The sequence below is a fragment of the Palaemon carinicauda genome, chromosome 41 (assembly GCF_036898095.1).
Source record: "Palaemon carinicauda isolate YSFRI2023 chromosome 41, ASM3689809v2, whole genome shotgun sequence".
Classification (NCBI taxonomy): Eukaryota; Metazoa; Arthropoda; class Malacostraca; order Decapoda; family Palaemonidae; genus Palaemon; species Palaemon carinicauda.
In genome coordinates this window covers 19,908,233-20,052,411 of record NC_090765.1, presented here as the reverse complement: position 1 = coordinate 20,052,411, position 144,179 = coordinate 19,908,233, and the positions used below count along the sequence as shown (strand labels likewise).

The 144,179-nt window shown below is 42.5% G+C and overlaps 1 protein-coding gene, 1 long non-coding RNA gene and 1 pseudogene across 2 annotated transcripts; 2 read left to right on the top strand and 1 right to left on the bottom strand.

Moving 5' to 3' along the window:
- The window catches only part of LOC137632274 (thyroid receptor-interacting protein 6-like), a 180,349-nt pseudogene extending 159,258 nt beyond the window's left edge, over positions 1-21,091 (top strand).
- Positions 21,092-23,429: 2,338 nt separating this feature from the next.
- On the top strand, positions 23,430-90,052 carry LOC137632270 (uncharacterized). The gene is made up of 3 exons (XR_011042037.1): positions 23,430-23,552; positions 65,204-65,319; positions 86,377-90,052. It is a non-coding gene; the product is annotated as an uncharacterized lncRNA (long non-coding RNA).
- Positions 90,053-94,845: 4,793 nt separating this feature from the next.
- LOC137632356 (uncharacterized) lies at positions 94,846-96,612 on the bottom strand. Its single transcript, XM_068364292.1, has 2 exons — positions 95,419-96,612; positions 94,846-95,076 (listed from the first exon to the last, which is right to left on the bottom strand). Exons 1-2 carry the CDS (start codon positions 96,610-96,612, stop codon positions 94,846-94,848), a joined length of 1,425 nt encoding a protein of 474 aa, XP_068220393.1.
- Positions 96,613-144,179: the final 47,567 nt, after the last annotated feature.

The window sequence follows — 144,179 nt, the reverse complement described above, 5'->3', positions numbered from 1 at the left end:
TCTCTCTCTCTCTCTCTCTCTCTCTCTCTCTCTCTCTCTCTCTCTCTCTCTCTAATTTCACGCTGGCAAGAAGATGGAGTAAGAACAAATGTCAAATTACATAAGCGTAGGCTGAAGCTCTGAAATGTGCGCTTAACAGTGGGAGTTCCCATCAGTTTTAATCTTATTCTACGACTCCACCTATACAAAACTTGACCCTGAAAGTAATGACTTGTACTCTCTCTCTCTCTCTCTCTCTCTCTCTCTCTCTCTCTCTCCTCTCTCTCTCTCTCTCTCAACTAACCCTGTTTGTGTTATGGTTGCGAAAGACACCTGGCGGTAAGGTGTCTTCATTTGGTCGAGATGTTTGTTTACAAACAATCTTTTGGGGGTATCTGCGTGGGTATAGTTTGATTCAGAAAGGACCTTGAACGCTTGCAAACATTGGATTCTCTCTCTCTCTCTCTCTCTCTCTCCCTCTCCTCTCTCATCTCTCTCTCTCTCTCTCTCTCTCTCTCTCTCTCTCTCTCTCTCTCTCTCTCTCTCTCTCTTAACGTAAACTGATTGCTACCATGCAGTGGAAATGTCTGATTTTACAAATACTTTAATGAATTATGCGTTCCTCAAAGTTACCTCTTGTCCTTTAACATCACAGAGTTGCAATATAAGCCGCCCACAATCTCAAGTTCATAGGGGTCTCATGCACTCATAAGCTTCTACGTATAAACCCATTGCATGTTGAGTTTGTCTGTTGGGCGAGTGCCCAACGAGTGATAAACGAGTGATACAAGGCTTTGGAGAAGGATTGTGTTGTGTATTCTTCAATGCAGATTCTAACGTCAGTTACAGTGTTAATGTGGTAAAGAATGTACAAAGAACTAGTCACGTTAATGAATGAGTAATTGTTTTTAAGTAGACTTGCGGCAAGACTTTGACCAATAGTAGTGAATGCATTTATTTATTTACATTACATTTTTATATCTTAATATAGATATAGATATTCCATTATTTCTTTTGTTTTATTGGTCATCTATATTTAATAGAGGTAGTTATCATTTTTGTCTCAAGGAAACTGTTACCTTCGCTAACGAAGTTGGAAGGAGGTTATGTTTTACCCCCTGTTTGTGTTTATTTTTGAACAGCTTCCTGACCACAATTTTCATCGTAGAGTAACGAAACATGCAGGAATTAACTGTTGCGTAATACGCAGGAAATTATTAAATTTTCGAAGGTCAAGGTCACGGTCAAGCAAAAAGTCGAGAAATTAGCTGCTGCGGAGGGGATCTGCGTTCTGCAGAGTGGCCCTCTAGTTAAACATGTGTCAGTGGGCTACTGTTATCGTTTCACGATAGAATTGGTGCATATGGTTTGCGAAAATATTTGTTGATTGAGATAGTATGTTCAATTGCTATTATGCATCTACTTTGACAACGAATAATGAGTTATTTGAATCTAAATATCAAAAGTGTTTTATGTTGGTATTATTTGTTGTGGTTTTGCTTCTCAATTTTATGATGAATGGTAACATTGTTATTGCAATAGTAGTATAATCATATTGCAGTTTCAATAATGTGAAATACAATGGGATGTATATAATGATATAAGATTTATCTGGGCCTTCAGACTGGTTCCAGACTTCCGGAAATGGCTAGCCACTATATGGACTTGTATACTATTTCTTGAAATTAGTAAAATCGATATTAGATCTATCTTTGGAATTTAATACAAATTACAGATTGATTTAACTCAAAATCTATTTTTGGAGGACATTGAATTGATATATGTTATTGATAAAACCTTTTTAATATTTGTTTGAAGCCGGGAAAGTAAATTATTAAGTACAGTACTAGAAATGTCGGCTGATTTTTGACAAACGCATAATGTGCCTCTGGTATTTCTATAAGAACGTAAAAGATATCAAGTAAAATTCAAGGATGATTTAGAATTGATTCTTCATTTTAGGAGAGATGCTGTCAATAAAATATTCAATATAAATCTTAATAACAATTTTCCAAGGCTTATAATATTTGCGAGATTTTAAATGTTTATTATTATTATTATTATTATTATTATTATTATTATTATTATTATTATTATTATTATTATTATCCAAGCTACAACCCTAGTTGGAAAAGCGAGATGCTATAAGCCCAGGGGCTCCAACAGGGAAAATTAGCCCAGTGAGGAAAGGAAATAAATAAATGAAGAGAACAAATTAACAATAAATCATTCTAAAAAAGTAACAACGTCAAAAACAAATATGTCATAAATAAACTATAAAAAGAATCACGTCAGCCTGGTCAACAAAAAAGCATTTGCTCCAACTTTGAACTTTTGAAGTTCTACTGATTCAACTACCCGATTAGGAAGATCATTCCACAACTTGGTAACAGCTGGAATAAAACTTCTAGAGTACTGCGTAGTATTGAGCCTCATGATGGAGAATTAACTGCCTGCCTAGTATTACGAACAGGATAGAATTGATCAGATGTAAGTGATACAAGGCGGCTCACTTCTGGAGATGACCTTTGCTCTCAGGCTTTGGTGCTGTACAAATATTTTTTTTCTTTTTACATTTTTGCTACGTCATTGTTTGTTAAAGATTCTTGCCATTGGAGATTGTTTGGTTTCTTTTGTTCCTTTTGCATAATTTCAGTAACTACAGGAATTAGTTTGTCAAGCTATTGTGATCATTTGTTACCGGCTATTTCTTCAATGATGAATTTTCGTAGCGTAACTTACAGTAGAAGTTTAGTTTAATCTGGCTGCCGTTTTATAACTTGATATGCTAATGTTTATTGTGCTTTAAGCTGTGACTAAAATCCTTCCGTTGGTGTAGTAAGTAAACTCTTGACGGTAGATGACCAGTATCACTTTTCAATCTTTTATAAATTTATAATTTGTGTAGGTTGGCCAGGGCACCAGCCGCCCGTTGAAATACTACTGCTAGAGAGTTATGGGGTCCTTTGAGTGGCCAGACAGTACTACATTGGATCCTTCTCTCTGGTTACGGTTCTTTCCCTTTGCCTACACAGACACTGAATTGTGTGGCCTATTCTTTACAGAATCTCTTCTGTCCTCATGCACCCGACAACACTGAGATTACCAAATAATTCTTCTCTCAAGGAGTTAACTACTGCACTGTAATTGTGCAGTGGCTTTACTTTCCTCTTGGTAAGGGTAGAAGAGATTCCTTAGCTATCGTAAGCAGCTCTTCTAGGAGAAGGACACTCCAAAATCAAACCATTGTTCTCTAGTCTTGGGTAGTGCCATAGCCTCTGTACCATGGTCTTCCACTGTCTTGGGTTAGAGTTCTCTTGCTTGAGGGTACACTCAGGCACACTGTTCTGTCTAGTTTCTCTTCCTCTTGTTTTGTCAGTTTTTATTGTTCATATTATTTTGATGTTACTGTTCTTGAAATATTTTATTTTTCCTTGTTTCGTTTCCTCACTGAACCATTTTCCCTATTGGGGCCCCTGGGCTTATAGCATCCTTCCAACTAGGGTTGTAGCTTAGCATTTAGTAATAATGATGATAATGATAAAAGAAAAGTGTCGTCTGTTTTCCTTTACCGGCTCTTCGGACGAGAGAGAGAGAGAGAGAGAGAGAGAGAGAGAGAGAGAGAGAGAGAGAGAGAGAGAGAGAGAGAGAGAGAGAGAGAGAGAATCTTGTCTAGCTGTCATATTTCAAAATCGTTTTATCAGATGACCTTTCATAGTTTAGCTATGACTTATTTATCAAACGCCACCAGAGACCGACATCATTAGGGCAATGAGACTGCCAAAATTCTATTACTGTCATGATAGTAATCGTAGTTGTTGGCTTCAATTATAGATAAGATATTGACAGATGAAATGGACCAAGTTTTTCAGATTGCTAATCGAAGTATGAGAAGTAGTTGCAGCCTTGCGTCTTCAATGTTTTTCTTGTGAATATTATTAAAATTAACGTCTCTTGATTTTAATACTTATATTTTAAGAATCCCCGTTTCATATTCAATTACGCTGAAGACAGCTCATATCAGGTAACAACACGTATGACGGGCAAGGCTTCCGGTTTTCAGTTTTGTGTGCGCGAACCAGGTCAACTACCTCCCTCCATGAAATGGCAATAGTCAATGAGGGGCAATGAGTATATATATATATATATATATATATATATATATATATATATATATATATATATATATATATATATATATATATATATATATATATATATATATATATATATATTATATATATATATATATATATATATATATATATATATATATATATATATATATATATATATATATATATATATATATATATATTAAAAGATAAAGTTTTACGTAATTTCAATGTTGAATTTGTCTTTAGTTTATCAAGTGTTAGGCTGATGGACACTTGGATTATATAATCATAGAACTTGCTAAAATCCAATTTTCCCACCCCTCTCTCTCTCTCTCTCTCTCTCTCTCTCTCTCTCTCTCTCTCTCTCTCTCTCTCTCTCTCTCTCTCTCTCTCTCTCTCTCTCTCTCTCAAGTAATGTTCATATTTTTTGCTTACTACCAAAAATGTGATCCATTTATATTAGTGTATCTATTACACCAATTCCCTCTAATGTGCAGATATCGCTTATGATGTTTGCTTTTTACGTAGTTTTTATTTCATTGCTGTAAGAATCATCCTGACTTTTATTATTTTCAACAGTTTAATATGCTATTAGTTTTCAGGGCCGATGTTAAATGCTTGCCCTTTAATGAAAAGATAAAAGCAAGTTGGACCATATGCGGGAAAGGATCAAAGGAAGGGGCCGGGGGTCTGTTGCCAAAACAGCAATGCATGTGATATAGATAGATAGAATGGTAGATATATATCAAATGATGAACGAACTACAAGTACAATACTGTAGTTTTTTTTTTATATATCGATTTCACACTGCCTTTGGAATAGAGACCAAGGGGAAATTAATTTATTGATAAGGGCTTCTGTTAGGTAGCAACGATTGGATGTCAAAAGTTATTTGTGGCTCAACACTTGAAAGTATGAATGTCTTATATGTTAGTTTAAAAAATATCAGTCACATATGTGTATTATAGTATTATATATATATATATATATATATATATATATATATATATATATATATCTGTATATCTATATATATATATATATATATATATATATATATATATATATATATATATATATATATATATATATGTATGTATATATGTATATATAATGATAAATTTTGCACATTTTTACGTGTTTTTCATATTCAAATAAGCCATATATATTTTTGATACATTAATGTCTGGATTCTCTTAACGACCTCGGGATCAGAGCCCCAGGCGAAATCACACAAAGACAAGAGCTTGGCTCCGGCCGGGAATCGAACCCTGGTCGGCAAGCTTGTACAGACAGTGACTAACCCACTTGGCCACGTGGGTTAGTCACTGTCTGTACAAGCTTGCCAACCAGGGTTCGATTCCCGGCCGGAGCCAAGCTCTTGTCTTTGTGTGATTTCGCCTGGGGCTCTGATCCCGAGGTCATTAAGAGAATCCAGACATTAATGTATCAAAAATATATATGGCTTATTTGAATATGTATATATATATATATATATATATATATATATATATATATATATATATATATATATATATATATATATATATATATATATATATATATATATATATATATATAATACTAAGAGGAATTTGTGGTGTTATTTGTAGTATTTTTGGAAGATGTGATGTCTCTAATATGAAAAAATAGAAAGTTTTGGTGTGTTTCACAGAGATGCAAACAGGGTGATAATCTTCTATCCATTTTCTAGTCACATACAATGCTTTACTAGACCTTCACAGTTTATGAGGTCTTTATGTTTTAATACAATTTTAGAACATAATTTTTCGTGCATTTTCATCACTCTAATACCTAGTATTTTTAGCATTGTTTACATGGATTTAATGGAAGTTGCGATTTCCCAAAGTTTCAGGCCTCAGAACTTCATCGTGATAACATGGGTTCAAAACCAAAATTTTAATTTTTTAATGTCTTTTCGTATCAAATCTGCAATTTCATCATTCAACCTCAGTGTGTCTGCCCATTCACATGTGCCTTGATTTAGGTCATGCATACAGTAGAACATCTGTTTATCGACACAAGGCAAAAGCAGTAAACAATGTAATTTCATTAGATTTCTTGATTAATCCTAATTCATATCCTGGTTTTTTTATACATTACCATTATTATAGATGAGTTTCAATGCAGTTTTATGGATGTATGGCCTTTTTTTTTGTAGATTAGATTATCAGATTATTGTTAGACTTTAATATAAATATAGATATGTTTTTATTTTTACTGCATGTTTACCTTAATCTACATTCACTTACAGTTTATATCTGTAGTCCATGATATTGTGATGTATACATTGATGACTTTATTATATGTGCCGGGTATGTTAAAATTTACTTTTATTCACAACATAACTTTTGCAAAGTTCTGTGCTTGAGATATATATATATATATATATATATATATATATATATATATATATATATATATATATATATATATATATATATATATATATGTAAAGAGAGAGAGAGAGAGAGAGAGAGAGAGAGCACATTCATATGTATGCTAGAAGATTTCCACTTTACCATTGACAACTTTCCACAATATAATGCTAATAGTTCTAATATATCCATTAATGAAATAACCTATCATTGCAGAGTTCCACTTACGAATCCATTTACGAGCCGATCACCCCACGCCCCTCCAGTCAGATGTCTAACAAATCCGGCTACAGCCTTTATGGGCCCTACACATCGCCCCGCGCAAGGGGGCTGGCCCCCGCGCCCACGAATCAGCCTCTGCTCAACCCTGATAAAGTGGGAAAGGAGGCCGAAGTAGATGCCCTCACCAATCTGCTGGTCCAGTCCATGGATAGTACCAATGACCCTGAGTTCTTTGGTGCGTATGACTCGTGTATGTGCATCGTGGTTTTTTCGTTTTTTTAATTAACTTAGATCTCAAGGTTTCAGTTTCGTAGGTATTTTATTTTGGTGTTAGAATTGTAGCATTCTTATCTTTTTGGTTTTATTTTTTATGTAACATTAGCTGTCACGGTTTGTTTGGGTGTGGGTTTTGGAAAGTGGTTTAACAACATTTTGAGATGTGTTATTGTAGATTTTAGACGTTTTTACACAAAGTTTACTTAATTACAAGCATTAATATATCACTTTCTTATGTTTATGCATGTGTTTAAGTAATGTTACACGCTTTTTTACTTCCAATCTATAAAAAAGATATAGTTTGACCATAAAGGTCCGATTTTTATTCCTGATATCTCGTAAATCTTGCTACTGGATAGTTTTATAAGGACGAGATGATTTGGCAATATAACATATTGACTTGGAAGTAAAATAAGCGAGCAGTGCTCATGACAGAATGTTAAGTTCTATTTTATTTTATTAATTTGTTACTGCATGTTCATCAGAGAGCTCTTTATTTGAAATTCTGAGGATGAAGTTTGTTTAAATGCCCTTATACTTATTTTTGAAGAATAACTAAGATTTTCTGTCTCAACTTTTAATTCTGGGATGGCAGTAGGTCTTGCGATGATACAAATATTTCTACGTAGTAAATTTTACACATTAAACTGTATACTATGTTTGCCAAATTTTGCTAGTGTAGGTCTATTTGGGAAGGTTTGTCATTTATAAACTACACTCAAGTTATCCCTTACATAGGAGCATGGAACAATATACAGTATGTTAAGTGAATTAGTTTGTGCTCAAACTGTTCAGGAAGCCTCTCTTTCAAACTTGAGAGATGTGAGAACTAGTGGTGTCCAATAAATCGGTAGAAATAGACACTCGGGACAAGTTTTTGAAACGATAAATGGAATATAGCATACAAATTATAAAAGGACCTGCCTGATAGATTAAAGATTCCAATCCTTATTTAAAATAAAGGTAGGTAAAGTATAACCCATTTACCTTGAGACATAATGTTTATAGTGGTATCTACCAAAGTTAGGATACATGCTGCACCTATTGGAGATAAAATAGAAAAAATCTGCAATACCCATTACTTTCATATTACCATTAGTGCAATAGCCAAAATCCTCAGACATTAAAATCTTGGTAGAAAATAGAAGAAAGCCTTCCACTCCCCATAGAATATAAGGACATTGAACAGGCACAAGGCTTTAATGATCACCCAGTGCTGCATATGAAAGTGGTAAGATATTAATGTTATAAATAGTGAATAAATTGGGAACCATTTTTATTGTCTCCACAAAAGTTATAGATAATTCATTCTCTGTTCATTGATCATTCATACACTTTGGTTGGAGAAAATGGATTTGTTTAAAAGAGAATATGGCTCAGAGAATGCTAACTTTAAGAACTGGTAAGTGCCAGAATGAACATCGTCTCCCAAAATATCATACATTGATTTTCCATTAAGATGGAATTTCGTTGCTGCTCATTATATTTTGAGCAATGAATTCAAGTATGGCCATTGTATAACCTCATCAATAAGTACAATCAAGTGTATAAAACCCTTTTTTTAATCTATATTAAAAATATTCCCTAAACAAGCCTGACTTTAGCATAGCCTCATTGCACTTCAGGGAAATCATAAATAGAATCTTGGGAGGAAGTGTCTGGACTTGTAAAATTCTCAGAGGCATAAGCTCGTACAGTATTACCCATTCAAGTAAGAATCAACTCTAGGAAGCATGAGATGAAATACTTTTAACCCTTTTGCCCCCAAAGGACGTACTGGTACGTTTCACAAAACTCATCCCTTTACCCCCATGGACGTACCGGTACGTCCTTGCAAAAAAATGCTATTTAAATTTTTTTGCATATTTTTTATAATTTTTTTTTGAAAAACTTCAGCCATTTTCCAAGAGAATGAGACCAACCTGGCCTCTCTATGACAAAAATTAAGGCTGTTAGAGCAATTTAAAAAAAAAAATATATACTGCAAAATGTGCTTGAAAAAAAAAAATAACCCCTGGGGGTTGAGGGTTGGAAAGTTCCAGATAGCCTTGGTGTAAAAGGGTTAATATTAAGAGAATGAATCTCCTTTATCCAGGTCTTTAATGACTACTAGTAAAACCAAACCTGAAGCTACAACTGAAAAAATATGACTTAGTTTATCAGTACAGTACCTCCATAGGTCTGCAGATGAAATAGATTGAATATATGTAGAGGTTTCTATTTGATAGCAAAGATATAGAAATTGATCCAATATTGCTTTAACTCTTTAAGTTAAGTTACAACTTCAGTCAAACCTATAGGCTGCAAAGATAACATTTTGCAACCAAAATAAAATTTTGTTCTTGTGACAGGCTTCTTGATTTACCTATGGAAAGAAGGTTAAAGTATTCTTTTCTCAATTCTTAGTATTCTAGATATTAGACAGAGTAACAAATGGACTTAATAGGACACAATGAAAGGTCTTAGTCTCCAGTATTAGTTGAAAGAGGAGGAATAATAAAATTTCTATGGAATCTGTTATCTTAGCCTTGAAAGTCTGGAGCAAAGGGAATCCTAAAAGATTCCCAGTTCCTGGCTTGGGAGAGCCTTCTAGTAAAGCATGGGGATTACTGACCCTTGTAGAGAGAGAAACCAGTATTATAAACAGCTTCAAAGGTAGATTCATAGAGATGAGCCTTAAATAATTGTTGATATAGCTGTATGCCATGCTTGATGATGGTATAGGAAGGTCCCATTGAAAAAGCTTGACGGCACTAACCGAAACTTCCTTTTGAAAATGCTTGTAGAAGTTTTTAGGCTTAAAAAAAAGCTTTGAACTCCAAAAATATGATTTAATGCTACATAATACAATTTTAATGCTGACAAAGAGAATCTTCTGTCTGTGTAAAAGGAAGCAAAAATATGCTCAAATATTTTTAGGGGATTAAAGCATGGCCCACCGCACCATTTACAAAATCACTTTTACTATGAATCAAAGATTGCTTGTTTAAAGGTTTAAAGGCTGCTCATGAATGGCAGATGCAAGGGTCAGTGACGTTGGCCTAGCAGGCCCCTTCACCCAAATGATCAGTGCCCAAGCCCCTTATCCACCCAAGCTAGGACCAAGGAGGGGCAGGCAATGGCTGCTGATGACACAGCAGATAGACCTATAGGCTCCCCAAACCCCCCATCCTTAGCACATAAGGATAGTAAGGTTGCAGCGACCAAAGAAACTAACGAGTTTGAGCGGGACACAAACCCCGGTTTGGCGTTCACCAGTCAGGGACGTTACTACATAGGCCACTACAACCCTCTATTTACTGGCAATAGTTGCAATACCTACATAGAAAACCTTTCACCCGTATGACTTTGCCAGATAACCTGTAAGAGCAAAGTTTAGTAGCGCACTTAAGGTTTGATGAAAGTATCTGATGTGTGGTTATTGAAGTAGCTTTCCATAAAATGGAAGATTTCTTGCATGGTCTGTCAGAAATGTAAAAAGACCAAGCCAATCCTGCTGAGGCAATAAACGAGCTATCGGTGACAAATTAATCTTTATTTCAAGGTCTTGTTTTGATAATATGGAAAATAGAGAAAAGGTGTTGGCATCAAAATTGTTCCATAGATACATGAAGGTGTCTATCCTTCAAGCTGCTGGATAAACATTGCTCAAGTTTAACATTGTTGGGATTGAAATAGAGGGGAGCCCAAATCTGTCAATCATAACAAACCTCTAGGTAATGGAACTATTCTGATATATAAACCTGTGTGCTCACTGCATCTTCAAGAATAATGTTCTTCCCCAGAACAAGTATCTGAGTAAGGACTATCTCTACCCGCTTTAACATCTGCTCCTTACTTGGGTAATACTTCGAGATCCTGAGGCCAAAGTCGTGAGCCTTATATGTGTAAAAGCTGAGCACTTTTGAAGTGTCTGCAGAAAGGAAGAATTTTTGGAAAGGAGAAAAAATTACCAGGGCAATGAGAAAATCATGATAGAGGAGAATGATGAAGAGAAGAACATTGGAAATGAGAACCTGAAGTATTTTTATTTGGGGGGGGGGTGTAAATCAGGAACCTGAACACAGGAATCTATTCATTGATGGGAGAATGAGAACAATGATGAGATTTTGAATGTGGAAGGTTGAGGACAATGAAGGGTAACTTTCAAAAGATGATGAATCCATCTTTACCTGAGAATCAACAGTAAATAGCTTTCCAGTTGGTAACATTAGAGTGAAATAAAATGACCTGAAGAGTCCAAATATTTTATAGCACAAACTGGATGACAGGCCACATAGGCATTATTGAAAGGATAACCATACTTAATAAGAGTTCAATAGTAGACAGAAGTTAGAACATTATAGGAGACTTTCATAGGCAAGTGAGATTTAGGCTTCTGGCAACTGTTCTTACTCATATTAAAATCTCAGTTTACTAAACCTTTTTTCATCATTCAAGTAAGTGTTATAAGTTAATTGGTATCCAAGTAAGTGCTATAAGTTAATTGGTATCCAAGTAAGTGTTTTAAGTTAATTGATATCCAAGTAAGTGTTAAAAGTTAATTGGTATCCAAGTAGTTAATTGTTAAAACCAGTTTTCATAACCTTAAGTGTTGTTTAGAGAACAAAGTTGACTCCATATTAATAACTCCCATGTAATAGGGATCATGATACCCAATGTATTTTTTTTTTACCCCAAAAAGATTTACTGGTAAATTAGGCTTAGCCTATTATGAAGGATTAAAAAATGCATGATAAGGAAAGACAAAGATAATAGAATTTTGTTAACTAGTATAGTCATTTTACCCAATATTAATGAACAAGAGAGTACAGTACAGAATTTGAAATTCAAAGAAATAAACAAAGAGCCATGTCCAAAAAAAATCTTACATACGGAATATAGATGAACTAAACAAAAAGTCTATTACATTCTTACCAATGGCCAATTACACTACAATACTTACATAGAAATATACACAGTACAATAAACTCCGAAAACTCATTTGTCACTTTTTAACAGGTCTAAGTTAGCAAAATATGAGAAAAAACAAAAAAAAATTGGAATTAAATCATTACAACAGAAAACCAGTTTGAAAATAAACAATGCTCTACTGTAATTCATATTTGAGAGTAAAGTGGATGTACTTACTGAGACACTTTAGTGATAAATGAAAAACAGTTTAGTGATAGATGAAAAACTTTCATATATTCAAAGTAAGTGTTAACACACACATTGTATTCATAAGCTAAGCTAACTAACTGAGAAAGATAAGCAAGCAAAGAAATGGTGGGAAGAGGATTGGTAATCAACTGATAAGCTAACAGGCTTGAAACAAGCAATTCATTCCTTGAAAATATTTAGAAAAATTCATTATGACTCTTATCGCATAAACCATATCTTTCCAATAAGAACCTAGAAATAAATATGGATGATGATGATGGAGAAAGGTTGTAAAACCTGTCATCCAACCAATTCTTGGTAAATACAATGTTGCAAACTTATATGTACTTGCATCAACTTACAAGAAGCAGGAAACTTCCTGGTTTTTCAGTCTATGCAATAATGGATATATGAAAGTACCAGGTTTGTAAAGAAACAGCAGTTGTTTCCAGATGATTTTGGGCTATTTGCAGTACAGTATTTGGATAATTATATTATTTTAAGCACAACTTCTGCTGTATCTTTGATGTAGAACAGACAAGGTTGTTTTTCTGGATGAATTTTAAATGAAGTTCTGAAAATAATTTTGCAAGTATTACATCCAAAGAAAGGGAGATGTTTGAATAATTGTAGTTTTTGTGTTGTACGTGCTGAAGCGAAAGTAATATTGCAAGTATTACATTGTATTACATCCAAAGAGGGGGAGGTGTTTGAATAATTGTAGTTTTTGTGTTATAAGTGCAGAAGCATGTACTGAGTTCGAGACACATTAAAATTTAAATAATTCTATAATTACTGTACTGGTACTTAAATTTGATGGTGCATGGTTAATCATAACCTTGATTATTATAAGATATTCATTAACCAGTATGCATGGAAAATGTGTATAAAGTATTAGTATATTTCATTTTCCCATTTCTTTCCATTTACAATATTCAATCATCAAAATGTACAGTACTGGTATTATTTGAAGGTCTGCTTCAATAATTTAAATGTTTATTGCACTTTGTTTGTTAGTATTTCCCTATTATTCAAATTAAAAATTTTTATCTTTTCCTTCAGCAGAGAAAGTTAACCATAATTATGTATATCAGTAAATGTAGACAATAGGGCATAATGCACTTACAATAATTTCCTTAACATGCATACTTATCATAGTCATTCTCTTTTATTATATTTTTTTGCCACTTTTGCATCTTCAAAATAAATTTTGTAAATCACGTACAGTACTTCACAAATGTAGTCCCAGTATTTTTATTAATTAATTTATTAATTTTTTCAGCTCTGCTCTTTTTTAAATGACAATCTCTATTTCCAGGTATTTGTACTCGGTGCGGGGAAAAGGTGGTTGGTGAAGGTAGCGGCTGCACAGCCATGGAGCAAGTGTATCACATCAAATGTTTTGTGTGCATTGTATGTCACCTTCAGCTTCAAGGGAAGCCCTTTTATGCCCTCGATTCTAAGCCATATTGTGAAGATTGCTATCTTGTGAGTTAAAGGATTGTTTAATGTTGCCTTTGGCTTGCTATAAGTATTGAATATTGCTCCTCATGTCATTATTACACTGAACTTCACCTTTCAGCTTTCAGTTGTTTAGCCTCATAATGTAAGATGGTTCTAAGGGCTTATGCCCTTCTAATTTGAAGCTGTTAATAATTCTTACCTTTTGGTAATTGAGGTAGTTTTTAGTTTGTATTGTTAAAGATTAGTGACAACCTGTTGGAAAGATTAATAGTAATTTACTGTAAAACAGACTTACTATTTAGAGCAATTTGATCTGCTTATTATTGTGTGAGTGGGCCATTAGGTTATAACTGAGAGGCAAAGTGAATGCAGCTACTTTACTTACTTTAAGGGCTGCATATCTGGTCCTGTACAGCAGGGGAACTCTATTCTCTACAGGACCTCCACGGTTGTTTTATGATGTTCATTCAGGAGTATTTAACATTTCACAATGCATATTGTTCACTTACTATTTGATCATCACTGTCAAAACACACAAAATAAGAAGGTCTTCAGTTTCCTTTTGAAAGCCTTAATATCATCAATTATTTGGATGTCTCAGTACCGCATGTTTTATTAAACAGAAATCGAGCTTATACAGTACTTTATACCAGGACTTGCAAACATGAACGTCAAACAAAATAAACACGTGCTAGCATGCTTACACAGGTTAATCTATAATAAGTGTAGGGAAGAGCGAGTGATAGGACAAAAAATCAAAACTGTTACAGTGTACGAGCATGTGTGAAACACGTGTTACTGTAGGGTTAAGTTTCAACTTTTTACATTAAAAATCTGTAACAATAGATTATCTTTGCTATGAATAATGCATAAAAATTTCAAGTTAAACATAAAAAAACAATTGTATGCAATATACTACTTACAGATTCATGTTACTTTTGTATGCATATTTTACATTTACAGTATATGCTGTACTTAGAAAAATATTATTTTGAAAATTAACAAGATTTTATGCAATGATGCATGCTTAAGGTTTTGTAAATCACATGACTGCATGATGATGTTGAAATCCAAAATTACCTGTCTACACTATTGCTTCATATTTTATAGATGCAAAGGTTCAGAAGTTCTAAATAAGAAGTATGCTGATGATACTAAGAGAATTAATTAATTCAGAATATTTTCGTCGTCATTTTTGTCCAATGAACCTACAGTAACTGTCATAAGAGGTCTGATTTGATAATAAACACCAAACAATTTAATCAAATTGCAAGATGTGTATCCTGTCAAATGTAGAAGTTGTTTATCATTCATCAAAGATGAGAAAGGAATCAAATTTATTTGTCAAGTCCAGATTAAGGGAAAATCTCTGAAGGATAAGCTAGTACACTTGATTTTTTAGCTAAGCTTTAGCATTTCAGAGATGGCTGATAGATTTGGTTTACAAAGCTGGATAAATGTTTACTTGTCAATAGCTTTGCTAAAAACCCTTACAATGCAATTTCAAAGATCTTTTGAACTTAGATATCTGTCTATTAACCAGGGCAATTCCCCCCAATTTTTGGGGTAGCCGACATAAAAAAAAAGGCACAAAAGAGGATTTTTCCTCTCTTTGCTCCTCCCAGCTTGACGAGGGACTCAGCCGAGTTTGGCTTGTACTGCTAGGGTGCCACAGCCACCCTCCCCCTTATCCACCACAAATAAAGTTTCATTTGCTGAATCCCCTACTTGCTACCTTGAGTGTAAGCAGCAGCACCTATTGGAACTGCATAACAATTGCTCGCCATTCATTTCTAGTTTTAGTATGGTCCCTTGGCTCTCTCACATCTATCCTCCTATTACCTAGAGCTTTCTTCACCCCATCCATCCACCCAAAACTTGGCCTTCCTCTTGTAATTTTCACATCAACTCTTGCATTCATCACCTTCTTCAGCAGACAGCCACTTTCCATTCTCTCTACATGTCCAAACCACCTCAACACATTCATGACCACTCTAACTGCTAAATCATTTCTTACACCCATTCTCAACCTTACTACTCTGTTCCTAGCCCTAATTAATTGAGATCACCACCAAAACTCCTCAGGCCCTTGAACTTGAACACATTCAATTTTTGTCTGTTGCTTTCATTCCCCCACAACTCCTATTCATACATCAAAATCACTTTCTAATACAGAACTCTCTTTACATTCATTCCTAACCCTCTATTCTTTACCACCTTCACTGCCCCCAACACCTTACATCCTTCATTTGCTGCAACAATAGACCCCAAGTACTTAAAATGGTCTACTTCAAGTAACTCTCCATTCAACATGACATTCAACCTATCACCACCCTCCTTTCTTGTGCATCTCATAATCCTACTCTTACCCACATTAACTCTCAACTTTCTCTCACATAACCTTCCTAACTCTGTCGCTAGTCGACCAAGCTTCTCCCCCGAATCTGCAACCAGTATAGTAACATCAGCAAACAACCACTGATTTAGCTCCCACTCATGATTACTTATATCTATTTATATGAAATTGTTTCCTGACCTGTATCAAAAAATCTACTGTAGTCAGTAATAAAACCTGTAGCAATTAGTAATCTTAAATTGGAAAGTAGAGGTGTTTCATTGGTGTAGACCAAAAATTATTATAAAAGACGAAGTGTTTTCCAAGTTTAGTGAAGCAAGAATTTAATTGTATACTGTAAGACTAATGATAATGTAAAGCAGACTATATCTACACTATATAGTCTGATGGTTTTAGTGAATGGAAAGTTTTTTTTCACTGAAAATTGACATTTACTTTCCTTTTACAGAATACTTTGGAGAAATGTTGTGTCTGCACGAAACCCATCTTAGACAGAATCTTACGAGCGACTGGGAAACCGTACCATCCGCAGTGTTTTACTTGTGTTGTGTGCAACAAATCCTTAGATGGCATTCCTTTCACTGTGGATGCGTCAAATCAAATTCATTGCATAGATGATTTCCATAAGTAAGTACAGAATACTGGAAAATTTTTTTGTATTAATGTATAGATAAGCCTGAAGGCAATACTCTACATCCTTCTTATGATGCCTAGATGTGATATGATGATATCTAATACATTATCAATGTAATTAGAATTATTTTTTCTTTTTCTTTTTGTCTCGGCTTATAGTTATATGTACAATTTTTTTCAGTTACCTGTTTAGATATTGTCCTCTTGTAATTGGATCAATATTCGTGACGGATCTTTTCAATACTTCTGATAAAACTATTGATTCAAGATGTTTCAGAACAAAAATAAAACAAATGTTAAATATTTTAATTATTTTAAAACTATAAATAACCTCTCTCATTCACTGGCAACTCGCCTCAATCTGCGCGTGGGAGTCGGGAATATGAACATTAGGGAAGGTTCATAAAATTACATTAAAAAGAATTTTTATGATAATTTTTTTCTATACTCACCTGACATTAGTATAAATGCCCACACTCCTCCCCACTTTGATTGCTTTTTTTTCTGGAAGCTCAGTTTTAATATTAAAAAAAAAAAAATTATTTCGTTTCATTAGTCATATGCCTCTTGTAAGTAACGAGACAGTCTATAGGTTAATGGCAAGAAGTGAAGCTGGGGCGTACTTGAGAATCTTCAGCTTTTCAATCATTGTGTCTCATCTGTCTGACACGCCCTGCCCTACAGATTGTTACATTTTTTGTGCTTTTAAAGATGTCTTCTTCTGGATTTGTACGTAACTGCTTTGTAGATTGTTCAAGGGGACTTTTTCTGGGCAATCGTGATCGGCACTTTCTTTGTCTCTCATGTCGGGAACAGTATCGAGATTTGAATAACCATCATTTAAAAAGTGGCGTAGATAATTGCTATGCATCTTAAAATTATATTCATTTTCAGAAAATTTGCTCCTCGCTGTACAGTTTGCACAGAACCCATCATGCCAGAGCCTGGCAAAGATGAAACAGTCAGGGTTGTAGCTCTTGATCGTTCATTCCATGTCAACTGCTACAAATGTGAGGTGAGGTTTAAATTTTATGCTGTTGATATTTATTGCACAGGTATTGATACAGTATAGTATTATGTATAAGATGTTCAAACTCTGATTATAGATATTAATGTAACAGCATACTGGTATATCTTCTTGATGATTTGTTTTTTATTGGAGAAAATATCTTATAAAGGAAGTTTCTTTCAATAATTATATGAAGTGTTGTGGTATTTTTACGGAATCAACTAATTTTTACCAGTTAAGCTGTTAGTTTTTTAATGAAAGAATGTATTTTTATTGTTGAATTTGGTTATTTTACAGGACTGTGGACTAGTCTTATCGTCAGAAGCAGAAGGCCGTGGATGTTATCCTTTAGATGGACATGTTCTTTGCAAAAGCTGTAATGCCCGACGGGTACAAGCCATAACATCGAAAGTCACCACTGATCTCTAGATAACGTCATAATGGGTTTCTTCTGTAGTCTGTCTCTCTTTACGTAAAAAGTATATATACAATTCTCAACTTCGTAATGCCATTCATACAAGTGATGGATTTGGATATCCACTACAGTATATTTTTATTTTCAGAAGTGATGTGAACCAATGAGGGTTTTAATATTTTATGTATCCAGTTCTGCAGTCATTATACTAATTGCTGTAGATATGATTCACATGTATCCACATCTAAAGTCAATTAGCGAATTAGATCTTTAATTTTTGTCACTCCACATCTGCAATCAATAAGCATATGGGTTTATTTTCTTTTGCAGTGTGATTATCCTTGGATCTTCATACAGCAGCCCTTTAATACTTGCATCTATGGTCTATAGGCTGCAGGTTTGCCAACAGGTAGATAGTAGTAGCATACATAATGTCAGATATATGATACATGTACAGTGCTACAGGCAAAATTTATATTAAAATTTTTACCTTCACCTTTGTGACAAGACCCACTTTTTTTTTTTTTATCATTTACGCACTTTAGCAGACATTAAAAATCATACGGCATAATACATATTAATTTTCAAGTCCATACTATTATAACACTCTTAGAAAGTCTTTCTTCTTTAAAGACAAATTTATTAAAAATTTGTTGAAAAATTTTGTTTCAAGAATGCAACAGATTTTTGGTATGTTTTTTAACTACAGTCTCGAGCAGAATTTTCATCATGCAAACATTTTCACGTAAATTATAATTTTCACGTTGTAGTGATGCAATAGACTTAGTAATGATAGTTATTGGAAGTGAATGTGGTGATGTTTTAACATCAGATTAGCATACTTCTACTGGACTTATAGTATGTGCTTATATTGTTCACTCTTAAAATCAACTGCAAAATGCAAGGGAATTTATAGAATAGATACTATATTGATCATGGAATACTGTACAGGTATTGAAAATATACATGCCATGTTATTAATGTTGGCCACTAAAAGTCTGTCATTGTCATAATGTTTGTCATACAAACAACAGACTCTAAATAGACTTATTTAAGGTAGTTAGTGCACCACTTATGAGTAAATTACCTTTTGACGTATTTGGACTTTTTTCATTTTTTGTAAGTGAGCATGATAGAGAAAAAGCTTAGCTATCATGGCTCTGTTAGTTACTATCATTGGTTAAACTTTATCTGCTATTTATGATGTAATAAGCCTCAACAAGGGGATAAAATTATACTACCTTCTGGCTGACCTGCTTTTCATAGACCTTGCTTGTATAGAAGCACTGTTGCTATAGGTTTTGTACATGTCACACCAGGCCATTTACTGAAAATATATTCTCTTTCATTTTGCAAATGTGTACAATTAAATGGATATGACATCTCTTTTTCTGGAATATACTACTCTATTTTTACTGTATTTTGTATTATCATTTTAATGACTTACTCCAACCCATTTCTTGGGGGTATTGTTACTCCCTTGCCTTATATTGAAAAGGATTATTTTAATCTAAATAGATTTTATATGAATATAGGTTTTTAGTCTGACCTTCATGTACAGAATTTTCTGTGAATTTACTTTTTTCTTGCTTAGAAGTTTATTTAGCATTTAATTTTTATAAAAATTGTTTACTTTCATATAGTCATTTTATTGATTCTTACTGTTTGTTACATTATATACACACTGTAATTAATCCATGTAATTAATTGTAAAGTGAATTATTTAGAATATGGAACTTAACTTTGCTCTTTTTAGTCATACATAATCATTCCTACTCTCCTAACTCTATCCATGTAATGCTACTGCCTCAGTCATAACTTTTTTTTTTTTTTGTATCCTGTTACTATACTCATTATGTTCACTGGCACAGTGTTTGCTATTTATGAATTGGATGCATGATACACTTCATTGTTCAATTATTAAGTTTCATGTGAAACAGATTCATGGCAATTTTCAAATCTTTTGCAGGGAATAATTTGAGAAGTGTACCTTTTCCTTATAATTCTAAAGTAGTTAGAAACTACTTGCATCATAATTCCATTTTTTCTTTTCTCGGTAGACAATGAGTCATTGTCAAAGAATAAAAAAGTACTGTATCACTTTTAAGGTCTAGACACAGTTTAGGTCAATCCTTGTAAAACATTAAATCATATATTCCATTAATGATGAGAGCATTAATTGTGGATATATTTTAGTTTTTATGAACTTTAAAAATTGTAACCAGTGTCACCCAAAAGATTTTGTTACTGAAATATCAGTATGATACTGTATCAAAAGAACTTGCTTTTTGCATCCCACATTTTATTAGACTGTTCAGTATTTTCCTTCTCACAGAATCATAGATATTTGAAAGTGGTATGTTTGTTTCGTCTTCCATTCTGGATGTACTAGACTTAAGATGTGAACTTATGGTTGCTAAAACAAGTATCTAAGGCATTGTTATTTTTAAGATACTGTACAGTTTTAAAAGAACTATGAACTATGGTGCATAAATTATGTAAAATATCAATTTGCTGTTCTTGCTGCTGCATAGAACAGTTAATAGATCTTACACTGCTGAAGTCTCTTAAGACTCATTTTGAGATATTTGAAAAGGAAGATAGTTTTCAAACAAATAAATGCTTTTTACCTTGATGCTTGATGAAAATAGGCAAGTACAGTTTCTGTATTTCCTTGTGATGATGAGGAATAGTTTTATTAGTAATTGCTGTTAAGAGATCTAAAATTGAAGAGCAGCAATATTGTAATAACAGTATAAACAAAATTTCTTCCATATTAAGGAAAAAACATTATAAATTGTGTGTAGAATTTTACTAAAAGTGAGCAGCTTTAGAACATGTGTTGCGAGGCATTCTTTATATATATTGGACTTAAATAATTGCTAGATTATTTACATTTTGCTTTACAGTAATGTCAAATGTGGAATTAATGTTTCTTTCAGCAAGCTAATTGTTAATTTCAGCTAGATTACTGGTGATCTTATGTGAGTGGTAATGTGTATATAAAACTTCAGTTCAGTATTCTTTACATAATTAGACTCTATTCACTATGATAAAATAAACAGTACTACGCGTGAATGTGGTATCCTTAACCCACTAGAGGAAAAAGAGTGTACCCCCTGTACTGTATATGGAATTGGAAGTAGTAAAAATAAGATTTTATTCAAATTGAAAAATTATATATTTTCATAACTGATATTTTTTATTTCTTTTATTTTCATATTTACCACTTTTATTTTTTCCAAATAGAATTCATTACCATCATAAACTAATTGTATGTCAGGTTATGTCCAGTCTCTTAACTTACCCCACATACTGCAGTTGTGGAGTTTTCACACTGTTGAATATGGATGCTGAATAGCCTCCCAGGCCCAAGTTCTTAAATCCAAATCACAGAGTCATTCCTCCAAGTTGAATCCACCATCTCATATGTGTTAGTGAAAGTGTGGGTTTTTTTCTCCAGTTGCATTGATTGCTGAATTGCTTCGTAGGTCAATAGGTAAATTTTGATATTAAAGAACAAGTTAGACGACGTGGGCACAGCAAGGCCTATTGGGAGACAGGGTAAGTAAAACAGTGGGTCTGCCTCCCCAGCCCCAACATTAAGCTGTATGGCCCCAATTCCTTAAGTTAAATCTCGCATACAAGGAATTGCAGTGAAAGAACCGCCAAATATCAGATGGAGACTAGCCGAGGATAGGTAGGAATATGTTTTAAAATTATTTATAATAATTAGATGTATAGATAGGGAACAATTTAGGACACATTAGAGGTCTAGAATAGCATACTTTGTCTCGCTGAGACATAGGAAGGGAAGGAAAAAAGTAAAAGTGTAATAAAGCATTTTATTTTACTTGAAACATGGAAGGATGCAGAATACTGATAGGAGTAAAAGAAGAATTACGTAATGTAACAATAGAGGTGAGATGAGAGTCAAAGTCACAAAAAGCAAAGTGGAGAGCAGTCTAATTAAAAATTGGTACAGGAGTAGTAAAAAGTCCACAATACAAGTTATCTAAGAAAAGCTAACGTATAAACCAGTACGACAAGAAGTGAAAAAGGCAGAGAGTAATGAGGAAATGCCATTAATAGTGGTAAATTTTAATTGCAAAATTGTTTGAGGGAATAGTGAGAAAGATAGAAGAGGTTTCTGTAGGTCTATTAGGGACAATATTGCTGCTAACGGTGAAAGATGAGAATCTAAATCGATTAAATCCACCGGGGAAGTAGACGTATTAAAAAATTTCAGTAGTAGATAATAGACTATGAACTTAGAAGAGAGAAGAATGATCAAGTTAAAACTATGGACATTAGATGATAATGAATATCTTGTAGATCAGATAACTGTAAATCTAGATACTGTAATGATAAAAGGCAATGTCAAGAAAAGATAAAAATGATAGTAAATTACAGTAAGGAATATAGAAAACAAGACCAGGCCCTCACTAAAAAAATAATTGTAATACTGACAAAACTGAAAAAGTAAATTATCACATTGAAGAAGCACAATTACCGGTAGTAAGAAATGTTACTGCAGGGTTCATGGAGGATTGATAGATATACAATGTAGAAAAAAAATGTCTTAGAACCATGTGATAATGATGCATAGGCAATATAACAAAATGAGAACATGAAAAAAGCATTCTACTGTGGAACTTTAAAGAAAAAATGTAATGGTTGGTTACGTGAGCGTGGTATAACATCAATAGATTTTGAAGATTTGAGAACAAAGCCCTCAGAAGAATTTTGGGAATGAAATGGCAGGACAGGATTAGAAATGAAACCATAAGAGAAATTACTCGAGTACCATATGTGGATGAGATCAGGATGAAGGGTAGATGAAGATGTGTTGGTCATGCTCTTCACACCCCCAAGAGAGATTATTCATCAAACATTTAATTGGGCTCCAGAAGACACTAGAAGAGTTGGATGACCCAGGTATACATGGCTGACGACTATGAAGCTTGATATAGATAATGAATGGAGAAACATCAATTTAAAAACTCAAGATAGAGACGACCAGCAAAATCTAACAGAGTCAATAGCTGTGGGAGGAGATGATGATGAGGAAGCAGTAACAGTTATGAAAACAGTTTTGAATATGATAGGATTAAAAGAAAATTATAGAAACAGGAATGAAAAGGATAGGCTCTGTGTGTTGTGTAGTGAGGCAGATGATACAACTGAGCATAAGTTTGGCTGTAAGGCATTAAGAAAATTTCAAAGCAATGACATAGAATTAAGGAAATTAGAAACACCAACTCAAGAAGTTATCCTATATATCAGACAGGCTCTAGAAGTTAAAAGTAAAAGTATGCAAACTATGCAGGAGGTAACTAATGATAATAAATTTTCTGCAAATGGCACGTACGCTTCTAGTAGTGTGCCCACAATCACTTTGTTGTGGAGAGAGCAACGAGGAACTAGGAATCAGGTGGCGCTGTGACAGACAGCTGTCAGGTTGAACAGGCGCTCCAATATTTAACTCGCCGTAGGACAATCTGTCTTCTGGAAATCCAAAGGTTTCAACTGTTTACTGGTATGTTTATAAGTTTTATTTTAGAGTAACCTATTTTTACAAAATGATTATGAACATCATATTGTAATTAATCATAAGCTTAGATATGTAATAACAGGTATAGTACTGCATTGTGTGTTTACTTGCCGGCGTAGTGTGAGTTGGTAATGTTTTAGTAGTCTAGGACTATTTTACTCAAAAATAGATAGCATTAGTAATATATCCAGGTCAAGATCAAAGAGAATAAAGAATAAGTGAGATCTATTAGTTTAGCTTAGTAGTAACTAACTACCGTAGGGAGCAAGTCGTTAAGGCCGGGAGCACTTTAGACCGAGAGTCGTTCAGGCCGTATGTCGTTTATTCAGAGAGAATATTTTAGTTCCATTTTAATAGGAGCTGGTCCGGAAATGTTGTTTTAGTGCTCACAATCTATCCTTCTGGCTAGCTAGCACAGTGGTGAAGTGTTTGCTTAGCATTCACATGGCACCAGATATATCCACGCCCAGGACCGTGAGTTTAAGCTGTTTTCTGTGGAGGTCATTGGTGTGCTTGTGCACTACAGTAAGGGATTTGGGTTGCCCGGCTGACGTTCTGGTGAACATCTATTCTGATGTAACTGGAACAGAAACCAGTATTATTATAGTTGAGCACAGGGCAAACTTTACTAATAAGAAAAATTGGGGTATATATATATATATATATATATATATATATATATATATATATATATATATATATATATGGTAAAGTTTTGGATTCAACTAAATTGGGAAATTTATTATATTAATATATTTTCCTAGTAAAGCACGTGATAACAAAACACTTCTTCTCAATACATTATTGTCGCTAATGCATACTTACAGAGAAAAAAAATATTTCAGGAATTGAAGGTCTTGACTTTTTCTAAGTTTAGTGTATATCTTTCCATGGGCACGCAAGGTAGCTCTTGTTAGTTTGTATATCTGTTTTCATCTTACTTGGCTCCTCCCCATTGCGCAATGTGACAATATTTGCTTGAATGCGCATTTGCTCCTCCCACTAATGTCGCTCCTCCAATCTAAATACTACTGGGTTCTTTTCAAGGGTTATTATTGGACGATTCATTGGTCTCTCAGTCTTGTTTCAAGGATCTGTTTTTCGTGCAATATAACATTGTAAACGATAGTATTTTGTTTTTTTCCCTATTTCATTATGGGAGAAACCCGTGATTGTCGTTTGTTTTCGGTTTTCAAAAGTTCCGGTTTCTATATTTTCATCACACGTCACTTGACTGTCATGGATCCTCCGGTACGGTTGTGTGAAATATGTCGTTATTCCTATTTTGATGTGATCGGCAGATTTCATGGGAATTATAATGGAACTCCTGAAGTAGTGAATCGTTTTCTAAGGGAGCATTCCGTATTACCTTTAAGTGTCCAGTGTGGTAAATGTGATTCGCCTTTACATTTTCGTGAGGATAGACATGTGTGGTATTGTACCAAATCTGAACGTATTCCAGTACTTGATGATTCAGAAGAGGGTCAACCACAACCTTCCACATCTTCATCGTCATCTTCCGTTTAAGGTAAGAAGTGATTTAACAAAATATATATATTCAAATTTACCCCTGGTTAAAGGGGGGGTCGCATGGGGGGCGAAGCCCCCCCCGGTAGGGGTACAGGGCCCCTAGGTTAGGTTAGGTGGGTTTGTTAGGTTCTGTGGTGCCCTGAAAATTACTGTGGCCATAAGGGGGGGTCGCAGGGGGGGCGAAGCCCCCCCCCCCCCCCCCCCGGTAGGGGTACAGGGCCCCTAGGTTAGGTTAGGTGGGTTTGTTAGGTTCTGTGGTGCCTTGAAAATTACTGTGGCCATAAGGGGGGGTCGCAGGGGGGGCGAAGCCCCCCCCCCCGGTAGGGGTACAGGGCCCCTAGGTTAGGTTAGGTGGGTTTGTTAGGTTCTGTGGTGCCCTGAAAATTACTGTGGCCTTAAGGGGGGGTCGCAGGGGGGGCGAAGCCCCCCCCGGTAGGGGTACAGGTCCTCTAGGTTAGGTTAGGTGGGTTTGTTAGGTTCTGTGGTGCCCTGAAAATTAATGTGGCTTTAAGGGGGGGTCGCTGGGGGGCCCTACCCCCCTCCCCCCGGTAGGCCTAGTTAGGGGTATGGGGGAGGGGTGCTGGAACATTAATTATTCATTTATTGCAAATATCATTCAATGCCCCAACACCCTCCCCCCCCTTCCCCCACCCAAAACCCCGGTTCCCAAAGGGTGTCCCCCATAATTGGTGGGATGAACTAGGGTATACATAGTAAATCTCTAAATCGGTTGGTTTGCAGTCAAAATAAACGTTAAATTCATTGAAACCATACTATTTCTGATGCAACAAATATATTTTTATTGCATTTTTCCAAATTTGGCTGAAACTAAAAATTTAACATATATATATATATATATATATATATATATATATATATATATATATATATATATATATATATATATAGAAAAACAACTGTTTTCTTCGAAAAAGACCTATATATCCCTTGCAAAAAAAGTTAATAATATTTACCCTAGTATATCCTATGGTAATGGGGACCACCGAGTAGGAACCAAGGTTTTTAGGTGGGGAAAATTTACTGGCAAATCGATAAATAATGGTAAAACTAACCATCTCAGTAATTCTATACAATAGCCCCTCCACTAATAATTTTGATTTTTTTTTTTATGAATTACTGAGTGCTTTATCTAGAGCTGATTTTTTTTTTTTTTTTTTTTTTTTTTTTTTTTTTTTTTTAGGAGGAACAGTAGTTTTACCCTATTTGTTGACCATGCTAATCATGGGGGATCCCCTGTGGGAAACCAGGGCTTTTGGGTGGAGAATGAATTAAAAAATCCATTTTAACATATAAATAATGTCACATGTAGAATTATCAATAAAAAAAGGCCACCAGCTAACCTCAACAAACCATCTAACGTAACCAAGTAGCCGTGTCCATACCTAGCAAAGCCCTCTGCAACCCCCTCCCCTCTTATACTGCCATATTAAATATAAGACAGCTTAAAGGTGAGGTGCCATCTTTAAAAATGCATGGAGCCTATGATCCAATACTTTAAAATGCAATTTGAAATAGGCAAAAGCCAAGTATCCAACAAACTGATCATTTCGATGAACTTGTTTAGGCAGCAGATTCTTCAAATCCCGCCACCGCTTCTCAATAGTATTATTATGAGCTCCAGTGTGCAGGTCCCCAAAGTTCAAGGAGGGGCTGACTCTTAAATGAAGAAATCCCTCCTTGTTTAGGCAATCTTATGCCTTCCCACAATCAGAAATGATGGTAGTGCCGGGCTCTATATAATCCCTTATCTCTGTTAAAAGTGTGACTTTGTCCATACTTTCTACAGGAACAGCAAAGAAATTTAAGTTCTCCCTGAAAATCCCCCCACACACCCACTGGCCTGTCTCTACTCTACCCACATTATTTTTTTTTGGGCTCAAGCCATGGCGTCCTGATGGAAGGTTCCTTTTTGGTAGCTTCCTTGGGTATAAGACTACTAAGATATTCCCAGAGAATTTAACCACAGGTTATCACAGAATTCTAACTTCTGGAGCGAGTATCTCAAAGGTTTCCCTTTAAGACATCGTAATACAACAGGGGACGCGCATGTCTGAACGCGCCACATAGCTATCTTCACCCCGAACAGAGTTAATGCTTCGGTGTGTAAGGATTGAGAATAGCTGGGAGCCGTTCCACAGCTAATCTCACTCGTGGCTACTACTGATACTCGAGACGTAAACAAACGGACGCCATTGCTCTGATGACGTCACGCCCGTCTTCATCCTTTGTTTAGTAGCTGCCCTACTTAGACGGATTTTCCCTGTGTTATCTTTATCGCTTTGCATCTTCGCTATGTCGTTACCTTCAGCCTCGCCTTCTTCTGGAAAGTTGAGTACAAGGTTCCAGTATTGTTTAATTAAGCTCTGGCCGTAAAGTAAATATTACTTTTCGAAATATTTGATGTTTTGTGGCAGAGCTGTGCCTCTACCGGACCCGCCATTTTATGGCGTCGTTGTTGTTATGCATGTCTTATTTAGTTAGCCACAACAACGTTTCCGGCATTATATACTAATCGAATACATTAGTTTATTTAGTCTTCATAGCTAGGAACTTTTATATCGTGTTTAGACGCTTTTTATCGGTCATCGATTGACCTCATACCAGTCGGCTACTATAGCCCCCAGGCCAGGAGCCTACATACAAGTGTTCATGCATGATTTATTAGTGATCCTAGACTAAGTTATGAAGATAGTGGCATTATTATTTTACAATACTTTTGACAGTGATGCAAATGTTTTCGCCTTCAGGGACCATATAGGGGATAGGCTAGTCAGTGACTCTTTCTAGCCTAACCTAATATTAGGACCCCTATATGCTTCCTTCATCCCCTGCCTTGGCATTCCCTCTATTTAGCCTTGATCCCTTTTCTGAGTAAAGGGATTAATTGTCTAATAGAGTATATATCGCCTCTCTGTCCTCCCTAAAGGAATGAACCCCCTTTAGGGCTGCGTCCGAGAGTGAGGTTAGGCTAGCCTACCTCTATGGCTAGGATAGTCTATGACTTTCCTGCGATAGCGATATGTCTTCTTCCTTGCCTAGTTCAGGACTTTTAGCCCTGTTCTAGGTTGGGTTAGGAAGGTTTCTCTGTTCCATGCTGAAACTGTACTCTTGCACCGTTTTAGCCGATCAGCCTGATCTTAGGTTAGGGAGTGTCCTCCCTTTCCTTAGCGGCCGCTCTGGTACAGAAACCCTTCCTGGGAAGACTTCTCTCTTCTCCCTCCCCACCTATCTCTTGTATAGCCTAGCCTATGCTTAGGTTAGTTTATACTCATCTGTCCCCTGTCCTACAACTCCTCCTTAGGGTGGAAGAGTAGGGCTACCCGAGCTTCCTTGTGCAGTCCACTCTGGTACATATACCTTCATAGTGTCCTATAAGGTTAGTTACTAGTATAGTTCTGCATATGGGAGTCTCCCCCCCCCTCTTGGGTGACTTCCCTACCCTTGCCGCCAGCCCCCCGTGTACCGAGGGACTGCCGGCTGCCGCCGGCTACTACCGGCGGCTCTCCTACTCCTATCTAGTCGTCCGCTTGCCGGTCGATCACCGGAGTGCCGGCATATACTGCCGGCAACCCGATACTGCCTTTACCATCCTTATCCCAGTCACCAACCTGGCATCCTCCGACTGCCGGAGCCGCCGCTCCCTGCCGGCGTGCCGCCGTTGTGCCGGCGGCCGCCATCCTGGTATTTAACTGACTTTTGAAAATTGTCTGTCCTAATGCCAGAATCTATGCTGGAGCGAGCTCCGGCATGCCGGCGGCTTGCCGGATGCCCCGGAGGCGTCAAGAATACTTGCACCCCCTTACTGTAGCTATCATAAGACTATGATAGCCCTATATCGCAAACAGATAAGCTGCTTCTGCTATTAAGATCAGTACCTAGTACTGCTCTATTAGTGATCATGCTGTCTCTTTGCATTCTTCTAATTCCAGCATGCTATGTGCATCTTAGCACGGCTGGTTGCCAGAAGCAGTTACCCTTTAAATGAGGCCTTCTGGCTCTTAACTGGGAACCGAATGAATTCGATCCCAATCTTGTCCTTGGTTTTCCATGGAATTCCAAAATACTTGGAATTCTAGGAAACTATATCCAATGATCTCGGTCATTTGGATTATCCAGGGACCAAGCTTATGGTAACCAGCCGGGCGAGATGCATGGAGCATGTTCTCCTTTACTGTTTTCATTCTCTATGCATCACACCTTCTTTAAGTTAAAATTAATGATTAATATTAACTTAGTTTAAGAGCCATTCTTATGACTCCCCCATACTCATTTTCTCTTTCTTCCACAGGAGGAGCAGATGAAGTGTGACTTCGCCTTCTGCGCTGTGAAACGCCCGCAGTTTTACGGGCATACGGCTTGCAGGACTCACGCCCCTTGTGCAGACAAGAAAGGGGATTTGAAGTTTTGGAATCCACTGGATTGTACGGTCTGCCAGGCCCACCTAGTTGAGGCCTTCCATAACCCTCCTTCAGCGGAGGTTAGAGACATTTCTCGTGAAAAGCTGCGCAAGTGGGTGCGTGGCTTTCAGAAAAATGCTACTGGACCGTACCTGGCCACCGAAGAACTGAGGTCCCTATTGTTCCCTAAGGCCTCCCCTGACTCAGTGGTACCAAAAGATGTGATCCCCACTGTCCAAATTACGGTGGAACCTGATGTGGTCATGGCTCAGTCCATGCACGAGTGTCGTTTAGATTCCGAGGATGATGAACAGATCTCAGACGTCTCGGAAGACACGGAGAAGACGCTTATGGCTCAAGGAGCCGAAGAGGACGAAGACAAGGTGGAGTACACCGAGTCGGAGCTAGGAGCTGCTCCCTCGTCCATCCCTCCTCCTCCTACACCGACGGAAATGTCCATTCCGTCTACCTCCTCGACTCCGGATCCTTCTTCTTCTACCCAAGAACTGATCCGGCTGATTAGAGCCGTCATGGACGACAGGCTGAAGGAGAACCAGGAGTCCATCAGGTCGATGATTGGATCCAGAGAACCGAAGAAGATTTCGGTCAAGGATCTCCCCGCTTGCTCTCATGCCAACCCGTGGAGGTATGCAGAGCATATGGTTATTGCGACCGGCAGGATCTTTGTTAGTGATAAGATCGGCACGGTCCCTTTGGAAGATGTGGAGTTCTTCCCAAGCTTTGAGGCCTACCCGGACTGTTACGTCCGGCTTCGTTCCGAACCTGCCTCGAAGGAAGAGACCGAACCTAAAGAAGAGATAGTGTTCGATCTCACAAAGGCCCAGGCTATGCTAGCCTCCGCATTTAAGAGTAGAGGCTTTACCTGCTCTAAGCTTCCGGCTTTGAGCAAGAAGCATCCTACGTACGTTGCACCTGACACTGCGGTTCTTCCTTTCTTGGAAAAGGCCTTAGCTGCATGCCTTAAAGCGGCGGAAGAAGGGAAACCCTGCCCTGCACTGGAGGAGTGCAGACCCTTCTCCATCGTGACCCCCCCTGACGCTCGACACTGGAAAGATGTTCAGCATACTTTCGTCGTGGGAAGGCTCGATCCTGACGTCGCCGGACGTCAGTTTAATGAAGACCTCCCTAAGCTCAACGATCACCTCCTTCGCCGGGAACAAGACACGAAGGAGAGGCTTGCGGCATCTCTTTCTCATCAAGTCCAACTGGAAGTGATGGCCTGTGACACTAGAGTACCAGATCACTACATGGTACTCTCCAAATCCCACTTACTGACAGTAATGAAGGACTTGTACCACTTCATAAAGGCTCGAAGAGCCTGTCGTGAATTCGTGTTTGCCGGTGCCACCGTGAAACACGAACCCCGGAGGCTGATTTCCTCCAACATCTGGGGAAAGCACCTGTTTCCTTCTGACCTTGTCAAGGAAATAACTGACAGAGCCGCCACGGAGAATAGGAACCTTCTCCACAAGTGGGGCATGTCCAGGAAAAGGAAACCCTCTCAGGACGATGGACCTCAGCCTAAGAGGAAACCTCAGAAGCCAAAACCCCAGCAACGTCAGCAACGACGTCAGTTTCCGGGACCCGCTACCTCCCAAGTGGTTGCCCAACCACAACAGACCTTTCAATTGGTCCCCCAACCGGTGTTGTCACAGTCACCGGTCTTCACCCCTGCCTTTGAGCAACCATCCACTACCTTTCATGCCAAAGGTAGAGGCTCGTTCAGGGGTGCAAGCAGAGACGCATCTCGCCGTCCCTCCAGAGGTAGAGGAGGAAAGGGAGCTAGCGGCCGAGGCAACAAGTCCTCGGGACACCAGAAGCAATGAAGTGCTTCCGGTGGGAGGAAGACTCCGCCAATTCTAGGATCGTTGGACCTTCGATCCCTGGGCACACAGCATCATCAAGAACGGTCTAGGCTGGAGTTGGACGCAACCACCCCCAATCTTCCAGCAGTTCTTCCAGCAATCGACCCCCCTTCTGGAAGAATATGTTCTAGACCTCTTGAACAAGAAGGTGATAAGGAAGGTAAAGTCCACCAGGTTCCAAGGGAGACTGTTTTGTGTTCCCAAGAAGGACTCAGACAAACTCAGAGTCATTCTGGACTTATCCCCCCTCAACAAGTTCATAGAGAACAACAAATTCAAGATGCTGACGATTCAACAAATAAGGACCCTTCTGCCTCAAGGTTCCTACACGGTCTCTATAGACCTGGCGGATGCCTATTGGCACATTCCAATGAACCATCACGCTTCCTCCTACCTAGGATTTCGACTCCAAAGGAAAAGCTACGCCTTCCGGGCCATGCCATTCGGCCTCAATGTGGCCCCTCGGATCTTCACAAAACTGGCGGATGCCATAGTACAACAGCTCCGCCTAAGAAACGTCCAGGTGATGGCCTACCTCGACGATTGGCTAGTCTGGGCTCCATCGCCCGAAGAGTGTGCAAAGTCTTGCAACGAAGTTACCCAGTACTTAAAACACCTGGGATTCAAGATCAACGAGAAGAAATCTCGCCTCTCTCCAGCTCAGAAGTTTCAGTGGTTGGGAATCCACTGGAATCTTCAGTCACACCGCCTTTCCATCCCCCAGAAGAAAAGGAAGGAAATAGCAGGGTCTGTCAAGCGACTACTGAAATCCAAACGCATTTCAAGACGACAGCAGGAACGAGTTCTAGGCTCTCTACAATTCGCCTCAGTGACAAACCCAGTGCTTCGTGCACAGCTAAAGGATGCCGCGGGAGTCTGGAGACGCTCGGCATCCATCGCTCGAAGAGACCTCAAGAGACGGCTTCCAAACAGACTACGACGCCTCCTAAAGCCGTGGTCGGAAGCAAAGGCCCTGAAAAGGTCCATTCCTCTCCAACACCCTCCTCCATCACTCAACATCCACACGGATGCCTCACTGGAAGGTTGGGGAGGTCACTCCCACCTGAAACAGGCTCAAGGTACCTGGTCTCCACTATTCAAGACGTTCCACATAAACATCTTGGAGGCCATGGCGGTCCTTCTAACTCTGAAGAAGTTATCCCCGCCGCCCTCGATCCACATCCGTCTAACCCTAGACAACTCGGTGGTAGTTCGTTGTCTCAATCGCCAAGGCTCAAGATCGCCCCAGATAAATCAGGTGCTTCTCCCAATCTTCCGTCTGGCGGAGAAGAAGAAGTGGCACCTGTCTGCAGTTCACCTACAAGGATTCCGCAATGTGACAGCGGATGCTCTATCTCGGACAAACCCGATAGAGTCGGAATGGTCTCTAGACGCAAGATCGTTCTCCTTCATCTCTCACCAAGTCCCAGAACTTCAGATAGATCTCTTTGCAACGAGCGACAACAATCAACTTCCTCTGTACGTAGCCCCGTACGAGGACCCCAAAGCAGAAGCGGTGGACGCCATGTCACTGGACTGGAACAGGTGGTCCAAGATATACCTGTTCCCTCCCACCAACCTTCTGTTGAAAGTCCTCTCCAAACTGAGAACCTTCAAAGGGACAGCGGCCCTAGTGGCTCCCAAGTGGCCCCGGAGCAATTGGTACCCCCTGGTCCTGGAGCTGCAGCCCAAGCTGATCCCTCTCCCGGGCCCAGTTCTCTCTCAACAAGTACAGAAGTCGACTGTCTTCGCTTCATCATCGAAAATCAAGGACCTTCATCTCATGATTTTCTCTCCCTTGCCGCAAAGAAGAGGTTTGGGATCTCGAAGAAAAGTCTAGACTTCCTAGAGGAATACAAGACCGAATCCACGAGACGGCAATATGAATCATCCTGGAGGAAATGGGTCTCCTTTGTCAAGGCAAAAAATCCTAAAGAAATCACCATTGATTTCTGTATGTCCTTCTTCATTCACCTTCATGGACAAGGATTAGCAGCCAATACGATTTCAACCTGCAAATCGGCCTTGGCTAGACCAATTCTATATGCTTTCCAAATTGATCTGTCCAACGACATCTTTAACAAATTACCAAAAGCATGTGCTCGCCTACGTCCAGCACCCCCTCCGAAACCGATCTCATGGTCACTAGACAAGGTACTCCATTTCGCCTCCAACTTGGACAATGATTCATGCCCCCTCAAGGATCTGACTCAGAAAGTTATATTTTTATTTGCTCTCGCTTCGAGAGCTCGAGTCAGCGAAATAGTGGCATTATCAAGAGAAGAAGGACACATCCTGTTTACCGATTCAGGAGAAGTGACCCTCTCCCCTGATCCGACGTTTCTCGCTAAAAACGAATTACCCACCAAAAGATGGGGCCCTTGGAGAATATGCCCCCTGAAGGAGGATGTCTCTCTATGTCCAGTAGAGAGTCTCAAGGTCTATCTTCGCAGAACTTCGAACTTTGGTGGAGGCCAACTCTTCAAAGGAGAAACATCGGGCAGCGACCTGTCACTGAAACAATTAAGAGCGAAAATCACCTACTTCATTCGCAGAGCGGATCCGAACAGTACACCCGCTGGTCATGATCCTAGAAAAGTGGCATCTTCTCTGAACTTCTTTCAGAGCATGGACTTTGAAAGCCTTAAAAACTTTACGGGCTGGAAGTCCTCGCGAGTTTTCTTTAAACATTATGCGAAACAAGTGCACGAAGTCAAACATTTTGTGGTAGCCGCAGGTAGTGTTATGAAACCTGCACCTAACTCTGCGTAGAACAGTGAGTTACTTGGGACTCTAACTCTTCGGGTGCCTATGTTGACCCTCGAGCGATTCATAGTGATGTCTAAAAACACTTAGTGCTTTTATAACTGTTCTTATCCCAGGTGAAATGTCATAGTGTCACACAAGTGCCGCATGCCTTGAGCATGATGTGTTATTTAAAGACTTGCGTTCCTCGAGAACGAGTACCTACTAATCCTGAAATTCCTTTTCAGATTCAAGAGCAAGCCTTTATTTCTATGTACATTATTATTACTGTAAATGAACTTTACTTTTGCTGTAAATTATTTAATTTCTGCATTGTGAAATAAAATTTCTATTTTATTACTTATGCGTCTCTTTCAGCTCCTACTTACTATGAAATACATACTGTCATAGTTTTATTTATTCCTCCTTTCTTATGGTTATGAAGAATTTAAGATGTCTAATCCTAAATTATATTCACCCTGTCTCAGTAAGGTTCCTACACGAATACTTACTTCTGATAACCAAGAGATGAACTCTATACACAGTGCCCAACCACCACTGGTCTAATTCAGAATGTTCCTATACAAATACCAAACATTCCGCTTCATCTCTAAGTTCTTCAAGTTCTTCTGTCAGGATGAATAGCCCTTCAATACCACTTTGACGTCGGCATAGCCCATGGGAACTTCCTACCAAGGGGGGCAGTTCTTCTGTCAGGATGAATAGCCCTTCAATACCACTTTGACGTCGGCATAGCCCATGGGAACTTCCTACCAAGGGGGGCAGGATACTTCGTTCCTATGGTTCTTTACCTAAGATTACTTTGCTGTTTTGTCAATGCCTAGGCACTTAATACTGGGGGAAAATCTACCACGATACATTGATTCTCTGGTACTCTTCCATCAGGACGCCATGGCTTGAGCCCAAAAAACGGATTTTGAGCGAAGCGAAAAATCTATTTTTGGGTGAGATAGCCATGGCGTCCTGATGGACCCTCCCTACTACTTCGTCCAGTTTTGTTCCCACCCTACACAATTGTATCATGGTGATGGGCAGCAACTGGCTTCAGGATGAAGACGGGCGTGACGTCATCAGAGCAATGGCGTCCGTTTGTTTACGTCTCGAGTATCAGTAGTAGCCACGAGTGAGATTAGCTGTGGAACGGCTCCCAGCTATTCTCAATCCTTACACACCGAAGCATTAACTCTGTTCGGGGTGAAGATAGCTATGTGGCGCGTTCAGACATGCGCGTCCCCTGTTGTATTACGATGTCTTAAAGGGAAACCTTTGAGATACTCGCTCCAGAAGTTAGAATTCTGTGATAACCTGTGGTTAAATTCTCTGGGAATATCTTAGTAGTCTTATACCCAAGGAAGCTACCAAAAAGGAACCTTCCATCAGGACGCCATGGCTATCTCACCCAAAAATAGATTTTTCGCTTCGCTCAAAATCCGTTTTTTTGCCTTCCATATTTGCTTTCATCGATTTCACCAGTTTTGCCTGGGCCACCAATCTTACTTTTGCGACTCAATACCCAATGCACAATAACCTCACGAATGAATGAACACCAATCATTTATAGTTTTGTGAGGAATTCTTAATTAACACCAATATAATTATATACAAGTAAAAAAATGAGATTTTGTATAAATGAGACTTCAAACCAAGTTCCCTTAAAAATGGATACGTAAAAACTACACATTTTTTTCATTTTCTTATTTTTCTATGCATCATGCCTTCTGTCACACCAAAATGCTTTTATGTTGATATCAAGTCTGCACTTAAGAACTACAGGTGGTGCAAATAGTGTCACTTTCACTAGCCCCGTGATCTTGGCAGTACTTTATTATTCTTTCGATGTTACCACAATAATGCAAAACCAAATCCACAGAAATTTATGTCAAAGTAGATGGTAAATGAGAAACCACACCAGAAATTGAAGGTTCACACGCCTCCATGGCTCTCAAAAGACTGAAAAATTAGCAGTGGAAATTTTGTGAAAAGTTTCAAAAGCGTTAGTTTCCTAGTAAAACTATCACCTGATTGGGTATTCAAGTCACATGATTCTAGTTTTGTTAAAATGCTAGTCCCAAGGAAAATGTGGATAATCATCAATGGTTAAAAACTGTGACGTTTGGGTGACGTCTTGCGGATACAGTCGATGATGTAATAATGACATAATCCATGTTTTTAACATACAAACGAACAAATAAGAGTTTAGTCTGAAGAGGAATTTGAGAGAGCTATGGAGTCGTGGGACTTAGTTTTTTTCAGGTGGGTCAAATTTAGACGCTTACGTTTATATATCAAATGAAACCTTGGACTTCTCTCTTTTTAGTGAAAGTACTTAAATTTAATAACTTCTTGGTGGAGCAGATGGTAAAATTACTACTTTTTCATTTATATACATTATTCTCTGGGTTGCATAATAAATTCACAAAAAGTTGCACAAAATATGGGGGATCCCAGGTAAAACTTCAGAAGCATGATGCTATAGCCAAGTTTCACGGTACCCCCGTTGTAGTGAATAATTTTTAAAAGCTCATTGCGTTATCCATAAAAGGTTAGTGTTTCAAGTGCGATTCTGACTTAGGCTTTAGGGAAGACAGCACATCTTCTACTGCAACACTTCTGTGACGATTGCCAAGACAAAAAGAGACGTAGCTGTCAATCATAATGTAAGAATTATTTGCGACTTACTGTATCATAACGTAAGGAGTTATTTGTGATTTACATTTAGTTTTTGACTTACTGTATCATACTGTAAGGATTTATTTGTGATTTACATTTAGTTTGTGACCCGGGAAGGGGGTCTTGAGGGCTTGCCCCACCAGTTAGGGGCTGTGACCTAGGAAGGGGGCTCCAGGGCACTTGACCACTGGCTAAGGGTTGTGACCTGGGAACTGTTAGATTAGGTTGGGTGGGTTTGTTATGTTCTGTACCATTTTACAAACCTCAAAAGTGTTAAATAATTACGTTTTGTGACCTAGGAAGGGAGGTCCGAGGGCTTGCCCCCTGGCTAGGGGTTGTGCTCTGGAAACTGCTAGGTTAGGTCAGGTGGGTTTTTTAGGTTCTGTACCCTTTTACAAACCTCAAAAGTGTTAGATAATCATGTTGTTCTGTTTTTGTATACCCAAAATCCCAGGTTCCCACGTGTGTGTGTTGGGAAGAGGGGGGTCCATAACGATAGAACGGCTTATATGCAGTGGAAATAAAGGTCAAATTTGTTGAAAGCACATCATTTACTGTAGTTAACATTTTTTTTTCTTTTAGAAATGTTGTCTCGTGTTTTCTATAAATTTACCGACATTTCCTGTATTGCCACCTCTCCTACGTTTTGCATAGCACAGCAGACATATTCATGTCCGTAATCTCGAAACAGTCTAACAAATAATTCAAAGCATTACTAAATTTGAAAAGTAATTTTGAGAGCCTTTGTATAATGATGGACAGGACTTCCCACGTGCATTTACCACCACCTAACCTAATGTACAAGTTGTGTCCTCACATACTTACTTAACGGGGGAGCTAACGCCTCCTGCAACCTCATCTTAGTTTGCCATATTCGTAGTGATAGGGTTGAAAATAAGGGAGTTATGGGGCATGGCCATTATCATACACACTCCCTTAATTTTGAAATGGTCTGTCTCAAAACACTGGCTTACTAGTTGCTTGGTCTGATAATAAGACCAGGACCTGATAACTAAAAGTGTGTGCACATCACCATCGTTGAAGGTGATATTGTGGCACAAGGCAGAGAGAGATGCCTCTGAACTCCAAAGTGGTTTGATCAACTGAAATGTGAAGCAACTGTTGAGGGAAATGAGATGTAAGTGAGCCAATATCGAGTACAGTGATAAGTACAGTACAGTATGTAGATCTTCAAAAGTTCAAAGTTGCATTAAATGTTTTTGTGTTAAACAGGCTGACATAAGTCTTTTTATAGTTTATATATGACATATCTGTTTTGACGTTACTATTTTTAGAATGATTTATTGTTACTTTTTTCTCATTTATTTATTTCCTTTCCTAACTGGGCTATTTTTTCCCTGTTGGAGCCCTTGGGCTTATACCATCACGCTTTTCCAATTAGGGTTGTAGCTTGGCTGGTAATAATAATAATGATAGTGTGTTTAATTTAAAGATAATATAAATGCATTTGTTACTTTTAATGAAAGCAAAAGTGCTATTTATGTATAAAATAAAGGTTTGTTCTGACACTCAACAAAAATCCCTTCGCTCTTTATCGGGAATATGCTTTAGGCAAAGCTGGAAACTAGCTTTTAAGATTTTTAGCAAGGTACTGTATAACCACCCCCTGTTAGTTAGCAGGGAAAAGGTAGTGGGTAGCAGTGTAGACTAGCCACTCCTGTCACGCGCATACACTGGTGATATGACGTCCCTTGATTTTGGCTTGGTGGAGTGTTGATGTTCGGTCTCTCTCCGTTAAGAAACTGGCTTTTTTTTTTTTTATCTTTCCTTTCCTCCTCTTGTGTTTGGTTTGTTGTGGACTTTTATCATACTGGTTTGTCCTGGTCATGGCCGCCAACTCTCACCATTGTGTCCATAGGACACAAGAAAGCTCTTTGTGTTTTTTGAGGCCAGGCCCTTTGGGACCACCCCTGGTTTTCCTACCCATACGAGGAAAGCTTGGTTTTTCTGCTGTGAGGTAACACAGAAAAACTTTTTTCATCTTACTCATTCCTCCTAATGCAGGAGCCTATTAGGCTACTTGACAACCTCCTCCCAGAGCGCTAATGAGTGTTGGTGTTGTGCATGAACAAACAAACCCTCGCAGGCAAGTTCCTCTCGCAGACAAGGGTATGCTCGAACGTTGAGCACTGCGCAACACCTCTACCCTGTTTCATGAAAGAGAGTTCACCCAGACACTAAACATTAGCGAGGTGCATCAACGATGTCCTCTCGTTGACGGTCTGCTCGAACACTTGAGTGCTGGCTTCACTTCTTCCTTATTCATGAGAGAGCACCCAGCCAGATACTATGAGTTGGCAAGGTGTACGGGCGAGCTCCACTCCCTGATGAAGTCTGCGTTTTAGTGGTTTGTGGACTGTGGCCAGATGTAGCAAGCAGACTTCCTAGTGACCGAATGCCGACCATACAACAACGTTGACTACACAAAAAGAAATAAATGGTGGAATGCCCAGAGATCTAGGCAAAAAGTAAACGATCAAAAAAGAACTGGGCTGGACACCACTCTATGATTTTATACTGCACAAGGGGACCCAGCTAGAACTGTTGTTGCCTAATATTATTCTAGAGTTATACCGTCTCACTTATACTGGCATGTACGGAGTCCTATATAAGTAGCAGCAGCATAGTTTCAAGATAGGATATTCTTTTATTTAAAGATAATTGAACATTAGGTAAGTAAAAGAAATAATATTATTACTTAATGAAAGGCTGGAATGTAAAAACCCTCTGGGAGGAAGTGTATTCTGTTATTTATTTGGATTATCTTTCGGCAAAGCTGGAAGGTAGCCATCAGACTTAAAGCGCGAGGTGGCCACCCTAACCCCAGCTGAGGGGTACCCCAACACCTATATGTACACACTCACATCTGTGAGCTGCGTCACTTTTTCTTTTTGGCTTGGTAGAGGGTGGACATCTTCTATTACTTCTCCCAAGGCTATCATTGGACATCTTTATTCTATTTTTTTCAGATGTGCATGCATGCTTTCTTTGGATCGGCTTTATGCGGACCTGTCCTGGGCATGTGGGTGCTACGTGCAGTACCTTCATGTTATCACTGGATACCGACCCGCACTCTGGGCCCTTCGTGTAGAGAGCATCGTTGTGAGCAGGGTTCGCCCTGTGTATAGTGTAGGGAGTGGCCTGCCTCCCAGTGGGAGAAATTTAGGCGACACAGAAAGAAGGCTAAGCGCGATCTTCCCCTCTCAGGGTCGAGGCAAGAGCGTTCTTCCTCTCGCGCCCCCAAATCTCTTTCAAAAGCTCCTTTTCGTTTGCGCTATTCTGAGGGATGATTGAGCAGAAGCACAGACCGTCTAACTCCTTGGCAAATCCGGGGTACTAGGGTGGTAATTGCTTCCCCTAGAGGAGCAGCTTCATCTCCACCTGCCGAGGAGCCATTTCCCCTTGCAGATGTGTTGCAGGTATGGCCAACCTTAGGGATTATGCACCCCCCTCAAAGGAAGAACTTGTTTGTCTCCTTCAGCGCTGTGCCAGGAAGGAACCTCACGCTTTTGAGCTTTGCCAAGTCCATCTGTCCCCCTCTCCAGGACCTACCATGTGCGGACGAGGAGATCGCTCATGTTCGCCCTTCAAACGGCCTCCTGCTGACAACGCTCCTACTCATCATCCTGGAACTTCGTCGTCCTGTAATCTCCAACCTTCTGTTTCTTCCCACTGGAACTCTTCGGCTGAAGGTGATGATCTTCCAGAGACCAGCACTCCTTCCACCAGTGGCACGGAGATGAGCTTCTCCATCTTCTCGTCCTTCGGTACACTCCTTTTCTGCGACGATCTGAAGATCATGTGGATTGTAGGTCATCACGATCCAACCGCTTTTCATCTAGAAGGCGTTCTTGCTCTAGAACTTCACGCTTATGAGACCATCGGTCTCGACGCTCTCCCCAGAGGCGTTCCTCTTCACGAGGAGAAGTCTCGCGATTGCACTCTGCATGATCACGAGCATCCCAGTTTAGATCTAGGTCCAGACACCTGCATTCTAAATCTTGATGATCTAGATCCCTAGGACGATGCTCACGCTCTCGAGGACAAAGCCCCCGTTCATTAGGGCGACGTTCACTCTCGCGAGAGTGCCGTTCACGAGAATGACATTCACGTTCGCAAGCTAGCCATTCACAATTCACGATGTTCTAATGAGAGCTAGACGCTCCCGTTCACGATCGTGAACCGCGCGTTCACGATCATGAACCGCGCGTTCACGATAAAGGTCTAGACGTTTCTCGTCTAGAGGTAGAGGTAGGCGTTCGCGAGTCCATCAGCGCATAGCCCCTCAACCCGTCTTTCTCCTAAACAACCTCGAACCGAATCTGATCATGAGATTAACCGTCCCTCAAACAGGCATCCAGCTAAACCTCCAGTGCCTTTTACCGCCTGGGGTGTTTTAGCACAGCGTTTGCCTATGCAACGCCCGGAAACGTGTCCCGATGTGACACGTTCTCCAACGCTTAGGGTTGCCCCTACTCAGAGGCCCTCTCTACCGACTTTGTCTGGCATAGGTGCTTCTTTGCAGAAGCAGGAATGTGCTATGCCTTCCTCTTCCAGTGTGGCTCATGCTGCATGCACCTCTGCTTGTGATTTTTACTCGGTATCGTGCGAATCTCGTGATTTTGTGTGCAAATCACCGATTTCTGCGAACTATACATGAACAGAGGTTTCGGAACCACAAGGAAGTGCGGTACCTACACCTCTGGCTTCTACCACCTCCAGTGGCAGGCCTATTCCCTTTCCAGAGGGTTTTAAGGAACCTCCTAGTAGGTTTGCTAATGTCCCTATTAGTCCGGATTGTCCTCGTCTATCGAAGGACCATATCTCTCCCCTACGTCTGGGCAGACTTCCTTTAGAGCTCCCCCTAGGGGACATTCTCCTCCTGGATCTTCAAGGGAAGCCCATGGCCTTCCTAAAGGTTCAGAGCTCCCTGCATGGGTAAGCACCTTCCCCTCTACCTTGCAGAAGTCTTTGGGTGTGGCTCCTCCACCGCCACAGTCTCCACCTGCTTTAGTCAGAGCTACTCCAAGAATTCTCTAGAAGTCCTCTTTGAGTTCGTCTCTTGGGAGACTCGACCCTAGAAGGAGACCAACGTCTGACAAGGCACGGAGATCACCTTCATCTCAATCTCGTGCCGAGGGTCCTCCTTCTTCTGACTCTTATATAGCCACCTGCAATTTTTCCTTCAGAAAACCATGATTAAGAGAAAGAAGAAAAGGATGAGAAGCTTAACACCACCTCACGCCGATATCATCCACCCTAGTACAAGTAGGGACATTGGCTTGCCCAGGGAGATATCTGTCCATCCCTTCAACCCTCAAGAAATTGAGGTATTGTAGTGCCGATTTCTTTACCTCCTCCTGAGGAAGAGCCTTTGGCTCCCACTGTCAAAGCACTGGCTGCCGATGTAACAAAACCCTCGCAAGTTCCGTTTCCTAACACCGTGGAGGAATGTCCTGTGCAAAGGGACACTAAGACTATACTAAAGACACTGCAGCAAGGGAAGCTCCGCTCGTTTGGCTGAGACACATAGAAGATCCCCTGTGGTGGGTCCCTCAATTGATACTGTTGATGACCCTTACCTACCCCAAGCTTTGGACGTGAGCCTGGTGGTAGATGATCTCTTGGATTCAGATGATAAAAATCTTCCAAAGGCAGCCAGTCCGAACTATCACTCTCAGCAAGAGAGATGTGAGTCAGAGCTTACCTTTTGGCAGGTTCCCTCTTGCATGAGGGCCATCAATAGGCTGTCAACTCCTGGCACCACCTCCCAGAAGGGGAAGGATGTGGTTCTCGATAAATCTTCGAGACTCAGAAGCTTCTTAGAACTAGTGCAGCTTTTCCCTTGTCTAAAGGCTTGACGGCCGACAAAAGGAAGGCTATTGCCCAGATAGCCGGAACTTCTAGTTCCTTGAGGGCAGGTTCCTCCTCTGTCTTTACCACTTCTCTTGTACTTCAAAGGAAGTACTACGAGATTGAAGGGGAACCCCATTTAACCATGTCCCTCGACCCTTCATTGGAATCTTCTAGCTCAAACCCTCTCCTCTCTGAAGGCCTCCTTCTCGGCAGTTGAGCTCCTTAACATAGAGAGAGGTGTGAGGTACACCATGCAGGCGGCTTCGTGGCTCGACCTATGGTCAGGATCCTTGAGCTTCATGGTACGCTCCCATGGTCTTTCTAAGGAATCGGCCAGGAAGTCTTAGGAGTCTTTCCTTTTGTCGGGTACCTGAACTCTTGAGTTCTTATCGCACCACGTCGTCAACTTGTGCCCTATACTTAAGAGAAGGGATACCGTCATTGGGAAATTCCATAAGCAGGTGCCGAAAGTGAAAGCCTCCTGGTTGAGGAATTCCACCCTTGAGGGTTCTTCTCTCTTCATTTCAAAGTAGATTGAAAGGACTGCTGAATGATGGAGGAAATCGTCGAATGATTCTCTCCTCCATAGGGCTATAACATCAAGGCCCTATGGAAGACCATCCCAGTCTTCTTGCAGTACGCAAGCACCTTCTTCTTCTTATCCCTCAGCCTCTAAGTCTTCAGGACCTACTAAGGTGACTAAGCGGCCCTTTCAGTTCAAAGGCCAGGAGGGAACGAGTTCTTTAGAGGAAAGAAGGGAGCGAAGGGCAGTTGCCGAGGTGGTCACTCCCACTAGGAATGGCATTCCTCCTCTCTTACCACCTGTGGGAGGATGCCTGCAGCACCTCTGGCAGAGGTGTCAGTTCCACTGGGCAGATCCCTGGAGAGTCAAAGGGTATTGCATCCCGTTCATTCAATCTCTCCCTCCTCTATGACTCGGGATCCAGTGCATCTAGGCTTCTATGTGAAGGGATCCGTAACGGAGCTGGCCCTCAGGGCCGAAGTCAGACCATGCTGCAGAAGGGTGCTCTCCAATAGGTTGCGGACAGCTCCCCAGGCTTTTACTGTCAAATCTTTCTTGTGAAAAAGGCAACTGGAGGCTGGAGACCAGTCATCGATCTCTCCCCTCTGATCAAGTTTGTTCAGCAGACTCGGCTCAGAATGGAGACAGCAGACATGGTCATTCAGGTGGTCCGACCAAGGAACTTCATGTGCATACTGGATCTAAAGGGCGCATATTTCCATATCACAAACCATCCGTCTTCAAGGAAGTTCATACTCGAGGGCAAAATATACCAGTTCAAGGTTTTGTGCTTCGGTTTTGCGATAGCTCCTCAGGTCTTTACGAGTGTTGGCCCTGGTGTTATCATGGGCTTACAGGAATGGCATTTCCTCAGATACCTGGATGACTGGCCAATCCTGGCAGACTGGGAGACGACTCTTCTTCGTCACTGAGACATGCTTCTCGAGTTATGTCAGGATCTGGGGTTACTGATAAATCTCAAAAAGTCATTACTGCTACCTTCACGAAGACTGGTATACCTCGGTATGATATTAGACACTGTCCAACAGAAAGTCTTCCCATCAGATGAAGGAGTGCATGGACAGAGAAGTTGATTCACCCTTCCTCATAGAAAGTACTTCCAGCTTCTCGTTGGTTGAGTCTGTTAGGTCACCTAACCTCTCTCCTCCGTTTAGTTCCAAACGGCCGCCTCATGATGAGATCCCTGCAATGGCAGCTAAAGTCTGTGTGAAACCAACACTCTGATCCACCGGGCATTCAAGTTCCTATTACTCAGGAACAGTTGACGGACTTAAGTAGGTGGATGGTAAACTAAAACCTTCCCAGGTGTCAGGATCTTCTTGTCCCTCCTCCGGACTTGATGCACTTTACAGATGCATCAAAAGGGTGGGGGCTCACTTGCTACATCACACGATCTCTGTCTTTTAGTTAGAGTCAGAAAGGTACCAGCACATAAATCTCCTAGAGATGAGAGCAGCATAGCTAGCTGTTCATCAGTTCCAACAGTTGCTGCCAGGTTACTGTGGTGTTGATGAGTAATATAAACTAACGGCCTACGTAAACAAACAAGGCGGTACCTTTTCACAACCTCTATGCCATCTTACAGTAAAGAACCTCGGATGGTCAAAAGAACATTCGTTGTCCCTATTGGCTCGCTTCATTCCAGGCAAGAGGAATGTTGTCGCGGACAATCTGAGGAGAGCGACTCAGATAATAAGCTCCGAATGATCTTTGAATCATCAGATAGCCAGCAAAGTCTTGACTTTGTGAGGTTACCCGGTGCAAGCGGGCTTCAACCTCTGTAGATAATTATCACTTCCCTTGAGTAGCCTAGTACTGTACAAGTCATAAATGTATATACTGTCCACGTCCCCATTTTTTTCTGCGAGGTAAGCAATGGGAAACATCATCTTATTTCTATATAAACTCGGAATGTGTTCATAAAAGACTATAAAGTCTCATTTCATTGAATTGCTCAGTCTGCTATTGTACTCACCTTGCATATTTTAGCGAGGTGTTAAAGTTTTTCCTAGACCACAGTCATATACTGTACTCAGTAAAACCGGGTCAGTGTCCATGGCAGAATTAAGACTTCCACCCACCTAAGAGTGAGTTATCAAAATAAATAACGGAAGGTTTGTTAATATGGGAACAAATGACGAATTCGGAGATACAGTAATTCATAATTTTCCATAATTGATACAAACCTGTAGTTATTTATATAAATGGCCCGCCATCACCTGTCCCCCAGAAGGCCTGCCTGCAATAAAAAGTGACATAGCTCACAGCTGTGAGAGTATATATATAGGTGGCTGGGTACTCCCCCAACCACCACTGGCCTACCCGCTCAAGTGGTTAGGCAGGATTGCCACCTCACACTTCAAGTCTAATGACTACCTTCCAGCTTCGCCAAAAGATAATCCAAATAAGTAACTACGGGTTTGTATTAGTTAGGGAAAATACAAATTATCTCCGAATTTGGCATACTGTATTTTGAGAAAGGGAAAAAAAAGATACAGTGATGAGGAAATACTGGTCTTCAATATTGAACGAATTTTGACCAGAAACAACTGCTGTTGGCTAAAATAATGAAAGAAAATAAATTTGACAAAAAAATAAACTGCCCACATATTGGGGACCCTACTAATACCAAATCATCAGGAACAGGGTTGCTCAGTAAGCCACACATTAAGTGAAAACATCACTCACAAGAGTTCAACAAAGTTAATCTCGGTAGGTATGTGTATGCAGCGTAAAATTGTCCTTCATCTCCTACAAACTTGCAGGAAGAATAAACAGATTCTCCACAAGCATCATTTCATCACAGCCAGGCTAATCCAGAATAATATTCAGTCCTGTCAAATTTACTTACACTTGGGAGTTTCTTTCAATATGAAAATTCAATTGCCTGCATAATGCATTTACATGGCTTTCAAAGGCAGTTGTACTTTTATCTTTTTGTTTTTTAGTATACTGAACAACACGGACATTCTACAGAAGGTAAGTCACTCTAAGATTTGCACTTTACAAACTGCACTCATATAGGCAAAGTACTATACTGTATAGGTCTCTTGATTGATTTTTCTTGTTTTATAAAGTGCAGCTTGAACAGTAATTAGGAAGTAATGACTGAAGATAGGAACTTTAGCTACTTTGGGTTTGTTGGGTCTCAAATTTCACAAAGAGGTAATTAAGGAAAACAAATGGTGCACTATGTTATTCTCAACTTCATCAATTGAGGACAGCATGGGATCATCAAGAATCATTTGAGCCTCTAAAAATTAACTTTTTTTTTTTTTTAAGTTATATATGAGGAACACTTCTCTTCTTTACTGGAACGCATCTGTCCCTGTGTGCAACATTCCACTAAACACATTCCCGAATTCTGTCCACTGCAATTGTTCAGGGAATTTTCTGACTTCTCATTGTGTTTAAGACACTCGACACTTTGTGAAAAGGATGATTCTTCTTGACCTCTGCTATTTTTTCTTTACTGTTCATGGTGGCACACTGTTTCTGTCTTTCCAGCCTTACACACCTCTTCCTTATACTACGTTTAAGGTTTTCTTATAAATCTACTTGATCTTTAAAAACAATACTGGGTGTAGGGATCTGTCACCAGCCACCTGCTAAGAAAACAAAGAAAGGAATTTTGAGTGATGATGGACATGAGCTAACTAAATTCCTAAAACAATTAATCAAAAATAAAATGATAAAATTAACAATTAGAAAATTTAAAAGATTTTGTATTTTTCCTAAACAGTTTTTCTTTTACAGCGTAACTACAGTTGTTCGCCAACACCAACATAGTGAGCTTCTGGCACAAGCTACTTTGGTTGTGCATGCGCTATCGTCTTTACGATCCCAGATCTCGCCTGGCAGGTGTAAATCTGCTGCGATACAATCTCCTGGGGTTTTAGCCACAGATGGGAGCGCCTGCTAACTGCTTGTGGCTCCTGCATCCCACCATTGTACCCCCTAGGGTACAACAAGCGTCAGGAGAAAAGTTTCGTTAGACATAATCCTTCAGGATTATCATCACTGACTTCTCCTCTCTACGGGATAGAGACCTCATTGGGACTCTCACATGGTGTCCCCGTCTGATCCCTTGGGATCTCTACCTCACTCCATCATGCCCTCAGGGCACAATGGTCTCATAAGACATAATCCCTTAAGCCTCTATTCCCGATGTGTTGGAATTAGGTCATGCTTACATTTACGAATGAGAGCAAACAAGTATTTGATTACGGTTACACTTGTCCCTCCCACAAGGCAGGCGGATAAGTTGCTACTCAAGTGATTCCAAAGCCTACCTCTGGGATACTTACATACAGAAATGTGTTCGCGATGCTCAAGTTTGTGTGCAAGCACTTATCCTTAGTCAGGAAAATTATAATTTCGTAAGCAAAGTAATACTGCTGATGAAGGCTATTCACTTCGCCAGTTGCTTGCGCTAACCTCACGGTTGAATGCACGCCCGTAAGGAGTAGCAAGTGCTGCCTACCATCACACAGTACTGTACCTACTGATAGTCCTTCATTCTCGGGTATGTAGAAGCGTTAGATGACTTTCACTGCCCACTACCTGCAAGGCGTAACCCACAGGAACATGGAGACATTCACATTAGTCCTATGGTGGCTGCGCAACAAGTGGTTGAAAATGTCTCAAGCTCCTTAATGGTTGAGGGCATAGGTTACCCGGGATTAGTCCGTGATGAATGTGTGAGAATTACTGGCTTTTTCTTTCTTTCATCTTCCCCTCTCTTGGGGAACAGAACCCACGAGTCCTCTACAAGCTGGCCTCGCCTATCTGTAGGTAATAACCATTTCCCATGTGTAATCTCGTATAGAAATAATACTTGTTACGTCCCCATACTCCCCGTGAGGTGGGTATAGGGTAACGTTTATGGTTGATACTAAAAATTCCTTTTTCAATATTAATCTTACCCGATAATCATGTAGCTGTCAACTCTGTTGCCGACAGAAACCTACGGACGGGATACGCCAGCGATCGCTATACAGGTGGGGGTGAACACCACAGCGCCATCTGTGGTCAGGTACTCTAGTACTTCTTGTCAACACCACCTCAATTTTTCCTCTGTCGTGCCTCCGGCTAGACCTACATGGATACGCTGTTGATTCTGGAGTTATTGCTCACGATTTGGTGATGTATTTGCTCTAGAGTTTAGCCTTCGCTATTCAGGAAGCTATATCATTAGCTTAGCAAGTTTTTGGAATTAATTTGATTTAATTTTTTATTTAATTTTGGTACGAAGAGAGTATGAACTCTCTTTCACTTTTAAATGGCCGACCCTTCCCTTAGACGGAAGTGTTGGTGTCGAAGAGAGTATAGACTCTCTTAATTTTGCTTAACAAAGTTATAGATTTATTTTATATCTCTCCGCCTTTTAAGGCCTCTTTGATTAACTTCCTTTTATTATAAACTTATTAAAATTAATTTTTATATTTGTTTATATTCGACCTTTCCTAATAGTAGGCGGTCTTTTCTTGGAACCGAAGTTAATTAACTTTGAGCCCGTCATTTCGTTTTTAGCTGTTAACATATTATGCCATTTTAATGTTTTTGAAAGAATTTCTTTGATAGTCTTGTACTGTTTTCAAAGTTGAACTAACGTTTTGTTTTGTCTCTGCAGTGGTTGACGTTCAGAACGTTCAACTTGTGCTCTATCGTTACGATAGAGAGAGAGTCTATCACGGTGTCACGTTGCAGTAAGAGTAAACCGATTCTAGCGTTTTGTTCATTCTTTCTTAGCTTAAATGGTTCTATTCTATACAGGAACTTTTTATTTGGGAAACCTTTCAGTTTTTTTCCTTTAACAATAATATGTTTTAACGATATATATAATTGGGCTCTTCTCTCAGGTGCTAAGTCAAGAGAGAGAGAGAGAGAGATAGAGACGGAGGGAGAGAGAGGAGGATAAACGTTTTGTTCAAGCGGGTAACGTTGTTATCGTTTTTGCTCTTCTCCCTAGTCTCTTTAGGGGAAGAAAGTAAACGTTTCTAGAGTTTTATTCTTGTTCTCAGACTTTATGCGGTGAGAGATTTTAAACGTAGTTTATTTGATCTAGTGTTTAATCTCTTTTCCAGCCACTGAATTATTTATCTTTCATTATGTTTTTCTGTTACATTGTAATACTGTTTTCGCAATTACTAACTTTTAATGAAGGATAGAATTGCGTGTTTCAGGTACAAACCACTTAAAGTTTCGAGTTCAGTGAAATAAGTGCAAACAGAAAATCAAAAGAAAGTGATAAGTGCAAAGTGTTACAGTGTTGCGTTCGAGGGTTCGTCTGTTCGTGCCAGTTGTTCGCCTAGTCTGGGACCTCTTACAAGCTCCCAAGCCCAGGGGAGAAGTAATGTCGAAGGACTTATGGGTTCAGCAGGCCTTGATCGACGAACAAACGTTTCCCTCCGTGGTTTCGGGTGTAACCAACTCACGTAGCCGACGTGATCACCCCACCCACACAAAGACGAGAGAGTCCATTTATTCCTTGTCTGCGGAAGAGGTTTCTCGCAGAAACCATGGACCAAATCTTGCAGTTTTTAAGTGCAAGTCGGTCCCTTCCGCGCAAGTCCAACTCCTAGGTGGTGCCATTAGCACTGGGTCGGTTCGGACTTGCTGCAGTACGACAACTGCACACCTCCCAGAGAGGCAAGGTGGTATCGCAACAGACAGTAACTCCGTCTGTTGCCGCACCAGCTGTTTTAGACCCTCAGTTTCAACGGACAGTAGCTCCGTTTGTTGTTGTCTTTCTTAAACTCTAGTGGTCTAAGCTGCTGACAATGCAGTCTCAGCTTGCGGTGTTGATGCAGGAGTTTCAGGCAGAGAAGGTTAACACACCTCCTCCTGCGAGCGCTCCTCCACCTCTACGCAGTCCAGCCTGCCAGACATATGATGTTGAGGTTCCTCAAGCTACCTCCATGCGTGAGCTGCCGCTTTGGGAGTTGCCAGATACCAGCTCTGTGCAGCAACCCCCACTTTCCTTGAGGCAGGAGCCTCTTGCCACGCGGCAACCTCCTCTACACTTGAGGCAGGAGCCTTATGCTTTGCAGCAACCTCCTCTACCCTTGAGGTAGGAGCCTCTTGCGTTGCGACTACCTCCTCCATCCTCGAGGCAGCTACCTCTTGCGGTGCGACAACCTCCACCATCCTCGAGGCAGCAACCTCAACTCCACCTCTGCGCAGTCCACACTGCCAGACGTATGATGTTGAGGTTCCTCAACCTACCTCCACGCGTGAGCTGCCGTCTTGGGAGTTGCCAGATACCAGCGCTATGCAGCAACCTCTTGCGTTGCGGCAACCTCCACCATCCTTGAGGCAGCAACCTCAACTCTTGCGGCAGCCACCTCCACTCTTGAGGCAAGAACCTCAACTCTTGAATGGGCTCTCGTGGCATGGTTGGTTTCGACCTGGCCTTTCATTAGAAGGGGCTAGCGTTCGATCCCAAGTATGAGGTAGAAATTTATTTCTTTTTGAACTCGATGTTGTGTTGATATTTATCCATATTGACTCATTAGGGGTAATTTGAATGAATTACTACCAAATTGTGTCACGTGGTGGCCCGGGGAAATCTGGTAAAACTCGCTGGTAAAGAGACTAATGTCTCACCAGGTAAATCCTCGGACAGCTAGATTAGTGTCAGGTTCAGATTTCTTTAAAATCCTCCTCTACCCATGAGGCAGCCTCATGCTTATGATAAGCCTCATCCCTTGCAGCTTGAGCCTCATCCCATGCAGCATTAGTCTCATACCATGCAGCATGAGCCTCATCCCATGCAGCATAAGCCGCACGCCATGCAACATGCTCTGCTTACCTTACAGCATGCTCTACATACAGCATGCTCTGCATACCTTACCGCATGCTTCTCAGTCACACATCTTTGGTTGTTGCCAACTCACTAGACTGTCAAGCAGTTTCATAACGTTGCCTTCTAGTCTGCTGCTTTTGCACCAGTGAAACCCTCACTGAGAGAACTTAGCTTTTCTCGGATATGGTTCCTGTAGATGAGAAAGTGCTATTCTCCCTCCTGATTTTCCCTTGAGGACTCTGTCATTTGGAAAGGAGCCTTTAGCTGCTTAGCCTCCTATGGACTTTTATTTTTGCATAGCATGCTTCCAGGGAGGGTAATGGTTCCACTTCAGTCGCTAACCCCGTCTGTTACCACACCTGCTCCCATAGACCTTGAGCTGTATTGCAAGACATGCAGTCCAAGCTTAGTCCTTGTTAGAGGATTTTTTGTTTACGGAGTCAGTGTGTCACTGGGAAGACGTTCAACAACCAGCAGAAGTGTCTTGTTGTGACGCAGTGCGGCAACCTCAGCAACCCGATAGCGTGTCACTGGGAAGACGTTCAACAACCAGCAGAAGTGTCTTGTTGTGACGCAGTGCGGCAACCTCAGCAACCCGATAAGGAGTTGTCTGTACGACCCAGACAGTCTAGACAGCTTCGGGTTGTCACTGTACTTCCTCGCTTCCCCATGGTTGACAGTTCACAGACTGTGCAGCAGTACCATGATCTTGTGTCCGGCTCCGTCAGACGACTAGCTTTTAAGAGCTCCCACAAGTCGTCGCTGTCTGGAGATTCTCAGATGGACTATGGATCTGACCAAGGAACTGGGCCTCCTGGTCAATTTTGATGAGTCCCAGCTGTCCCATCCCAGACCATTGTCTCCTGGGTATGGATCTTCAGAGTCGAGCTTTTCGGGCTTTTCCGTCGTCCCCAAAGATATACTAAGCCCTAGATTGCATCTAGAGCATGCTGAGAAGGAACCGATGCTCAGTCAGGTAGTGGATGAGTCTAACAGGGACACTTTCATCGCTGGCACTGTTCATCGAGTTAGGGAGACCCCACCTCCCCCCCTTCAGTATCATCTAGCGGCTCTCTGGATAAAGGACATGACGCTAGAGACGGTCTCAGTTCCTGTTTCCGAAGAGAGGAGGTCTACTCTCACGTGGTGAAAGAACAGCTTTCTTCTCAAGGAAGTCTACCTTTGGCTGTTCAGAAACCCGACCGCCGTCTCTTCTCTGACGCATCAGACACGGGCTGGGGTGCGACTTTGGACGGACAGGAATGCTCGGGAACATGGAATCAGGAGCTAAGGACACTTCACATCTATTGCAAGGAGCTGTTGGCGGTTCGTCTGACCTTGATATACTTCAAGTCCCTCCAGCTTAACAAGGTGGTGGAGGTGGACTCTGACAACACCACAACCTTGGCTTACATCTCCAAGCAGGGAGGGACTCATTCGTGGAAGTTGTTCTAGATCGCAAGGGACCTCTTCATCTGGTTAAAAGATCGAAAGCTCACGCTGGTAGCGAGGTTCATTCAGGGCGATATGAATGTCATGGCAGATCGCCTTAGCCGGAAGGGTCAGGTCATCCCCACAGAGTGGACCCTTCACAAGAATGTTTGCAGCAGACTTTGGGCCCTGTGGGGTCAGCCAACCATAGATCTGTTCGCTACCTCGATAACCTAGAGGCTCCCGTTGTATTGTTCTCCGATTCCAGACCCAGCAGCAGTTCACGTGGATGCTTTTCTGCTGGATTGGTCCCATCTCGACCTGTATGCATTCCCGCCGTTCAAGATTGTCAACAGGGTACTTCAGAAGTTCGCCTCTCGCAAAGGGACACGGCTGACGTTGGTTGGCTCCGCTCTGGCCCGCGAGAGAATGGTTCATAGAGGTACTGCAATGGCTGGTCGACATTCCCAGGACTCTTCCTCTAGGAGTGGACCTTCTACGTCTACCTCACGTAAGAAGGTACATCCAAACCTCCACGCTCTTCGTCTGACTGCCTTCAGACTTTCGAAAGACTCTCAAGAGCTAGGGGCTTTTCGAAGGAGGCAGCCAGAGCGATTGCCAGAGCAAGGAGGACATCCACTCTCAGAGTCTATCAGTGTAAGGGGAAGTCTTCCGAAGCTGGTACAAGGCCAATGCAGTTTCCTCATCCAGTACCACTGTAACCCAGATTGCTGACTTCCTGTTACATCTAAGGAACGTAAGATCCCTTTCAGCTCCTACGATTAAGGGTTACAGAAGTATGTTGGCAGCGGTTTTCCGCCACAGAGGCTTGGATCTTTCCACCAACAAAGATCTACAGGACCTCCTTAGGTCTTTTAAGACCTCAAAGGAACGTCGGTTGTCCACTCCAGGCTGGAATCTAGACCTGGTCCTAAGGTTCCTTATGTCATCAAGATTTGAACCTCTCCAATCAGCCTCTTTTAAGGACCTCACATTAAAAACTCTTTTCCTCGTGTGCTTGACAACAGCTAAAAGAGTAAGTGAGATCCACGCCTTCAGCAGGAACATAGTTTTCACATCTGAAACGGCTACATGTTCCTTGCAGCTCGGTTTTTTGCTAAAACGAGCTTCCTTCACGTCCTTGGCCTAAGTCGTTCGAGATCCCAAGCCTGTCCAACTTGGTGGGGGACGAACTGGAGAGAGTACTTTGCCCAGTTAGAGCTCTTAGGTACTATCTAAAAAGGTCATAACCTTTACGAGGACAATCAGAAGCCTTATGGTGGGCTATCAAGAAGCCTTCTCTTCCAAGGTCTAAGAACTCAGTTTCTTACCTATTCAGGCTCCTGATTAGGGAAGCACATTCTCATCTGAAGGAAGAAGACCTTGCTTTGCTGAAGGTAAGGACACATGAAGTGAGAGCTGTGGCTACTTCAGTGGCCCTCAAACAGAACCGTTCTCTGCAGTGTGTTATGGATGCAACCTATTGGAGAAGCAAGTCAGTGTTCGCATCATTCTATCTCAAAGATGTCCAGTCTCTTTACGAGAACTGCTACACTCTGGGACCATTCGTAGCAACGAATGCAGTAGTAGGCGGGGGCTCAGCCACTACATTCCCATAATCCCATAACCTTTTTAACCTTTCTCTTGAATACTTTTTATGGGTTGTACGGTCGGCTAAGAAGCCTTCCACATCCTTGTTGATTTGGCGGGTGGTCAATTCTTTCTTGAGAAGCGCCGAGGTTAAAGGTTGTGATGAGATCCTTTAGTATGGGTTGCAGCCCTTTATACTTCAGCACCTAAGAGTCGTTCAGCATCCTAAGAGGACCGCTACACTCAGTAAGAAAGACGTACTTAATAAAGGCAGAGTAATGGTTCAAGTCGTCTTCCTTACCAGGTACTTATTTATTTTATGTTATTTTTGAATAACTAATAAAATAAAATACGGGATACTTAGCTTCTGTGTTAACATGTATGCTGGTCTCCACCCACCACCCTGGGTGTGAATCAGCTACATGATTATCGGGTAAGATTAATATTGAAAAATGTTATTTTCATTAGTAAAATAAATTTTTGAATATACTTACCCGATAATCATGATTTAATTGACCCACCCTTCCTCCCCATAGAGAACCAGTGGACCGAGGAAAAAATTGAGGTGGTGTTGACAAGAAGTACTAGAGTACCTGACCACAGATGGTGCTGTGGTGTTCACCCCCACCTGTATAGCGATCGCTGGCGTATCCCGTCCGTAGGTTTCTGTCGGCAACAGAGTTGACAGCTACATGATTATCGGGTAAGTATATTCAAAAATTTATTTTACTAATGAAAATAACATATTTATCTCTGAGAAATCTTACCTAGACTGTCACATTGCTACTTTCACAAGCACACAGGTTGCTCAGGCCACTGTCTGTGCATTGCACAAAGTTTTAGCTGGGTGTCAGGGTTTTCCTCGGTTACGAGCCAAACCGGTACGAGGAAGACCCCAGGTCAAAGGCCAAGCCAGTTGGTCCAGACTTCCACCTTCCTAATGGGTGAATCATCCCTATAAATAGCACAAGGTTTGTATTGAGTGTCGGAGCAAATGACAAATTTGAAAGTAATTTGTATTTTTCCTATTGATACAAACCTGTAGCTATTTATACAAATTGGCCAACCATCACCTGTCCCCCTAGAAAGTCCTGTCTTCAATCAAAAGTGGTTTTGACACACTGGTGTGCGAGTGATTGGGATAGCTGGCAACTCATACTACCCTTCCCTACCTCCCCGCCAACTAGCAGGTTTGATAGTTGCCACCTCGCTTAAAAGTCTTATGGCTAGTCTTCCAGCTTTGCCAGGAGATAATACCTATAAATAGCTACAGGTTTGTATCTTTAGGAAAACACTAATATCTTTCAAATTTGTCTTATTTAGCTTTTTTGTGGTTTTAGAGTTATCTAGATTGGTAGTAATTACTTAATAGATTGCTTAAGAGAATTGTTTCTTGGTGATCATGATTAGCATTTTCTTGTGTCTCGTGTTGAGGACAGTACGGTATTGTGATATATATCAGTTTTGAGGATTGTGAAGGGCTACCGTTCTTCCTATGGATAAGTATGTTTCTATACTTGCAGACCATTTTAAAAGTTTAGAGAGCAAAAGGAAACTTGCTTTTAGAATGGGGGAAAATACATAGAAGACTAGGCTGATTTATTATAGTGGGAATGATGACAATACCAAGTCTCCAATATAGCACCTAGTAAATTTAGCATTGATGATGATGAGTTTCTAAAGCTCTTAACTTCAGCTTATTTTGTGAAATCTAAGGCGGCCAAGGGATCTTCTATTACAGTCTGTAATTCTGAACTTCCTACCATATTTGAAGCCCTAACCTGAATTCTCAAATCTGGTGTAAAGGTTTTAGTGTTCCATTCATTAAGGATTCTGATGGTGCACAACATATTAAAAAATCAAGAACCTCTTATTAAGTTTGTTCATGGAGGCTCTCAAAGAATTGGATCCAAGTCTAATGAAAGATTTGAAAGTTTTTCATGATATAAGAAGTGAAGCTACATCTTTTAATTTTTACAAAATGTTTCTTTGGAAAGGGTTTTGACAGTAATTTAATAGAGTACCTAGTCAGTATTCATTAAACAGTATCATAAAGAATCGAGGTTTGTTTATCAAGATTTCTGGGCTTTTAAGTATTATAGTGGCTGTTGCTTAATGTAGTCTAATAACATTTTTGGGTTTAATTTATTTTTATTTCTTTGAAACAATCTGGAGTCCTTTATTTCAAAATCCATATTGAAATGGTTTGTTTCCAATAATTTAGACTACATGTAAGTCCAGAATGTCCATTATTTTTATTATTCTAAAAAGCTATTAATGCCCTATCTCTTTTTTTTTTATTGGCAACCCACCACCATCGGTGTGGAAATCAACAATGTGAACAGCAGGGGATGATCATAAAAATGAAATGGAATTTTATTGATAAAATTTGTTATTTTTATACTGATACTCATAGGTTTGCCTACCCTCCTCCCCACTGACTTGTGGCATCAAGAGGATAAGGAATAGTTTTGACTTTGTGACTGAAAGGCAGAGAATATGGCTTGCTTAGCTCATTAGCCTATTATTATTATTATTATTATTATTATTATTATTGTTGTTGTTGTTGTTGTTGTTATTTATTATTTGTTATTTATTATTATTGTTATTATTATTTAATTTTGTTATTATTTATTATTATTTTTATTTTATTATTATTATTATTGTTGTTGTTATTGTTATTGTTATTATTATTATTATTATTACTATTATTGTTATTATTTATTATTTATTATTATTTATTGAGTCCCTGGTCAGGCTGGGAGGAATGTAGAGAGGAGAGGTCCCCTTTTTTGTTTCATTTGTTTGATGTCGGCTACCCCCTAAAATTGGGGGAAGTGCCTGGGTATATGTATGTATGTATTCTTTATTTTTTCAATATTAAACTTACCCGATAATCATGTAGCTGTCAACTCCGTTGCCCGACAGAATTCTATGGAGGGATACGCCAGCTATCACAATACTAGAAGGGGGTGTACTTACAAGCGCCACCTGTGGCCAGGTACTCAAGTACTTCTTGTTGACACCTCCTCAATTATTCCTCTGTCGTGCTTTCGGCAAGACGTTCTGGGATACGCTTATGTTCTTGGAGTATTTTCACGACTTTGGTGAAGTATTTCTCTTTGATTTCGGCTGTCGCTTTACTGGAAACTTCTATTTTAGCTTAGTTAGCTTTTGGAATTAATTTGATTAATTTTGGTGACGAAGAGAGTATGAACTCTCGTTCACCTTTCAATGGCCGACCCTTCCCTTAGACGGAAGTGTTGGTGTCTAAGAGAGTATAGACTCTTTCTTAATTTTGCTTAACAAAAGTTATAGATTTATTTTATATCTCTCCGCATCTTATAGGCCTCTTCGATTAACTTCCTTTTATTATAAACTTATTAAAATTAATTTTTATATTTGTTTATATTCGACCTTCCTAATAGTAGGCGGTCTTTTCTTGGTACCGAAGTTAATTATCGTGAGCCCGTCATTTCGGTTTTACCTGTTAACATATTATGCTATTTTAAGGTCTTTGAAAGAATTTCTTTGATAGTCTCGTACTTTTTCAAAGTTGAACTAACGTTTTGTTTGTCTCGGCAGTTGTTGACGTTCAGAACGTTTCAACTTGCACTCTATCGTTACGATAGAGAAAGAATGTTCACGGTTTCACATTGCAGTAAGAGTAACCGTGTCTAGCGTTTTGTTCATTCTTTCTTAACTTAATGGTTTTGATCCTAATAAAGGAACTTTTCTTTTTTGGGAAATATTTCAGTTTTTTCCTTTAACAATAATATGTTTTAACGATATATATGATTGGGCTCTTCTCTCAGGTTCTAAGTCAAGAGAGAGAGAGAGAGAGAGAGATAGAGACGGAGGGAGAAAGAGGATAAACGTTTCCCTCAAGCCTGCCAGGCGTACGAGTAACGTCGTTATCGTTTTTGCTCTTCTCCCTAGTCTCTTTAGGGGAAGAAACTAAACGTTTCTAGAGTGATCTAGTGTTTAGTCTCTTTCCAGCCACTGAATTTTCTTTCATTAGATTTTTCTGTTACATTGTAATTCTGTTTTCGCAATTACTAACTTTTGAGAAGGATAGAATTGCGTGTTTCAGGTACAAACCACTTAAAGTTTCGAGTTCAGTGAAATAAGTGCAAACAGAAATCAAAGTGATAAGTGATTAGTGCAAAGTATGTCAGTGTTATGCGTGAGGGTACTTTTGTGCGCGCCAGTCGTCCTCCCAGTCCGGGACCTCTTGCAAGCTCCCAAGCCCAGGGGAGAAGCAATGTCGAAGGGCATAAGGGTTCGGCAGGCCTTGATCGGCGCACAGAAGTATCCTCGGTGGTTGTGGGCGTGTCTTACCGAGACCGTCACTCCCACCCGCAGACGATTGAGCCCTTATTTTGCTCGTCTGCAGAAGAGATTTAGAGGAGAAAATAAAGGCAGAGTTACGCTGGTCTCAGGTCTCAAGACCTCTTAAACGTAAAGTCCAGACCTATGCCAGACGTACGAAGTAAAGTTCAACAACCCGGATGCAGTCATTGGGTTAGCTCTGACTCTCCTCAGTCATCAGTTTGTCGGGCTGAGAGTGCGCCTACACTCCCCCCCCCCCTATGCTCGCTCCGCCTGATCGCAGTACCACCTGCCAGGCGTACGATGTTGTGGACTCTACTACAGTCCATGCAGCACAGCTTTCGGACCTGATGCGTGAGTGTCGTGCTGAGAGTGTTGCACCTCCTCCTCCTCCTGCACCGGTGGTGCACCAACCGCCTGCACCCGTTCAGCCTGTGCTGCACCCACCTGCACCGGTGGTGCACCAACCGGCTGCACCCGTTCAGCCTGTGCTGCACCCGCCTGCACTCGCTGCACCCAGTCGCAGCACCATCTGCCAGGCGTACGATGTTGTGGACTCTACTACAGTCCATGCAAGCACAGCTTTCGGACCTGTTGCGTGAGTATCGGGCTGAGAGTGTTGCACCTCCACCTGCACCCTTTCAGCCTGTGCTCAACCCGCCTGCACTCGCTGCACCCAGTCGCAGCACCATCTGCCAGGCGTACGATGTTGTGGACTCTACTACAGTCCATGCAAGCACAGCTTTCGGACCTGTTGCGTGAATGTCGGGCTGAGAGTGTTGCACCTCCACCTGCACCCGTTCAGCCTGTGCTCAACCCACCTGCACTCGCTGCACCCAGTCGCAGCACCTTCTGCCAGGCGTACGATGTTGAACCTCTTTCTGTGTTCGCTGTTCCCAGTGTTGTTCAGCCTCAGCCTTCTTTAAGGCAACCTTCGGTTTGGGATCAGGAGGATTACTCCACTCTTCCTCCTCCTCCCCTGGCTGCTCCACCGGTGGTGCAACTCTCGGTGGAAGTACAACCTCTTCCACCTGTGAGTCAGTCTCCTCAGCTGCTGCACCGAGCTCAACCCGTGCACCCTGTTCCTGCACCTCAGACACCTCTGCTTGCGGGAACTTTACCTTGTTCTGCGCAACCTCGGTCTCTTCACGCTCCACTCATTCCACAGGAACAGGAACTTTCTGCACCTTCCACTGTTGTTGTTCCAGCTCGTTCTGACTCTGCTGTTCAGCATACCTTACCTCCATTTTCAAACCATGGCAAAAATATGAATCATGAGTTATGAATGTAAGGTAAACATTATGTTGATTTTTAAACCCCATGCAAGCATGCATAAAGCACTCTAGCACTGGTCATGGAATTTCTAAGAATGTTAAACGCCATGCACACGCTCTGCTTTCCTTACAGCAGGCTCTGCTTACAGCATGCTCTGCATTCAGCATGCTCTGCATACAACATGCTCTGCATACAGCATGCTCTGCATTCAGCATGCTCTGCATACAACATGCTCTACATACAGCATGCTCTGCATACAGCATACTCTGCATTCATCATGCTCTGCATACCTTACCGCATGCTTCTCAACATATCTTGGGTTGTTGCCAACTCACTAGACTGTCAAGCAGTTTCATAACGTTGCCTTCTAGTCTGCTGCTTTTACACCAGTGAACCCTCACTCAGAGAACTTAGCTTTTCTAGGATAAGGTCCCTGTAGATGAGAAAGTTCTTTTCTCCCTCCTTCTGATATTCCCTTGAGGACTCTGTCATTTGGAGGGAGCCTTTAGCTGCATAACCTCTTATGGACTTTTATTTAAGCATTACATGCTTACAGGGAAGGTAATGGTTCCACTTCAGCCGCTAATCCCGTCTGTTACCACTCCTGCTCCCATAGACCTTGAGCTGTGTTGCATGACATGCAGTCCAAGCTTAGTCCTTGTTAGAGGATTTTTTGTTTACGGAGTCAATGTGTCACGGGGAAGACGTTCAACAACCAACAGAAGGGACTTGTTGTGACGCAGTGCGGCAACCTCAGCAACCCGTTAAGGAGTTGTCTGTACGACCCAGATAGTCTAGACAGATTCGGGTTGTCACTGTTCTTCCTCGCTTGCCCATGATTGACAGTTTACAGACTGTGCAGCAGTATCATGATCTTGTGTCCGGCTCCGTCAGACGACTGGCTTTTAAGAGCTCCCACAAGTCGTCGCTGTCTGGAGATTTTCAAATGGACTATGGATCTGACCAAGGAACTGGGCCTCCTGGTCAATTTTGAGGAGTCTCAGCTCGTTCCATCCCAGACCATTGTTTCCTTGGGTATGGATCTTCAGAGTCGAGCTTTTCGGACTTGTCCGTCGGCCCCAAGGATCTTCCAAGCCCTAGAATGCATCCAGAGCATGCTGAGAAGGAACCGATGCTTAGTCAGGCAGGGGATGAGTCTAACAGGGACACTTTCATCGCTGGCCCTGTTCATCGAGTTAGGGAGACTCCACCTCCGCCCCCTTCAGTATCATCTAGCTGCTCACTGGATAAAGGACTTGACGCTAGAGACGGGCTCAGTTCCTGTTTCCGAAGAGATGAGGTCTACTCTAACGTGGTGGAAGAACAGCATTCTTCTCAAGGAAGGTCTACCTTTGGCTGTTCAGACCCCCGACCACCGTCTCTTCTCGGACGCATCGGACACGGGCTGGGGTGCGACACTGGACGGACAGGAATGCTCGGGAACATGGAATCAGGAGCAAAGGACACTTCACATCTATTGCAAGGAGTTGTTGGCAGTTCATCTGGCCTTGATAAACTTCAAGTCCCTCCAGCTTAACAAGGTGGTGGAGGTGAACTCCGACTACACCACAGCCTTGGCTTACATCTCCAAGCAGAGAGGGACTCATTCGAGGAAGTTGTTCAAGTTCGCAAGGGACCTCCTCATTTGGTCAAAGATCGAAAGCTCAAGCTGGTAACGAGGCTCATTCAGGGCGATATGAATGTCATGGCAGATCGCCTCAGCCGTAAGGGTCAGGCCTTCCCCACAGAGTGGACCCTTCACAAGAATGTTTGCAGCAGACTTTGGGCCCTGTGGGGTCAGCCAACCATAGTTCTATTCGCTACCTCGATGACCAAGAAGCTCCTCTTGTATTGTTCTCCGATTCCAGACCCAGCAGCAGTTCGCGTGGATGCCTTTCTGCTGGATTGGTCCCATCTCAACCTGTATGCATTCCCGCCGTTCAAGATTGTCAACAGGGTACTTCAGAAGTTCGCCTCTCACAAAGGGACACGGTTGACGTTGGTTGCTCCCCTCTGACCCGCGAGAGAAGGGTTCACCGAGGTACTGCAATGACTGGTCGACGTTCCCAGGACTCTTCCTCCTAGAGTGGACCTTCTGCGTCAACCTCACGTAAAGAAGGTACACCCAAACCTCCACGCTCTTCGTCTGACTGCCTTCAGACTATCGAAAGTCTCTCAAGAACTAGAGACTTTTCGAAGGAGGCAGCCAGAACGATTGCCAGAGCAAGGACGACATCCACTCTCAGAGTCTATCAGTCTTAATGGGAAGTCTTCCGAAGCTGGTGCAAGGCCAATGCAGTTTTCCTCAACCAGTACCACTGTAACCCAGATTGCTGACTTCCTGTTACATCTAAGGAACGTAAAATCCCTATCAGCTCCTACGATCAAGGGTTACAAAAGTATGTTGGCAGCGGTTTTCCGCCACAGAGGCTTGGATCTTTCCTCCAACAAAGATCTACAGGACCTCCTTAGGTCTGTTGAGACCTCAAAGGAACGTCGGTTGTCCACTCCAGGCTGGAATCTAGACGTGGTCCTAAGGTTCCTAATGTCATCAGGATTTGAACCGTTCCAATCAGCCTCTTTTAAGGACCTCACATTAGAAACTCTTTTCCTCGTGTGCTTAGCAACAGGTAAAAGAGTAAGTGAGATCCACGCCTTCAGCAGGAACATAGGTTTCACATCTGAAACGGCTACATGTTCCTTGCGGCTCGGTTTTTTTGGCTAAAACGAGCTTCCTTCCCGTCCTTACCCTAAGTCGTTCGAGATCCCAAGCCTGTCCAACATGGTGGGGAACGAACTAGAGAGAGTACTTTGCCCTGTTAGAGCTCTTAAGTACTATCTAAGAAGGTCAAAACCATTACGAGGACAATCAGAAGCCTTATGGTGTGCTATCAAGAAGCCTTCTCTACCAATGTCTAAGAACTCAGTTTCTTACTACATCAGGCTTCTGATTAGAGAAGCAAATTCTCATCTGAAGGAAGAAGACCTTGCTTTGCTGAAGGTAAGGACACATGAAGTGAGAGCTGTGGCTACTTCAGTGGCCTTCAAACAAAACCGTTCTCTGCAGAGTGTTATGGATGCAACCTATTGGAGAAGCAAGTCAGTGTTCGCATCATTCTATCTCAAAGATGTCCAGTCTCTTTACAAGTACTGCTACACCCTGGGTCCATTCGTAGCAACGAATGCAGTAGTAGGCGAGGGCTCAGCCACTACATTCCCATAATTCCATAACTTTTTAACCTTTCTCTTGAATACTTTTTATGGGTTGTTCGGTCGGCTAAGAAGCCTTCCACATCCTTGTTGATTTGGCGGGTGGTCAATTCTTTCTTGAGAAGCGCCGAGGTTAAAGGTTGTGATGAGGTCCTTTAGTATGGGTTGCAGCCCTGTATACTTTAGCACCTTTGGGTTGATTCAGCCTCCAAGAGGAACGCTGCGCTCAGTAAGGAAGACGAACTTAAAAAAGAGACAGAGTAACGGTTCAATTCGACTTCCTTACCAGGTACTTATTATTTCATTGTTATTTGAGATAACTGTTATATGAAATATGGGATACTTAGCTATCCTTTAATCTTGTACACTGGTTTTCACCCACCCCCCTGGGTGTGAATCAGCTACATGATTATCGGGTAAGTTTAATATTGAAAAATGTTATTTTCATTAGTAAAATAAATTTTTGAATATACTTACCCGATAATCATGATTTAATTGACCCTCCCTTCCTCCCCATAGAGAACCAGTGGGACCGAGGAATAATTGAGGAGGTGTCAACAAGAAGTACTTGAGTACCTGGCCACAGGTGGCGCTTGTAAGTACACCCCCTTCTAGTATTGTGATAGCTGGCGTATCCCTCCATAGAATTCTGTCGGGCAACGGAGTTGACAGCTACATGATTATCGGGTAAGTATATTCAAAAATTTATTTTACTAATGAAAATAACATATTTATTTTTTATTATTATTATTATTATTACTTCTTGACGAGCTATAACCTTAGTTAAAAAAGTAAGGTGCTAAAAGCCCAAGGGCTCTAACTGGGATAAATAGCCCAATGAGGAAAGGAAACAAGGAAATAAAATTCATTACAGGAGAAGAAATAAACAGTTATAATAAAATATGCTAATAATAGTAGCAACATTAAAATAGATTTTTTATTTATAAACTATAAAAGCATAAAAAACAAGAGGAAGAGAAATAAGATAGAATAGTGTGCCTGAATGTACCCTCAAGCAAGAGAACTCTACCCCAAGTCAGTGGAAGACCATGGAACAGAGGCTATGGCACTACCGAAGACTAGAGAACAATGGTTTGATTTTGGAGTGTTCTTCTTCTAGAGGAGCTGCTTACCATATCTAAAGGGCATCTTCTAGCCTTACGAAAAGGAAAGTAGCCATTGAACATTTACTTTTTAATAGTTAACCCTTTGAGCAAAGAAGAATTGTTTGGTAATCTCAGTGTTGTCGGGTGTCTGATGGCAGAGGAGAATATGAAAAGAATAAGCCAGACTATTCGATGTATGTATGGGCATAGTAAGATGTGCCGTAACCAGAGAGGGATCCAATGTAGTACTGTTTGGCCAATCAAAGGACCCAATAACTCTCTAGCGGTAGTATTTCATGAGGTGGCTGGTGCCCTGGCCAACCTACTACCTACAAAAAGAATGTCTCATTACTTTAGTAGAGGCATAAGTTTTTTGAAAGGGAAGAAAACTGGGAATTTTTAGTTTTAGGGTTGTTGATGAAAGCAAGCTTATAGAGATGAGCAATATAAACATCTGGCGAGTATAGAAATAAAATATTTATTAATGCATTAAAGGTGATTTTTTTCTTTTATATCAGCATTTCATAGTTCATTTATGTGTAGTTGTAAGCATTTTACTTGAATAATTGAATGTTGTTATTGGAATTACAGTCAGACCTTAACATTTAAGGTTTTTTTTGGGGGAATGGTAACTGTTTCTCCCTTCAATGGCATTCCAATACCCTATATTTACTTTAATAATTAGAAAAAACTAAGTGTTTATAGTTATATACCCAAATACAGGAAAAAATTCAAATACAGAGTAGGCCTTGATAAAAAAAAAGATTACATAATGGCATGGGAATTCACATATGACAGTATCAGTCTGAATTCATTCTCCCCTATTATATAATTGAGTATAGTGTGCTATATTTGATCTTATGCTTTGTCTTTTCTATTTAGTTGCATTGACAATAATATAGAAATAGATGCTCCTCAACTGAAAAGACTTGAGAGCATTGAGTTATATAAGATACATTACAGTACTGTACAGCACAGCAGTCTTGTCATATAACAGGACAGAAAGTGGAGGCTGATTCTGTTATACAAGTGAATCTTCAAGCCCTAGATTAATTCTACAATGGCTTTAAGTCTGCTCAGTCAAGGTTTGATTGTATTGATAGGATTTTATTGGTCAGAACCTGATTTATGAAGGTGTGAAATAGGTGCAATCTATATTATCAATAACCCTGAAAACTTCCAACTCTATTTGCAGGTATGAGTAGGAGTTATGTACCTAAAGTCAAACGTGTCTGGGCTTGTCAACGCAGCTTCAAATATTCTAAATTGTGGACGACTTCCAAATTTACTTCTTATGTGTGAAAATATATGGTATTTGCTTTTATTCACACTTTCATTTGTGGTCTTTTATACATTTTTTTTTACGAGTAGTACTGTAGTTCCCGGAGAGTCTGCTAGTGTTTTCCAGTATTTTAATTAGTTTCTTTTGATTCGATCAATGCTTGCAGTTATATTTAATTTCTTGAATTTCATTGAATTTACATTCTGTAATTTTGGCATCCAAAGGTTAAAAAACAAAAGTCTATTATAGTAATCTCAATTTCTCATTTTGATGATACCCCAGTTGTTGGGCATACAGTAATGTACAGTACAGTATATTAGTAGTATTGTATTCAATTTAGTTTGATTTTACTCAAGTTTATGCTTTAGGAAACATTTGTTCCTACACAAATACAAACCCTTGTTCCTTCAATCAGAGAATGGTTTGAACTTGGCTGGAACTCTTTTATTAAAATTAATGAGGTGTCAGTAGATGGAGAAAGCTGACCAGAAACATCGACCCCACATAGAAGTGGGGAAAGATGTAGATAAAGAAGAAGAGGGGTCTGTAGTTACTGGTGGCCAATGGGGAGGCCCCCTCCCAGCTAGTGCACCGACTAGCCACTAGAGAGTACAAACATACTCCTGACACACCACCTGACTATTTTGATTTTTTTGTTCAAGAAAATTGTTGGAAGTTCATTACAGGTATTTGCAAAGGAAATTAAGAAAGAAGAAAGTTTTCCCGATAAATGTAGGTGACTGACGGTGTTCTGTGTAACTTCCCAAATACTTTATACACTTCTTGTTCCTGTTGTTATTTACTCCTTTATAAATGTTGACTGGTGACAGCGATGTCATCGTAACTGATGAAATGGGACATCATTGCGTACTGTCAACATAAGGAGAACTTCAAGTTACTCCTTTACTTGTTCCATACGTTAGTCTCTACACTACTAGTTAGAGGAAGGGCCTTCAAGCTTCTTTTCCCTTTTATCGACAAAATAGTCCTACAAGACCAATCAATAAGAGTTGGGTTTACGTGACTCCTACAATTTCTCTTCTCATGGGAGAGACAGTGTTCTCCAAAGTCCCAGTGACTCCTTCACCTAAGACAAAGAAAGAGATGGCGGAATAACACACCTACTCATTAGTGTGCACTCCTACCTGTTCGCCCACTCTCTCACTAGCGTGGTCCTTTAGGATCACCTGTTCGCTTACCCACAAGCACCCATTAGCTCTACAGGAGTGCCACCTTGCTTGTTAGTGTGCTCCTAGAGGAGCGCTACCTCACCAATTCACATGCACCAATTAGCATGCCCTCATCTGTTCATGCGCTGCTATGGGAGGTCATCCTCATTTTCTCGCTTGAGCTCACAATTTATCATGTGTATGTGCTCTTTTCTTTGCCTATCTGCACATGCGCACACCCACAATTTCTTCTTTGAGCGTGCTCTTGTCTTTAATTGTTTGAGCATGTGCAAACCCGTGATTTCTCCTGTCCACATGCTCTTGTCTTTACATATTTGCGTATGTCCATTATTTCTCCTGTGCGGATGCTCTTGCTCTTACCTATTGGCACATGCACATACCCGCAAGTTTTCTTGTGATGTGTGACTCATCATCTGTTCTTGCATGCAAGTGAAGTGACGTGCACACTCCTACAGGAGCAACTCCCACAGGAGCAACTCCTTACATGTTCACACTCACTAATGTGCGAAAGCCCTAGAAAGCCCTCAATTGTTTGTGCACATCCTTCCAAAGCAGCACGCCCTCACCTTAACCTCCTAGAGAGCTATACTTACCCTTTTCTTAGAGCTCACATTCACCATCTAGTAAGGTAAGAAACTTGAAAATTCTATTTGTCCCGTAACTGACATACAAACCACGCTATTTAATAGGGGTTATTATTTTCGGCGTAGCTAAACTGACGAGCTATTAGAATTTTAACGAGGGTTTTCTACCCCACCGCCAGTTAGCGGGGGGTAGGGAGTGTTGCTTGCTAACCCCCCCCCCTCACACAGACCTGTGCTTGAGCTCACTTTGCTCTCTGCTCGGGTGGTAGTCAGACGTGTCCGCTCTCACCCTCGCCTCTCTGACAGCCATTAATGTCTTTTTGCTTTCTCTCCTACAGGTTTGTGTGTGAAGTTGGCCTCTGGAAACATGCGCAAATGTCCTGGATTACCCGACCGCCCTTGTGGTACATTTATGTTGGCGGTCGAAATGGACCCTCACACCCTTTGTCCTTACTGTAGGGGCCAACGGTGTGATAGTAGTAATAAGTGTGGTGAGTGCAGGGAGTGGTCTATCTTCCAGTGAGAGAGGTTTTCTTGGCGACGGAAGAAGTCCAGGCGGGATATTTCTCCTTCGAAGATTTCTTTGAAAGTAGAAAATCCCAAGGACTCTTCTTCCGTTGCCCCCGAAGCTCCCACTCGATCAGTTTCTTTCAAGAGATGGTCAAGTGGTAGTGTAGACCGTGGTTCTGTTTCCCGACCTAGGGGTTCGAGAGATGGCGTTGCCTCCCCTAGCAAGGCAACTCCACCTCTTCCCCCGGGGGAGGATTTAAATGTTAATATAACTGATTTATTCCAGCTTTGGTCTTCCTTGGGGCTCGAGGGTTTGCCCTCCAAGGAAGCCTTGATTGACATCATCCGGTTGGGTGCCGCTGTCAAGCAATTGCCGACTTTGGCAGAGGTTGATCCTCTGTCTATTGTCGATGTTATGGTGTCAGAGGTATCCAATGCGGTATCTCCTAATACCTCTGCAACTTCTCAACTAGCAGTAGCTGAAGGCTTAGTTTCTCCCGATTCTGCACAACCTACGAGGGAGAAACTAAGTCCAACAGTCTCTCCTGCTGGTGATTCTCCCCCTCGGGGGAGTTCACTCACAGAGACTCCTCTTCGGAGGACTGCTGAAGGTCAGCTTGCTGACTCAACAGTCCCCAGAGGGCGTATACGTCCTAAGGCTCGCCTTCCTCTTCGCCGGAGAGGCCTTCCTTCACCTTATAAGACGGTGAGGAGGCGCCTCTTTGGTTCATCATCGTCGTTGCAGTCCGCCGCAGAGGAGCCTCATCATAGATCTCCGACTGTTCCTGCTACTACCCTGGACCTCTCTGCAGATCGTTCGCGATCCCCTTCGGTGGAAGGTCGTCTTTACAAAGGGCACACCGACCTTCCACCCGTCAGAACTGCTGACCTGCCGTTGCCGTTCCTGGCTGCTGATGCGCTTTATGCGCCAACCAAACCTGTTTTCAAAAAACAGGAACAGGTCCCTTCGGGGCAACAAGGGCGTACGCGCCAATTAGCAAACACGTCCCTTACGCGCCATGCCAACCATGCGCGCCAACGTTCTCCTGACCTCATTGAGGTTTCAGAAGTAGCGTGTCAGCGCTCACCTGTTGCTGCCGTTCCTGAGATGACACGCTAGCGCTCACCTGCTGCCGAGGTTCCTGATAAAGCGCGTCAGCGCTCACCTGCTGCCGAGGTTCCTGATAAAGCGCGCCAGCGCTCATCTGCGCGCCTTCAACCTACTGCGCGCCAGCGTTCACCAACGCACCAGAGCTCGCCTGCGGGCCAACGATCTTCTGCGCGCCCACGATCTTCGGATCTGGGTGCGGTAAGGAAGTTGAGTGCTTCTCCTACTTGCCAGCGCTCGCCAACACGCCGTCTGCTTTCGCCTGTGCGCCATCCCTCGCCAGTGCGCATTCACCTACACGCGCCCACGAGGATGCACGCGCGCCCACGCCCCATCTCCCACAGCAGCAACGCATCGCCAGCCTGATGTGCGCCCACAAGAAGCGCGCCAACGAGCGCAGGTTCCAGCTGCACGCCTACGCGCAAGGGATATCTCTCCTGCGCGCACGCGCCCGACGACATCTTCTGAGACGCACGATCTCTCGCCCGCACGGGCTCTTCATCCTGATCCTGCGCACCCTCCGATGACTCCTGTGCACGCTCCTACGCGCCATCGCTCGCCCGCGCGTGACCCCGGGTATTCCCCATCGCGCGAGCGCTAATGCGCTCCCCAGCGTGATCGTCAATATCGTCTCACGCGTGAAGCTGCAGGACAACGCGCGGCAAGCCCCCCCCCCCCTCTTTCTCCCCCCGCAAGCGCAGAACAGCGCGCTCTCCGGTAGGGGGGAAAGTTCCAGAAAGGTCTAGGGACATTTCTGCTTTGTCTTCTTTTCAGGCGAACCCCCCCTTAGGAAACTCCTCCCAGGGATCGGTTGATCCGTCCCTCCAGAGGGAGTGTCTGATAGGGCAGCCATCAGCCAGCAGCCTTGGTTTGGGCCACTGATCAGAGTGGTCACGCAGGCTGTCAAGCCTGTTCTCTCTGGATTGGGCCACAAATCTTTGGCTGCGTCTACTCCCCTGAAGAGAAAAAGAGGAGTTTCGGACGTGGTGACTTCTCCGAGGACTAAGCTGTCTCCTCGTAAGCCTTCGAGGCAGGCCCTCAGGGGAGTCACGTTAGCTGAGACATTCCCTCATCGCACCAATGAGGGAAACCCCACCTCGCGCAGGAAAGTCTTCTCGGGTATTGGCGAAGAGCCTACCTCCGTGGTTGTTGGAGTCCTGCATCCCTCCCAGGAGGGAGTCGAAGGACTCCAAGACAGTACTGAAGTCCTTGTCAACACTTCGAACGGAGCCAGCCAGTCACTCGGAGAACTTCCGTGAGTCTCCCCAAGAAGAGCCTTTGGGGACAGGAGATTTCGCTGCTAGTCCATCCGGAGGAGAGCTGCAGGAGTCAGAACATGCATTTTGGCAGGTTCTGATCCTTATGAGGACTCTCAATGGGTTTGCTGACCCAGAGATTACTCTTCGAGAGGGCAAAGACGCGGTCTTGGACCGAGTTTTTGGGACTCAAAAACCCTCTAAGGCCACTGCAGCTTTGCCCTGGTCTCAAGGGGTTAAGAATTCCAGGGACAAGATCGTAGTCCAGCTCTCTGAGCTAGCCTCCTCCAGCCGAATCAGTGCCGGCAACAAGCTTCTCCCACCTCCTCGCGTGCAGCAGAGGAGGTACTTCGAGATCATAAAGGAGCCTTGTTTAGCTCTTCCCCTTCACCATTCTTTGGAAGAGCTTACCAGGGGAGTCCCTCTTGAGAGGCTTTCCAACCGGCAGGTCTCATTCTTGGCGACTGAGATCCTTAATCAGGAAAAGGTTGCGAAGTGTGCCATGCAGGCCACTTCATGGCTGGATGTCTGGTTAGGGCTAACCTTAGGTATCCTGATACATTCGGAAGATTTATCCAAAGAACGTACCAGGAAAGCTATCGAGACCTTTCTACTCTCAGGCACTCGCACGATCGAGTTTCTGGCCCACCAAGTCTCGAACTTGTGGGCAAACACCATCCTGAAACGTCGGGATGCGGTGTCTGAGAGGTTTCACCAGAAGGTCCCTAGCACTGAGATAAGCAGGCTCAGACATTCTTCTGTTATGGGAACGAACCTGTTTGAGCCTAAGGACGTGGAGCATGCTGCTGAGAGGTGGAGGAAGTCCCACCAGGACTCCCTCCTACATAGGACTTTGACATCCAACCCCTATAAGCCTCAAGCACCCCAGCAGCCCCGTCCGATCAAGACCATGAAACCGACAACGGCAGCGAAGACAGTGGTGTCTAAGCCCTTTCCTGTTAAGGACAGGAAAGGCAAGAAGCCCTCCAGGGGAGGGAAGAATCCTAGATGGAGCAGCCAAGGCAGCAAACGCTAGGATTGGCAGTCCCTCTGCATGTCCACCAGGGGGGGGATGCCTTCAAAGTTGCACAGACAGGTGGCAGCAACTTGGGGCCGATTCCTGGATGATTTCCGTAATTAGTCAGGGATATCGCGTCCCGTTCACATCTCTACCTCCCCTGACGACGAATCCAGTGTCGTTGAGCTCCCTTGCCATGGGATCAGCAAGGGGGCAGGCCCTTCGGGCAGAAGTCCAGACCATGTTGAAGAAGAGCGCTCTCCAGGAGGTCCTTGACGGGTCCCCAGCCTTCTTCAGTCGACTCTTTCTTGTAAAGAAGGCGTCTGAAGGCTGGAGACCAGTCATCGACCTCTCGGCTCTGAACAAGTTTGTCAAGCAAACTCCGTTCAGCATGGAGACCGCAGACACGGTCAGACTTGCAGTTAGACCTCAAGACTTCATGTGTACACTGGATCTGAAGGACGCGTACTTCCAGATCCCAATCCATCCGTCTTCAAGGAAGTACTTAAGATTCAGTCTAGACAACAAGGAATACCAGTTCAAGGTGCTGTGTTTCAGTCTCTCCAAAGCACCACAGGTTTTCACCAGTGTTCACCCTAATATCATTGTGGGCACACAGGATCGGCATCTGTCTTCTCCGTTATCTGGACGACTGGCTGATCCTAGCAGACTCGGAGTCATCCCTTCTTCAACACCGAGTCAAACTTCAGGGACTTTGCCAGGATCTGGGGATCATGGTAAATCTCGAGAGTTCCTCTCTGCTTCCCACTCAAAGACTGGTATACCTAGACATGATTATAGACACCAATCTCCACAAAGCCTTCCCATCAGACGACAGGATAGCAAGGCTGAGGAAGGTCGCAAGCCCTTTTCTTAGACGTGAAGAGCTTCCAGCGCAATCGTGGTTACGTCTCCTCGGTCACCTCTCATCTTTGGCTCGTCTAGTTCCCAACGGTCGCCTCAGAATGAGATCTCTCCAGTGGCGACTCAAGTCTCGGTGGAATCAAGGTTGCGATTCCCTGGACGTCATGATCCCTATGGTATCTGCGGAACGGACGGACTTCCAGTGGTGAGTGACAGACGAGAACCTACGAAGAGGATTGGACCTTCTCGTCCTCCCCCCGGATTTGATGCTGTTTTCGGACGCCTCAAAAAAAGGGTGGGAAGCCCACGCTCTACACCACAGGACCTCAGGCCTGTGGTCACAATCAGAAAAGTGCCTCCATATAAATCTTTTAAGAGATGAAGGCCGTATTCTTGGCCCTTCAGCAGTTCCAGCAATACATGGCGGGTCACTCTGTGGTGGTGATGAGCGACAACACCACAGTAGTGGCTTACATCAACAAGCAAGGAGGTACCTTTTCGAAGCAGCTATCCCATCTTGCAGTAGAGATATTGAGATGGACCGAAGTCCACTCGATTCCACTATCGGCACGTTTCATTCCAGGCAAAAGGAATGTGCCCGCCGACAATCTGAGCAGAGCGTCTCAGATAGTGAGTACCGAGTGGTCTTTGGATCATCTAGTAGCCAACAAAGACCTGACTTTGTGGGGTTCCCCGACTGTGGATCTGTTCGCGACAGCGTTGAACTTCAAGCTTCCACTATACTGCTCCCCAGTCCCGGATCCCAAGGCGCTCTGGCAAGATGCCTTCCAACAATAGTGGGACAACATCAAGTGTACGCCTTTCCCCCGTTCTGTCTGATGAGGAAGATGCTCAACAAGACCAGAATAGCGGTCAATCTTTCAATGACCCTCATAGCTCCGCTATGGCATCACACGGAATGGTTTCCGGACCTTCTGCAATTCCTAACGGAACTTCCGAGAGAACTCCCTCCGCGACACGATCTACTCAGACAACCACATGCCAACATCTTCCACAAAGCCGTAGCTTCGCTACGATTTCACGCCTGGAGACTATCCAGCATCTCCTCGCTGAGAGAGGATTTTCGCAGCAAGTTGCAATTAGGATGTCTGGACATCTGCGAAAATCATCCGCATCTGTCTACCAGGCAAAGTGGAAAGTCTTCTGTGGTTGGTGTTGTGAAAGGGGTATCTCTCCACTCGATGCCACTATTCCAGCAATAGCGGAGTTCCTCGTGTATTTGCGGGAAGAAATGCGCCTTTCAGTCTCGGCGGTGAAAGGCTATCGCTCAGCCTTCAGTCTAGCCTTCAGGCTCAAAGGAATGGACATTTCTTCCTCGCTGGAACTTTACCTACTCATACGAAGTTATGAACATACCTGCCCTCAGTCGGAAGTGAGACCTCCATGGAACGTGGTTTGAGTTCTCAGGTCTCTTAAGAGACCTCCCTATGAACCATTACGGCAGGCTTCAGATCGCCACCTAACTTGGAAGACAGTGTTCCTACTAGCTTTGGCATCGGCCAAGCGAGTCAGTGAACTTAATGGTCTCTCATATGACATCGCCCATTCAAGGGGATGGGGTGAGGTAACGTTCAAGTTCGTCCCTAATTTTATTGCTAAGACTCAGAATCCGGGGGAGCCGGACCCTTGGTTCTACTCCTTCCAGATTTCGAGTCTTCGTTCCGTAACAGATGACCCAGACCATCTCCTACTGTGTCCAGTAAGGAGTCAGAGGTTATATCTCAAAAGAACAGCTGCAGTCCGTCCTCAGGTGCAGGCATTGTTTGTTAGCTCTGGGAGGACTAAGAGGAGGGTCACCAAGAACACCATCAAAGCATGGATTCGTAGGGTGATCCATCTGTCCCTGAATCCAGACCCTCCTCCGTCACGACACCCTAGAGCATATGATGTCAGGGGCGTAGCTACGTCCCTGGCCTTCAAGAAGAATTTCTCAGTGACGCAGGTTCTTCAGGCTGGGGTATGGAAGCGTCAGACGACCTTCACAGCCCACTACCTGCAAGACGTGACCCACAGGAGGCTCGATACGTTCTCTATCGGCCCTGTGGTGGCTGCACAACAGCTGGTTTAAAACCTCAGGCTCCTTAGTGGACAAGTAGCAGAAAGTTGAGGGCATTGTTACCTGGTCTTAGTCTGCATGAATGAAAAGGTTTGTCTGGCCCTTATTCTTTTTTTCATCTTCCCCTCTCTTGGGGAAAGCAGCATCCTGGGCTCTCTACAAAGCTGACCTCAAACCACTGCAGGTAAACCATGTTTCCTTGTGTTCCTAGTATTAAGCTAATACTATCACGTCCCCATACCCTGATGACGTGGTATTGGGAGAGTCCTAGCCTAAAGTTTCCATCTAAAGGACTACAGGTCAACTTCCTAGGACGAGTCACACTTTATTATACCTTCACACACAGCTTGCGTAGGCCCCAGTCCTTGCGTAGCAAGGTTCTAGCGAGGTGCAGAGACTCCTTATTGTTGAGTGCTGACACACTCAAATAATGAGTCCCCAGGCAAAGCCAAAGCCAGTACTGGCTGGGAGCCACCCTTCCTAATGGGTGAGTCACCCCTATTAAATACCGTGGTTTGTATGTTGGTTACGGAACAAATGACAAATTCGTAGATGATTTGTATTTTTCCTAACTATACAAACCTTAGCTATTTAATCAAACTTGCCTGCCACCCCTATCCTCCTTGAAGTCCTACCTCAAAGCAAAGTGAGCTATAGCACAGGTGTGTGAGGGGGGGGGGGGGTAGCAAGCTACCCTCCCTACCCCCCGCTAACTAGCGGTGGGGTAGTAAACCCTCGTTAAAATTCTAATGGCTCGTCATTTCAGCTACGCCGAAAGTAATAACCCCTATTAAATAGCTAAGGTTTGTATAGTTAGGAAAAATACAAATTATCAACGAATTTGTCATGTTTACCAGCGCATTTTGCAAGATGAGAATACGTATCAGGAACGTTCCTTCTTCCTTGATGATACATATTGGTATGTGATACAGGTGCTTATACACTGGCTATCTGTGCTCTTTTCTCGCAAGAATTAGCATTTGCACTACCGGAGGAATAAGGAATATGCCCTTTTCTCATTTTCTGTATAACCCCTCTCTCGGTTTTGGAGGAGAGGAAAAAGATGTCTACCGAGAATCATCCCTTTGGGAACAGACATCAGCACACTGAGTTTGGCAACTTTGGTCGGTCTCATATTGAATGCAATGCCCTCAACTGAATGGTTCTACTTTACCTAAAGAGGAAAACGTCATATAAATAAGTTTGATCAACGTAGCTGTGTCTCTCTGACGATCTCCAAATACGTGAGCAAGGTATGTACCAAGAGCAGTAATACATACCATAACTATACCCAGTGCTGAGAATTTCATACCAAGATCATATCCAATGCTGAGAAGTTTGTACCAAGGTCATACCGAGCACTGAATTATTCAGGATATAGGTACTCACATGCCTGTTTCTTGTGTTTCTCATTTTCTCAGTCAGGAGAAAAGTTAGATACCTAGTATTGTACATTCTTGTCTCCTACGAGAGGTGAGAAGTTATGTACCGGGAGTGCTTACATCCCTGAGAATACAGTTTAGTAAGAGGCTCAGGTGTTTACGGCTCTTGCTCAGCGTTACACAATCGAACACTTCACATGTTTTTCAGTGACTTGTGTCACAGAAGTTCTTGCCTCTGCTTTGTCCTTGTTCTTTCGTTACACGATGTAATGGAAGTGGAACCTAGGATGGTTCTCATTGCTTGTAAATGTTAAGAGATTTTACTTGAACAAACAGTGAGTTTTCCTTGGGCCCTGCCCCTTTGTGTTTTGTCTTTAGGGGAAGACAGGACAGGTTGCCTCATGCTCGTTCCCCTCGATTGATGTTTCTCATTGCAATCGGAAACTTACAATAGGTTCCCGTGACCCAGGACCTTACGATTGATTACCACAATCAAAAACCTTACTTTCCTTTACCGCAATCAGGAACCATGCAGTTAATTACCTTACGAATGGTTACCTCAATTGATTACCAAGATTGGGAATCATGTGAACAGGAACCATAGGATTTGGATCGGCATTTACACGTGTACCTCAAGGGTTCGTTACCTTACTCTCCAGGAAACTGGTTCATTTGTTCCCATTTCCTGTTCCTTCGCAGTTTTCTATTGCCAGAGAGGAGGAAGGAATCACCAGACGACCAATCTGGCAGTCTCTCTATGCGATTTTGTGGGAGGAGTAGGGCTATACCATAATTAAACTCCCAGTTAGTTTTTTTATGCATGTAGCATAAGATTTTTTAATTCTGACCATCCCTTGTATTCAGATCTTCCCATACTGTACCATCCTGTACGTATTACTAGGTATGTACCTAAGCCTAATAGTCGTGCATGCTCCATCATGAAGCTTAAAACTATACAATACTGTAGAAGTTTTATTCCAGCTCTGACTAGATTGTAGAATGATCTTCCTTATTAGTTAGCTGAATCGATGGAGCTTCAGAAGTTTAAACATGCAACAAATATTTTTATGTTGAACAGTCTGACATAATTCTCTCTTCTAAATTTATATATGACATCTGTTTTAACATTGTGACTGATCATAAGATATTTTTATATTCATTCACTAATTCTCATGTGTGATTTATTTATTTCCTCATTCCTTTCCTTTCTGGACTATTTTTGCTGTTGGAGCCCTCAGGCTTAAAGCATCCTATTTTTCTAACTTGGGTTATAGCTTAGCTAGTAATAATGGTTATAATAATAATAAACTCAGTCGTGCTTGAAGCATTGGAACAGGCGACTTCTCAAATATGATCTCAGCACTCGTACAAGTACTTGTACACTCGCAGTTGTCAGGAAGGATCCTCTTTAATCTAGTTCTCTTGTGTATTTTCTTCAGTAAAAAGGCACCATAGATGACAACCCGTAGGGCTGCTTAGTATGGCATTTCTGATTTCCTCTGTGTAATGTAATGATCAATAGGCTTCTCTCAGCAGCGTCCAAGCTACATCAGGGTTCCTCTACTTCGTTCTGCATTATGACTTGGTTTGTCAACCCCAAATAAGAGAAAGTTTATAGACTTTATACGATCGAACTCCAAGAATGAAAATTTTTCAACTCCCCATTGATATGCCTCATGGGCCCTTTTGAAACCTATAGAGAAAGAGGGTACGATTGCCTCCCCTTTGCCAGACAGGGAAGCCAATAGAGCTTGCATCTCTTATGGAAGGCAATGGTACAAAAGCTGCAGCCCCAGGTCCCAAGGAGGGAGCAGACATCTGGAGTAATAGTGGATGAAGGCACAAGCAGGTCTCCTCTTCCATATATCAGTTACCACTAAGGGCCCAGGTCTTTCAAGGATAACTATTACAACATCCCTATTGCACCTTTAGCGGCTGAAGAAGACTCCAGTGCCCACTGGTCCATTCTGCTGTTCCATATTCTTCCTCCTCTCGAAAGGCTCGGACAGTGCTCCATCAGTTCACCTGTAACCTGGCCTTACATGTAGAACGATAGGAGAAGGAAAGAAAGGATCACAGAATTCCATGACTTTCTGTTACATGCCACTCAGGATTGAGAGCTACTCAACATTCCAGACCTGCTTGCTGATTTGCTAGAGATCAATCAAAACTTTCCCTCTACTGTCTGTAACTCAGGTGACAGGAGAGCTGCGGAGAAGGTTTCTGGACTCCAGTATACACCTACGAATGGAATAGTCGACGGAATTGGAGGCATTGGTATTCTTGCTTGGTTTCCCACGTGTAGCAGCGTATGATCCATCATGAGAATGATGACCACTCTGTCTCAGTACATTTGAAGAGCATGTACCATTGGATCCATTCTCTGTTCTACAAGATGTTTTCTCAGCTTTATCTTTGGGAAAAGTGGCTACCAGTTCAAAGCCTGGTGCATTGGACTGTCTGCTACTCTGCAAGTGTTCAAACCAGTCTCTTTTGAGCACTCTGTCAGCACTCATCTACCGACGGGTCTCAGCAATTCCTCCTTTCTACCCTCTTATGGAGTAATCACTTCAGCATCTAAACAGGATCCTTACTTCGGTCCCAGACATCAGGTGTAATTTTTACGAGTACTTTAGCATGACAGCAGCTACAGTGGGCTCCCTGACAAATGATCATAGCAACAGTGTAAAGGTAACTATTTCTACACTGTCTTCTGGATCAACAAATACAATGCCCTCCAAAACTTTCTCCATTGATCAAAAGGCTAGTTCTGCACAGCTGCTTCCCTAGGAGTAGTTCCTGGAGCTTTAATGTTTGACAACCAGCTCCCCCTACCTTCAGGTTGGTTGGCAACAGGAATATAGGGCGATCTACCCTAGTAGTTACATGACTATGTCCTGACTACTCCTATGCTCCGAGAATCTACTGGCCACAGACATAGGAGAGGAGGGATGATGCATTCACCTTGGTTTCCTCCCGGGTAGAGAATGTAATCAATGGAAGGAACGGACCTGCTTCTCATCTACTGAGAATACCCTCTACTTGACAAGTTTTCCTAAAACTTTGATAGAGTATTTGGTTCTGAGGATGGCCGACAAAACTTTGTTAGTGTCCAAAGTTACAAAGGGGCCCGTTCATAAACCCTTCTTAAGTAGGCGCGCTCTTTTGAATTTAAGACATGATGCAATTGCACAAGGTTCTCTCATCCAAGATCATTCTTTGGGCAAATACACTTAATTGACTGTCCCAGTTTAGAGGTTTTAGGTTATTCCTACATCATTGTGTGGTGGAAAGGCTTTGTTTCTCTCCATCATTAGACTTGTTCGCCAGGAAGTAGGACAGGAAACTTCCGGGATTCTCCTAGTTGCAGACTGTTGGCGAAGCTTGAAGGAACTTTACATCTCCAGGAATCATAGAAACACCTTTCCACCGCTTTTTTTTTTTTTTTTTTTCTCTCCCTTGTTTCGGTAATTCCTCAGCAGTTGATTGAAGACATACAGATTCAGTGATCATGTTTCCAAGCAGCCACATGCCAATTGGTACCCAGATTAGGTGTTTGTCTTACTTTCTTCATCAGGGCACCTTCTCAGTTACCGAGGTAATGATATCGCTCAGTCCCCGTTCAAAGTATTCAAGTTGGATTCACACCTAGATTCTTGTTGAGGGAGGACAGGTGACAATCTTAACCTTCTAGATAGCCCTAGCTGCTTGAAGCATTTTCATGAGTTCTCAAGTTTCTTAAATATACCCGCTGAATCATTTTATTTCAAACAGCCCCTCAAAATTATTTATGTCTCCTATCCTTTATATTTTGGTCATGTACAAAACGAAAAAGATTTGTCATAATTTGCTAAGCTCCTCTGTTCTGCCCAGTAATAATTCTAGTAGGCTTTAGTATACTGTAGAAGTGGCTTAACGTCTAGTTCTGTTGAAAGGTTTGTTTTATGAATAGAACTTACCTGGCATTTATATATATATATAGCTTAGTCTCTGATGTCCGGCAGAATTTTTCAAAACTCGCGGCAACCGCTGTAGTGGTGGTTGTGCGGTTAGGTGGTTAACAACCCTTACAGGGTGGTACTTGGAATCATTCCCGTTTTCTGTTCCTCAGATCATCTCTGCCGGTTGGACTGACAACATCGTTGGTCCGCCATTGGATTTTTTCGTTTCGCTTTCCGTGTCGCTGTACCGGACTTATTTTTGGTGAAGTACATTGACTTGGGGTTTTGGCAATCGCTTTTGTGTTTATTCTGTTATTACTGTTTTGTTTAATATGAGTGAGAAACTTCATTTTCGTGTGTGTAAATGAGGAATGCAAGGTGAGGTTACCGTTCGGTAGACCCTCACACTGTTTGTTTGGGTTGCAGGGGTTTTGATCGTGCACTTGATGAAAGGTGCAAGGAATGTGAGGTTTTGAGCGAGAAAGAATGGTTAGCTATGAAGCGCTATGTGCACAAGTTAGAGCTAGATAAAGTCAGGAGGGCTTTGAGATCTAAATCTAAATCTGCTAGTGAGCGTAGTTCAGATATTTCTATTGACCCATTAATTAATTCCTCTTTGGAAGTTGAACCTTCCCCTGAGGTAGTAACTCCTGCCCCTTCTACAGGAACGGTATCTGCGGATGACCCTCAGTACGCCAGGATGGCGGCTGAGTTGAAGGCTATTAAAGGCCAACTTTCAGCCTTAAAAGGTAAGAGTGAGAGTGAGATTAGTGCTAGTGAAAGGGCAGTGGAGGTGGCGACTGATCGAACCTGTCATTACCCTAGGTCTAGACCTCTACCAAGCTCCCAGGACCAAGGGAGAAGGTACGTCAACGGCCGTAAGGGAGTGAGAGGTACGTATCCTCGGTCAGCCGTCGTCTCAGACAGTCCTGTTGCATTTTCCCAGGCTGCTCTTGACCGCCACGGAAAAGGCGTGTCGGAAGTGATGGTGTCCTCCCCGAACCCCTCTCCCAGACGCAAATGGCAGTATGAGGCTTCGAGACCAACCAAGAGAAGGTGAAACCGAACTGAACAGACTCGTTCTCGCTCTCCCTGTTCAAGTAGCCCCAAACCTTGTCCTTCTGAGGATGACTTGGACTCCATTCCAGTGAAAAGGCCAAAGCCGAGAGACGAAAGTCAAGACAGACCGTCCAGAGATCCTTCTCCTTCAACCAGCGCTACTCGACAGCCATCGCCTAAGGAACTGCAGGATCCAGCAGCAGTCGCTAAGTCGTTTATGATTGTTCTGCAAAAGCAGCTTTTTTCTTTGGTTCAAGCTTTTAGCCGCCCTTCCCCCCAGTAGGACAGACATAAGGACGACTCGTTTACCAGTCAAGAAATCGGTCTCTTAAGAGGGAACGGAGTTCCTCTCCCAGGGAACCTCGGCGCGATTCGTCAAAGGCGAGGTACCGCGCTTCTTTGTCATTGACTCGTCTCCAGAACGCTGGCGATTCTCGACATCAGGACGATTCCGTCTCTTGCTCGCGGCGCCAGGACGATTCCATCTCTCACTCGCAGTGCCAGGACGATTCCAGCCTGCTTCTCCAGGACGATTCCGCTTTTCGTCGCCAGGACGATTGCAGCTCTCGGCACAAGGACGCTTCCAACTCTCGGCGCCAGGACGCATCCGTCTACCGCCTCAAGGACTCTTCTAGCGCTCGGCGCCAGGACGATTACAGCGCGCGGCGCCAGGATGCATACAGCCCTCTCCTAGAGGACGCATCCTACGATTTACCTCTTTTGGATGCAGGTGAACCTTCAGCCCGAAGAGAGACTGTAGTAGAGGTGGGACAGTGGGACAAGATCTTGAGGATGTCTCAGAGGATGAAGACAAGCCTGCGAACGCAGCTGGGGATTGTAAGATTCTCTCTCGCCTCCCTCCTTGAGCTTTATGGGGAGGAGTTTCAACCTGCTGCCCCTCGTTCTCCTCAATCGCAGTTTAGCAGGAAGGCCAAAAAGCAGTCAGCCTTCATCAAAATGAAGCTCTCCATCTCTGCCAGGAAGGCTCTAGGTAAAGTTTATGAATGGATGAAGGAGCTTAGACAAGCGGTTAAGACCACCTTCTCTTTTCCACCAGCTCGACTTGCTTCGAAGGCGGGCATGTAGTACGAGACCGGAGAACCTCTGGGACTGGGAATTCCTGCCTCCTCCCCGGGGGACTTCTCTGGTATTGTTGACTCTGCTAGAAGGCATGCCCTTAACTGAGCGAAGGTTATGTGGTCAATGTCTGAGCTTGACCATGTCGTCAAGGGGATTTTCCGAGCCTTTGAAGTCTTTAGTTTTTTGGACTGGTCTCTAGGTACTCTGGCCAGGAAAACTGAACAAATGGAGGTAACAGAAGACCTTACTAGTATTCCGACATGCATGGACAAACTCTTAGGGATGGGTCTAATGAGTTGGCTTCCCTTTTTTCGGCAGGAGTTTTGAAGACGAGGGCCCTGTTATGTGCTTTTGCTTCCAGATCAGTGACTGTTGCACAGAAGTCTGAGCTCCTTTACGTCCCTCTCTCAGAACACCTCTTTCCTGAGTCCTTTTTCAGGGACATTACCCTTTCGCTTGCACAAAAGGCCACTCAAGACCTCCTGTCGCGCTCTGCTAGAAAGCCTTTGCCAGTCATTCCTTTGTCTCTGAAGAGAGAGGAGAGGAAATATCAACAGCCCTTTCAAGGTAGTGCTCCTTTGAGATCAGACTTCAGGGGAAGAAGGCAGGAGACGGGTGGAAGGATGAATAGAGGTTTGTTTAGATCCCGCTCCAAGAAATGAAGTTCAATTCCTCCAGACAGTGGTAGGAGCAAGACTCACTTTTTTGGCAGGCTTGGAAGAAAAGAGGGGGCGGACGCCTGGTCCCTCTCGGTCATCAAGGAGGGATACAAGATTCCTCTTTTGAAGAAGCCTCTGCTTTCAAATAGTCCTCTAGCCTTAGTGGCTCAGTATTCGGATGCAGTGAAACCAAGGGCCCTACTGGACCTGGTGGACCAGATGCTGGAGAAGGGAGTGATAGAACCAGTTCTGGAACTATCCTCCCCAGGTTTCTACAATCGCCGGTTTCTGGTACCCAAGGACTGTGGTGGATGGAGACCCGTTCTGGATGTCAGCTCTCTGAACATCATCTTGAAAAAGACAAAATTTACCATGGAGACGACTCAGTCCATCTTGGAAAAGACAAAATTTACCATGGAGACGACTCAGTCGGTGTTGGCAGGAGTATGTCCAGGGGACTGGATGGTGTGTCTGGATTTACAGGACGCTTATTTTCACGTCCCCATCCATCCGACTTCAAGGAAATACCAGAGAATCATGATCCAGGGCAAGTGCTTCCAGTTCAAGACCCATTGCTTCGGCCTCAGCATTGCTCCTCAAGTCTTCACCAGAGTAATGGCAAACGTGGCAGGGTGGCTTCACCAAGAGGGGATAATAGTGTATATCTATCTGGACGACTGATTGATAAGATCGCGGTCGAAAGAAAAATGTCTGGAGGACCTACAAAAGACTTTCATGATGGCTCAAGAACTGGGTCTCGTCATCAACAGGGAGAAATCTCAGACCGAGCTGAGTCAGACTATTCTTTATTTGGGGATAGTTCTGGACTCTGTTCGTTTTCGGGCTTCTCCCTCCCAAGAGAGGCAGACCAGGTGCCTCGAGAAGGTTTGAGAATTCTTGAAGAGACAGAAGTGCTCAGCTAGGTATTGGATGAGTTTGTTGGGAACCCTCTCCTCACTCGAACAGTTTGTCTCTTTAGGAAGACTGCACCTCAGACCTCTTCAACACTTCCTATCAAAGGTGTGGAACATGAGGATTCAGGAAGACTCCTTTTCCTTCCCCATTCCAGCAGAAGTCTAGGATCATCTGATTTGGTTGCTGGATCCAGCATTGTTAGGAGAAGGAATCTCTCTGTACAGGAAGAACCCAGACCTAGTGTTGTTCTCAGATGCTTCGGAGTCAGGATGGGGAGCAACACTAGGAAGCAAGGTCTCAGGCTCTTGGGAAAAGAATCAGACCGGATGGCACATCAACAGGAAAGAGTTGATAGCCATTCTGTTAGGACTGAAGGCCTTCAAAGACTCTGTGTCAGGGAGGATAGTGGAGGTCAACTCTGACAACACCACGGCTCTAGCTTACATCAGAAAGCAAGGGGGAACTCACTCTCTGTCTCTGTTTGAAACAGCAAAGGAGCTCCTTCTATGGTCAAAGGAAAACAAAATAGAACTGTTTACAAGATTTGTGCAGGGACAGAAGAATGTAAGCAGACATGCTCAGCAGGAAAGGGAAAGTTCTTCCCACAGAATAGACCCTCAACCAACAGGTCTGTCCGAGTCTGTTGAAGTTATGGGGGAGACCTTTAATAGACCTCTTGGCCTCCAACCAAAACAAGAGGGTCCCCAACTACGGCCCCCTAGTCCCAGACGAGGAGGCAATAGCAGTAGACACCTTCTTGACGGATTGGACGGGGATGGACACATAAGCGTTCCCCCCGTTCAAGATCATCAATCTGGTCGTCAGGAAATACGCTCTCCTCGAATCAGGAAAAATGATCCTAGTAGCTCCATTCTGGCCAACGAGAGAATGGTTCACGGAAGTAGTGGATATGTTGGTGGACTTTCCAAGAAGCCTTCCTCCAAGTCCAAAGCTTCTCAAACAGCCCCACTTCGAGAGGTATCATCAAAACCCCCTCGCTCTAAGACTGACTGCCTTCAGACTATCAAGAAACTTGTCAGAGCGAGAGGTTTTTCTGCGCAAGCTGCAAGAGCTATCGCCAGAGCGAGGAGGGTCTCTTCGCAAAGAGTCTACCAATCTAAGTGGGAAATCTTTAGAGCTTGGTGTAGGCAGCACAAAGTTTCCTCAACCACTACCTCTGTGAGCCAAATAGCAGATTTTTCTTTGTTCCTCAGACAGGATGCTAAACTGGCCGTATCCACGATTAAAGGGTATAGGAGTATGCTCTCAGCTGTCCGTAGGCACAGACGCTTAGATTTGTCTCAGAATAAAGACTTGCAAGACCTCGTGAGGTCTTTTGAGACAACTAAGCAGGCTCAGTTAAGGCCCCCAGCTTGGAATCTGGATGTGGTTATAAAGTTCCTATGCACCATGAAGTTCGAACCCATCTCACACGCTTCTCTTAGAGATGCTACGAAGAAAACCCTCTTCCTGATAGCTCTGTCCACAGCTAAAAGGATCAGCGAGGTTCACGCTATTGAGAAACAAGTGGGCTTCAACCAGAATGGACCAGTATGTGCGTTGAGGGTTGACTTCCTCGCCAAGAACGAGAATCCATCAAAACCCTGGCAGAGAACTTTTGAGGCCCCTAACCTCGCTTATCTAGTGGGTCAAGAGCAGGAGAGGCTCCTCTGTCCAGTTAGAACCCTCAGAGCGTTTATATCTCACACTAAGAATGTTAGAGGTGCATCTAATTCCTTACGGTGCTCAGTGAAAGATCTGCAAAAGCCCCTTTCAAAGAATGCATTGTCATTCTTCCTGAGGGAAACTATAAGAGAAGCTCACCTCTTGTGTGAGGAGCAGCACTTCGGCCTTTTGAAAGTAAGGGCTCACGAAGTGAGAGCTATTGCTACTTCGCTGGTATATCGTAAGAATATGTCAGTTAGGCAGATTATGGATGCAACGTTCTGGAGAAGCAACTCTGTGTTCGCCTCTCATTACCTCAGAGAGGTAAGAGTGGATTATGAAAGGTGTTACACCTTGGGCCCATACATAGCTACAGCTTCTGTTTTAGGCAAAGGAATTACTACCTCCCCCTCAACCTTAGCTTTTGTATGCCTGTGTTTGGGTTGGTGTTTTTACAGTTGTCTGAGGACTTTGACTTGTGGTACAGTAACCTCAGTCTAGCTATAGTTTATATCTATTCTGCAAGGTTAGGGGGCTAGTTTAAGTATGGTTGAAGTTTTTAAAAAAGGGGCATAGGTAGTTCTGAAGTCTAGTCAAGATGTTGGTCTCGCCCAGTTTGACAGACTCGATTGAATTGTTTTCAGCATGACAGGTCCACTCCTGGCTGACACTCCTAAGGGAAAGCGACGCAAGAGGCAGGAACCTTTGAAGTCTGCCACCTTAGCAGGTAAGGAATCAAGGTGTTTTTTCTCCTACAACTTATTGTTGTTTTCCCAACGATGTTAACTGTCTGTCACCCTCCTCCAAATGTGTGAATCAGCTATATATATATATATAACTGCCGGGTAAGTTTTATTCATAAAAATGGAGTTTTTATGATAAAACGAAGTTTTATGAATACTTACCTGGCAGTTATATATATATTTTAGGGCCCACCCAGCTCACCTCAGGAGACAGGTCGGGCAAAGATGATCTGAGGAACAGAAAACGGGAATGATTCCAAGTACCACCCTTTAAGGGTTGTTAACCACCTAACCGTACAACCACCACACAACGGTTGCCACGAAGTTTTGAAAAATTCTGCCGGACGTCAGAGACTAAGCTAATATATATAACTGCCAGGTAAGTTCATAACACTTTTTTAGTATAGATTTTTGTGCAAGAGGTTATAGTATCCTTTTAAGTTGTATTTATGTTCATATGAAAAACAACTTTTAACAATGTAATGAATCCTCATCACAGGTCTGCATTAAAAGATCATACTTATTTCATTAAGCAAGTGAAAGGATATGCACCCTTATGTGGTGTACTTTAGCCCCCTATTTTAGCTCTGCTAAGCTATTCCTAATTAATGTTAGTATTTTGCTTACTTATAAGTGTGTGTTTGTGAATCACCGGTAGGGATCAAGTGTCATTGTTAAATCTGGTGTTAAGGTATCTTACTTTGTTCTTGGTAACAAGGTATTTTACTTTGTTATATGGTAGTTATCTACAGTATATGTACTTTTATACTGTATCTCAGAGGATAGGTAATATTGGTTTTTCTTAATTTGGACTTTACCAATATTTATTGACCTATTGATATTGCAGGACTGGATTATCATATGTTCATTATTAATATTTTTTTAGCTGGAAGGAAATTGAAACCATATATATATATATATTTTTTTTTTTTTAATTGAAACCTATTAAGTACTTATCTCAATCATGTTAAAGACTGACTACATTTTCCTTTCATTTTAAGACTAAGAATTCTACATCAACTCTTATCATTGCAGGGGTAACACTGGAGGATTGTGGATTGGTCTTGAAACAACCTGCACCAAGAGAAGACAATGGGGTCCCACATACGTACATTTCCATGCTCTGCTTTTCCTAAGGAAGTCTGTCTCTATCATGAGCGAACTGGTTCTCACCAGCTACTGTAGTAGAGTAGAAAGATGTAGTGGGCAATGCATCCAAAGCAGCTGTACACAGAGTGTGATAGCTGTACCAACTGAAGACTGAGAGCACTGGCATGATCATTGGCAAGGAAAGCACTTATGCAACAAGCCATAACAAACACCTGTACTGGTGCATGCAGGTAAGGTGGCAACCCCCTGTATCTATTGCCTCGCCACCAGGGCATAGGTTGCTGGCAACGGGCAGCGTGGCCGGGGTATTTGTGGTGTCAATGCATGATGCCCTGGCAAGTAAGGTCTTGCAAACTCGCTGTGGTGAGCTCAGTGCATAGCTGAAACCACGGGCAGATCTACGTCAGGCAGAGAAGGTCCTCCACCTGGCTAGGATTGGTGTACATGATGCAAGACTCGCCAACGAGACTAAGGTCTGCCTTGGAGAAAAGTACTCTTACTCACCCTCCCTCCCACAATAGGTCTGCGAGAAGTTCATTCAAAGAGGCCCCTCCTCCTATGCGAGAAGTTCATTCAAAGAGGCGAAGGAACCCGAGTTGTTGCTACACTGGTGTACAGGCAGAACAGCAAGTTCTCCCTCATGAGGTCGGAACACCAGGTAAAGATCCTGAAAGAACTAGCCTCACAAGACACCAAGGGACTTGCAGTGTCCTTCCTACCTTATTAGTCGTCTAGCTTCGCAAACCTACGCGACGAAGAGCTACAGCGAGGCATCAACCATACATTTGTGGAAGCTTGAGGGAGCAACCACTCGGGCATGGGACACCTCTCTCACGAAGGAGAAAGCCGCAGGTCACCTGGTGGTGAACCTCTGGCCAGTGCAGAACCCTCAACGTGCTTAACAAGGTCAAGTTGAGGGGGGCCTTCCACTGCACGCTGCTAAGCTTAGCTGGATGGTCAAGCAGAAGTCGAGAGTAGCAAAGAGACAAGAGAAGCTCCTTTGGTATACAGACTCCCAAGTGTCTGGGAGAACATCGAAGTCAACCTCTGGGGAGGCAGCTGTTTGTTGCACAGGAAAAGGCGCATCTCGTCAGCAGAGATACCCCACCCCCTATGGCTGAGGCCGGCTATGCTTCTCCAAGGGAAATAATGGAGTCCTCAGAACTGCAAGGATGAACAGAAGGTCAAAAGCCCACCACTCTTGCCCAACCGGAGCAAAGTCAGAGTAACGGGAACGAACTGACAGTTAGAACAGCATGGTTTATTTGCCTTTGAGAATATAGACTTGATGGGGAAAAGCCCTCTCAGCCAACTCCTTCCGGCGTCTACCGTATCACTGCCATTGGGAGGGTGGCCACTCGCTACAAGTAGATTCCAACATACTGGAGTGACCATTGCACGCAGGGAAACTCCTGCAAGATTCCATCTATATGGCCAACTAAAGTGCCGCACCGACTTCTTCAATGCCCAGGCTAATGCTGCATCGTGGAGCCTAACATACAGTCATCTGAAAGAAAGAGAAACGAAAGTTTTAAAGTTAATGCCAGTTTGTATCTAATTGTTGGAACAAGCAAATGGGTTGGCATCCGTTCACCAGTATAAAAAGTGTCATCAATGTTAAAAGTGCGAGTGTGAGCAAAGCAACCAGTCTACCCCCCCGCTAGCTAGGGGTGTGTAATTACACAGCTTAAAATATATTGGCCAGTTTCAGCAATTGCCGAACGGGTTTGTAATTAGAGCTGAAACAATTCAATACTTAACTGGGATTTATATGCAATTCTTTCAAAGGAAGGAACAATTTAAAAATCTAAAATTACAAAACATTTTCCATTTCATACAAGACTTATTTTAACTATTCGACCAAAGATAATCAGCGATATTAAAGCTAAAATTACACTAAATGCATAAACATCTCCAAGTTTCACCTCAAGATAAAAGCATATGTGGTTCCTATAATGGAAATATGTGAAAACATTTTTCTCTAAGTGGAAAGAAAAGTAACCTAACAGTTTCAGTGATATTACCAAACCTACATACACCAGCTAATGACCATAAAGATCCGAGTGCCTCGGTTGAGGAATTTTACAGTTGACAAAAGCAACAAATATCCTCCCCCCCTCCCTCTGCATAAATCTAGTACTTTAGTTAGTAGTAGGTTGGCCAGGGCACCAGTCACACAAGGTACTACTACTGCAGAGTTATTGGGGTCCTTTGACTCGCCAAACAGGAATACTTTGGATTCATCTCTCAGGTTACGGCTCTTTCCTTTTGCCTACATATACAATAAATAGTCTGTCCTATTCTTTACATTCTCCTCTGACCTCTCACTTGATTACCAAACATTCCTTTGCTAAAGGGGTTAACTAATGCAATGGGGTTACTTTCCTTTTGATAAGGGTAGAAGAGGCAATAGCTATGATAAGCAGCTCTTCTACAAGGACATAGTTCTCTGGTCTTGGATAGTGCCATAGCATCTGTACTATGGTCTTTCACTGTCTTAGGGTCGAGTTCTCTTGCTTGAGGGTACACTCGGGCACACTATCCTATCCTATTTCTCTTCTTGTTTTATAAAGCTTAAATAGTTTACATATGAAAGATTTATCTTGATAATGTTACTGATCTTTGGAAGTTTTATTTTATTTTTTAATAATTTCTCTTGCAATTTCCCTTATTTCCTTTCCTCACTGGAGCCCTCGAGTTTAAGGCCTCCTGCTTTCCAACTCGGGTTGTAGCTTAGTAAGAAATAATAATAAAAACCCAATTTAATCAAGATAAATCAGCCATACCCCTCAGACACTTCATCTCATAACATTCAATTTCTGTCACTTCCATTTCCAACAATTCCAATCCATACATACCAGTTGGTACAACCACTTTCTCATACAGTTATCTCTCTACATTCATGCCTAACACTATTCTTCACTACTCCCTTCACTGCCCCCCCCCCCCCCCTTTCATTTACTCTCCGACATACATCTGCTTCAACTCCATTAGCTGGAACAACTTTCCCAAAGTACTTAAACTGATCTACTTCAAGTAACTCCATTCAACGATTCTCCCTTCTCATAACCTTACTCTTCCAAACTTTGTCACTAATCGACCAAGCTTCTCTTCCGATTCTGCAACCAGTACAGTATCATCTGCAACTAACAACTGATTTACCTTCCCTTCATGATCACTCTCGTCTATCAGTTTTAATCCTCGACCATGCACTCTAGCATTCACCTCTCTCACCACTAACAAACAAATTTAATAACATCCCACATCCACTCAAACCGCTGGTTCACTTAATTTCCTATCCTAGCACATGCTTTACTACCTTTGTATAAACTCTTTCACTGCTTGCAACAACCTTCCACCAATTCCATATACAGTAACCTCATCACATTCCACATCGCTTCCTTATCAACTCTACCATACGCTTTCTCCAGATCCATAAAGGCAACATACACCACCTTGCCATTGGCTAAACATTTCTCATATCTGCCCAACTGTAAAAATCTAATTCATAAATCCCCTACCTCTTCTAAAACCACACTGTACTTCTAAGACTGCATTCCATGTTCTATCCTTAATCCTATTTTTGGTTGTACAAAAAAATATTCAATGAAAATAAAACATTGTACAAATAAAACCACCAATAAAAATGAAAATAAAAAATAAATCTAAAAATAATTTTTATTTGTTCCTATGCATACTTTCCACATTCCCCACCACTAGCTATTCAGTCCCTCTCAAAATTCCTCATGACAAGCAATAATGCCCTAAACCAAGAACTGTACAACTCCAGTTGAAAAATTTACAAAAAAAATTTCAATAAAGAAAGGATGATCAACTGAAAAAATTTAAATCTGCATCCATCCCCTCATCCACTTATCCATACTACACTAAGTGCATCATTTGAAAGTTTCTTGATAAAAAAAAAATGTATTAGGATTAGACAAACTATGAGACAATGGAGATATTGTACATAACTGAAAATTAGGTTATCCAACCATTCCAACAATGCTTCAATGACATGCAATAAATCAGTTATTACAGTCAACATTACAGTATTACAGCCACAGTCATAAAACTATCCAGGAACTGACATTTGTTGTAGTCCAAAATCAATTTCATAGAATATAAAGCTGGATGATTTTGGGCTATTACAGTACAATAAAAAAAAGTACTAAATCTAACGGTCACTGTCAAGGAAAATTTACCATTAATAAAATAATTACACAAACCATGACTCATTATAGTTTTCCCCACAGAAGGTGTCCCAGGACATTCCACAGCCTCTGAACTAACCCAATGTGGGAATCATGAACATCAACAACAACAGTAACAACAAAAATTAAATACATAAATGATTTTGATGTAGGAAAAATCTATTTTGGGGTGAAATAGCCATGTCATCCTGATGGAAGTTCCTTCGGGCAGCTTCCTACTGTTTAATATTTCTGTTAGTGATATTACTGGTACTACTTGTCTCTGATAAACTCATTCCACACTGCAGCACAACTGCCGTGAGAAGAGGCACCTGACGAGGCATCGTGGAGGGACAACGAAACGGATGGGCCATCAGGACGACATGGCTATCTCGCCCAAAAATAGATTTTTCCTACATCAAAATCCGTTTTTTGGGCTCGAGCCATGTCGTCCTGATGGAAGTGTACCAGAGAATTACCTGTGCCTCGGTAGGAAGCCTCAAAGGGAGAGGTCCCAATACCAAAATGCACTTACAGGAGTACTCCGTCAAGGCATAGGCATCACTCTCAACTATATATCCCAGAACAGTTCGGAGGCAGAATTGACAAGCATGATGTTCCAACAAGGAGGCAATAAGGACCAAAAGACCACCCTCCGCAATTGGAAAAGCACCTGAAGCTAGTGTCTGGAACTCTAAGGAAGTCGAAACTAAAGGAGGCATCAAAGGCGAGATGTATGGAACCAAAACCCGCCTTGAGATTAAATCCAATTATGTTCAGGAAGGATAAGAATGAGAAGGCACACTAAAGATAATGCCGCTACAGTAATTATACGTATAATAGTAGGGCGTAAAAGTAAAAGGCATAGAACAATTCACAGCCTTTTATTCACAAAAATCAGTGCCAAGGTTAGCACGTAACAATCATTAACCGCATATGGAAAATTTTTGTGCATTTTTAATCGCATATGGAAAATTTTTGTGCATTTTCTCTACCCATACATAAGGGGACAAACACATAACACAAGGAACCATAGGAAACTTATGACAAGGTAAACCCGATCAAGAGACACATGATCACGTCTACACAAAAAGGGGTTAATCACCCAAACCAAATGAGATATAGCTTAACTACTATGTAGACAGACAGGCTATAGCACTGAAGGAACACACAAAGCATCGTAAAGACACCTGTGAATCTGAAAAGGAAATGATGAAGTGCATTTTTCCTTTTCACCTTAAACAAAACCACCTGTTTACTCATTGCTAATAACTTGCTGAAGGAGTGCCCTAGGACGCATTGTGGGCTACGTCGTTGCCACAGGTTTGATAACACCAGAGTAGGATGACTGGGTAGGAGTAACATTCACTGGTACTGCCCTCCACCTAAGAGTCTGGATGGAGGTGGTCTCCCTCCCATGGCTGTATGCAGTAGCTGTCTTCTGGACAGGTGTTCTGTGCATTGGGGGTGCCTGTTGCCCACGCTGCGCGATATATGGTTGGCCAAATCACAGCGTAGGCAAAAGATGAGGCATCTGCATCACTTCCACCAGGTGCCCTGGTTTCCTGCACCAAAACAGTACAGTACCTATGGAACTGAGGAGAACTATCTGGAGTGCAAGGTGGTGGCAGGCATATTTCCACAGGTGCAGGTGTGGGGACAGGTCAAGGAGGAGTGAGTGAATATACACTGCCAGGTGCAGGTGAACGCTTGAGTGCAGCCACGGCAACCTTGCCGCCATACGAGCCATGCCATGACTGTCCCACACAGCGGTCCACTGGCCAGAGCTTCCTGTGGTATACCTACTGGCACAGTAGGCCTCAAAATCCCTCAGGAATTGGGCAAAACTCTGGCAAGTTTCTAGCTGGAAGATCACAGGCTCTGGGCTCTACCTGGAATCAAGGGCCCTGAGCAGGTCAGACAGACAGCTATCTGACTGGAGGGACCGGCCATTTGGCGGAAATAGTGTCAGCTGTTCCCAGAAGTCTCACACTACCAAAATCTTCACTGGTAGCCTCCTGTGACGAAGTCAACATTTCGGGTATAGATGGTCTGGTCTTTTCCTTGGCCTGGGATGGCCCCTGTCTTGGCTAGAACTGCCTTAGCTGTAGCTAATAAGAGCTTTTTCTGTCCTACTGGCTAGGCCAGTGAAGTAAACACGGTGTATCCAGAACTAAGGTTTTATTCAATTAACAATTCCACTGCAGTTGTACACTGCAAACAACAAAACAAACATTATCAGACAGTCATAAACATAAATAAACATTTGTGTTAACTAAGAAGGTACATACATTACAACACTCCTTATGAACAACAGGATAATATAAACAGGTTTATTTTTACCACATTCTTCCCTTCTGAGTTAAGTTCACGTGGAGTAATCCTGAAGGTACTTTGGAGGTTGCCTCACTCTCTCTGACCTTCGAAGTGGAGGAGGTGAGGCTACCTGTTGAGGCACTGTACGTGATTCGTGAAGAGTGTCATTCTGAGGAGCAGTATCCACATGGGAGAAACCACGTGCAATCTCCTGGGGAGCATTTGCAACTGACAATTCCTCAAGAACCTCGGACTGAGGTGCAGGATCCCCAGCATCTGAATTTTCTCTGTAGTCACTAGCCATAGGAGCAAGATGTCTTAATGAAACCGTAGTCGCCCTACCATCTGAAAGCTTCATATGAGCATACTCAGGGTTCGTCTCTACAATTTCAACCTCATCCACCAAGGGGTCGTTCTTACTGTGTCTTACATGGCGTCTCAGGAGAGCACGTCCTCCTTGGATAAGCCAAGTAGGCAACGATTGGCCGGTGGTGGACCTTCTACTATGCAGGAAAAGGCGCTCGTGAGGAGTACTGTTCGTAGAAGTGCACAACAAGGAGCGTATAGAATGGAGAGCATCTGGGAGAACAGTTTCCCACTGGGACACATCAAGGTTTCTTGTCTTAAGGGCCAATGTTAGAGTTTTCCATATAATTCCGTTATATTTTTCAGCCTGACCATTCCCTCTAGGGTTATAAGGTGTAGTGCGACTGTTAGCTACACCTTTCTTCATCAGGAAATCCTTCAGCTCTTCAGACATGAAAGATGCACCCCTGTCAGTGTGGATGTATGCTGGCATACCAAACAAAGCAAATAGTTGCACCAAACAACTGATGACAGTTCGAGTGGTCATATCAGCGCAAGGGAAAACAAAAGGGAACCTTGAAAATTCATCCACAACCGTGAGGAAGTACTTGTTTCTAGATTGAGAGGGAACTGGGCCTTTGAAATCTAAGTTCAGCCTCTCTAATGGCTGGGTTGCTTTGATCAGTTGTCCCGAGTATTTGAAGAATCGAGGTTTGAGCTCTAAACACACTTGGCAAGAGGTGGTAATTTTCTTCACTTCTTCTATCGAGTAAGGTAGATTCCGCTCTCGGACGAAATGCATCATACGAGATATTCCTGGGTGACATAGGATTTCATTAAGTTCTCGAAGTTTATCAGAAGTAGTGGCACCACAGATGCGGGAGAGAGCATCAGCTGGTATGTTCTCTGTTCCTGGACGGTATACTATATCATAGTGAAAACATGAGAGTTCAACTCTCCACCTTGCTATTTTGTCATTCTTTATTTTACTGTTTGATTTAGAGTCAAACATAAACTTTACACTACGCTGGTCCGTGATGAGCTTGAAATGGTGTCCAATTAAGTAGTGTCTCCACTTCCTCAATGCCTCCACTATGGCATAAGCTTCCTTTTCCACTGCAGAATGTCCCTGTTCACTGCGAGTGAGAGTGCGGGAGAAGAAAGCCACTGGGCGATTATTCTGTGTCAGAGTAGCTGCTATTGCATGACCTGAGGCTTCTGTTTCCAGTGAAAAGAGAGGTGGGATCAATGGCTGTTACCACAGCACTAGCAATGTCTTTCTTCAAGTTCCCGAGAGCTTGCAGTGCTTCAGTAGATAAAGGAAAACCATTGGCTTGTGTGAGAGGGCGGATTTTCTCTGAAAAGTTTGGGATCCATCTAGAGTAATGTGCAAGCAATCCCATGGTCATGCGAAGAGAAGCTGCATCCTTTGGGGGTGAAAGATTCCACAGTGGTTGCAAGCGTTCTGGGTCGGGTTTGATTTCCCCATCCGTTACTGAATACCCAAGTAATTTAATGGTTCTGACTTTGAAGTCACACTTGCTGTGGTTTAGAGTCAGGTTGTATTCCTCAGCCACCTTCAAAACCCTCTTAAATTCTGGTCATGCTCCTCCTCTGTCTCACCACACACAGTAACATTGTCTACATAAGCAAATGTACCACCTACTTTTTCTTTCTTAAGGATTTCGTCAAGCACACGTTGAAAAGCAGCCACTCCATTTTTCACTCCAAATGGAATGCGATTGAACTCGTAAAGTTTACCCCCAGCTTCAAATGCAGTGTACGGTCTCTCCTCTTCTCTTATTGCAACCTGATGATAAGCACTTTTCAGATCTAAGGTACTGAACACCTTGTACCGTGCAATGTTGTTCACCATCTCGTCGATATTTGGCAAGGGCTAAGCATCAAGCTCAGTGAACTTGTTTATAGTACGAGAGTAATCTACAACCATCCTCCTTTTCTGATTCTCCCCAGATGTCACCAGCACTTGAGCTCTCCAAGGAGAATTGCTGGGCCTTATTATTCCTTCCGACATCATACGCTCAATCTCCGCTTCAATGAACTTCTTGTCACTCAAGGAGTATAGTCTTGACTTATTAGCCACTGGTCTACAATCTGGCGTCAGGTTCTTGAAAAGGAAAGGAGGGGACACCTTAACAACACCTAGTGAACATATCTTCAAAGGAGGTTTCTCTCCTCCAAAATCCATTTCCAGACCAGAATGTTTCCTCAGGAAGTCATGGCCTAGAATCACATCACTACATAATCTTTGTAACACCTTGAGTTCAACACCGTGATAAGTCTCTCCTTTTAACTCCAAGTCCACACTGCACAGACCTAAGATGCTTGAGGACAGGGATTCATCAGCCATGGAGACTTTTCCATGCTCTGGAGACATAGTTAGTTTGTTTAGGTCCACTAAATTATGACGCACAAAGCTGTCCGAACTCCCAGTATCAATAAGGGCACTGACAGGGCTACCATTAAGCTTGAGAGGTGTTATAGATTTTTCAAGACACTTAGGGGAGGGCCCCACTATAGAAGCTAGCATTGCTGAAGAATATTTTGGGCTAGAAGAGCCACTCGCCTGTTTCACAGAGCGGCACACCTTAGCATAATGTCCTTGCTTCTTACATTTCAAACACACTGCGTCCTTAGCAGGACACTGAGTTCGGGGATGCCGGTTGTTCCCACAAAAAAAACATCGAGCACTAGAAGTAGCAGCAGAAACAGACACACTGTTATTTTCAGCACTAAACGATTCCTCCTCTCGATTCATTGCTGACACAGCAGCATTAACAGGTTCTGCTGAAGAGTAGGAGGCTGAATGCTTCTGGGCCATTTCTAGAGTGCGGGCCTGTTCATAAGCAGTATTTAAGCTCAGTGTCAAATTCTCCAACAGACGCTGGCGTATTGCACCAGGGACCAAACCATTAATGAAGGCATCCCGAACATAACTGTCACATGCTTCCTCCGCAGTTACACTTTTGAATTGACAGTCCTTAGCAAGTAGCTTCAGTGCCTGCAGGAACTGATCCAGGGACTCACCCGAGTTTTGCCTGCGAGTGGCAAGTAGATGCCTGGCAAATATTTCATTGTTTGGTTTCACGTACAAAGATGTCAAAACCTCTTCAGCGTTCTCATAAGTCTCACACTCAGAAATGTAGTCATACACACTAGGAGCCACATAGTTAGTGAGAAGAACCAGTTTGTCAAGCGTAGGGGTAGTCAGCTGCACCGCTTCAACGAAGTTTGTAAATGTCCTCAGCCAGTGTGTCCACTCCTTGGCAGCCTGGGCAGAGTCAGGGTCCACATCAAACCGGGATGGGCGCAGAAGCCGTTCCATGGCGACTGAATTGATTAATTGAATAAATTGAAGTAAACCCGGTGTATCCAGAACTAAGGTTTTATTCAATTAACAATTCCACTGCAGTTGTACACTGCAAACAACAAAACAAACATTATCAGACAGTCATAAACATAAATAAACATTTGTGTTAACTAAGAAGGTACATTACAACACTCCTTATGAACAACAGGATAATATAAACAGGTTTATTTTTACCACAGGAACTGCTCCCCTATTATACTAGCCGCTCCCCTAGTATACTAGCCGAAGTCCCTGGCGGACTAAAAGGGTTGGTTGCCGAAACAGGCGAGGAAGCAAGAGATCCACATCAAGCAGGAGACTCCCACAAGCCTGATAAAAGTGGGAGTACTGGTGAGAGCCCTGGAGGGGGCCGGAGACCACCAATCACTGGCCCCTCTCCGGTAACGGGAATGAACAGACCACTGACGTTTGGCCAAGCCGGGGACGTAGGAGCAGCTCTGGTGGTCGTGACCACAGTAGCAACGTGGTATATTGGTGATTGCTCAGCTAATCGAGCCTTTTCTTGCCTACTGGCTAAGCCAGGTTAACCAGAAACTGCTCCCGTAGTATACTAGTGGAAGTCCCTAGCAGACTAAAAGGGTTGGTTGCTGGAACAGGCGAGGTGGCAAGAGATCCGCACCAAGCAGGAGACTCCCAGAAGCCTGATAAAGTTGGAGAACCAGTGAGGACCCTGAAGGGGGCTAGAGACCTCCAATCAACAGCCCCCTCTCCAGTTACAGGAATGGACAGATCATTCACGTTTGGCCAAGCCAGGGATATATAAGGAGCACTGGTGGTCATGCTGGTTGTGACCCCAGTGGCAACATGGTACGTCTGATTGCTCAACATTTTTTTCAGATTGTTGAAACTATTCCTTTCTTTAACGTAGCACATGAATCCTATGTAAATTCTTTGATATCACCTGGCTTTTAGCACAGTTTAATATCAATATCATAGAAGCACCCACCTGTTCTTTCTTTATACTCAGCCAATCAGCCAGAATTTTTTTTTTTACCTTCATTCCTCATAAAAAAAAAATAAAAAAGCTTAGAATTCAATTGATAACTAGTTGTCATGCAAATATGCATGAATGGAAAGTTTTGTGAATATGTGAATGGAAAGAATTTTGTGAACAGACAAATGACAAAATCATGACTTGCCATTAACGAAAACAAAGAACAAATTTTTTTCCTACATTGCAATGTCAGAGGTACATGAAACTGATGTTCATGTGTTCTAGTTTAACAATGTCACAGGTACATGAGTAATATTCTTATTAAGTTTGTGTTCTAGTTTAACAAGAAGACAGTACTGGAAAATTCTATTCAGTGTATAGATGGTCTTTGGTAAAACTTTCCAAAAAAGCATATACTGCACATAAAAAATGCAGACTTATTCACCTTCAATTAATTTTTTATAAAAACTCAAAAGTATTGAAAGATTATGGCATTGCAATTGATAAGATCAAATTCTTAATTACAAAAATAAAATACAATACCCTGTAATTTTAAAAAGCTACATTATGATTTTTTACGGTAAAAAATGTGGAATCCTTTGAAAGCCACTGGCAAAATTATGCTCCAAATTGCAAGATTTTAAGTATGAAATGCAATGAGGAATTCTTACATTGATGGTACAGCTCTAAGGGATATACCTGTACATATTAATTAGAAACTACCTTTTCCCCTATTTTACACTTAGTTTTAGGTCCTGAAGCAAATGCATGTAATCTAAAGTATTTTATTTAAATTAAATTAACGAAAATGCTTAAGTTAACTGTGAAAAATACTTCAAAACCCTTTTGAACTTGACTATCAAATACATTCCTAACCAATGGACTTATTCTAGAAGAGTTTGGGCTTTGAACTCCTACAGTACATGGAAACACCAAATAAATAGCAGCAGAGGTTTGATGCTATCTTCAAAAATTGCTGAAGCAAACTGTCTTCCTATAGCTCACTGGACTTCACAGTGTCGACATGGCTCAACCATTGATACAACCTGTAATAAAATTAAAATTGTGTAAACTGTCACCTTTGGTAACTCAACCTTCAAAGAATGAATGTATTAATTGTACAGTACTTACTCAAAAGAGATGAACTCGATAGAATGACCATATATAGGGAATGGTTACAATTCAAACAAAGATAAATGGATAATGATAAACTAGTACGCGGGGGCATAAAAAAAATTAGAATACCGCCAACGTATTCCTGCCTGTCGTGAGAGGCGACTAAAAGGGACAGGAGGATGGGGCTGGGAACCCCCCCTCCTGTATTTACAATCCTGTGAGACATCAACGAAGTGGAGCTGGGGGGAGAGTGACTGCTCCCCGCACTCTAGTTTTGGGGTGTTTGAATGTGCGTGGATGTAGTACAATAGAGTAAAAGATGTGAGATTGTAAGTATGTTTAGGAATATAAGTGAAGTGATGTTTGGTGAAATGTCTGGAATTGAAAGGGGAAGAGCAAGAGAGGGTGTGGCTTTATTGCTGAGTGAATGGATGACAGGTAAAGTAGTGGAGTGGAAGGAGATATCATCTAGGTTAATGTGGGTAAGGGTTACGTTGGGAAGGGAATGTTGGGCTTTTGTCAGTGCGTATGGGCAAGATTGTGAGAAAAATGAAGAGCAGAATGAGTTTTGGAATGAATTAACTAGGTATGTAGGACTGGGTAGAATTAATTATGTAGTTGTCATGGGCGACTTAAATGCTAGAGTGGGCGCTGGAGAGGTAGAAGGTGTCATTGGGAAGTACGGCGTACCAGGTGCAAATGAGAGTGGTGAGAGACTGGTAGATATGGGTGTTGAGCAGGAGATGGTAATAAGTGCTAGCTTTTTTAAAAAGAAAGATAAAAATAAGTATACATGTGTAAAAGTGGCAAATGGAAAAGTGGTAGAAAGGGCGTTAATGGATCATGCGTTGATTACTAAAAGAATGTTTGGAAGATTGAAAGACGTGCACGTGTTTAGGGGTATGGCTAACGATATGTCTCATCATTTTTTGGTGGAAGGAAAACTAATTGTAGCAAAACAGTGGGGGAATAGAGTAGGTGGATGTAAAAGGGAGCTAGTGAGGGTTGAAGACCTAATAAAACTGGGGGTAAAAAGTAAATATCAAGAAAGGTTGAAAATGACTTATGACGAAGTGAAAGCAAAAGAAACTGGTAATTTAGGGAGGAGTGGAAGTTGGTAAAAAAGAATTTTGTTGGGATTGCTAGTGATGTGTGTGGCAAGAAGTTTGTTGGAGGCAGCATGAACAAGGGCAGTGAATGGTGGAATGAAGGAGTGAAGGTAAAAGTGGAAGAGAAAAAGAGGGCTTTAGAAGAATGGCCGCAGAGTAATAGTGTAGAGAAGAATGAAAAATATATAGAGAAAAATATAGAAGTAAAGCACAAGGTAAGTGAGGCAAAGAGGGCAGCTGACCTGAGGTGGGGTCAGGGATTGGGTCGTTCATATGAAGAGAAAAAGAAGTTTTGGAAAGAAGTGAAGAGTAAGGAAGGCTGGCTCAAGAATTGAAGAGACAGTGAAAGATGGAAATGAAAGGCTGTTAAAAGGAGAGGAGGCAAGGAAAAGGTGGGCGGAATATTTTGAAAGTTTACGTAATGTTGAGGATAATAGGGAGGCAGATATAATTGCTGTTGCAGGTGTTGAGGTGCCGATGATGGGAGATGAGAATAAGAGAGATTACAAGAGAGGAAGTGAGGAGAGCACTAGATGAAACGAGAGTAGGAAAAGCATCTGGTATGGATGGTGTGAGAGCCGAGATGTTGAAGGAAGGGGGTGGGACTGTACTTGAAGGGTTGGCGAGATTGTTTAATATGTGTTTTGTGTTGTCAATGGTACCAGTAGATTGGGTTTGTGCATGTATTGTACCACTACATAAGGGTGAGGGAGATGTGCATGAGTGTTGTAATTCAAGGGGTATTAGTTTGTTGAGTGTAGTTGGAAAAGTGTATGGTAGAGTACGGATTAATAGGATTAAGGATAAAACAGAATGCAATCTTAGAAGTACAGGGTGGTTTTAGAAGAGGTAGGGGTTGTATGCATCAGATTTTTACAGTTAGGCAGATATGCGAGAAATATATAGCAAAAGGTAAGGAGGTGTATGTTGAGTTTATGGATCTGGAGAAAGCGTATGATAGAGTTGATAGGGAAGCATGTGAAATGTGATGAGGTTACATGGAGTTTGTGGAAGGTTGTTACAAGCAGTGAAAAGTTTCTACAAAGGTAGTAAAGCATGTTCTGGGCTCGAACCTGTGCCGCCCAGTGAATAAGCTCCATTTAGCACTTATTCTTAGGTAATTTACTGCTAAATATACCAGAGAAAAAATGTAAAGGAGTGCTAGGTTAACTAGCTCGCTCACCTATTGGTGTCGGTATAAAATTGGGCGTATAATCCAGAGGTCCCGCACTATTTAGATTCATCCACGACAGAAACCCCAATAGAGGAGAGCCGTTCAACCTCACTCGGTACTACTAAAAATGCATCCGCTCAGAACCCAACTCCTTTTAGCAAGTCTTGTGTGTAACCCGCTTTTTTGTTGTGCTCTCGTTTTTTCGCTTATTTTCTTTGGATTATGGCTTCTTCGTCGGTTTCCCTGGAGACACCGTCTAAGTTAAGTACCAAGCTGTGTTTTGAGCAACCTAGTTCGTCTAATATTTGAATTATAGGAGTGTATTCTCTTCGTTCGTCTAATATTTGAATTATAGGAGTGTATTCTCTTCGTTCATACCGATCTTGCTTGATTCCATTTACAGTTGGTACTCCTGTTTTGAGAGCTTTTAGTTTCACTCGCGGTGTTACTATATGTATTATTTTTATTATTAAATTTTATTTGTTATTATGGATATTCATTATTTAGCGTTTAGAACCCTCGTGGTTCAAATTTTGGGCCGATATCATTTACGTATCGTTATGGGTGCCGACCTTCGTGCTAGGCGGCAATGTTATTTTTAAGCCATCAGGTGTGTCTTTTGTGATTTAATTATTATGTTGCATGCCTTGCCCAAAAATTTTTATGTGTTTATTTTATATTATCAACGCTATTACTATTATAATGAATATTGTGCTATTACTCCGTTTGATCTGTCTGGTTGGGGATCGTCAGTTGGTAGCCCTGCTGCTCCGTATCACGTGATCCTCCCCCTCTCGCTAGGTGGGTGGCTAGGCTCTCTCCCCCTCTCCCCTAGGGGACCGTTGCCTTCCCTCCTTGTAGAGGGGGTAGTTCAGTGTTTATGGACTTTGTCCTCCGGGTGTCCCGGCGGGTTCGGCTCTGTCTAGTCTGGTTGGCCACCGGTCAACAGAGTTGGATCCCGGTGCACCCTATTTTATATTCACTTATCACACTGGTTTATGTTATATGAAACCCTCTGGGTTCCGTTGGCGGTTCTTATTTACAGTTCCGCCCCCCTATTTAATTTATAACAGTTCCTATGATGATTATATGACAGATCACTACCCCGGAGTTCCTATACGAATTGGTTTTGGATACTTTTATTTCCCGGCCCGGGGCTTAGCCTCGCCCCGGGAAATCAGACACCCTGTGTCTTAATTTTTTGTTGTTGCATCCTTTTTTATACTCCCGGCTCGACCGGAATGGATGGCTATACTTTAGTCTTAAGCTAGACTTATGTTTAGGCCGGGTCCTCCGGACCCGCCCCTACTTAAGAATATTACAGTTAAGCCCTAATCTTGTGTTAGGCTTATGTTAGGCCCGGGTCCTCTGGACCCGCCCCTACTTAAGAATATTACAGTTAAGCTCTAATCTTGTGTTAGACCTTTGTCAGGCCCGGGTCCTTTGGACCCGCCCCTACTTAAGAATATTACAGTTAAGCTCTAAGTCTTGTATTAGATCTATGTTAGGCCCGGGTCCTCTGGACCCGCCCCTACTTAAGAATATTACAGTTAAGCTCTAATCTTGTGTTAGATCTTTGTTAGGCCCGGGTCCTCCAGACCCGCCCCTACTTAAGAGAATTACAGTTTCTCATATACTATTCTTTTTATAGATGGTGCATTGTCAGACGACAGCCTGTGCAGCTGTTCTACATCAGCCCTGCGGCCATACCATCTGTCGGTCTCACGCCCTCTGCGGTGTGCAGCTGGAGGATGTCGTGGTATGGCACCCGGATAACTGTGTGGTCTGTTTTGACCTCGTTACCACCCTTGGATCTGACTCGGTGAGTCCCGTTGGCTATGTTGCCTTCTTATTTATCTTACCTTTTTTGGCATACATACACTATTTAGTAGGATATCTATGGTCTTGAAGGACCACTGGGAGTCTGCCCTTTTATAATTCCCACTATTATTTCAGGCATCCCCGGAGCAAAAGTCTGCGGCTCGGGCCACACTGAAAGTGTGGGTTGGTGGTTTTGCCCGGAACGTGAAGTCCAAGCGGCCGTACGTCCTCTCCGAGGACTACTGTTCCTTGATTTACCCCAACGCCAAGTCTTCAGCCGCTGTGGCTAGGCATGTTGCAGCTCCCATCATTGCCCAAATTGATGCCACCATAGCGGGGTTTATTGATCCAGAGCAGGATCCGTCGGACGCCCCCGGAGATCTAGAAGACAATGTTGCCTCCATGAACCTTGACGTGGAACCCATGTTATTGGATGATCCAGATACAGGTAGGGTGGTAAGTGAGGCAGGTGTTTCTGGCGCTGAGATTCCTATCCTCAGCCCCTCTCTTTCTTCTTCTTCTGATCGCTCTTCCTTTCATGGTTTGTCTGGGGACCGTGATTCGTCCCAACGATCACACCCGGTTCCCCCCAAGAATAAGTCTAGAACCTTACCTAAAGTTCATAAGCCTCATAAGGCTTCTCATGGTTCTAAACAGAATACAAACCTGTCATCTAAGGCTTCTGGCTCCTCCTCTAAGTCTCGCGACCCGGGAGTTCATTCCGCCACACCTTCTGCTAGCCCGGGCCTTTCCGAATCAGCCATGCTTCGCATCGTGTCGGAGATGCAGGCTAAGTTTGTATCAGAGATACAGTCTAAGATGGACACGATGTTCTCTAACATCGGTCAGAGACTTGGGGCATTAGAGCAAGGTGCTCCGGAGCGGGTCCAAAGCTCTCTCATCCCGGATGCCTCTAAGCTCCCGCAGTTTGCCAAAAACAACCCTTGGCGTATGGCTCTTCATTCCCCGTTCTCAGACGGAATGTTAACTTTGGAGGGTCTTGGCACTCGTCCCCTAGAGGACTTTGAATTCTTTCCTCCTGGTCTGGCATTTCCATTTCATGGTTATGCCAGGCTTACCGAGGAAGCTTTGGTTCGGTTAGACAAGGTCCCCAAGGAGACAGTCATCTTCCCAAAAGAGCAGGCCCAATCTGTGTGGGCCAGATTCCTGAATGACATCGGCTGCACCAACACTATGTTGACGCCTTACAAGAGCTCCTTTACAATGTTCCTAATGGACAAAAACACCGTGACTCCATGTGTCAATAAGGTAGCAGAGCTTGCCTTCCAATATGCTCTGGAGGAGAAGCCCTTGCCTCCCATCCGAGAGGTGGATCCAATCTCCCTCCTTCTTCCTTCAGGCATTGAGTGTTGGGACAACGTCCATACCACATTTACCTCTGGAAAGCTAGCAGCAGACTGTGCTTCGGTAATGTTTAGTGAGCGGCTTCCCCGTCTCCCGGAATCCCTCATTAAACAGGAGTATGATTCTCGCCTACGCGTTGGCCGTACTCTGAACCTGGCCACTTCCACGGAGTCGATAGCCTTGACTTACGATACTGAGAGTATTTTTAAATCTCTCAACAAGGCTACGTTGCAGTCATTATACTATGACCTGTATGACTTCGCTACTGCTAAACGCAAGTGTCACAAACATGTCCTGGCAGAGGCGACTATTAGGCATGAACCTAATAAGCTGATCCGGTCCTCCTGTTGGGGTTCAAACCTCTTCCCTGAGGACCTTGTAGAGGAAGTCTTGGCGGAGGCCACTAGAGTCAACCAGAGCCTTAAAGCCCGTTGGGGTTTGACTCCTAAACGTAAATCTGACCCTGCAAATTACCAAGCCCGGGGTAGGAAGAAGCTCCGTCCATATACTTCCACCCAGTTCAGGCAACAGCAGACTGGTTCGCCCATTTTCCGGCTGCCTCTTCCCCCATCTCCTGTTGCCCCGGCAAAGCCTTCCACCTCTCAAGGCTCCTTCGGACGACTATGTCACCGTTCTGCTTCCTAAGAGCCAGCTTTCTGGTGCCTCCGCCACTTCTCCTGCCTTTAACCAGTCGTATGAGGCTCATAGCTCTTCCCAGAGTTATGGTAGAGGTAGAGGCTACCACCGTGGTTCTAACCAGAACAAAGGCAGGGGAAGAGCTTTTCGCAGAGGAAAGAACTTCCGAGGCGGACGTGGAGGCAACTCCTCAAACCAATACTGAGGGGCAGCAGGTAGGGGGGAGGCTCTATGCCTTCCGCAACAAATGGAGGTTCAGTCCCTGGGCGTTCAGTATCATCTCCAAGGGACTGGGGTGGAGTTGGATTCAAGGACCTCCTCCTCCGAACAAATTTCGTCAACATTCCACTCCGGACCTGGTCGAATTTGTCCAGGATCTTTTACAAAAGAACGCCGTACAAGAAACGAAACACCTGAAGTTTCAAGGTCGGCTGTTCAGTGTCCCGAAGAAGGATTCAGACAAGAGAAGAGTGATTCTAGACCTATCCCTTCTCAACTTGTCCATTCAATGCGACAAGTTTCGAATGCTTACCGTCTCGCAGGTGCGGACCTTACTTCCCCGTGGGGCCGTCACCACCTCTATCGATCTTACAGACGCCTATTATCACGTCCCGATAGCGAGACACTTCCGTCCGTACCTAGGCTTTCGCTTAGGGGACAAAAGTTACTCCTTCAAGGTGATGCCTTTCGGGCTCAACATCGCCCCACGGATCTTCACAAAGTTAGCAGAAGTCGCTGTTCAGGAACTCAGGAATCAAGGGATTCAAGTAGTAGCCTATCTGGACGACTGGCTCATTTGGTCAGACACCTCCCAAAATTGCCTAAAAGCCACTCACAAAGTCATCCATTATCTTCAATCTCTAGGCTTCCAGATCAACTTCAAGAAGTCCCGTCTTCTTCCAAAATCGAAGTTCCAATGGCTCGGCCTGCAATGGGATCTTATATCTCATACTCTGTGTCTTCCCAGACCCAAGAGGTTAGAGATTGCAAGGAACACCAAACGCTTTCTCAAAGACAAAGTAAGTTCCAGACGACTCCAAGAGAGGATTCTGGGGTCCCTTCAGTTTGCCTCAGTGACGGATCTTCTTCTGAAGGCAAAATTGAAAGATATCAATCGTGTCTGGCGTTCGAGGGCGAACCAGAAGCTCCGGGACAGGAAAGTCCGCCTTCCTCCCATTCTACGGGAAAGACTTCTTCCTTGGACAAGAGCAAACAGTCTGTCAAAGTCAGTTCCCCTTCGATTTCCGCCTCCGAAATTAATCATTCACACGGACGCATCCTTATCAGGTTGGGGCGGTTATTCTCAGCTCAAGAAAGTTCAAGGTCTTTGGACTCCCTTGTTCCGCCAATTTCACATCAATGTGCTAGAGGCCATGGCAGTTCTTCTAACCCTGAAACGTCTCGCTCTTCCCAAGAAACAACACCTTCGTCTGGTCCTCGACAGCGAAGTGGTGGTCCGCTGCCTCAACAGAGGCGGGTCAAAGTCAGGGCCTCTGAACCATGTTCTAATAGCCATATTCTCCCTAGCAGCCTTGAACCGTTGGCATCTTTCAGCTGTCCACCTGGCGGGAGTCCGGAATGTAGTGGCAGACGCCCTGTCCCGGACCTCCCCTCTAGAATCGGAATGGTCACTCGATCTAAAGTCATTTCGGTGGATTCTCTCTCAGGTTCCCGGTCTCCAAGTGGACCTCTTCGCCATGGAATCCAACCACAAATTGAGAGTATATGTGGCTCCCAATCTAGACCCTCAGGCTTACGCCACAGACGCCATGTCACAGAATTGGGACACCTGGGAAAAGATTTATCTCTTTCCCCCGGTGAATCTTTTGCTGAAAGTTTTAGACAAACTGAGATCCTTCAAGGGACAAGTAGCCTTGGTCGCACCCAACTGGCCCAAGAGCAACTGGTATCCTCTCCTGCGAGAGTTGACTATACCCTCACCCGATACCCAATCCGGTTCTGTCTCAGATAGTACAAACACGCGTTGTGTACGCTTTCTCAAACATTCAGAGCGCCCTAACTTTATGGACTTTATGAAGTTTGCGGCTATGCATGGTGCCAATATTGATCCTCAAAACACCTTGTTCCTAGAATCGGATAAACGGGATTCCACCATCCGCCAGTATGACTCTGCAGTTAAAAAGTTGGCAAAATTTTTAATAGACTCAGACGTGAACTGTATGAACTTGAACCTTACAGTCACTTTCTTTAGATCCTTATTAGAATCAGGTCTGGCAGCCAATACTATCACCACTATTAAATCGGCTCTGAAAAAGATCTTCCTAGTGGGTTTTAACATAGACTTAACCGACTCTTTGTTAGCTTCAATTCCGAAAGCTTGTGCCAGACTGAAAACGGTTACTCGTCCTACCCCGGTGACCTGGTTCCTTAATGACATACTCAAATTGGCTTCTGATACCATTAACAGTTCTTGTGATTACATTCCCCTTCTCAGGAAAACACTTTTCCTGGTGAGCTTGGCTTCCGGGGCAAGAATTTCTGAATTGGCAGCCTTGTCGAGAGACCCGGGTCATATTGACTTCCTGCCTTCGGGAGAGGTCCTTCTTTCTCCTAACAAATTCTTTTTGGCTAAGAACGAAGACCCTCAAAACAGATGGTCTTCCTGGAAAATTGTTCCCCTCACGCAAGATCCGTCTCTGTGCCCTGTTACTACTCTTAGGTCTTATTTATCCCGGACCTCCTCTAACTCCTCGGGGCCTCTATTCGTTAGAGAACAAGGCGGTACCATTACTATTAAAGGGATCAGGCAACAAATCTTGTATTTTATTAAACAAGCTAACCCTGACTTTTCCTCTTGCACATGATATCAGGGCGGTTGCTACCTCGGTGAACTTCTTTCACCACATGAATTTTACAGACCTTTCCAGGTATACAGGGTGGAAATCACCGTCAGTGTTCAAGAAACACTACCTTAAACATTTGGAAGCCCTAAAATTTTCTACAGTAGCCGCAGGGAGCGTAGTTACTCCCAAGTAACTCACAGGTTAATGCCTTGACTCTTTATCTCTCCCTCTTACCTGCCTCATTTATACCCTATTGTATTCGTTGGTCTCGCACCTGAATACTGTTATTATATTTTTAAATTTTATACTCCTGAGTATCTGTGTATATTATCACTCACGGCATTATTATACCTACCTTATTGGATTTATGTTCATATTTAAGATACCCTTATAATTGTTTTTTGGTACTCGTCTCTGATTAAAAGCATCCTGTATTTCCCTTACGCTTATGTTTTTTCCTTTATTTTGCAAGTTTGGTGACATTTTCTCTTGTATAGATTCACTGGGCGGCACAGGTTCGAGCCCAGAAAAGGGATTTTGACGTAGGAAAAATCTATTTCTGGGCGAAGGACCTGTGCCGCCCAGTGAACCCTCCCAGCTCCTCTCCCTTGGAGTCCCCAAACTTTGGGTGCTAAGGAGTTGGGTTCTGAGCGGATGCATTGTTAGTAGTACCGAGTGAGGTTGAACGGCTCTCCTCTATTGGGGTTTCTGTCGTGGATGAATCTAAATAGTGCGGGACCTCTGGATTATACGCCCAATTTTATACCGACACCAATAGGTGAGCGAGCTAGTTAACCTAGCACTCCTTTACATTTTTTCTCTAGTATATTTAGCAGTAAATTACCTAAGAATAAGTGCTAAATGGAGCTTATTCACTGGGCGGCACAGGTTCGAGCCCAGAACATGCTTTACTACCTTTGTAGAAACTTTTCACTGCTTGTAACAACCTTCCACAAACTCCATGTAACCTCATCACATTTCACATGCTTCCCTATCAACTCTATCATACGCTTTCTCCAGATCCATAAACTCAACATACACCTCCTTACCTTTTGCTATATATTTCTCGCATATCTGCCTAACTGTAAAAATCTGATGCATACAACCCCTACCTCTTCTAAAACCACCCTGTACTTCTAAGATTGCATTCTGTTTTATCCTTAATCCTATTAATCCGTACTCTACCATACACTTTTCCAACTACACTCAACAAACTAATACCCCTTGAATTACAACACTCATGCACATCTCCCTCACCCTTATGTAGTGGTACAATACATGCACAAACCCAATCTACTGGTACCATTGACAACACAAAACACATATTAAACAATCTCGCCAACCCTTCAAGTACAGTCCCACCCCCTTCCTTCAACATCTCGGCTCTCACACCATCCATACCAGATGCTTTTCCTACTCTCGTTTCATCTAGTGCTCTCCTCACTTCCTCTCTTGTAATCTCTCTTATTCTCATCTCCCATCATCGGCACCTCAACACCTGCAACAGCAATTATATCTGCCTCCCTATTATCCTCAACATTACGTAAACTTTCAAAATATTCCGCCCACCTTTTCCTTGCCTCCTCTCCTTTTAACAGCCTTTCATTTCCATCTTTCACTGTCTCTTCAATTCTTGAGCCAGCCTTCCTTACTCTTCACTTCTTTCCAAAACTTCTTTTTCTCTTCATATGAACGACCCAATCCCTGACCCCACCTCAGGTCAGCTGCCCTCTTTGCCTCACTTACCTTGTGCTTTACTTCTATATTTTTCTCTATATATTTTTCATTCTTCTCTACACTATTACTCTGCGGCCATTCTTCTAAAGCCCTCTTTTTCTCTTCCACTTTTACCTTCACTCCTTCATTCCACCATTCACTGCCCTTGTTCATGCTGCCTCCAACAAACTTCTTGCCACACACATCACTAGCAATCCCAACAAAATTCTTTTTTACCAACTTCCACTCCTCCTTAAATTACCAGTTTCTTTTGCTTTCACTTCGTCATAAGTCATTTTCAACCTTTCTTGATATTTACTTTTTACCCCCAGTTTTATTAGGTCTTCAACCCTCACTAGCTCCCTTTTACATCCACCTACTCTATTCCCCCACTGTTTTGCTACAATTAGTTTTCCTTCCACCAAAAAATGATGAGACATATCGTTAGCCATACCCCTAAACACGTGCACGTCTTTCAATCTTCCAAAAATTCTTTTAGTAATCAACGCATGATCCATTAACGCCCTTTCTACCACTTTTCCATTTGCCACTTTTACACATGTATACTTATTTTTATCTTTCTTTTTAAAAAAGCTAGCACTTATTACCATCTCCTGCTCAACACCCATATCTACCAGTCTCTCACCACTCTCATTTGCACCTGGTACGCCGTACTTCCCAATGACACCTTCTACCTCTCCAGCGCCCACTCTAGCATTTAAGTCGCCCATGACAACTACATAATTAATTCTACCCAGTCCTACATACCTAGTTAATTCATTCCAAAACTCATTCTGCTCTTCATTTTTCTCACAATCTTGCCCATACGCACTGACAAAAGCCCAACATTCCCTTCCCAACGTAACCCTTACCCACATTAACCTAGATGATATCTCCTTCCACTCCACTACTTTACCTGTCATCTAGCACTCCTTTACATTGTTTCTCTGGTATATTTAGCAGTAAATTACCTAAGAATAAGTGCTAAATGGAGCTTATTCACTGGGCGGCACAGGTCCTTCGCCCAGAAATAGATTTTTCCTACGTCAAAATCCCTTTGTTAGGATAGGAAGTGAGCAGTTGGTTTCTGGTGAGAGAGGGGCTGAGACAGGGGTGGGTGATGTCGCCGTGGTTGTTTAACTTGTATGTTGATGGAGAGTCAAATGCTCGAGTATTTGGACGAGGATTGAAACTGGTAGACAAGAATGACCATGAATGGGAGGTAAATCAGTTGTAGTTTGCGGATGATACTATAGTGGTTGCAGACGCGGAAGAGAAGCTTGGCCGATTAGAGACAGAATTTGGAAGTGTGTGTGAGAGAAGGAAGTTGAGAGTTAATATGGGTAAGAGTAAGGTTATGAGATGTACGAGAAGGGAAGGTGGTGTGAGGTTGAATGTCATGTTGAATGGAGAGTTACTTGAGGAGGTAGATCAGTTTAAGTAATTGGGGTCTGTTGTTGCAGCAAATGGTGGAGTGGAAGCAGATGTATGTCAGAGTGAATGAAGGATGCAAAGTGTTGGGGGCAGTTAAGGGAGTAGTAAAAAATAGAGGGTTGGGTATGAATGTAAAGAGAGTTCTGTATGAGAAAGTGATTGTACCAACTGTGATGTATGGATCAGAGTTGTGGGGAATGAAAGCGACAGACACACAAATTGAATGTGTTCGAGATGAAGTGTCTGAGGAGTATGGCTGGTGTATCTCGAGTAGATAGGGTTAGGAACGAAGTAGTGAGGGTGAGAACGGGTGTAAGAAATGAGTTAGCAGCTAGAGTGGATATGAATGTGTTGAGGTGGTTTGGCCCTGTTGAGAGAATGGAAAATGGCTGTCTACTAAATAAGGAGATGAATGCAAGAGTTGATGGGAAAAGTACAAGAGGAAGGCCAAGGCTTGGGTGGATGGATAGAGTGAAGGAAGCTCTGGGTGATAGGAGGATAGATGATAGAGGGGCAAGAGAGCGTGCTAGAAATAGGAATGAATGGCGAGCGATTGCGACGAAGTTCCGGTAAGCCCTGCTGCTTCCTCCGGTGCCTTAGATTGTTTGATGTCAGCTACCCCCAAAATTGGGGGAAGTGCATTGGTATATGTATGTATGTGATTAGTGACATCCATAAGTGTTGCTTGCAACTGCAGTATAGTCCATTTGTTTTAGCAAGGCAGATTTGCATCGACTCGCAGCGGGTGCCCTTTTAGCTCGGAAAAGTTTGCTGATCGCTGATAGGTTAGAATTAGCTTGTCCAACCAATCAGCGATCGGGAAACTTTTCCAAGCTAAAAGGGTAATGCTGCGAGTCGGTGTAAATCTGCCTCACTGAAAGAAATGGACTATAACTAGACATTCTTTCACCCATACTTGTCAATAAAAACAAAATCAGTTTCTGTGCTCTGAACTTTAAAAGTACATGGAAATAAAAAAAAATAGCAGCAGTGGTTTGATGCTATCTTCAAAACTTGAAGTAGATAGTCTTCCAATAGCTCACTGGACTTCACGCTGTCGACGTTGCTCAACCATTGATACAACCTGTAATAAAATTAAAATTGTGTAAACTGTCCCCTTTGGTTATTCAACCTTCAAAGAATGGATGTATTAATTGTACAATACTTATTCAGAGGTGAACTCAATAGAATGACTATATACTGTATAGGGAATGGTTACAACTCAAAGAAATTGTTAAGTAAACTATTTTTGAAATCCATAAATGACAACTATCTAAACATTCTTTCACACCAATACTTTAAAGTAAAAACTGAATCATTCTACCTTTTTACAAAACTGAGAAAACAAATCGTGACATTCAATCATAACGCCTTCTGGAGTTTATGACATTTTATGGTTTGGAATTTTAGGAATTAAGATAGCGTTTGTTTGGCTAGGAATACATTAATTTCATGTTTCATTACCAAGTCCTTTTTATATACATATGCTAATGCATAAGTTTCCATAAGCAACTAGTTTCTGACAGAGTTGTTTTTAATAACTTAGGCCAATAAAAAAAAGTTTTGTCCAGTCCTTTTTATAGATACGAAACCGGGTCGGGTTCCGTAAGCAACCATTTTCTAACCTGGGTACCTATTCATTTACTTTCTTCAAAAATTACAAGGAAAGCCATTTACTTCATATCCCCATTTACCACCTCCATTTTCTCGGATTTTCAGAGAAATAAAATAAGTTTTTTTTTTTCTTTTATGTAAAACAGGTAGTCATCGATTTACAACCTATGCGACTTCGAACTTCGACTTTGACCAATTTTTTTCCTGTGATGACGTTACAAATATGTCAAATAGTACACTTATAGGACAAATTTTCCTTGTTAATTATTTTCTTGTATAAAATTGAACCGATTATTTGTAATGGTAAATTAGTAATTTCTTTTATTGATAATATCGTTTCCAATTTCAATGAAAAAAATACATTAAGAAAAGTTTTAACTTCTGGAGATCACATACGTCTGGTGACATATTACCGGCATAAAGCGAGCGGACAATGCAGTAGAGCGATTTCCTTCCAATAGGTTAACGACTAGTGTTAATATTCCTATTATCAAAATATCAAGTAACGATACTAAGTATTTTGTGTGTGTACCAGTTATGAGTACTATTTAGTGTAGATTTGACTAAACTATTTTTATTTCACCTCTGATAATTGATAGATCCTTAAGAAAATAGGACATATTTTCTTGGAAATATATTTTCTTAACATCAAAAATTAAATATTTTTGCTTGGTAAGTTAGCATTTTTTTCATTTTTTCTAAAGCAAAAAATTAAAGTGTTTTACATATTTTGCAAGTCATTATGTGTCAAATTCACGTCGCATGTCCTACGACGTCATATGTATTGATTAGTTCATGGACTTCTTTAATGACATTATAGAATTTGGAGCAAAGATTCAGCAAAGATGAGAAGAAAGGACTTGAAGTTTGTCCTCAGTTGTGTCAATTGAGGTAACTTTCATGAAGCCAGACCACCCAAGTACAATGAGGTGATAGGCCCTTACAGCCTTCTTGGATTGGCAGACACTTGAGAAAAAGACAGCATCCCAACACTTCTCACTCAGCAGTGGACAAATTTTCCTTCCAACGGGAGCTCCAGCGATATCCAAGGAAAACTATCTCCATAAGTTTAAATTTTTGCCTTAGTCTTAAAGACCAGTTGCACAAACAGAGAACAGCAAGGAGTAGGTATGTTGGATAACGGCAAGTATCACAAACCCTTCACACTATTACAGTTTTTGATAGGACATGCTACATAACCTTGACTTCTCCCCGTAACATCCCTTGGACGAAAACTGTTTGGCAAGAACATACATACACGTACATATACCAAGGCACTTCCCCAATTTTGGGGGGTAGCCAACATCAAACAAATGTAAAATTGTGACCTTTCCTCTCTACGCTCCTCCCAGCCTGACGAGGGACTCGACAGAATTCGGCTGGTACTGCTAGGATGCCACAGCCCACCCTCTGCCATTATCCACCACAAACAAAGCTTCATAATGCTGAATGTCATCCAAGGCGACCGGAGGAAGCAGCAGGCCCTACCAGAATTGCATCACAATCGCTCGCCATTCATTCCTATTTCTAGCACGCTCTCTTGCCTCTCTCACATCTATCCCCCTATCACCCAGAGCTTTCTTCACTCCATACATCCACCCAAACCTTAGCCTTCTTATACTTCTCCAATCAACTCTTGCATTCATCACCTTCTTTAGCAGACAGCCATTTTCCATTCTCTCCACATGGGCAAATAGCTGTTAACTCATTTCTTACACCAGTTCTCACCCTCACTGCTACGTTCCTAACCTTATCTGCTCGAGATACACCAGCCATACTCCTCAGACTATTACATCTCAAAAACATTCAATTTCTGTCACTCCATCACTTTCATTCCCCACAAATCTGATCCATACATCACAGTTGGTACAATCACTTTCTCATACAGAACTCTCTTTACATTCATGCCCAAACCTCTATTCTTTACCCCTCCCTTCACTGGTCCCCACCACTTTGCATTCTTCATTCACTCTGATGTTCTCATACAAAACTCTTTACATTCATGCTCAACCCTCTATTCTTTACCACTCCCTTCACTTCTCCCAACATTTTGCATTCTTCATTCACTCACTAACAAACAACTGCTTCCACTCCACCATTTGCTGCAACAACAGACCCTAAGTACTTAAACTGATCCACCTTCTCAAGTAACTCTCCATTCAATAATGACATTCAACCTCGCACCACCTTCCTTTCCGTACATCTCATAACCTTACTCTTACCCACATTAACTCAACTTCCTTCTCTCACATACCCTTCCAAATTCTGTCACTAAATGGCCAAGCTCCTCTTCCAAGTCTGCAACCAGTACAGTATCGTCCGCAAACTACAACTGATTTACCTCGCATTCATGATCATTCTCCTCTATCAGTTTCAATCCTCTTCCAAGCACTCGAGTATTCACCTCTCTCACCACTCCAACATACAAGTTAAACAACCATGGCGACATCACACATCCCTATCTCAGCCCCACTCTCACCAGAAGCCAATCACTCACTTCATTTCCTATCGTAACACATGCTTCACTACCTTTGTATAAACTTTTCACTGCTTGCAACAACCTTCCACCAAATCCATATAACCTCATCACATTCCACATTGCTTCCCTATCAACTCTTATCATATGCTTTCTCCAGATCCATAAACGCAAAATACACCACCTTACCTTTGGCTAAATATTTCTTACATATCTGCCCATCTGTAAAAATCTGATTCATACATCCCCTACATCTTCTAAAACCACCCTGTAATTCCAAGATTGCATTCTCTGTTTTATCCTTAATCCCATTACTCAGCACTCTACCATACACTTATCTAATCACACTCAAAAACATTTATCAAAATTGAAAGATTAAAACACGCCAAGTGTGCCTGTAATATTTGGTGGCTGCAGTCAAAGTGGTTACACTTTGGCGAGTGGGAGGGGGCCAGGCTTACCCACCACCCACTACTAACTACCCCAAGTATATATGGCTGTTCGTTTCAATTAGGTCCTGGAACACAAGATTGCATTCATGTGGGAACAAAGATCATTTTTCACCTGATGCAATGAACACCTTTAATGCTTTCAAAGCAGGGATGATCATTGGTGTACTTCTCATTGACATACATTCGACATCAGTTCTCTTCAAATAAAAGAAACTGATGATCGTATTTTCCAATCGGCTTGATACAATGAAACATCAGTAGAACTCATGATGACCATCTGTAAATAGATAAAGTATAAATGTATTGTGGCATTTCAATTTATGAATTATTGAACGCATAGAAATAAAACATGTTAAAAATTGTTGTACAGCAAGATGGAAGAAAGACAAGAGGTATACTGTAATAAGAGGCTAAAATGAGAGTAGGCCTTACAGCTCGAAGGTTAGAGTGATGCTAGAAAGACCCTTTAACAATGACTATTCAAAAGTACTGGGAACATTATTGGCACTGACCCCTAACAGGGCAAAACATACTGATAAGGCACAATTTTGAATCTTAATATCAAGAACTCGATTATTATGGACAAGGCTAATTTTATTACCAGGAACACTTCAAAATAAGGTTGTAGGTCATTTGTATTTTTCCTAACATACAAACCTGGAGCTATCTATAGGGATATACCATATTTCCCATGTCATAACACGCTAGAAGTGGTAAGACGCACCCTTAAATTAGCAAGGCAGTTTTTGGAAAAGAAATTGAGGATTTTACAAACTATCCTAGTCACTGATTTTTGTTAAGCACAGTAAATTTTCATATTTTGGTTGTATTAAGAAATGTTTGTTAATAATTTCTTGCATGCTGGTTAAACCCAATTTTATTACATTTTCATGTGACCTCTAAATCTGTCGTAGTTACCACCACAACTACAAGTTTAGTGTTTGGTCACGATGTTTCTAGAGTTTACATAAACACAGTGTTGCCAAATGTTCTTAATCAACTTTTGGTAAAGAGGTAAAATTCTAGTAATATTTCCCAAATTCCTGATATAGCCTACACATTTCCACACAAAATAATTATTGACCAAAGAAGTCTCTAGAAATTCCTCTAGATAGAATACTTTTGGTGATATATGGGACTCTAGGTCTAGATATTCTTCTTCTAACTTGGTAACGCTACACTCGTCTAACAGTGAGATGTTTTTACCAAGGTCATATTCAACAACTGTCTGTGTGTACTATTTTGGAACTCAGGCACCAAAATCGTTATCAAAATATTGCTTTATCACAAAATATTAACAAAATATAAAAGAATTAGATGAATACTGCATTAACAATTAATATGGCACAGAATCGTTTGCTAGGAGACCAATAATTGGCATGTTTGCATGTAGAAAGGGGTTGGCGAGTCATCTGCTGATCACCAAAATAAACGAATAACTTGCTACAGTAGTACTTCATTGAATGAAGAGAAATTTAAAAATAAATTTATCTATTACTTATGAATGATAATTGTAGGTTTATATTTTATGTCTGGCGAGTGCGAGGGCTTGTATGTCATTAGTTGGGTGTTTGAGGGTTGTCAAACTCCCCTATACAACTTTTTCGTAAGTGTTAAGACGCAGGGTGATTTTTGGGGGCATTTTTCTGGTAAAAAGGTGCAGCTTATGACATGGAAAATACGGTACTTTCGGCGAACCTGAAAGACGAGCCACGATAATTTTAGCGAGGGATAACCACCCCAAACTGGTTAGCAGGTGGGAGGTGGGGGTAGCCAGCTACCTCGCTACTCACACACCTGGGCTGAGCAAACACTTTGCTTTCGTTTCTGGCAGGACTTCTTGGGGGACAGGGCTTGAGGGCCAATTTGTATAAATACTTCCAGGATTGGATATTAGGACAAATACTAATTACTTACAATTTTATTTGTTCAGACAAATACAAGCCCTTCACTATTTATAGAGATGACTTACCTCTTTACCTCTTAAGAGAAGTGCTCACCAACTGGCCTTGGAATTTGCCTCTGGATTCTCTTTGATATGGCACCAAAGGCAGTAGGAACCCTGCCCTCGCTAAAATATTTGTGCTATGCACAATTAGCAGCCTGCACAAGCTGTGTGAGAGAGATACTAGCTGGATCTCGAGTCGCAGGAATCTGAGTACCGGGACTTTGCCCAATAACCTCCCTCGCAGGGATATTGAGGACAAGTATTATTTCTATACTTTGGATACACAAGCAAAATTAATTTTTCCTACAGAAGCGAAGTCAGCTGTGCAGAGTTCTCCAAGAGGGGGGGGAGGGAAGTGTAAGGAAGACAGTCTTTCTTACTCATTCACCCAAGACTAACTCGGTTAACTTCTGCCCTCAACCCCCTGCTACTTGTCCATCAAAGAGATTTAGGTGTTTTAGCCCACATTTTGTGCAGCCACCACAGGACCAACGATGAAGTTATCTATGTTCCTGTAAGTTACGGCTTGCAGGTAGTGGGCGGTGGAGGTCGTTTGATGCTTCCATATGCCTGCTTGCAATATTTGTACCTCAGTAGTTTTTCTTGAACGCCAGAGACTTTGCATGTCACTCACGTCATGAGCGATGGGAGGGTCTGGACTGAGAGCAAACTCAATGACCTTATGGATCCAAGAGGAAACTGTATTCCTCGACACTCTTCTTGACCTTCCCCGTGCTGGCAAACAGTGCTGACACACTGGGGCGAGCTGCTGCTGTTCTTTTAAGGTAGGTAGTAAGTTGGCAAGGGCACCAGCCACCCGTTGTGATACACCATCAATAGAGAGTTATAGTGTCCTTTGACTGGCCAGACAGTATTACACTGAATCCCTCTCTCTGGTTATGACTCATTTTTTCCTTTCCCTACACATACACTGTATAGTCTGGCCTACTGTTTTCTTCCCACATTCTCCTATGTCCTCATCCCCTGAAAACACTGAGATTAGCAAACAATTCTTCTTTGCTCAAGGGGTTAACTACTGCAATGTAATTGTTCAGTGGGTACTCTTCTCTTGGTGAGAATAGGAGGGGGACACTCCAAAAAGGGATTTTGACGAGGGAAAAATCTATTTCTGGGAAGAGACCTGTAATGCCCGGTGAAAAGAAGTCCTTCTTTACACTTTTCTAATACAAATCTTGCAAATATACTAAAGAAAGATAAAAGCATGGAATGCAGAGGTTACTACCCTCGAGCGATCACCTTGTGGGTGTCGTGTATACAACAGGGGCATGTGAAAACCACTATTCACAGGCTGTCTTCCATTTAGATAATCCCTTCATCAAAGGGAAGGGCCGTGACAGGCCCTAGAGAACACAGTTGGACTACCCCACCGACACCTACCACGCGCGCCCTCTAGGACATCCTTCTGCAAGAACATATGGCTTGGCAAGGAAAAAAAGAGTGGGTCCATACAAAATAACCGGGAAGGGTTTCACCGGGCGTCACAGGTCTCTTCCCAGAAATAGATCTTTCCTTCGTCAAAATCCCTTTTCTGGGGCGACCTGTGACGGCAGGTGAAAATGTACCAGAGAATGCCTACCAAGCCCAATGCAATAACAACATAATAAGGAGAATACAAACACCATGTAAGCCAATAATATAATACTGTAAGTAATCATAAAATTACAAACTAGCCAAAGGACATAGGAGACGTAAGGCTAAATAAATATGAAGACAAAGAATCATCCGAGTGTCCAGACGCAAACGGCATCAATCTTACATGTCTAAGCATATCTAAACATTAAAGAAATAGTAAATACAATAACAGTTAAATCATAGGAATTAAACATGGTAAATAACTTAGGGCTAACGAACAACCCAGGAGAGTGGCGACGTGGTGTGAGTGGCGGGCAGGAGGGAGGAGAGAAGAGATGGAATAAAGGAATAATCAGAGATGAATGGGGAGAGATAAGACTCCCCGCTGCAACCGTAGGGTATTTAAGGGCCTGTAAGTTCTTTAGATAGTGGCGTTTGAAAACCATAGGAGATTTCCAACCCGTATATTTTTTAAGGTCATCAAAGTCCATATTTTGGAAGTAATTGATGGAGGTAGCTACTGACCGTATATCATGAGCATGGGGAAATGATTCCAGGTTAGCATGTTTAATGAAGTAGAGGATTTGTTGTCTGATACCTTGAATGGTCATAGTACCCCCTTGTTCCTTGATAAATAAGGGCCCAGACGAGCAGGTGGCAGATCTAGCTAAAAAGGCCCTGAGAGTAGTGACTGGACACAGCGAAGGATCCTGGGGAAATGAGATAATCTCCCAAGGGGACCACCTATTTCGCGGGTCCTCATTTTTAGCTAGGAGAGCTCTGTCTGGAGAAAGTAGTACTTCGCCTGTAGGGAGGAAATCTATGTTTTCAGGGTTACGTGAGAGCGCTGCTAGTTCTGAGATTCTAGCACCTGAGGCCATAGCTGTTAGAAATAGTGTCTTCCTAAGCAGAGTGATATAAGAGCAGGACTCATTGTCCGTGTCTGACGCAAGTTTGAGGACATCGTTCAGAGACCGAGAGACTTTTTGTGCCCGATCCAAAGGTTGAAGCCTAGCACACGCTTTTGGAATAGATGAGAAATAGGAATCCGCCAGGTTAATGTTAAACCCAACAAGGAAGATCATCTTCAAAGGGGACTTGATGGTGGTTATAGTGGTAGCTGCTAGGCCCTTGTCAAATTGGAACTTAAAGAACGAGATGGCTAAATTCGGAGACATACGAGTATGGTCTGAATTCTTTAGGAAATCTGCTAATTTCTTAACGGCCGAATCATATTGACGAATTGTCGAGGCCCTTTTGTTCGCTTCGATGAAGAGAATGTTTTCCGGGTCAATGTTTGCGTCTTTACGAGCTGCAAACTTCATGAAGTCCACAAAGTTAGGGTTTTGGCTATCCTTGAGGAATCTGACACAGTCTGTGTTTGGATTACTTGGGTCAGTTTGGGGAATGGAATCCGGAAGGGACGAAGTTTCAACTCGAGGAGGAGAGGAAACCAACTGCTCTTTGGCCAGTGAGGTGCTACTAAAGCCACTGCCCCCCGGAAGGAGCGTAGTTTGTGCAATACCTTCATTAGAAGATTCACTGGTGGAAATATGTAAATCTTCCTCCAATGGTTCCAATCCAGGGTTAATGCGTCTATGGCATAAGCCTGAGGGTCCATGTTTGGTGTCACATAAGGAAGTTTGTGATTCATCTGAGTTGCGAATAGATCTACTGTACCTGGAGGCCCGGAACCTGTCTGAGTATCCACCGGAATGAAATTATGTCTAGAGACCATTCTGATTCCAGTGGTTTCGTTCTGGATAGTGAGTCCGCTATCAGATTCTGGACTCCCGCTAGGCGAGTTGCTGACAGGAACCAGTTCTTTTCTGTTGCCAAGGCGAAGATAGTGACCAGGATCTGATTCAGGTTGGGCGACTTGGATCCTCCTCTGTTGATGCAGTGTACTACGGCTGTGGTGTCTGACACTACTCTGATGTGGGTCGACCTCGGAGGAGTGTGTCTCTTCAGGGTCAAGAACACTGCCATGGCTTCGAGAACATTGGTATGGAACTGTTTAATAGCGGGTGACCAAGAGCCCTGAAACATCTGATGTTCGTAGTAAACCCCCCATCCACTCCGGGACGCGTCTGTATGAATTGTCACTTGTGGAGGTGGGAATTGAAGAGGAACCAATTTGGAGAGGTTCTTAGGCCTCATTTTCAAGACAGAGGGGATCTTCGAGACCTTGTATCTTAAAGGTACTGTAGCTCTCTTTCTCCAAACTCGATTGATGTCTTTGAGTTTGGCTTTCAATAGGCGATCTGTTACTGAAGCGAATTGGAGAAGGGTGAGGATTCTTTCTAAGGCTCTTCTGGACACCTGTTTGTGTTTGAGAAAATTCTTGATCTTGGAAGCTATTTCTCTTACCTTTTTGGGAGGTAGAGACAGCTTGTGCTTTGAAAGGTCCCACTGAATGCCTAACCATTCGAAGTGGTCTGATGGTAGTAGGCGGGATTTTTGGAGATTGACCCGAAATCCCAGGTTGGCGAGAAAACGAAGTACTTTCTTCGTAGCTCTGTTGCATTCCAGGGTCGACCGAGCCCAAATGAGCCAATCGTCCAGATAAGCAACGATCTGAATCCTTTGGTTCCTGAGTTGTTCTAACACTGTCTCTCCCAGTTTCGTGAATATCCTGGGTGCAATGTTGAGGCCGAAGGGCATGACTTTGAACGCAAAGGCTTTCCTGCCTAGATGGAAACCTAGGTAAGGAGAGAAGTTTCAAGCTATTGGTACGTGATAATAGGCATCGGTAAGATCGATAGAGGTGGTGACGGCCCCACAGGGAAGTAAGGTCCGTACCTGAGAGATAGTCAACATCTGGAACCTGTCGCAGAGGATGTAAGAATTTAGCTTTGACAAGTCCAGGACCACTCTCAATGCCGACGAGCCTTTCATCGGAACTGTGAACAGGCGGCCTTGGAACTTAAGCGATCGAACCCGTTTGATTACTTTTTTCTTGAGTACAGTAACACTGTGGTGTACTCTCTCAGTATGGTAGTTGGTTTCTGGAAGAAGGCCACTGGTGGAGGAGGAGAACCTTGTGACCATTTCCACCCCAAACCTTTGGAGACTATGGTGTGAGCCCACGGACTGAAGGTCCAATGGTCTCGAAAGTGGTAAAGTCTCCCCCCTACCGGGACTATTTCATTGCGAGGGAGTGAATCTAGGTCCTTTCCCTCCTCGAGCACCCCTTGTCCTAGGTCCGCCTCGTTGACGGAACTGTCCTCTACCCCTGTAGCTACCTCTCTGGTGTCCACGAAAGGGACCTGAGGGTTCGTAGCTAGGGTTGTATGCAGGTGAGGGCATCCAAACGGGGTTGGGTTGTGCACCTGGGGGAGCAGTGAGGTAGACCACCTGTTGAGGGAGATTCGGTAGTAGAGTCAACGAAGCAGCGGGAGACTGTGATGACGAGTGGATAACAGACGATTGATGGTAGTGACCTCGGTTCGTCTTGTAAGGGGTAAATCTGTTTCTTCTTGAAGAAGGTTTGCTTTTGGGCTTTGACCTTCCTTTTGGCAGTGAGGCCCCACCTCGCTTGCAAATTTTGGTTTGCTCTCGCAGCGTCTTGTAGAACCTTGTTCACCACCACCTGAGGAAAAAGGGTCTTACCCCAGCAGGGGGAAGCTATCAGACAGTTCGGTTCATGTCTGATCGAGGCCTCAGATAGAACGTATTTCCTGCAACTAACCCGAGCCGAACAAAACTCGTGTAGGTCGATTTGGAAGGACAGAGACAGGTTCTTCGTGAATACTGTACCCGAAACAAGGTCTCTCGGATAAAGCAAGGCTAGAGACTCCACGGAGGTAATGGAGTGGAGAGACCTAGCTAACCTATTCCGTGCCTCAAACTCAAGTCTTGAGAAGATTTTCCGGTAATTTGGGAAGCTTCTCGGAAAACAGATTAGAGGCGCAGTCTGGGTCTAACTCCCCTACTGTGAAAGTAGAGGAAGCATCGTCCCAGATGGTAGAGGTACTCGGGATGAGCATGGAGGTGGGGTCCGTCTCTTTGAAGGCCGGCATGGCAGAACCTTCTTTGATAGCTTGAAAAGTAACACCTGCCACTTTATCCGTAATAGGTAAGGTAATAACGGGAGCAGCTGTAAATATGGTGTAGGCTCCTTTATGTGGGGTGAGCTTGGAATTAGTGCACCCCCAGTCCGACAACGTCCTGGCCCAGAGAGCTTGGGCCTGCTCTTTAGGAAATATTACCGTTTCCTTCGGTACCTTGTCTAACCTAACCAAGGCATGTTCTTTCAAACGGACGAAGCCGTTGAATGGGAATTCTAGTCCCGGAGGGTAAAATTCTAGGTCCTCTAGAGGGCAAGTGCCTATGCCCTCCAGAGTTATGGCACCATCTATATATGGAGCATGTAAGGCAAACCTCCAAGGGTTGTTTTTATCGAAGGGGGGGTAACTTCGATGCGTCTGGGGCTGAAGGAGGAGGCATCTGAGTTCCTGAACGGATCAGATTCGCCACCATATCTTTGAGCTCCGTCATAGCTCCTTGGTTTGCCCTAGAATGTTGTTGTATCTGCTGTTGTATCTGCTCTTTAACAATATCCCTGACCATGGCGGCGGATAAAGGGGGCTCCCGAGCACGATCCGCTGACGAAGCCCTGGACTTAGCGGACTTCGTCTTTTTAGTTGTCACAGTTTTAGTCAAAGTAATATGAACATCAGGATCCTTTGAGGGTCCCGGGACCGGTGACACTGATAATGGCAAAGCTGAAGGCTTAAAGATACGTAGTGGCTTCACCTTGGGTCGTACAGGAATGGAGGGATCCCGAGGAGAAGCCGTAGGCTTATCAAAGCCGTGAAAAGAAGTAGTAGAGGAAGGAGTGAGGGATGAAAGGGGGTCCACCAACTCATCACCACCTACCTGCTCATCCATAGGTTCGATGTCCAAATCTAGAAAGGACGCGTCCTCAGTCAATAAAACTTCCTCTGTTGGAATGGTTGCTCTAACCGCCTCAATTAACGGGGCCGCTGTCTCCGGTGGAACTGCTGCAGTAGTAGAGCCCGGAAATAGCCGAGAAGCCATGTCTCCATCAAGGAGATAGGGTGCGCCAGAAGGAGCATTCCTCCCAAAGCCTGACACCCACGGACGGAGAGGAGCTCTTGCCTCCCGGAGAGATTCATTATCAGCCTGAAAGAGGTGAGGGGATTAATGATAAAGCAATAAGCGATGTAAATATATAAAGACCAATTAGTTCATCGCAAAGGATATTAACAGGAACAAACTAGAACCAACTTACATCATCGCTCAGGAGTAGGGATGACAGCTCGTAGCAGAGCGTGCATGACTCGGGGAACCATACCATGTAGGGGGCTTGTCCTGGTTCCCGAGAGAGGGATATGGCGCAATGTGCATGGGACCGGCATAGATCATGGCCCAGGGAATCATTAAAAGCAGCGGAGCAGCCCTTAGCAGCGCAGCAGACTTTCTGTAAAAGAAAGACATAAGTCTGGATGTTCCTTGAGACACTGGTCAGTGAACAGATGAATCAAAAGAAATAAATAAAATTAATTATGTGTGACTAATATGTTACCTAACAAATTAATATACTAAAAACCAGTAACCACGTAACATGTAACTATAAACCTCATCGGTAAAATACTGTTAACCCAGGTTCTGAACGTCTGAGTGATCTCTGTTGACACCGGAGATTCGGTGACAAAGGTCCGTCATAGTGAAATCGTGAACCTCAGCGGTAAGATAATATTAACCTCAATGCTGAACGTCTATGTTATCTCCAGTGAAGCCGGAGATTCGATGAAAAAAGGATCGTAATAATGAAATTGTGATTAAATCATGAAAAAGGTTCGTGTGCATAAGGCACTCCAAATATCTGATTAGTTCTCACCCAATGAGTATCCATTATAGCGTAGTATAACTCAAGGCGGAGCTATGGGTGTCGGCATAAAGCGATCCAAAAATAATGACTCATACACTAACGGAACCTATTAATAGTGCTAGCTATATTAACAGTAACCACATCAATAAAACATGAATATCAAACGTAATATCATCAACCCGGAGAAGAGGAGGCAGGAATAACTCGTGATCGTACAAAACGGAAAACGGGAAATCCACCTCTCCTTACTCGAGCTTAAGAAAGAAAAAAAGGGTAACTCGTAACTGTAGTAACAGAAAACGAGCACTCTATGCTCACGCTCTCATGGTTACATTATAAAGAAACAAAATCCCACAATAATATGATAAGAATACTGTAATGATAAAATTGTAATAACCAAGAACGAAGAATAACGACAACGTAACAAATAAATATAAAGATATAGTCTAAAACGAGCACCTTCCTGAGGCGTGTACATAACTATAACAAAGGCTAGAACGTATTCTTCGTTCATCCAAATTGGACTTGCTAGCAAAAAATTTATCATAGTAAAAACAATAATAAAATAATAATGATAAAAATGGTCATAAATGTAAGTGATATAACCTACATGACAGAGTACCAGATGGGCAATATTAACTCGAAAAACTACCGAAGCGAACAAAACCAAAATGGCTGCCGTCACCGAGGAAGGCCAAGCCGCTTCCAAAATTAAAATCCACATTACTGGAAAAAGAACAAATGCCCGATACTGAAAAAACTGTCAAAACAAACTATGGTACTTAACATTGGTAAAGGTGAAGTAGCAGCGTCAGTCATGTTGAATTAACGACAATCACTTGCAAAAACACTGAGCACAAAAAATTACGACTTTGCGGGCAAGTCCAAAACAGAAGGATGTCCTAGAGGGCACGCGTGGTAGGTGTCGGTGGGGTAGTCCAACTGTGTTCTCTAGGGCCTGTCACAGCCCTTCCCTTTGATGAAGGGATTATCTAAATGGAAGACAGCCTGTGAATAGTGGTTTTCACACGCTCCTGTTGTATACACGACACCCACAAGGTGATCGCCCGAGGGTAGTAACCTCTGCATTCCATGCTTTTATCTTTCTCTAGTATATTTGGAAGATTTATATTAGAAAAGTGTAAAGAAGGACTTCTTTTCACCGGCCGTCACAGGTCGCCCCAGAAATAAAACCATTTGTTCTCTAGTCTTGGGGAGTGCCATAACCTCTGTACCATGGTCTTCCACTGCCTTAGGTTAGAGTTCTCTTGCTTGAGGGTACAATCAAGCACACTATCTCATTTCTGTTCCTCTTGTTATTTTGAAGCTTTTATAGTTTATATATGATAGATTTATTTCAATGTTATTAATCTTAAACTTTTCTTGTAGAATATTTCCTTATTTCCTTTCGTCGCAGCTATTCTCCCTGTTGGAGCCCTTGGGCTTATAGAATCCTGCTTTTCCAACTAGGGTTGTAGCTTAGCAAGGAATAGTAATAATGATAATAATACATTAATAATAATAACAATAATAACACCTAAGACTCCTCACTGGGCAAAGTACCAGTTAAATGATTTGATTGATTTAAAGTTTTCTGGCATCCTGACATCTATGGTCATTAACACTGATATTTACAAAAAGTAAAATTTTCAATTAAAACCATAGAAGTTAGGATGTCATTATGAAAGTTGAATAGTTTTCAGAAGACCTGATTCTTAAATCTAAAAATGCCGCTCGCATAGTAGGACACATGTCCAAGAACCTTGTCAAGGATGAACCTGCCATCTTCACCTCGAGCCTCACAAAGATATCTATTTCTTAATTTATAATAATTGTGGCATTCGGTCAACAAATGCCTCACTGTGAAAAAAGTTACTAAACAGTCGTCACAATACGGTTGGTGTTGGCCCTTCAGCAGGAACTTGTGTGTCAACTGAGTGACCAATACGGAGATGACAAAGACAGTTTCCCACTTTTGGGGCATCATGTTAAGCCTCCAAGGACATACGACATTTGTTACTTCTCTCATTTTATTGCCATCTAGACTACAGTATCCCAGTGCTGTTGCCAATTATTACAAAATTTCTTGATGTTAGGTAGGAAATCATTAAAGGGCATGCCTTCTCATTTCCAGACACACCTACGTGTGCTGGAATCCAATAAAATTGAACCATTATACCTCAGTGCAATAATAAAATGCCATTCTAAAATCTGAAACTAAAGGGTTACTAGAATTCAAAACTTCTAAAGCTTGAAGGACACTCTTTGCATCACTAGAAAATTTCCTCAATAGCGATTAGTATGCCATACAGTTTGGCAGTAAGTATGGAAGCTATTAGAGGAAGCACACCTCTACAATTTAAACCATCATTAAGTACTCCAAATCCAACACTAGCATCAGATTTGGAGCCATCAGTATATATAAAAGTCAATCCTCTATGTTCTGCAACATTTTCCACAAAAAGAGGCCTAAATTCTAAGTCAGTCATTCTTTTTAACTCCAAAAAAGGGATTTTGACGAAGGAAAAATCTATTTCTGGGGAGAGACCTGTGGCGCCCGGTGAAAAGAGTCCTTCTTATATATCTTTTCTGATAAAACCTTCCAATTATACCAGAGAAAGAAAAAAGCATGGAATGCTGAGGTTACTACCCTCGCGCGAGCACCTTTTGGGTGTCGTGTATAAAGCAAAGGCGCGTGAAAACCACTATTCACAGGTTGTCTTCCATTTAGTTAATTCCTTCGTCAAAGGGATGGGCCGATACAAAGGTCCTAGCCAACCACCACCGCCACAACGCGAGCGCCATCTGAACAACATCCTTCTGTAATGGTCATGACGGCTTGGAAAGGAAAGGGTGGGATCGTGTAAAATAAAGGGGGAAGGGTTTCACCGGGCGCCACAGGTCTCTCCCCAGAAATAGATTTTTCCTTCGTCAAAATCCCTTTTCTGGGTCGATCTGTGGCGCCAGGTGAAAATGTACCAGAGAATGCCTTCCAAGCCCAACAATAACAACTAATTTAATGAGGGGAGAGAAACAACACCATGTAAAGAAAATCATAAATAATTAAGGTAAACAAACATGATAACAGGGAAGCCTCCGAGTATCAGAGGAAACATGCTACAAAACTGACATGGCTAAGAATATCCCAACCCTATAACAACGGTAATCAATAATAGTTACAAACATAACCTAATATGTAATAAACTTGGGGCTAACGAACCACCAAGGAAGCGGCGTCGTGGTGCGAGTGGCGGGTAGGAGGGAGAAAAGAGATGGATGAAAGGAAGAACAAAAGATCACTGGGGAGAGATAAGGCTCCCAGCTGTAACTGTTGGGTATTTAAGAGCCTGTAAGTTCATTAGATAGTGGCGTTTGAAGACCATAGGAGATTCCCAACCCGTGAACTTTATAAGGTCATCAAAGTCCATCTTCTGGGGGCAATGATCCCAGATTGGCTTGTTAAATGAAGTATAGGATCTATAGCCTAATACCACGTATGGGAATGGTACCTCCTTGTTCTCTGATAAACAAGGGGCCAGACGATCGGGTAGCAGTCGTGGCTAAAAAGGCCCTGAGAGTGGTGACCGGACATAGAGAAGTATCTTGGAGAAGAGGAATAACTTTCCAAGGGGACCACCTATTTTGGGGGTTAACGGCCGAATTATATTGGCGAATTGTCGAGTCCCTTTTGTCTGATTCAATGAAGAAATCGTTTTCCGGTTCAATGTTCGCGTCTCTACGAGCTGCCAACTTCCTGTAGTCCACAAGTTAGGGTTTTGGCCATCCTTGAGTAATCTGACACAGTGAGTTTGGAATACTCGGGTCAGTTTGAGGAACGGGATCCAGATGGGACGGAGTTTCCACTCGAGGAGGAGAGGAAACCAACGGTTCTTGGGCAGTGAGGTGGTACTAAAGCCACTGCGCCCCGGAAGGAGCGCAGTCGGTGTAAAAGTTTTTAGAAGATTCACTGGGAGAGATAGGGAAATCTTCCTCTAATGGTTCCAATCCCGGGGTAATGCGTCCATGGCATGAGCCCGAGGGTCCAGGATTGGGGTCACATAACAAGGAAGTTTGTGATTGATCTGAGATGTGAATAAAACTACCTGGATGCCTGGAACGAGCCTGAGTATCCACCAGAATGAAATTCTGACTCCAGGGGACTCGTCCTGGATAGTGAGCCCGTTCTCACATCCTGGCCTCCCGCTAGTTCTTTTCTGTTGCCCAGGCGAAGAAAGTGACCAGGATCTGATTCAGGTTGGGTGACTTGGATCCTCCCGTTTCCGTAATGTACCTCGTCTGTGCTGTCTGACACTACTCTGATGTGGGTCGACCTCGGAGGAGTCTCTCTCTTCAGGGTCAAGAACACTGCCATGGCTTCGAGAACATTGATATGGGACTGTTTCATGGCTAGTGACCAAGAACCTGAAACATCTGATGTTCGGAGAAATTCCCCCATCCACTTAGAGACACGGCTGAATGGAATGTCACTTGTGGAGGTGGGAATTGTACAGGAACCGCTTTGGAGAGGTTCTTCGGTTCGGACCATGGGCGTAGTCTCATTTTCCAGACAGAGGGGATCTTCGAGACCTTGTCTTCTTATAGGTACTGTAGCTCTCTTTCTCCAAAATCGATTGATGTCTTGAGTTTGGCTTTTATTAGGAGATCTGTTACTGGAGATCTGTTACTGAAGTGAATTGGAAAAGGCCGAGGATACTTTCTAGGCTCTTTGGACACCTGTTTGTGCTTGAGAAATTCTTGATCTTGGAACCTATTCCTCTTACTTTTTGAAAGGGAGAGACAACGTGTGCTTCGAAAGGTCCCACTGAATGGCTAACCATTCTAAGTGGCCTGATGGTCGCAGGCGAGACTTATGGAGATTGACCCGACATCACAGGTTGTCGAGCAATCGAAGTAATTCCTTCGTAGCTCTGTTGCCTTCTGTGGCCGGCCGGCCCAAATGAGCCAACCGGCCAGATAAGCAATGATCTGTATTTCTTGGTTCCTGAGTTGTTCTAACACTGCCTCTCCCAGTTTCGTGAATATCCTGGGATCAATGTTGAGGCCGAAGGGCATGTCTTGAACACAAAGGCTTTCCTGCTTAGGTGGAAACCCAGATAAGAAGAGAAGTTTCGAGCTATAGGCGCAAGCTAATAGCGGTCGGTAAGATCGACAGAGGTGGTGACGGTCCCACAGGGAAGTAAGGTCCGTACCTGAGAGATAGTCGTTTGATTGCTTTTTCTTGAGTAACCCTGTGGTGTACTCTTTCAGGACGGGAGTGGATTTCTGGGAGAAGGACACTGGCGGAGGAGGAGGACCTTGAGGCCATTTTCATCACAAACCGTTAGAGACTATGCTATGATCCCACAGACCGAGTCCAATGGTCACGAAAGTGGTAAAGTCTTCCCTCTACCGGGACCACCGCGTTGTGAGGGAGTGAATCTAGGTCCTTCCCTTCTCCGAGCCCCCTTTTTCCTAGGTCCGCCTTGATGGCGGGACTGTCTTCTACTCCTGTAGCTTCCTCTCTGGTGTCCATGAAAGGAGCCTGAGGGTTCGGATCTAGGGCTGTATGCAGGCAAAACATCACAACGGAGTTGGGCTGTGTACCTGGGGAATCAGTGAGGTAGACCACCTGATGATGGAGAGTCAGATACAAAAGCGTCGAACCAGAGGAAGGCTGTGATGACGAGTGGGAAACCGATTATCGATTCCTGTCTGATAGAGGTCTCAGACAGAACGTACTTCCCACAACTGACCCGATCAGACCAACAAACGTGTAGGTCGAACTGGAAGGGCAGAGCCTGGAATTATCGTACCCCCCAGGCTGACAACATCCTGGTCCAGACAGATCGGGCCTGCCCTTTAGGAAATAATACCGTTACCTTCGGTACCTTGTCTAAGCTAACCAAGGCAATCTCTTTCAATCGAATGAATCCGTTGAATGGGAATTCTAGTAACTGGGAGTAAAATCTAGGTCCCCCAGAGGGAGGACGTCTATGCCCTCCAGATTTATGGTACCACCTATATCCGAGTTCCTGAACGGCCCTGACTCACCACCATACCTTAGAGCTGCGTCATAGCCCCTTGGTTTTCCCTAGAATGTGTTGCTTTTAGCCGTCACAGTTTATGCAGGGTAACATGAACATCAGGATCCTTTAATGGTCCTAGGTCGGTGACGTAGGTAATTGCAAAGCTGAAGGCTCAAAACTCATCCCCACCTACCTGCCCGTCCATGGGGTCGTTGTCCAACCTTAGAGAGGACACTCCGAGGAGATAGGGACCTCTAGATGGAGCATTCCTTCCCAACCTCGATACCCAAGGGCGGAGAGCCTCTCTTGCGGGCCAGAGAGAATCATCATCATCCTGATGGGAACGATGCAGGCGAACCTTCTGTAACACAAAGGGGACATAAGTCTGGATGTTCCTTGAACTTTGGTTAGCGATCCTATTCACAGGCTGGGATCAGCAGTATAACTCTTAAAAAGCAATTTTAAAGACCAGTCATTTAATGTATTATCTTCTGGGGTATAGTGCGACACTTGTATTCATGAAATGTGATACTGTTGGCGTATTCGCCACTGGGTGGAAATTTATTTCTATATGAACACTATGTTGTATGGATATTTATCCATATCTAGACTTAGTTAGAATTGACTATGCATAAATATAGGCATAATTAATGTATTTCTATTTGAACACTATGTTGTATGGATATTTAGCCATATTTAGACATAGTTAGGATTGAATATGCATAAATATAGGCATAATTAATTTAATTCTATTCGAACACGATGTTGTATGGATATTTATCCATATTTATACATTGTTAGAATTAAATACATGCATAAATATAGGCATAGTTACGTTCATAAATAATTTTTTTTTTTTTTTTTTTTTGTTAAATCCTTCCCTTTACAGGTAAAACAAAAGATTGGCCACCCGTGGTCTGAGTGATCTCCGACTGTACCGGAGCTCCAGTAACCATCCCCGGTACAAACAAAGGTCCGTCATAGTGACAACGTGAACCAGAGGAAATCTAATATTAACCTCAATGCTGATCGCCTGTACGATATCCGGTTAAGCCGGAGATTCGATGAAAGGGATCGTAATGACGATATTGTGATTATTCATGAAAATGGGTTCATACCTGATTCTGATCGTCTGATTGATCTCTGTTTGTACCGGAGAACCAGTGACAAAGGTCCGGAATCGTGAAAACGTGATCCTTAGCGGTACGATAACATTCTCTAAAACTGAATGTCTGTGTTATCTCCAGTGAAGCCGGAGATTCAATGAAAAAGGGACCGTAATAATGAAACTGTGAAATCCTCATCGGTATCACATTGTTAACTCCGGTTCTGGACGTCTGCTTGATCTTTGTTTGTATGGGAGATCCGGTAGCAAAGGCCAGTCCCCGTGAGATCGTGACCGTCACCGGTACGATAACATTAACCTCAATGAATGTTTGAGTTATCTCCAGCGAAGCCGGAGATTCGATGAAAAAAGGGGCCGGAAAGGTGTAATTGAGATCAAACATGACAAAGGTTCGTGTGCAAAAGGCCTCAGCCGGAGTCCGAGTGCCGGATTTCACCGTTGCACTCCAAATATCTGACTAGTTCTCACCCAATGAGTATCCATTATAGCGGCGTATAACTCAAGGCGGAGCTAAGCATAACTCAAGGCGGAGCTAAGGGTGTCGGTATAAATCGAACCCAATTAATGACTCATACACCAACGTTCCTACTAATAGTGTTAGCTATATTAACAGTAACCACATCAATAAAACGTGTATAACATTAAACATATTATCATCAACTCTGATAATAAGAGGAGGCCTGAATAACTCGTGAACGTATAAAAACGGAGAACGGGAAAATCACCTCCCTTACTCGAGCTAATAAACGATCCCCCTCACTCTCACGGTTACATAATAAAAGCTAACATCACACAATAATATAAGGAAAGTAAAAAACTGATTGCTTTTATTTTATTTTTATTTCTTTCCTTTATCTTTTTCATTTTTAGTCATTGTAACAACCAAGAACGAAGAATAACGACAACGTAACCAATAAATAAGGATATAGTCTAAGTCGAGCCTTCCTGGGGCGAGTACAAACTAACAGACTAAATCGCAAACGTTTAAATCGCTATTCGCCCAAAACCATTGTTGGCACTATAATATCCAAATGTTTGTATATTTGTAATTTACCTAATGTTTGTTAATGACATAAGGATAAATAACTTAAAGCAATCTGCCGACCTGCGAGGGTCGGGGAAGCAGTGACATGCCCTTAAAATAAATATAAATACCAGCCTTAGCTAAAGGCAAGGCAAATATAAGTGTTAAGTGTATGGGCGACCTCCGGTGAAGCCGGAGCGTAATGAGATGTCCTGAATAATGCCGTCTCAGCCAAAGGCAAGGCAAATATAAGTGTGAAGTGTATGGGCGACCTCCGGTGACGCCGGAGGATAATGAGATACCCTGAATAATTCAATTGTGGCTAATAATTCAATTGTGAAGATATAAAAGCCAAGCCGCAGCTAAAGGCTAAGGCTTAGATCATAGCAAAGCGTATTTACAAACTCCGGTGAGGCCGGAGGGAGAAGAAAGGTCCTGAATAATTATTGTGAATAAAAACACAATTGTAATAACAATGGCTATTGTGGATATGGCCGTGTCCTGAGACCGCAGTAAGGGCCACCGGAGGGTCGTATCTAAACAATCTGAAGCCCGTCCCATGCAGTAAACAATATATAAATATAACAATAGAACGAAAGTCATTGAGAATCCCTCAAGCCGGAGTAGAACTCAAGGCGGAGTGGAAAACGTTCATAAACTACTCCCGAGCCGTAACGGGGAGAGGACGAAACACGGACCAAAATAACGCTAACAATTGAAAAGTCACGAAAAATGAATAACTCGTAAGTTATCATCCACCCCGAGGGGGAGAGGTGAGGGAGGGAGAACCCGTTGAACGCACAAAACGGAAAACGGGAACTCCGCTCAACCACCAGAGCTAAGAAAGAAAACGAGAGAAAGGGGTAACTCGTGACTGCGAACAGAAAACGGGGACCCCAATCTCTCGCTCTCTTGGACACAAAAACAGGACTAAAAATCACACAACACTATTATAAACGTATAAAATAAAAATGTACATCCATATAACACTACGATCGAAGAATAGCATCTGCTAAAACTTAAAATAAATAGCACAGTCGAGTGACGAACGCCTCGGAGGGGCGGGTACTAAACAAAAACAAAGCTAAATCGCTATCTCGTTCGTAGGCTGGACTTACTAGCAAAAAGTACCATGAGCATAAATACACAAAAAAATAAAAATAAAAATAATAACGGTTCTAAAGGCATAAGGCCAGGGACTTAACCAAGAACCTAAGTGACAGAGTACTAAACGGGCAGACAAAGATGAATTCCCAAACAAGTGAACAAACAATGGCCGCCATGAAAGGCCAGACGGGAATAATAAAACAGACTATACTGGATATAAAACAAAAGCCCGGTACAATAAAATACTGCCAAAACAAACTATGGTACTTAACATTGGAATGTGTGAAGATGGAGCTTCGGACATGACAAAATAAATCCACGATAGATAAAAAAGACCGAGAGCACAACAAAACAATTCAACACTTTGTATTCCAAAAAGAAGGATGTTGTTCAGATGGCGCTCGCGTTGTGGCGGTGGTGGTTGGCTAGGACCTTTGTATCGGCCCATCCCTTTGACGAAGGAATTAACTAAATGGAAGACAACCTGTGAATAGTGGTTTTCACGCGCCTTTGCTTTATACACGACACCCAAAAGGTGCTCGCGCGAGGGTAGTAACCTCAGCATTCCATGCTTTTTTCTTTCTCTGGTATAATTGGAAGGTTTTATCAGAAAAGATATATAAGAAGGACTCTTTTCACCCGGCGCCACAGATCGACCCAGAAATGTATTTACAAAAAGATACCTTTGGTAATTTCCATGGAGGCAATGATGATACCTTAAATGGAAGCACCTTACTTTCAATTATATCAAGACTGCTTATTAACCGTTTCACCCAAAACCCAGAAGGTGGAAGAGATTTAGGTGGGACTCAAAGTATGATGTGTACTTTACAAGGCTTGCAGTCTGATAGGCTAGAGAATTAGTTAGTCTTTGCAACCTCAACCAATACCGAACAATAGAAGACTTTCAGTAAAGGTCTAAAGGTAATTCTCGAGCATCAATCAGCAAGGAGACTTGTGATAGGCGAAGTTCTAAACGCTCCTGTGGACAATCTAATACCAACATGATGTATTGAATCTATCATCTTTAATCGGCTTGTGGTGGCTGAGGAATATATTTCACATCAATAACTAATTTTTGAAAAAATTAAAGCCTTGTATAGTTTTAAAAAGGGATTTTGACGAAGGAAAAATCTATTTCTGGGGAGAGACCTGTGACACCCGGTGAAAAGTCCTTCTTTCTACCTTTTCTGATATAAATCTTCCAAATATACCAGAGAAAAATAAAAGCATGGAATGCAGAGGTTATTACCCTCGCGCGAGCACCTCGTGAGTGTCGTGTATACATCAGGGGTGTGTGAAAACCACTATTCACAGGCTGTCTTCCAATTAGATGACTCCTTCAAAGGGAAGGGCCGTAACAAAGACCCCAGAAACCACACTTGTACCACGCCACCGTCACCCACACGAACGCCTTCTAGGTCATCCTTCTGCAAGAACATATGGCTTGGCAAGGAAAGGGTGGGTCCGTACAAAAATAACCGGGAACTCCCCAGAAATAGATTTTTCCTTCGTCAAAATCCCTTTTCTGGGTCGACCTGTGACGGCCGGTGAAAATGTACCAGAGAATGCTTTCCAAGCCCAACAAAGTAATAAAATAATGAGGAGAATACAATCACCATGTACGACAATAATATAATATAATAACGTAAGAAACGTCCAATTACCAACTAGCCAAATGACACAGGGAACGTAAGGCTAAATAACTATGACGACAAGGAATCAACTGAGTGTCAAATTGCAAAAGGCATCAAACCTTACATGTCTGAGCATATCTAAACATTAAAGGAACAGTAACTACAATAACAGTTAAACAATAGTAATTAAACATGGCAAATATCATAGGGCTAACGTACTACCCAGGAGAGTGGCGACGTGGTGTGAGTGGCGGGTAGGAGGGAGAAGAGAAGAGATGGAAGAACGGAAGAAGTGGAGATTAATTGTGAAGGATAAGGCTCCCCGCTGCCATCGTCGGGTATTTAAGGGCCTGTAAGATCTTTAGATAGTGGCGTTTGACAACCATAGGGGATTTCCAACCCGTATATTTTTTAAAATCATCATAGTCCCTGTTCTGGAAGTAATTGATGGAGGTATCTACTGTCCGTATATCATGAGCCTGGGGAAATGATTCTGGATTAGTATGTTTAAAGAAGTAGAGGATTTGTTGCCTGATACTGTGAATGGAAATAGTACCTCCTTGTTCCCTGATAACCAAGGGGCCAGACGAGCGGGTGGCAGTTCTAGCTAAAAAGGCCTTGAGAGTAGTGACTGGACACAGAAAAGATCCTGGGGAAGAACAGGACTTTTGACCTAGTCCATGGGGGACTAAATCCACTAGAGGTGGGATCTTCAGGCGACAGTCAGTCGTCACAATCGGGTGGCAAAAAGCCGAGAAAGTCATAATCAGGATGAATAGACACTGCCGATTCAGAAACAAGGTGACTACTGGGACTACTGAGCCGTCTGGTTGAATTGAATATAGGATTTAGGCATTAAGCCAAGCACTGGGGCATCAAAGGCCATTCAGCGCTATATAATGAAAATCATTCAATCATATCTGTACACTCACACCATTTAGTATCATTTTAACCTTTAATACAAATCTTAACACTTTCATACAATAAAATCTAGATGTGAAATAAATAGGGATTAAAAGGGTAAAATAAATAAATAAATTAATAAAATCAATTATAGCTCATAATATAACCCAATACTTTGTACAAATTTTCTCAAGTTCAGGGTATTACAGTTTTCCCCCAGTATATCTCTTAAAGGTTTGTCCTGGAGTAAATGTGTCCTCCTCTGAAGATTAAAAACAGGACAATCGACTAAAATGTGTTTAACATCCATTGTCACTTGACAGGTATTACAAAGAGGGGCCTGTCTCCCTTCCCCACTCTTCATTAAATAATTGTGCGTTGCATGTGTATGGCCAATACGCAGCCTAGTTAAAATAATGGTATCCCTTCTACTTGTAGAATTACAAGATGACCATTTATCCACCAATGGGTGGATTTGTTTCAATTTTGTATTGGTGGTCAGTTCAGACCATCGGGCTTGCCACTTATTTTTACAGTAAAGATGAATCTCACTTTTAAGATCTTTGTAAGGAATACTCAAGGGGGATGGATTACTTAGCCCTGAAGCTTCCTTTGCTGCCTTATCTACTTGTTCATTCCCATCCACCCCAACATGGGCAGGGACCCAACAGAAGTGAACACTGATACTCTTCCTAGACTGCAGAAGTACTAACCAGTCCTGCACCTCTTGTACTAGATGATGGCCTGGCATAATTTGTTTTAATGAGAGTAAAACACTATTGCAATCCGTAAAAATTGTATAAAAACTATTTTGGTTGCCATTTTTAAAAATATGTTGGACTGCGAGAATTATTGCGTACAGCTCAGCAGTAAAAATTGAACAAGAGGATGGGAGTTTCCTTCTAATAACAATATCCCCCACCACAGCTGCACTTCCAACTCCTGCAGCCGATTTGGAGCCATCTGTAAAAACATGTTTCCCATGATGTTGAGCAGCATGATTTAAAAACTCACTTTTCATTACCCTACTAGGTAAGGTATTTTTCCCTCCTGCCGTAAAACATACTTTAACAGGTGGATTACACCAAGGAGGAGACTTGGGATATCCTACCTCTGCTATCTGTGCTGTTAACAAGCCTACTTCTCTAGCATCGTTTTTCAGCTGTACTTCCAAAGGCTTAGGCACTCTAGATCTATTAGGAGCCCGATCTAAAGGCGCCCTAACATATTTACAGTTAGGATTGTTTCTCACAGCAAGGGACCTAGCTAAAAACCTCAAACTCAACTCCTCTCTGCGAATGGAAAGGGGAGGTATGCCAGAATCAACATAGAGACTGTCAATGGGAGATGTTCTGTAAGCACCTGTGCAGATGCGAAGCCCAGCATTGTGAACAATATCAAGTTTTCCAAGTAAAGTCTTTGTAGCTGACCCATATATTTGGCATGCATAGTCTAACTTGCTCAGACACAAAGATGTATAAATTCTAAGCAAAGTTGTTCTATCAGCACCCCAATCAAAATGCGATATCACTCTCAGAATGTTCAGTGACTTCTTAACCCTGATAGATAGGTCATTTATATGGGGACCAAATGTCATTTTCTTGTCGAAAATGACTCCAAGAAACTTGACACTATCCTCATATGGCAAAATACAATCATTTAAGAAAAGGGTGGGGATCTCTTCCCTTTTACGAGTACGAGTAAAGCGAATGGCTTTGGTCTTCTGAGGAGAAAACATGAATCCACGAGAATTTGCCCATGCGGAAGCAGCATTTATTGCAATTTGAAGATTTTGGCATGCTTGAAGTGCAGATGATCCACTACAATAAATTGCAAAGTCATCGACAAATAGTGATCCTTGTATGCCAGGAGGTATGTGACTAATGAGACTATTAATAGCTACAGCAAACAAGGTCACACTCAATACGCTGCCTTGGGGGACACCTTCTTCTTGCATGTAGGATGAAGATAGTTCTGACCCTACTCTCACTTTAATTGAGCGGTTTGATAAAAATTCTTCAATAAAAGAGAACATATGTCCTCCTATACCCCACGAGGCCAATTGCTTTAAAATACCACCCCTCCAGGTGGTGTCATATGCCTTTTCGAGGTCAAAAAAGACACCCACCACCTGGTTTTGGTTAGAAAAAGCATTTGAAATTTCCCTTGATAACATCAGCAAAGGGTCTAGAGTACTTCGGTTCTTCCTAAAACCAAACTGTCTGTTAGATAAAAGATTTTTTGATTCTAGATACCACACAAGTCTGTTGTTGATCATTCTCTCAAATAGTTTGCATATGCAACTGGTCAAGGATATGGGCCTATAACTAGATGGCAGTTCTGGGTCTTTACCAGACTTGTGGCCTGGAATTACAATTGAAGTATGCCAGGAATCAGGAGATGTATGGGAAGCCCATAGACCATTAAAGGTTTCTAATAAAAATTCCTTGGTATCCACTGGAAGATGTGATATCATTTCATACCGGATGCCATCCTCACCTGGGGCAGTTAAAGAAGAGCTGGAGATAGCATTTTGCATCTCCTCCATACTAAAAGGCAGGTTAAAAGCTTCAGTATTTGAAGAAGCAGGAGGAACAACAGATGTTGATGCTCTAATTTGTTGAAATGCTGGGGAATAGTTGTCAGCACTTGATACATGAGCAAAGTGCTTAGCAAGAACCTCTGCTACATCTTTGGGGTCAGATATATATCTATTATTTTCCCTTAATATTGGTAGAGGCTTAGGGACGAATTTACCTTGAAGTTTTCTAATCTTGTCCCATATTTCCTTTGAAGGAGTTTTGGTATTAATATTAGATATATATTTCTTCCAAGATGCTCTCTTTGCTTTTTTAAAAATTCTTTTTTGTTTGGCACAGGCTCTGAGATATGCTATTCTATCTGCTAAATAGTTGGTCCTCAAGTATCTTCTGAAGCAAGTTCGGGTCACTTTTCTTGCGTTGGCACATTCTTTACTCCACCAAGGAACTACAGAGCGATGAGGTAAACCGCATGTTTTAGGTATAAACTTGCTAGCATTATCATCAATAATATTTTCAAGATGTTGATAGGCATGCACTGGAGATGTAAATTCATCATATTCTTTATCAGTGTGTGAACAGTTTTCATAAGCTGCCCAGTCTGCCTCATCTATCTTCCATTTTGGTGGACATTGAGAAGGAAGATTATGGACATAATTTAACATTATTGGCCAATGGTCACTGCCATGTAGGTGTTCATTTACTGACCAAAGGTAGTCCAATCGAATGGATGAGGAACAGATTGACAAATCAATGGCTGATGTAGAGTTGTGGACTACATCATACCTAGTTGGAGAACCATCATTCATTAGTATGACATCATTGTTGTCGATTAATTCTTCAACAAGATTACCCCATCTATCGCACACATTTCCACCCCATAAAGTATGCTTTGCATTAAAATCACCCATTAAAATAAAAGGGGCAGGAAGCTGATTGATCAAGTCTTGAAGGTCAGAAAGTCTAAGCCTTCTTGGATTACCAGCATGATCTAAGAGGAAAAGTTCTAAGGATGGTTCAATATATAGCGAGCATAAAGTAATTTTTTTCCCGATATGAGTTCTAACTGCACATGCCTGTAGTGGTGTATTGAGTGGGATTGTTTCAAATTTTACAGATTTGTGAATAATAAAACCTGTACCACCTTGAGCTCTTGCAGCTTGCAAAGGAGGGGATCTACAAAAATGATAATTGAGTCCAGGATTAAATGGTTTGTCACTGATCTTGGTTTCCTGTAGACAAATTACCTTCGTGTCTGTGTCCCTGGTTAAAGTTTTTATTTGCTCAATGCTAGTACTTAGACCTCTGCAATTCCACTGGATGATAGACATTATCTTTTGTTATTATTTTTCTTTGTCTCATTTGTCTTTTGGGACTTTTCAGATGAAGCCATATAAGGCCTGGAGATGGAAGGCTTTACTAGGCCACCACTCTTCTTTTCTTTCTTTCTAGGATCTTTATAAGAGTCAACCTTAGGATCATGAGCAGTAGGGCACTTACCTGACTTAGATGAAGGTGAGGATGATGGGGACCTTTTCCTCTTTGGAAGATCTTGTTTTCCAATATCCATCAAATCAGGTAGAGATTCTGCCTGAGACAATACATTTAAGGTGGTGGAAGCCACATTGGTTTCCTTGGAGGATTGCGCTAGAACTTCAACAGTTCGAGCACTTAACCCAGAAGGCTGGGCTACTACCTCTAGGGGAGATGCTCCTATCAGTGACAATACTTTTGGTGTATTGGAAACCATATTGACCTCTTTGGAGGTTTGTGCTCTGGCTTTTATAGGCGGAGCACTTGACCCAGATGGCTGGGCTACTACCACTAAGGGAGATGCACCTGACGGGCCAGGTGCTGCCACTGGTCCCCCTGTGGTAGTAAGGGGTAGTGGATTATAATCTTTTGTTGGCATCTTAACTGCGTGAGCAAAATTAAGTTGCCGATTGAGTAGATGCTTTGCATAACCTACACTTATATGTTCAGCATTTGCTTTCAAGATTGCAGCTTCTTCTTTCTTGTATTCTCTACATCTTTTATCATTTGATTTATGATGATCTTTACAGTTTGCACAGGTTGTATCTCTGTTGCATTGGCCATGTTCTAACAAAGAACAGTTAATACAGATCTTCGTATTATTGCAGTACCGGGAAGGGTGACCGTACTTGAAACAATTAAAGCATTGTAAAGGCCTAGGTTTATATTCTCGAACACGTACTCTTTCATTCTCAATAATTATATGATCTGGTATAACAGGGGTTTCAAATGTTAAAACTACCATGCTTGTTTGAGGGATCTTACTTACTTTCCAAACATTAGCAGGGCACATGTCCAGAATTTCCGGTTCTGAGAATTCATATAGATCTCTATCAAAAACTACTCCTTTACCATAGCTGAAGCTCATGTGTGGTTTAATATCCTTAATAGGATCAATTTCTGCAATCTTCATGCCACAAAGCATGTGAGCTTGAGTATCTGATTTTGCATTAATCAAAACAGATTGCTTACCGTATCTACTAATATCCTTACTTTTAATTAAACCAACTTTTTTTTGTATAAATTTACTAATCTTATAATAGTTATAATTATCCATCTTCCCAGATGCAATTATCCATGTTGGGGGCTTGGGGGTTCTTACTTCTGGAAGTCTATGCTCTATTTCTTTTTCCATCCATTCTTCTGGTTTATATACCTCTAGGTGTCTTGGTGCTTTATCACATAGAGCCCCAGAAATCAAACAATTGTCAATTTTTATGCTCTCTAAATTTTTATTTGCTTCTAAAGCAATCTCAAAACTTGAAAATGATACCCAAGCTTCCCAAAAGCCTTTACTACCATTAAGCTCCATTAAAATTTCTTTGATTGCCCCAAATCTACAGAAGGCTTCATGAATTATGTCATAGCTACAACCAATTGGTATGTTTTTTAAGTGGAGAATTTTCAGATTTTTTGTTGGATCTGGTAATGAGCCAGAACCAGAGAGTAAAGTATCACTGTTAATACAAGCATCATTTTCCACCAGTGCCGATAAATTGTCTTTAACAACACTGGTCAGAGAAGTATTGTTGGAGGAATCCTTTTTATTGCAGAGGTTGTCAACAGAGCTTTCCCTATTTAAACAAGCAGAAGTCGTCAACGGTGTCTGGGGTTCGCCATTTGATCCAGGGGTACGGGGAATATTAAGTTTACTCATTAATTATTTTTTCAGGGGGAGGGAAGGGGTCATAATAACAATGAAAAAAAAACAATGGAAAAAAATAAAGTTCAAGGGAGAGAAAAAATTAAGACTTGTCTGAAATTCCAAAGAAGACACCGTTAGCCTTTCCTGGAATTAATTTCTCCACCAATGACACCTGTGAAAGCTGCTTACCAAATGTCCACTCCCTACCCTACCACAAAGGGATGGTACCACTATGATTAGAGTGGCTCAAGTGTATGCCAAACCCGCTTGATGGGACTGAGAGCATTTCAAGAATACAATCATCCCCACTCTAATCATAGTGGCAGGCAAACCGGACAGAATGCCGAGAGTCCTATCTCTATAAAATCGCCAACCCCTGGAATCCGAAGGCCAAATTTCCTAAGAGATAGTTCCGCGTGCCAGTATGGGAATACTGACACTCCTAGGTGTCCAAACATTTTCGGGCAGTTGGCAAGACCACCACAGCTCCCACAATTGATTTTGAAATAAAAACCGATCATGGATACAATGTCCCCTCTAAAAAACCTGGACAGTGAAATGGGTAAGAGAGTTTTGACAGAAAGGTTGGAGACAGCTGATAATTATGAAGGAGGAATAAGCAATAAGAGGTAATAGAAAAAGAATGAGAGAAATTTAGAGTCAAACTGAGGAAAAGAAATTCCCCAGTTCGAGAGCCCTCTTGCCCGTCACAAGCCTTCAGCACGGGAATGATATGCCGTGCTGAAGCCCAATGACTTCATCAAGGCATTCTCTCGTTAAGAGGGCTGAGCCGTCTGGGTTCCGCTTCACTAGCAAACCCTGGTGTACTTATACGTCCGACCAACATCTCCTATAGGGTAGAAAGGAGCGTGGAACTCGAGATGCAAGAACCCCAGAGTAGATTTTCTTACTGACGGATTGAATCTATCGATGATCTCCTTGGATCTCGGACACCTGGCTAGAGGACAGAAGAGCATTTCTGGAGAACACTCCCAGATCAGGTTCAGGGTCAGTTACCTTCATAACAGTGGTCTCGGTATGCAGTGAGGAGACAGAGTACCTTGGGAGACAACTGAAGAACAGTAGCATGGTCATACACCAACTGTTCTCGGGGTGAATCCAGTGTCAGGTAGGCTGCGTCAAGTAGATTTCTACCATGAACATAGTTAAACAGCGGTAGCCTCCATCCGGAAGGACACTTCACCTCTAACTTAACGTAGCCTAGAATGCTGGTACAGGAACCAGTCAACCCCTCCACCTGTTCTCCTGACAGTACCTGGTACTCTATGCCAAGTTGGCTCAGTACAGACTCATTTACAAGACAAACCTGTGCTCCAGTATCAACAAGAGCACAAATAAGGTCTCCTGTATCATTACTATACCTACTGTAGTGTGTTGAGACAAGGGTAAAACTGGACTGACAAGGGGCCTTTTCTGTCACGTACTGGATTACAGGACAATCCTCCGTTGCTTCCTAATCATCAGTGACCAAGCCCTCAGCGTCAAGCACAGAAGATTTTACCTCCGCCTTATGGCCCAGAATCATGTCAAATTGGAGGGACGTAATTGCGGAGCTGGATCAGAGGGTTAAAATGCACTCCAGACAGACACTGAAGATGCACACACTAAGGCTCGGTCACGGATGGATCACAATAGACTATGGGACAAGTGGGACCCCAATGGACCCAGACTTCAAGGTTTAATAGCTTAAGAGGCTGCCAAGAGCAACTCCAGAGCTGGGAATGTACCTGGATAATGCATTGCCTTAATCCTGTTCCTGCTAGTCTTGTCCAGTTTGAAGCCTAGTTGACCGGCGTCTTTCTGAAACTGCAGAACTAAGGCTCCCTTCAGCTGAGAGTCGGGTGCGACACCTGACCCTTCTGTCCAGTAGTTCAAAACTAGTTCCAAGATTCTATGAGAGAATCTGGACCA

Bases quoted from the DNA above. Each gene is read 5' to 3' on its own strand.
- LOC137632356 (XM_068364292.1), bottom strand. From the start codon at position 96,612: ATGGAACGGCTTCTGCGCCCATCCCGGTTTGATGTGGACCCTGACTCT. The intron at 95,077-95,418 runs GTGTCCCCTCCT...GCTTATCATCAG, and splicing joins GTTCACTAGGTGTTGTTAAG to GTTGCAATAAGAGAAGAGGA.